Here is a 137,120-nt window from a genome sequence, read left to right as displayed (position 1 = left end):
AGTTGTATACCAAATGCCCCATCCTCAGATCTATCCCTCTGGTTCCCATTCTCCTACCAGTGCAGATGGTGTCAAGGAGGCCCACAGGAGTAAGACAGATCAACTGGTGAATCATGTCGAAACAACAACCATCCATCAATGTCAACAAGACCAAGGAGTTGACTGTGTACTTCAGGAAGGCGAAGACAGTAGAAGACATACCAGTCCTCATCACAGGATCAGCATTGGAGATCAAGAGCTGTTTTAAATTCCTGGGCATCAATATATTTCTATGCCCAATATTTTGATGCAATCATGAAGAAGACATACTTCATTAAGGAGGTCATTAAAGACCCTAGCAAATTTCTACAGATGTATGGTGGAGAGCATTCTGACTGCTGTCATCACCCAGTATGACTTCTCTAATGCACAGGATTGAAAGTGGCTGCAGAGGGTTGTCGACTCTGACAGCTCCATCGCAGACACACCCCTCTCTACCCTCAAGGACATCTTCAAATGTTGTTGCCTCAATAGTTCCATTTACTATCAGAGAAATACATGCACTATACATACAGCAATTCTTGGTCTTTGCAGACATCCACGAAAACAGAAGTACTCCAAAGAATGAGTGACAGTTGAAAACATTGGGACCCCAGAGCAGCCCCTACCCCCCCCCCACACACAGGCAGCAGCAAAACAATGACCCTCCCCCACCTCCACAAAAGAACATCAATGCCCTCCACCCACTAAGCACGCAATAGCAAAGACTATGATCTGCAGTACAACAAAAACTAATCGTTCACCCGACAGTACCACAGGCTCTCTCATTCTCCCCAGTAAAGGGAAAGTGTCCCCTTTCACAGCGAGAGGGGAGACATAACAAAACAACTCACTGATTTACGGAGTTAAAAGTCTGTCACGTCACTTTTTTTTTCCTGAGTTCTCCACAGCCAAAGAATCAGGGGAGACAGAGAGAGAGAGAGAGAGAGATTGAGACTGAGATTCACCAAGTACAGAGTCTCCGACAGCTGATCCGCTGTTTCTGATCTTCCGTTTTCTCCCACAGCTCCGGCAGAGAATCAGCTCGTCCATAGGGCCATGAAACCTCGGAGCCCTGAAGATGTGCTTGTCTTCTAGGCCGTGTCCTTGGGATATTGAAAAGTGGCTGGTCACGAACCAGCAGGAGCAGGACCCCCCCAACGCAAAGAACCGAAGCCTGAGTGTATCTGCAGGTCATGGTCTCCAACAGAACCCCATCCACCCCGAAAAGGAAAAAGAGAGACACCAAAGGTAGAAATTAAGCTGTTTTTTCAGATGAACATGAAGGAGTCACCGTTGAGCACCACTGTAATTCTGTCTCCAACTCTATTTCCTACTCAAGAAAGTGCCACTCATCATCAAAGACCCTCACCACCCAGCACAGGCCCATCAAAGAACAAGTACAGGAGTATGAAGGTGCACACTAAACATCTTAGAATCAGCTTCTTCCCTTCTGCCATCAGATACCTGAATGGTCCATGAACTCTATCTTGCTGTTCCTCTTTTGAAATATTTATTTATTTTATTTTATTTTTAATGAAACTTTTTTTTATTTCTTGCACTGTACTGCTACCCCAAAGCAACAAATTTCTCAACATATGTACATAAAACAACAGTTCGACACCATACAAGCCGTTCGGCCCACAACATTCAGCCTAGCGTTAAACCTACTTAATAATAATAATAGGCATCCATTGGTCTCATGAGACCGTGGATTTGTGCCTTAGAAGGTTTCCAGGGCACAGGCCTGGGCAAGGTGGTATGGAAGACCAGCAGCTGCCCATGCTGCAAGTCTCCCCTCTCCACGACACCGATGTTGTCCAAGGGAAGGGCACTAGGGCTGATACAGCTTGGCATTGGTGTCGTCACAGAGCAATGTGTGGTTAAGTGCCTCGCTCAAGGACACAACACGCTGCCTCAGCCGAGGCTCGAACTAGCGACGTTCAGATCACTAGACTAATGCCTTAACTACTTGGCCACGTGCCAACACTAAACCTACTATGTCAATGATAATAAATCTAATTCTGGCATTCTGACACTCTGAATAGCTTTGTTTTGTATGTCATCCGGACTGATCATTGCATCCATTTAGTATATCAAGGTAGTACAAGGGAAAGCAACAACAGATAATAAAGCATTACAGTTACAGAGAAAGTGCAGTGCAGGCAGAGAGTATGATTCAAGGTCCATGACAAGGTAAATTGTGAGGTCAAGAATTCAGATTTATCATGCAAATACTAGAAACGCTCAGCAAGTCAGGTAGCATCTGTTGACTGAGAAAAACAGAACTAGCATTTCAGATTGGAGATTCCGCATCAGGACCTGGTAGGATCAGCTACCTCTGCTTTAACAAAAGCAAACCTGGGCCACCCAGTCTCTCCTCATCAGTAAAACACTCCATCTTCTCAGGGCTAGCGTTAAGCTACTAATTGAGCCTTGTGTCATCTGCACAAGTACAAGTGAGCACAGGTGCAATGAAAATCTTACTTGCATCAGTCAGCATCAGAGGCACTTAGGATTAAAGACAGGACATTCACAAGAAAAACATGAATTAAAGGTAAATTATACAAGAAAGGATACAATTCAAGCAACAAAAAGGAAAGTCTATTGCAATATAAAGTGAGTAAAGTGGTCAACTAATCCAGCTTATTTCCATCCGTTTGTACCCAGACCATATTCCGCCAAAACCCTCTATCCAAGTAGCTATCCAAATACAACAGAAGGCAAGTCAAAGACAAAGCAGCAGAAGAGAGTTGGATCTAGGATATTGCCCTGAGTTAAAAGGTCACCTCTCATTTTGTCTAACCTCGAGAGAATACAAAGCTAGTCAACATAATTTCTCACATGTCGTCAGAAGAATTAGTCTGGTTAATCAATTCTACACTCCCTCTGACAAAGAGATGCTTTCTTGGATAGGGAGATAAAGCTGTACACATCACTTCAGGTGTGGTCTCATTAAGGCTGGGTATAAGTATAGCAAGAATAGAGCCACATAAGGTTTGATCCAGACAATTCATTAATTCTAATCTAATGTTCTAGAGTGCCTGTCATTGCATTAAAATAAATGTCAGTGTCTTAGGTTCAGCTCATATGAATAATTCATTCAATTATTCTACAAGCTCAGTGCCAACATACAAGAAGTGTTCCTTAACCCAGAGTTTCTCCTTTCTATTCCAAAGCAAGATATACACATGCTGCTTAATAAAATAAATTGTTTTAATTAAAACAATCATACAGCCTGTTAGGTCCAATTCTTGCTAGTTGAGATGGAGTTGTCAAGCAAACAGAACCAGTCTAGGTTAGATTAGATTTATTTATCACATGTACATTGAAATATACAGTGAAATGCATCATTTGCATTAACTACCAGCACAGCCTAAGGATGTGTTGAGGACAGACGAAAGTGTCGCCACACATTCTGGTGCCAACATACCATGACCACAAATGTTCAGCAGAACAACACACAACAACAGCAGAACAAAATCAACAACACAACAAACCAACAGAAAAGTAAGCCCCTTTCCCACCCTCCAGTGCACACACACACACACAGTCAGGCCTCCTGGGGTTGGAAACCTTGCCTAGCCCGGACTTCAGCCTCCAGACTCGCTGAACTCATTGTCACCATGCTTCGAACTTTGGACTCGACAACCTCAGGACCTTAATCTCTTGACTCACCGATTCCAAGGTTTCAACCACAGGCCTTGCTGATCACAGCCTGGAGTAGACACAGCTATGAGTCTGCTAGATGTCCAAGGACAGGGAAAGGTGGAGGTGTGGAGGTGGGAATGATGATGTGACGGTGGCTATTGGGGAGGATATTGCCACACAGAGGAGAACCAATCACATTTATACACCTTGCCTAGCACCCATTCAGAATGGCCCTCACTCCTAGATCACCGATGTCTTACCTCAGTCTTGACCTCACAATCTACCTTGTTTCGACCTTGTAGCTTATTGTCTGCCTGCACTGCACTTTCACTATAACTGTTACACTTTATTCCGCATTCTGCTGTGGTTTTCCCTTGTACCACCTCAATGCACTGTTGTAACAAATTGATCTGTATGATGGATATGCAAGACAATTTTTTCACTGTACATTGTTACATGTGGTAATAATAAACAGAATTATCAATTCCCCCCCCAACCCATCTTGGTCAAATCTCTCCCATCTTGCCCATTCCTCGGGAACCATCCAGTCATATTTCTGGAAGGAAGGAGAAAAGTGAGGATGACTGTCAGATTCTCCCAGTGCAGAAGGAGGCCCTTCAGCAGCCCATAAAGTCTATGCTGATCATCAGATATCTATCCATGCTAATCCACTTACCTGTACTTGGTCCATAGCCCATAGATCTCATCCAAATACTTCTCCCAGATACCACCTGAACCTGAGGGCGATCAATATCCTTGCAGTCATGTTTGCTAGAGCTATTGGGGAGGGCTTAAGCTAATTTGGCAGGGGCATGGGAACCAGAGTGATCAGGAAGTTGATTTACAAGCAGAGGTAGTGTATAGTGAAGAACAAGCAGGTGACAGGGCAAAATTGCAGCCAGTGGGATTGGGTTGCAGTGTAAAAGGGGGACAAAATTGAAAAGACTGAGAAATACAGGACTGAAGGTGTTATCTGAGGGCACGCAGTATACAAAATAAGATGATTTTGTAGATCGGCAGGTAAAATGTTGCGGGTATCACAGCATCATGGTTGAAACATGATTCTAGCTGGGAGCTTAATATCGAAGAACACGCAATTTATCAAAGAACAGGCAGGTAGGCAGAGGAGGCGGAGTGGTTCTGATGGTAAAAAGTGAAATCAAACCTTTACAAAGATCAGAAGATGTAGAATCCTTGTGCATAGAGTTAAGACACTGCAAGGGTAGGAAGACCCTGATGGAAGTTACTTACAGGGCTCTAAACAGTAGCCAGGATGTGGTCTACAATTGGCATCCGTTAGTCTCGTGAAACCATAGATTTGCACCTTGGAAGGTTTCCAGGGCACAAGCCTGGGCAAGGTTGTGTGGAAGACCAGCAGTTGCCCATGCTGCAAGTCTCCCCTCTCCACACCACCGATGTTGTCCATGGGAAGGGCACTAGGGCTGGTACAGCTTGGCACCGGTGTCATTGCAGAGCAATTTGTGGTTAAGTGCCTTGCTCAAGGACACACATGCTGCCTCAGCTGAGGCTCAAACTAGCGACCTCCAGATCACTAGACCGCAAATTACAGTGGGCGATAGAAAAAGTATGTCAAAAAGCCAATGTTATGTTAGTCATGAGGATTTCAATATTGAATTGAATTGACTGTATAACTTACATCCTTCATACACATGAGGAGTAAAAATCTTTACATTACATCTCCATCAAAATATGCAATGTGCAATTTATAGTAATTTATAATAAATGGTATGTACAAGAGGACAGTCAATATAACATAGAAATACAATTGTGACAGCATGAATTAAGCAGTCTGGTGGCCTGGTGGAAGAAGCTGTCCCAGAGCCTGTTGGTCCTGGCTTTTAAGCTGCGGTACCATTTCCCTGATGGGAGCAGCTGGAGCAGTTTGTGGTTGGGGTGACTCGGGTCCCCAGTGATCCTTCGGGCCCTTTTTACACACCTGTCTTTGTAAATACCCTGAAGAGTGGAAGTTCACATCTACAGATGCGCTGGGCTGTCCGCACCACTCTCTGCAGAGCCCTGTGATTGAGGGAAGTACAGTTCCCATACCAGGCAGTGATGCAGCCAGTCAGGATGCTCTGAATTGAGCCCCTGTAGAAAGTTTTTAGGAATAGTAATATCTAGATAGATTGGGAAAATCAAGTTGATACTGGTTCTGAAGAGAGAGAGTTTGTGGAATGCCTCCAAGATGGGTTTTTGGAGCAGTTTGTTGTTGAGCCTACTAGGGGATCAACAATTCTGAGTTGTGTGTTGTGTATTGAACCAGATAAGATTAGTGAATTCAAGGTCATGGAACCATTAGGAAACAGTGACCATCATATGTTAGGATTCATACTGCAACTTGAGAGAGAGAAACTAAAGTCTGATGTATCAGTATTACAGTGGAGTAAAGGGAATTAGAGACCTATGACAGAAGAGCTGCCAAAGTTGGTTGGAAGAGGACATCAGCAGGGATGACAGCAGAGCAGCAGTGGCTGGAGTTTCTAGGAGCAATTCGGAAAGCACAGGATAGATACATCTCAAAGAAGAGGAAGTATTCTAAAACAGTATGATGCAACTATAACTGACAAGGGAAACCAAAGCCAACATGTAAGCAAAAGAGAGGGCATACAATAGAACAAAATTTAATGGGAAGTTAGAGGATTGGGATTTTTTATGAAAAAACAACAGAAGGCAACAAAACATCACTGGGAGAAAAGATTAAATATAAAGGGAAGCTAGCCAATAATATAAAAGAAGATACAGAAAGTGCTTTCAGATATGTAAAGAGTAAAAGAGAGTGAAGAGTAGAGATTGGACTACTGGAAAATGATGCTGGAGAGATAGGTACAGGGACAAGGAAATGGTGGACAAACTGAATAAGTATTTTGCATCAGCCTTCACTGTGGAAGACTCTGGTAGTATGCCGGAAATTTGAGAGTGTCAAGTTGGGCCTGATGAACTTCACCCCAGGCACCTAAAGGAGGTAGCTGAAGAGATTGTGGAGGCATTAGCAAAGATCTTTCAAGAATCAATATGTTCTGGCATGGTTGCGGAGGAATGGAAAATTGCAAGTGTCACTCCATTCTTCAAGGGAGGGAAGCAGAAGAAAGGAAATTATAGGCCAGTTAGCCTGACCTCAGTGGTTGAAAAGATGATTTCCTTAAGGGAAATCTGGTTGAATTCTTTGAAAAAATAACAAACAGGACAGAGAAAGGAGAATTGGTGAATATTATATACTGTACTGGGATTTTCAGAAGGCCTTTGACAAAGTGATGCACATGAGGCTGTTTAACAAGATAAGAACCCAAGGTATGACAGCATGCGTAGAATATTAGCTTATTGGTAGGAGGCAAAGAGTGGAAATAACAGGATCCTTTTTGGATTGGCTGCTGGTAACTAGTGGTGTTCCACAATGTTCTGTGTTAGGACCGCTTTTTACATTGTATGTCAACAATCTGGATAATAAATTTGATGGCTTTGTGGCCAAGTCTGCAGACAATACAAAGATAGGTGGAGAGGCAGGTAGTGTTGAGGAAGCAGAGAGGCTGCGGACATAGATTAGAAGAAAGGGAAAAGAGGTGGCAGGTGGAATACAGTATTATGAAGTGTATGATCGTGCACTTTGTTAGAAGGGACAAAAGCATAAACTATTTTCTAAATGGGGAGAAAATTAAATACTCTAAGGTGCAAAGGGATTTAGGAGTCCTTGTGCAGGATTCTCTAAAGGTTAATTTGCAAGTTGGATTGATGGTGAAGAAGGCAAATGCAATGTCAGCTTTCATTTCAAGGGGACAAGAAAGTAATTGCTGGATGTAATGCTGAGGCTGTATAAAGCACTGATCAGGCCCTACTTAGAGTATTGCCAGCAGTTTTGAATTGAATTGACTTACTATATTTCTTACATCCTTCACATACATGAGGAGTAAAAATCTTTATGTTACGTCTCTGTCTAAATGTGCAATGTGCAATCATAGTAATGCATAATAATTTATAATAAATAGAACAGTCAATGTAACATAAAATGTACTCAGATCAGCGTGAGTTCATCAGTCTGATGGCCTGGTGGAAGAAGCTGTCCCGGAGCCTGTTGGTCCTGGCTTTTATGCCACGGTACCGTTTCCTGGATGGTAGCAGCTGGAATAGATTGTGGTTAGGGTGACTCGGGTCCCCAATGATCCTTTCGGCCCTTTTCTCACACCTATCTTTGTAAATGTTGTGAATCATGGGAAGTTCACAACTACAGATGCACTGTGCTGTCCACCCCACCCTCTGCAGAGTCCTGCGATTAAGGGTAGTACAGTTCCCATACCAGGCATTGATGCAGCCTGCCAGGATGCTCTCGATTTTGGCCCCTTATTTAAGAAAGGATGTGCTGACATTGCAGAGGGATGAGAGGAGTTTCACAAGAATGATTCAGGAATGAATGGGTGAACATATTGAAGACTCTGGGCTTGTATTTAGTGGAATTTAAAAGAATGGGGGGGGGATTCTTATTGAAACCTATTGAATGTTGAAAGGCCTAGATAGACTGGATGTGAAAAGGATGTTTCCTTTGGTGGTGGAGTCTAGGACCAGAGGGCACAACCTAAAATAGGGGGACGTCCATTTAGGGCAGATGTGAGGAGGAACTTCTGTAGTCAGCGGGTGGTGAATCTGTGGAACTTGTTGCCACAGGTGGCTGTGGAGGCCAGGGCACTGGGTGCATTTAAACCGGAAGATGATAGGTTCTTAATTAGTTAGGATATGAAAGTTTATGGGAAAAAGGCAGGAGAGTGGGGTTGAGAGGAAAATTGATCAGCCATGATGAAGTAGCATAGCAGACTCCAAGGGCCCAAAGGCCTAATTCTGCTTCTATGTCTTGTGGTCTAATGTTGTGAGAGTCTCTGCTTCCATCACCCCCTCAGGCAGTGCATTCAGATTCCAATCACCCACTGGATGAAAGAGTTCTTCTTCAAATCACTTCAAATTGTCTCCTCTTCACCTTAACCAATGCCATCTAATACACTTCTGCCATGGAGAAAACTTTCTTATTATCTGATACCTCTCATATCCTCTTCATACACCTCCATCCCAACCCTTCTTCAGCCTCCTCCACTCCATGGAAAAATGTAGCCTATCCAGTCCTTCCTCAGTATTAATTCGCCTTCTAAATACACACATGAGGCTACTTAACAAGATAAGAGCCCATGGAATTACAGGAAAGTTACATACTTGGATAGAGCGTTGGCTGATTGGCGGGAAACAGAGAGTGGGAATAAAGGGATCCTATTCTGGTTGGCTGCCGGTTACCAGTGGAGTTCCACAGGGGTCCGTGTTGGGGCCACTTCTTTTTACATCGTACATCAACGATTTGGATTATGGAATAGATGGTTTTGTGGCTAAGTTTGCTGACGATACGAAGATAGGTGGAGGGGCCAGTAGTGCTGAGGAAACAGAGAGTCTGCAGAGAGACTTGGATAGATTGGAAGAATGGGCAAAGAGGTGGCAAATGAAATGCAATGTTGGAAAGTGTATGGTTATGCACTTTGGCAGAAGAAATAAATGGGCAGACTAGTATTTAAATGGGGAGAGAATTCAAAGTTCTGAGATGCAATGGGACTTGGGAGTCTTTGTACAGGATACCCTTAAGGTTAACCTCCAGGTTGAGTTGGTGGTGAAGAAGGTGAATGCAAAGTTGGCATTCATTTCTAGAGGAATAGAGTATAGGAGCAGGGATGTGATGTTGAGGCTCTATAAGGCGCTGGTGAGACCTCACTTGGAGTACTGTAGGCAGTTTTGGTCTCCTTATTTAAGAAAGGATGTGCTAACATTGGATAGGGTACAGAGAAGATTCACTAGAATGATTCTGGGAATGAGAGGGTTAACATATGAGGAACGTTTGTCCGCTCTTGGACTGTATTTCTTGGAGTTTAGAAGAATGAGGGGAGACCTCATAGAAACATTTTGAATGTTAAAAGGCATGGACAGAGTGGATGTGGCAAAGTTGTTTCCCATGATGGGGGAGTCTAGTACGAGAGGGCATGACTTAAGGATTGAAGGGCGCCCATTCAGAACAGAAATGCAAAGAAATTTTTTTTAGTCAGAGGGTGGTGAATCTATGGAATTTGTTGCCACAGGCGGCAGTGGAGGCCAAGTCATTGGGTGTATTTAAGGCAGAGATTGATAGGTATCTGAGTAGCCAGGGCATCAAAGGTTATGGTGAGAAGGTGGGGATGTGGGACTAAATGGGAGAATGGATCAGCTCATGATAAAATGGCGGAGCAGACTCAATGGGCCAAATGGCTGACTTCTCCTTTGTCTTATGGTCTAAATACTGTCATCTAGAGGGTGGTGAATCACTTGGACTATTTGTGGAGACTAGATCACTGGAGATATTTAAAGATCTGGGGGATTGAGAGTTGTGGGGAACAGGCGCAAAAGGTGCTCGAAACAGAGCAGCTATGGTCATAGACAATAGTGTGACAGGTTTGAGTGACCTGTTCCTGTTCTTGCATTCTTGTGTTCTCTGCAGCTTAATCACACACTTGTTGACCTAGTTATCCGGTTTTGATGATCTTCAGTATTGGTTTACTATTGACTTTTAGTATTGGTTTACTATCGACCCGTAGTATTGGTTTACTATTGACCTTTAGTACTGGTTTATTATTGTCACATGTACTCAGCTGCAGTGAAAAGCTTTTGTTCACATACTATGTAGGCAGATTATTCTATACATAAGTACATCAAAGTAATTCAGAAGAAAATAGAATATAGCACATTGGGACTCTGTCAGGAATCAGAGCTGAGCGAGTAGAGTTCAACCGGGAAAAGTGTGAAGTGATTCATTTTGGAAGGTTGAATCTGAAGGCAAATTCAGGGTTAATGGTAGGATTTTTGACAGTGTAGAAGAACAGAGGGATCTTAGGGTCCACGTCCATAGATCCCTTAAAGTTGCTGCTAAAGTTCAAAGGTTAATTTATTATCAAAGCATGCAACTCTGAAATTCTTCAATTCTCCGGGTGACCATGAAACCAAGAAAGAAAAGAAAGACAGCACAACCATCAAACCCTAAATCCCACCTCCCCACAAAATAACAAACATAAATAGAACAGGCACATTGACCTCCAAATCCCCCTCCCCACATTAAAAAAACCGAGAAGCTCAGGTGAAAAAATACAGAATCTAAAAACTGAAAAAAGACTGGAAAAAGGTCTATAGTCCAAGCCCGCATCCAAAACCAGTAAAAGCCTGGGCAACACTCTCCTGCACAGTGGCAACTCTCCCCTCTCCGATACAGAGCAACCATTTGAAAGGCAAGCAGCCAGCGCTCACCCTCTGCATTTGCTTCGATGCCTCAATCCCCCTCATCGCTTGAATCAGCAAACAGTGGAAGCTTTAATCGGTGAAATGGAACCAAACATTGGCTTGCAGCCTGCCTGTTATGAAATTTGTGCACGCTGCCTCCTGGAATCCTCAGAGACTGCAGAGAGCTGGAACACTCAAGCGATCTCCAAACTTGTGCACTCACCTTGATGTTTCAATTACCCTCATCGCTTTAATCAGCAAACAGCAGAAGCTATAATCGGCAAAATGGGATCAAAGAGGGAAGATTGGTTTCCATGTTATACTGAGCTCTATCCATAACTCTGCCATTTTTTTGCAATCACGTGCAGAGCAGTTGCCATACCAAGCTGTGATTCATCTGGATATGATGCTTTCTAAGGTGTATCTGTGAAACATCTATTGTCTCTCCTGATTAGATTTCAGTCTTAGTTAGGAAAACATTGCTAGTATTGTTTCTCCTGATTAAGTCAAGAGGATAAACAAAGAGTACTAGTTAGGAATTTAAACTATAGATAAGCATCTTGAACCCTGGACAGTTTTTTCTGCAGTTCTATTAAGCAATTACAGTGCTGGGTCTGAACAGTAAATACTCATTGCATTGCAGGCCATCCTATACCTGAATTAGATATGCTATCTTCAGAAAACATAACTGGAACTTCTATTGTGCCTTAGTCATCCTCAGGGTATCCCACTGTGGTTCATGAGGCAAGGGTCATACTGAGATCAGTTGGTGAAGTGGTTGTGGAATTATAAATGGATTTCAACTCAAATAATGCATTTGAGGCAATGCATTTTTACAGTCACACCACAGTAGGATCTATACAGTGAATAGCGGGGCAGCAACAAGTGTTGTGGAACAGAGGGCCCAGCACATTAGTGCAACTAATTAGGAAGAAAGCACAGCAACACCTCTTAGGAGTTTGTGAACATTAGATATGACACATAAAACTTTGGCAAACTTCTGTAGCTACATTGTGGAGAGTATATTGACTGGCTGCATCACAACACATCTACATGAAGCACTGTCACAGGAAAGCAGCATCCATCATCAGGGACCTCCACCACCCAGGACGTGCTGTCTTCGCACTGCTGCCATCAGGAAGAAGATACAAAAGCCTCAGAACTTACACCACCAGGTTCAGGAAATTATTACCCCTCAACCATCAGCTCTTGAACCAAAGGGGATAATTCACTCAACTTCACTTGCCCCATCATTGAAATGTTCCCACAACCTATGGACTCACTTTCCAAGATTCATCATCTCATGATCATGATATTTATTGATTATTTATTTATTATTATTTCTTCCTTTTTGTATTTGCACAGTTTGTTGTCTTTTGTATACTGGTTGAACACCCAAATTGGTGCAGTCTTTCACTGATTCTATTATGAATTCATTGAGTATGCCCTCAAGAAAATGAATCTCAGGATTGTATATGGTAACATAATAAATTTACTTTGAACATAGAACTTTCAGTACAAGTGAACAGGGTGGCCACACAGGTAGACAGGGTGGTGAAGAAGATCCTTTGCATCCTGGCCTTTATCAGTCGGTGGATCGAGTTTAGGAGTAAGGACATTATGTTGCAATTATACGTGTTGTAGGAGAGGCCACATTTGGAGCATTGTGTACAGCTTTGTTTACACTGTCAGAGAAACAACATTGTCGAGCTAGAGAGGGGTCAGATGAGATCTACAAGGACGCTGCCTGGACCAGAAGGCCTTAGAGATTGGCTATGTCGGACCTTTAGCCTGGAGAGTAGGAGATTGAGAGTTGAACTGAATCTAAGTTTATAAAATCATGAGAGGTATGGATAAGGCAGGAAGTTGCAATCTTTCCCTCAGGACCGGGGTGTCCAAAAATAGAGGGCACAGATGCAAGATAGGAGAGAAGATTTAAAAGAGACCGGAGAAGTAACTTCTTATACAGATGATGCTGAGAACCTGGAATGAGCTGCTAGAGGAAGTGGTCATTTTGGGAGCAAATGCAACTTTTAAGACATACTTGGCCAGGTACATGGAAAGAGTGGTTTGGAGGGTTATGGGCCGAACACGGGTAGCTAGAGCTTGCAGTACGGATGCTGTTATTGGCATAGACCAGTTGGGCCGAAGAGATTGTTTCTGTGCTATATTACTGGACATTCTGCCCATTGACCAACTCCACAAGTTCCATTCACCGCCCTCCTCCACAGTCCCATGGATCGCACTTACTTGGAAAGATGATCATTACTGTAAGAAATGCTGCAGGCATTTGGAGCACAGCACAATCCCACAAATCAGGATGAGGAGACTGATGAGATTTAATGATTGTAGTGATGTCGAGGAAGGGGTATATTCTTTCTAGGACATAAAAGGGAACTGGACACGGAAGTATTTGCAGATGCTGGAAACTGGAGTAACACACAGAGTGCTGGAGGAACTCAGCAGGTTAGACAGCATCTGTGGAGGGAAATGGACAGCTGCTGTTTTGGGTCAAGACCCTTCATCTGGACTGAAAGTGTAGAGAGGAGATAGCCAGTATAAAGAGGTGATGGGGGAGGTGGAACAGGAACTGGCAGGTAGTAGGAGGATCCAGCTCAGAAGGGGTGGAAGGCAGATGGAGGGGGGAGAGTGGGAATAGTCACAGAGGCTGGGCTTGTGATTTGGAGCTGACAAAGGGCTGCAGATCTGCAGATGGTGGGAACATAGAAGAGAAAGGTGGAGTTTGGTACAAAATAAAGGAGGTAGGTAGGGCATAGGGGAACAGTGAGGGAGAAAGTGTGCAATGGGCAGATGGTGGGGGTTGGAGAGGGGAAAGAAACAGTATGATGGGATCTGGCTTGGATGTAGGAGGGTCTGGATGGATCAGAAGGAGATTGAAAAGGGACAGATGGGGAGCAGAAATTCCCATTTCATTTCAAAGAGAACTCCTCTGTTCTTCCCTGGCATCATAATCATGTGTTCTTCTAAGGGAGCATGACATCCTTCCTATAGCTGGGTGGCCAAAACTGCACACAGTTCTCTAGTGTGTTCTCAACAGCATCTTGTGCAGTTGTGACATGGCATCCCCATTCCTGTACTCAATGTCCTGAGCAAGTGAACGCTGTGTGTGTCAATCACATTCCTCACTTTCTAACATGTTAAACAAAGTGAAATGAAAGTACAATTCGGTAATAACTTCTGGAAAATTCTTCCTGTCCAGACCACCACCATTTCAAGGATTCTAGATTATCAGAGTTTCACTTCTATTCCACAGTTTTTCACTTCTCTGTAATATTGCGTGTATGTATATAACTGATTCTGTGTGCGTGCGTGTGTGGGTGAGTATGTGTGTTTGTGTGTGTGTGTGTATGTGTGTTTGAGTGTCTGTGTTTGTGTAGATGTGCATGTATGTATATGACTGATTCTGTGTGTGTGTGTGTGTTTGCCAGCTGTTGAATGTGCACTGTTCACTAATGCCAGCTGCTGGTTTCAGTGAATGCAATCATACGCATCTCTGAAAGATTTCTGGCTCTGTTCTCAGGGAGCTGCCAACTTGTCAAGGTCCTGCACTTGATCTCAGCAGCTGAAGTAGGCATAAGCGTGTGTTGGCCCTCACCACTCACTTCCCAGAGAACAAGTTCAGTGGAATTAATCTCAGGAATCGCTCATTAAGGAACAGAATGAACCTTCAGGAGGAGGTACTGCCTCTTTGCTCTTCATTGGATAACCACAAGCTTTGGTGACTGACTCACGTATTTTACTGCTACGTCCCTATACAAAGGGATCTGGGAATACAGGTCCATAATTCATTGAAAGTGGTGTCACATGTAGAAGGGTTGTAAAGAAAGCTTTTGGCACCTTGGCCTTCACAAATTAAAAGTATTGAGGACAGGATTTGGGATGTCATGTTGAAGTAAAACGTTGATGAGGCCTAATTTGGAGCATTGTGAGCACCTACCTAGAAGGAAGATGTAAGTCAGGTTGAAAGAGTACAGGGAATATTTACAAGGATGTTGCTGGGTCTGGATGACCTGAGTTATAAGGAAAGATTGAATGTTAGGACTTTATTCCTTGGAATGTAGAACACTAAGGGGAGATTTGATAGAGTGCTCAAAATTATGAGGGGTATAGCATAAATGCAATCAGGCTTTTTTCACTGAGGTTGAGTGGGACTACAACTAGAGGGCATGGGTTATGGGTGAAAGGTGAAAAGTTTAAGGAGAACACGAGGGGAAACTCCTTCATTCAGAGGGCTGTGAGAGTGTGAAATGAGCAGCCAGCACAAGTTTTGCATGTGAGCTCGATTTCAACATTTGAGAGAAGTTCAGATAAGTACATGGATAGTAGGGGTATGGAGGGCTATGGTCCAGGTTCAGGTCAATGAGACTAAGCAGTTTAATTGGTTAAGCATTGAACAGGTGGGCAGAAGGGCCTGTTTCTGTGCTGTACTTCTCTACACAAGACACTGTCAATCACATTCCTCTAAACTACACCTCACTGATAATTTCCTTAATGCCTGACCTCCAGAGTTGTCTGTGTGAAGTTTGCGCATTCTCCGTGTGATCGTTCCAGGTGCTTCGACCATATATGTTTCCCCAGGTGCTCCAGTTTCATCCTACATCCCAAAGGTGGGTGGGATAGTGGCTATGTTTTCAAAAGTGGGGAGTCTAGCACAAGAGGTCACAACCTTAGAATTAATAGACAACTCTTTAGAGCAGAGATGTGAAGGACTTTCTTTAGCATGAGGTTGATGATCCTGTGGTTTCACTGCCACAGACAGCTGTGGAAGCCAAGTCATTGGGTATATTAGTAAGGGCAGCAAAGGTTATGGGGAGGAGGAAGAAAAATGGAGTTGAGAGGAGGCCTAGCTGGATCATCTACTCAGCACTTCTGACTGAAGATTGTTGCAAATGCCTCAGCCTTATCTTTTGCACAGGTGTGCTGGGCTCCTCTATCATTGAGGATGGGAAAATTTGTGGAGCCTCCTCCTCCAGTGAGTTGTTTGATGGTCCACCACCATTTACTGCTGGATGTGTTTAGAACTTACATCTGATCCGTTGGTTGTGGGACCATTTAGCTCTGCCTATTACTATCACAAAGTACATTCAGTACCCTTGCCACCCTCAATGCCTCCTCCAAGTGCTGCTCAACATGGAGAAGTACTGATTCCTCAGTGGAGGAGGAGAAGTACTGATTCCTCAGTGGAGGGAGGACAGTACATGGTAATCAGCAGAAAGTTTCCTTGCCCATGTTTAACCTGGTGCGATGAGACTTCATGAGGTCCAGAGTCGATGTTGAGAGTGGGCAGGACAAATTCCTGTCTACTGTATACCTATGTGCCACCACCCTTGCTAGATCTGTACTGCCAGTGAGACAGTACATACTCAGGAATGGCGATGGTGGAGTCCAGAATATTAACTGTAAGGTATGATTCTGTCAGTACAACTATGTCACGCTGTTGCTTGACTAGTCTATGAGACAGCTCTCCCAACTTTGGCACAAGTCACCAGATGTTAATATGGAGGACTTTGTAGGGTTCAACAGGGCTGGTTTTGCCATTTTCATTTCCAGTGCCTAGGTCAATGCCGGGTTGTCTGTCGGGGTTCATTCCTTCGTTGATACAACTGGATGGCTTGCTAGGCCATTTCAGAGGGCATTTAAGAGTCAACCACATTGCTGTGGGTCTGGAGTCACATATAGCCCAGACCAGCTAAGTACGGCAGGATTCCTCCCCTAAAGGACATTAGTGAACCAGATAGATTTTTACAACAATCAACAAGGTTTCATTGTCATCAGATATTTTTACTGAACTCAAATTCACCATCTGCCATGGTGGGATTCGAACACATGTCCCCAGTGTATAATTGGGTCTCTGGATTATTAATCCAATGATAATTACCACTACGCAAAATCTCCCCTTTGATGGGCTGAATGGCTTTCAACGTTGAAAGATATTATTATTCAGTTCCCCTAATTGGCAGAGACAAAATGAGGCACTTTCCACAAGTTATAGTTTTACAGAAGAGAAACAGGTCTAACTCATCCAGGCCAACCAAGGTACCTATCTGAGCTAGTTCCATTTGCCAATTACAACTTGAAGCAGTTTTGGAAACACTGGGATAAGGGATCAGCCAGTTGCTACGTGACTGTCAGATCTGAAAAGCAGGGCAGACATCAAGAAAATTATCAGTGAAATTATCAGGTATCAAGAAAATAGCTTAGCTATTTTCCTTTCCTTATAAGGGCAATATACAAACATAAATGCACATTGGTGCTGTTGGTTGCTTGTGTGTAAGTGCAGAGTTGTTCTGCAATGTTGAGAGTTTGCTTCAAGATTTTCTCCTCCAACAGAAATTATGAAACATGAGTTCTTAAATCTCCTTCCTTCCTGCCTTCTTTCTTTCCTCTTTTCTATTTTTGTGGAGGTCACATTGTTGCAAGATGAAAGTCCACAAAATTTATATGAGGATAGATATCTCTTTGGATGCAAAATTAAAGACCAAAGATTTGTAATCTTCGGCACACTTGCCTCACAGCTCTGCACATGGCAGAAACCAGCCTCCCCTCCATGGAACATAAGAACGTAAGAAATAGGAGCAGGAGTAGGCCATCTGGCCCGTCGAGCCTGCTCCGCCATTCAATAAGATCATGGTTGATCTAGTCATGGACTCATCTCCCCCATAACCCTTAATTCCCCTTCTATGCAAAAATCTATCCAATCTTGTCTGAAATATGTGGTACTCTGAAAACTGTGGTAGCCTCCAGTGCTTCATTGGGCAGAGAATTCCACAGATTCACCACTCTCTGGGAAAAGTAGTTCTGCCTCATCTCCATCCTAAATCTACTCCCCCAAATCTTGAGGCTATGTTCCCTAGTTCTAGTCTCATCTACCAGTGGAAACAATTTTCCTGACTCTATCCTATCTAACCCTTTCATAATTTTATATGTTTCTATAAGATCTCTTCTCATTCTTCTGAATTCCAGTGAGTACAGTCCCAGGCAACTCAATCTCTCCTCATAGTCTAACCCCCTCATCTCTGGAATCAAACTGGTAAACCTCCTCTACACTGCCTCCAAAGCCAGTATACCCTTCCTCAAGTAAAGAAAAGTAACTAGGACTGAGCAACGACCTTGACGGACATCACAGCTTGGTGCCATCTTGAGTAGATGGTACACTGTTCTTCTGTATCAATTATTGAGAAGGTGCAGACATGACAAGGAACACCAACATTTATTGTCTGTCCTTAATTGCCCATGAACTGAGGAGGTTGTTAAAGGTTAAATACTTTGCTTAATATTAGCTGTGTCAGGTAAGTATGCTAGTGAATTAGATGGGTTTTACAACAATACAAGAGTCAAAGTTATTCAAGTTGCTTAAATGCTCCAGAAGGATTTGAACTCACATGTCTAGATCACTAATCAAGACTTTGGATGCTAGTCCAGTAACTTAACCACTGTTCTATCATTCCCCCGATTGCGACCCAACACTGTGATTGCCTCTGATGCGCCCTGTCAAACCTCGCAGCTATCGGAACTGTTCACCATCATCTTGTCATGGGCAGCTTGAGCTGGGCAGCAAATGCTGAGGCACAAGAGATTCTGCAGATGCTGGATCCTAAATAGGGTTTGCATTTTGACAGATCCATTTGAAACCTTAAACCAACAGTGCCCTCATATCATAGATGCAAGAGATTCTGCTAAAGCTGGAAAACTTAGGCAATGCACACGAAATGCTGGAGGAGCTCAGCAAGTCAGGCAGTACCTATGGAGGGAAATAATCAGTTGGTGTATTGGACTGCATCTTTCATCAATCCTGACTCAGTTCTGATGACGGGTCTTGGGCCAGAATGTCAACTGTTCACTTCCCTCCACAGTTGCTGCCTGAACTGTTAAGTTCCCCCAGCATTTTGTGTGCTTTGCTGAAGATTTCCAGCATTTTCTGTGTGTTATAGAAACTGCTGGTCTTGCCCATAACATTTACATACTAAAACGTGAATAAAAATAAATGCAGAGTGAGCTGATCCCTTCCATCGTGTGAACTGACAAAATAATTAATAAGAACTCTGATAAATAAGTCTCCTGACAGCAGGAACCAAAATAATCACCTCCCTATCCCAACTCCCTTATCAAGAAGAAAAATAATTTTATTGGCTCTGTGAAACGACTTTTACTTAGGACACAAAATAAATCTTTTTGACAGATATTAATGTAGAGAAGGATGTATCATTGTCGGTGACAACCAATGACAACTTAAAATATTTGCTTGGCTTTCTCCTCTGCCAAAGGACAGTGAGAGATATTTTAAACATTAGCCTGTAGCATTCTATTGAAGAATCCATGACCTTCCATGTATCTACTTTAAACAGATACAAAACAGGCCCTTCTGCCCACTGTGCTGTACTATTTTATGTTCTATGTTGCCAATGTAAACTGCATATCCTGGCTGCAGTGTCCCTTACTCTCCATGAATCCCTGATCCATAAAACCATAAGCCATGGGGGTGGAATTAGGCCATTCAGCCTACTGAGTCTGCTCTACCATCCGATCTTGGCTTAGTCACTTTCCCTCTCAACCCTATTCTCCCACCTGCTCCCCATAATCTTTGAAACAAGTACTAATTAAGAATCTCCACTTTAAATACTGTATGCCCAATGACTTGGCTCCACAGCAATGAATTCCACAGATTCAACACCCTCTGGCTAAAGAAATTTTTCTTTATTTCTCTTGTAAAGAGACATCCTCAGGGTAGAGGGGCACCAGTACAGAACAGAGATGAGGAGGAATTTCTTTAGCCAGAGGGTAGTGAATCTGCGGAATTCATTGCCACAAGCAATGGCAGAATATAGCTTTAATGGTAAGAGTCTTGGCAGATTGGAGGATCAGAGGGATCTTGGGGTCCGAGTCCATAGGACACTCAAAGCTGCTACGTACGTTGACTCTGTGGTTAAGAAGGCATACGGTGCATTGGCCTTCATCAATCATGGGATTGAGTTTAAGAGCCGAGAGGTAATGTTGCAGTTATATAGGACCCTGGTCAGACCCCACTTGGAGTTCTGTGCTCAATTCTGATCACCTCACTACAGGAAGGACGTGGAAACCACAGAAAAGGTGCAGAGGAGATTTACAAGGATGTTGCCTGGATTGTGGAGCATGCCTTATGAGAATAGGTTGAATGAACTTGGCCTTTTCTCCTTGGAGTGACGGAGGCTGAGAGGTGACCTGATAGAGGTGTATAAGATAATGAGAGGCATTGATCGTGTGGATAGTCAGAGGCTTCCTCCCAGGACTGAGATGGCTAGCACAAGAGGGCATAGTTTTAAGGTGCTTGGAAGTAGGTACAATGGAGATGTCAGGGGTAAGTTTTTTACGCAGAGAGTGGTGAGTGCGTGGAATGGGCTGCCGGCTGAGGCGGTGGAGGCGGAAACAATAGGGTCTTTTAAGAGACTTCTGGATGGCTACATGGAGCTTAGAAAAATAGAGGGCTATGGGTAAAGCCTAGGTAGTTCTAAGGTAGGGACATGTTCGTCACCGCTTTGTGGGCCAAAGGGCCTATATTGTGCTGTATGTTTTCTATGTTTCTATGTTTCTAAGTAGCTGTGGAGTACAAGCCATCCTTCCTCAAGAAGCGTACAATGCTCCTTCAGTTGACATCTTCTGGGTAGATCATGAAACCATATAGTTCACTTCTTTTATGTCTTTTACATTTGTTTTTTTTCATCTTGAATGTGATTCTGGAACGGTTGGAGCCTGTGATTTGCAGTTTGGAGATTATTTGGGTATTTCAGTCCCCGAGGGGATTCTGGGCGGCAGAGGCAGAGTACACAAACCTCATGGCGAGAAGGCTGCGAGTCGATGTATGACTCCATTTCACTGATTAAAGCTGTCATTGTTTGCTGATTTAAGCGATGACGGAGATTGAAGTGCCAACTGTTTGCCTTTAGATCGCTGAGGGTTCACTCTGCTATGGAGAGGGAGAATATGCCCAGGTCTTCTGCATTTTGGATGTGGACTTGGACTGTGGATTTTGTTTTTAGTCTTATGGTTTTTTTGTATTCTTATTTTTCGCCCAATATTTCTCATTCTTGTTGTGTGCAGGAAAGGGGGATTTGAAGGTTGATGTACCTGTTCTGTTTTTGTTCATTTTTTTGTGCAGGGAGAAAGGATTTGGGGGTTGATAATTGTGCTGGCCTACTTTTCTTTCTTGGTTTCGTGGTTATCTGGAGAAGAAGAATTTCAGAGTCATGTACTTTGAGAATAAATGAAACTTTAAACCTTTGAGGCTGCTCACAGTATTTCAAATGTTGTCTGACTGATGCCTTGTAAAGGCTCAGCATTACATCTTTGCTTTTACATTACTAGCGACTGAATTTTTTGATGAGGTGATTGAGCCTTGATTGAGTTTTACTAACCACTGAGCTTTTTTACGAGGTGATAATGTGATTGATGAAGGTAGAGCTGTGGATGTTATCTACATCGATTTTAGTAAGGCACTTGACAAGGTCCCTCATGGGAGGCCCTTCCAGAAGATTAAGATGCATGGGATCCATGGTGAATTGGCCATTTGGATTCAGAACTGGCTTGCCCATAAAAGACAGAGGGTAGTAATCAAAGGGACTTATTCTAGTTAGAGGTCTGTGATTACTCATGTTCCACAGGGATCAGTACTGGGATGTCTGCTCTTTGTGATGTGTGTAAATTACTTGGTTGAATATGTGGATTGGTTAGCATTTGCACTCCATGAAGACTGGGGGGGGCAGACGGTAGCAGGGTTGGCGGCATTCAGACATGGCGAGGCAGTCGTTCTTCAAGGAAGGACTGAGGCCACTCTCCTTGATACTGATGGGAGGATGTTTTTGAAATTCTGGGCCTTACGTGATTATTGGAGTGTAGCTTATATTGGTCTCCTTCAGTTTTCTGTGTTTTCTTTCTTGTTGCTGATTAGCGGGTGGGCAATATATTACTTTGTGTGCAGAGGAGTGGGGGTGTTGGGAATTTGGGATTTGATGTTCTTGGTGTTTCTCTGTGTAGATGATCTGTTTTTGTGTGGGGGGGTTGGGTGTCCGATGCTATTGTCGCTGTTCTTTTTTGCAAGGGTGGGAGTTGGGGCTTTAATATTGTTGTCACTGTATTTTTGGCAAAGGAGGGGGTTTGGGGGTTTTGATGTTCTAGCTGTTGTTTTCCAGGTGAGTGATCTGTTAGCTTTTTGTGCGAGGGAAGGGGTGAGGGGTTCAGAGTTTGCAAGTTTTGTTTCTTTATCTTCATGTGGGTGGGTTAATGTCTGTATTTCATGGTTATCTGGAGAAGACAAATATCAGAGATCTATTGTACATGCATACTTTGACAATAAGGTAAACCTTTAAACCTTGAACCACCTTTGAAACTTGAGTAAGTTTGCAGAAAATACCAAGATTGGTGGAGTTGTGGACAGTGTAGAAGTCCGGCAAAGAATACAATGGGATACAGATCAGTTGCATGGGCAGAGGAGTGGCAGATGGAGTTTAATACAACCAAATGTGAAATGTTGCATTTGTAGGTTAAAGATAAAGAGACAGTATATGAGCAGACTGATCTTGGAGGCCAAGTTCATAATTCCACAATTTGATAGGGTGGTTGAGAAGGCACATGGCTTGCTAGCCTTTAGTTGAGGCAGTGAGTTCAAAAACAAGTAAGTTATGTTGCAGCGTTATAAAATTCTAGTTAGGTCACATATGGAGTATTGCATACGGTTCTGGTTGCCTCATTGTAGGAAGGATGTTGAGGCTTTGGAGAGGCTGAAGAAGACATTTACCAGGATGTTGCCTGGATTGGAGGGCATGTGCTAGAACGAGAGGTTGGACAAACTTGGGTTGTTTTCTCTGGAGTAGTGAAGGGTAGTGATGAGAGCTGATAGAAGTTTATAAGATTATGAGAGGTATAGATACGTAGACAGACAGTATCTCTTTCCCAGTGTTGAAATGATTTATACCAGAGGACATGCGGTTAAGGTGAGAAGGGGTAATTTCAAAGAAAAGGGGAGGATAAATTTTTTTTACACTGCGATTGGTGGGTGCCCAGAAAGCATTGGCTGGGTTCGTGGTAGAGGCAGAAACATTAGGGACTTCTAAGAGATGTTTAGATAGGCATTTGAATGAGAGGAAAATGGAAGGATATGGACATTGTGTAGGCAGAAAAGATTAGTTTAGTTAGCCAATTGATTACTAATTTAATTAATTTGGCACAGCATTGAAGGCCAAAGGGCCTGTTCCTGTGCTGTGCTGTTCTATATTCTAATATCCTCCCTTCTAACAATATTTGGATTCTCAGAGAGATTTGTTCATCCCTCCACTCCCCAGGAACTTCCCCTATAAGTGAACATTACACTGTTCCTACATCTCCTCCCTCCCTCAGAATCCAGAACAGCCTTCCCAAGTGATGCTGCCATTCAGATGCAAATCCACCCTGGTCTTAGCTATTGCATCTGGTGCTACTGATGTAGGTTCTTCCCACATTGGTGGCCTCAGAGGGCAGAAGTGAATGAAGTGAATGTGAATTAAGCAGATGGTGAAAGGTCTGAAGGTAGAAAGGTCACCTGGCCCAGGTGAACTACACCTCACAGTTCCAAAAGAGAGAGCAGAAGAGATTGTGAAGGCATTAGTAGTGATCTTTCAAGAGCCACCAGATCTGGAATGGTTCCAGAGGAGATGTAACCAGCCTGTATACTAGGTGGATCACAGCAGTCTGATTATATTACAGGTATTTTGAACTTAAAGAAAGCTGTCAATGGACTGACTGTAAGATTAGAAGACACTGTGAGATAGTCAGCCACTTCAAACTGGACTGCTGAATAGTTTTGTTCACTAATGTAATATGAGCTGCCAGAGCTCAGGGATAGTCCAGGGCCTAACCCAGGAGAACAATCATAAAGGCACAAATATGGTCACTTTCCCATCTTGTTCTCTGGATACAGTGTGGTTGGGAAGGAGGAAGGGTCTTGAGTGAGGTTTTATAGACACAGTTGGAAATGATAACAGATGCAGAGGAACACTCACACACACACAAAACACGGTTCCATGCACACACACTCTCTCACACACACACAAAACACAGCTGCATGTGCATACACACACACACACACACAGAGTTACATGCACACACACACTCTGTCATACAAATACTCATGCACACACATGTAAACACAAACACAATGTTCACACAAATGCAAAACACACTCATGCACACTCATAAAAACATACTTGCAATCACACACACACACATTCAAAAATATACACACACTCATATCCTGCACACGCAGTCTAACACACTCTCTCACAAATACAAATGCTCACAAATACACGTACACTCACACTTGTGCACATTCACAAACACACACAGCATACATAGATATCATTGGCCCTGCTGATAGTGGGATCTTGAGATATACAAGTTAGATGCTGTAAAAGTCCGTGGAGCTGAAACCCTTGGGGCAGGGGTGCTGAAGAGGCGTAATCCAGCTTATAAAATACTGAACAAGGTGAACAGGCAGAATCTAATTGATCTAATTGCCCTCAGCACAGAGGGCAGTGATCAGGTACTCAGGTTGAAGCATTCAAGGAGAATTGTGCAAACATTTTTCACACAATTTAGCAGTGGGGCCTAGAGCTCACTACCTGAGAGGAGGGTGGAGGGAGAATACCCCACATTTAAACACCACCTGGTTGATTCTTATTCATAGAGTAATACAGTGGGGAAAAACGCCCTTCAGCCCAAATGGTTCAGACATCCCAAGAAGTCCATCTCAGGTAGTCCCATTTACTCACGTTTGGACCATATACATCTATCTTTCTAATCGATCTTTTACTGTAAATTTTGCATAGGGATCCGTACTGGGATCTCTGATGTTTGTGATATACAACATATAAGCAACCTGGATGCAAATATGAATGGGTGTTAGTATATTCACAAATGATACAAAGATTACTGGTGTTGTGGATAGGGTAGAAGGTTACCAAAAGATATAGCAATATAGATCAGTTGCAGATATGGGGAGAGAAATGGCAAATGGAGTTTAACTTAGCCTAGTGTGAGGTCTTGCAATTTGGGAGATCAGATGTACAGTATAGAGAAAATACACAGGATGCTTAACAGCATTGATAAACAAAGGAATCTCGGGGTCTGAGTCATAGCTCCTTGAAAGTAGCTGTACAATTTTATAGGGTAGTAAAGAAGGCATATGGCAAGCCTGCCTTTGTTAGTCAAAGCATTGTTCAAGACTCTGGAATTTATGTTGCAACTTTATAAAGCTCTGGTTATGCTGCATCTGGATTCAGATCTCATCACTCCTATTATATGAAGGATGTGGAGGTTTTGGAAAGGGTACAGAGAGGTTCAGCAGGATACTCCCTGGATTAGACAGCATTTGCTATGAGGAGAGTTTGGACAGACTTGCAGAGAAAATGATAAGTGCCTAGAATTCACTGCCAGGGGTGGTAATGGAGGCAAATATGACAGAGGTGTTTAAGAGGGTCTGAGGCAGATGAATACAGTATGCAGAGAATGGAGGGATATGCAGGTAAAAGGGATTACTTTAGTAGGCTTTTGATTACTAACTTAATTAGTTCAATACAATACCGTGGGCCAAAGAACCTGTTCTTTTGTTGTACAGTTCTGTGTTCTAAATGTGCCTGCCCCAACCATTTGCACTGACAGCTCATTCAATGTACAGACCCTCTGCATGAAGAAATTGCCCCTCAGGTCCAAGCTCCATGACCTGCAAGCTTTTGACTAAGCAGGGAACTGGGATTAGCTTAAAGGCTGGCCTGGACACAATCATCTGCATGGTCTCTCTCTGTGTAATACATTTCTATAATTCTACAAACTGTATATTTTGACAGGACTAAGCAGCTTGGGTGTGTTTATCCTTTTGAAGTGAGTTTTATTTAAGTAGCTTAATGCAAGGAAATGAGAAAATTGTCAAAATACTTCCCCTCACCTTTGCTATTGGGTTTATATTTAAATCACTTTGCTAAGGCTGCTTCCTCATCTTTTGATACTGGAGTATTTAGTATTTCAAACAGAATTAATTCTAGCATCAAAGGGAACCATTGTGTCCTTCCAGTCACTCACAGGGATCTGTATGTGACTCAAACACATTCACTCTGAGCAACAGATTCATAACCTCTGCAAGTGACCTCAGCCTGGCTGTTAAGCAACGGGAAACGTAAAGACTCCTGACTGTCTGCGTTTGACTTCAGCAGCTCATTGGAAAGCTTCCCCCACAGCCCCAAATCAGGGTACTGTAGGTTAAGCCCAACTTCAAGATATTACAGAGAATTGTGAACACGGCCCAGTCTGTCATGCAAACTAAACTTCCCACCACTGACTCCATCTACACTTCCTGTTGCCTCAGGAAAGCAGCCAAAATAATCAAAGACTGCTCCCACCCCAGTCATTCTCTCTCCTCCCCCTTCCGAAAGACCACAAGAGCATAAGAATAGGAGCAGAATTAGGAGACTCAGTCTGTCGAGTGTGCTCTGGCATTCGATTACGGCTAATTTACATTCCCTCTCAACCCCATTACCCTGCCTCCTCCCTCGTCTTCTCCTCTGTAATCTTTGATGCCCTTATTATTTAAGAATTTATCAACCTCCCTTTTAAATAAACCCTATGACTTGACCTCCACAACCATCTGTGGCAATGTTTTCCACAGATTCACCACCCTCTGGCTTAAGAAAATCCTCCTCATCTCTGATCAAAGGAGACAACCTTGTACTCTGAGGTTCCGCCCCCTGATCCTAGACTATCTCACTATTGGAATCATCCTCTCAACCACCACTCTACCTAGACTTTCAATGAGGCCCTCCATTGGTTGAGGTCAAACATGGATAGCCGTCTACATGATAGGCAATTGAGTATGTAAGCCAGGGCAGTAGGATATGGAGAGCAAGCTGTTCCCCACGCAGCAGGCTCTCCCTCTCCACACAGCTGATGAATCCCAAGGGAATGGCAGAGACTGATACGGCTTGGCAGCAGTGGCGTTGTGGGAGTTGCCAGGCAGCATTGAATTCAACGCTGAACTGCCTTAGGGACTCCAGCTCCAGGTTTTCATTGGGGTTTAATCCGAATCCTTCCTCAGGAGTGGGTATAGCCACAAGGCAGCAGATGTTTGAGATAAGAGTTTTCCTTCTCCTAGGTCAGCTACCAACCACAGCTGACAGGCCCCATCTGCCCAAAGCGATTGGTTTTAAGGTGTAAGTAACCCCCCTTTCCTCTAAGGTTTGGAGGCTTGAGTGCCTCAATGACCCAGAGAGCTATGTTGGCTGAAGTCAGGGCTTTATGCTTTGGCTCTTGGTAGGGTCACCCATGCCAAATGGGTCAAAGGGTAGAGGTCAGAGTAAGAGTGGTCTTCCATGTTTGGGTGTTCAGCTCAGGGCTAACAAACCTGACTGGTAAAACAAAATTGTTACAGAAACAGCAATGAAGAATCCTTCTATATCTGAGTGAGATGATAAACCTGAGTCTTTACCCAGGACTTGCATGACTGACAGTAGAGAAACCGAGAGGAACATGACATGATGAAGTAAGTCCTCATTGCTGCCCGACATACCAGCAGCCAATTGGGCAGTAAGTAAGTAAGTAGCCCGCCTTTGCTCCTCCTCATGTCAGTAGAAATGGTTCCACCAGGCTTAGTAACTAAGCCACGCGTGAACACCAGGAGCTGGACTTGGTTGTCAGAGCCTATTTGGGGCTCACACCATTGGGAGAATTTAATAGGTAGTGGGAGTTTATCCCCACTACCTCCACCGGCTATGAAAACCTTAAGGAACCCGGCCTTTCAAAATTTAGTAGGTTCCAATAAGACCCTCTTCGTTCTTCCCGACAGCTGGAAGATACAGAAGCCTGAGAGTAGCTACCACCAGGTTCAAGGACAGCCTCTATTCCTGTTATCAGACCTTGGAACAGGTGTTAGTTAGAAACTACTTGGAGCAATTTTGCACCCCATATCCAAGGAAGGGTTTGCTCAATGGGCTGAACAGCCTAATTCTCTTCCTATTTCTTATGGTGGTTATGGACCTCTCATTTGCTAAAGAAGAATCCTTGATCTTCCAATTTCCCTTGTTGTACTCTATTTGAGGAACTAGGTGGATGTTGAGCGGATGTTTTCCCTAGTATGTGTATCTAGAACTAGGGACATATTTTCAGGAAAAAGATCGGCCATTTAATGTACAGATGAGGAGGAACTTCTTCTCTCAGAGACTTGAGAGTCATTAGAAATATCTCAACAGAAATATGGAGATGAAGTTATTGTATATATCCAAGGTTGTAATAGATTTTTGTTATATTTATTCATTTTTTTGTGATGTATGTGTCATTGGTAAGTTGGCATTAGTTGCATGCTCTTAATTGCCTTTTGGGATGGTGGGGTTGAGCTGATGTGGTCCTTCCAGTTAACATGCTCCATGATGTTGTCAAGAAGGGAGTTCCATGATGTAGATGTAGTGACGATGAAGGATGGCAATTTACTTCCAAGTTATTTAGGGTGGTAAAGCGGTGTGGCTCAAGGACATCTTTTATCTTGACTGAGTAGTTCCCTAGTACAATATAATGGATTCTTGACCTCACAATCTATCTCGTTATGGCCTTGCACCTTATTATCTACCTGCACTGCACTTTCTCTGTAACCATAACACTATATTCGGCATTCTGTTACTCTATTAGTTTGTACTACCACACACCAGGGATTCATTCAGCAAGCCTGTTCTTCTCAGACCTTCTCATAGGTACAGCGAGCAGTGAATCTCAATCTCTCAATCTCTCTCTCTCTATCTCTCTCTCTCTCTCTCTCTATATATATATATATATATACACACACAGTCCCACCCTGCTCAATGACTTTAATTGCAGTTACTAGTCATCTGGGTCATCTGCCTCTGTGTGGGAGAAGCAAACACTGAAAAAGGAATTGGTTTAGCTGGTTAATCAAACACAGCAATCAAAAATGATATATCCCAGGGATATATATTTCCTGATGTTGTGACATTGCACATGCATTTTCATCTTGCTGGGTGTCTGGGCATCATTATTCATTAATCCCAATTCTCAGATTTATACCCAAGCCAAATTCTTCAAATTTCAAAGGGTTTACCTTTTTATAGTGCAAAATCAAGTCTGCTAAAGAGTCAGAAGTCTGGAGATGGAGCTGGAAGAACTCCAGATCATTGGGCAGTCTGAGGCATTGACATGAAATACAGGGAGGTAGTTACACCCAAGTTACAGGGTGATGATCAGGAGCGGGAAAGGTGATAAGCAGCTATAAAAGGAACCCTGTGCTGCTTCCCCTCAACAAAAAGTATACCATTTTGGGTACTGTTGGGGTAGGTACGGGGGCGGGGAGAATGATGTAATTAGAGGAAAGCCACCACAGTGAGGTGTCTGGCACTGATAAGGGATTCCATAGTTACAGAATCAGACAGGAGATTTTGTGGAAGTGACAGTCTTCCAGACGGATGTGTTGCCTCTCGGGTGCCAGGGTGAGAGCTGCTTCAGATTGGTACACAACATTCTTACGGGTGGATTGCCAGAAGTCATGGGACATACTGGTACCAATGGTGTAGCTGGGAAAAAGATGAGGACCTGGAGAGAATATAGGGAGCTAGGTAGGGAGCTGAAAAGCATGATCTCAGGGGTGATAATCTCTGGACTGCTGCCTGTGCCATTCACCAGTGAGAATAACAGGATAATTTGGCAGATTGATGTGTGGCACAGAGGGCAGGGTTTCAGATTTCTGGATCATTGGGATCTTTTCTGTATAAGGAACAACCAGTACATAAGGGTGTGTTACACCTGAACTTGAGAGAGACTAACATCCTTGCTGGCAAGCTTGCTAGAGCTCTTGAGGAAGGTTTAAAATTCAGTGATTTGGCAGGGGGATGAAGCAGAGTAATGGGTCAGAGGATGGGGCATTTGGTATCAAGGTACAGGCAGTGTGCAGAGGCATGATGAGGAAGGATAGGCAATGGATAGAGCACAGTTGCAGTCAGTTGGATTGGTTGAAATGTGTCTCTTTTAATTGTATCAGGAACAAGGGTGATGAACTTAGGGCATGGGTCAATACATAGAGTTATGACATTGTGGCCTTTACAGAGACTTGGCTGTCACAAGGGCAGGAATGCTGCTGGATGTTCCAGGGTTTAAATGTTTCAAAAGGGACAGAGAGGGAGCTTAAGGATGTGGGCGAATGGCGTTGTTAATCAGGGATAGTATCACAGCTGCATTAAGAGAAGATTATTCTGAAGAGGTTGTCTATGGATCAGTATGGGTGGAAGTAGAATACAGGAAGTGAGCAATTACTCCATTGGGACTATACCATAGACACCTGCAACCCCCCTTCCCACAACAACAGAGGCATGGACGTACATATCAGGAGGCAGACTTTGGAAAGGTGCAAAAATAATAGGGTTGTTTTGACAGGTAACTTCAACTTCCATCATTTTGACTGGCATCTCCTTCATGCAAAAGGTTAAGATGGGAAAGAATTTGTTTGGAAGATGCCTGGCACAGTATGCAGACAGGCCAACTAGAGGAGAGATCATAGTGTATCTGGTACAGGGCAATGAAGCTGGTCAGGAGACAGATCTTTTGGTGGGTGAGCATTTTAGAGAAGATAACCACAACTCCTTGATCTTTACAATAGCCTTGTGCAGGGATTGGAGCAGATGGTGTTTGAAAGTATTTAAGTGGAGAGGGTGCAACATGATGTTATTAAGCAGGAACTTGGGTCTGTAAATTGAGAGCAGATGTACTCAGAGAATTGTGGAGGTTGTTTAGGGAGCACTTGCATGGGGTTTTGAATAGGTTTGTCCCACAGAGGCAAGGAAAGGATGGTAGGGTTAAGGAACCATGATTGACAAGAAATCTGGAACATCTAGATGAAGAAAGAAATATTCTTAAGGTTTAGAAAGCAAGGATTTAACAGGGCTCTTGAGAGGCATGAAGTTACTGGAAGTAGCTTAAGATTAGGCTGAGAAGAGCTAGAAAGGGTATGCGAAGGCCTTGGCGAGTAGAATTAAGGAAGACCCCGAGGCATTCTAAATTACATGAACAACAGGAGGATGATTGGAGTGACGGTAAGACCAATCAAGGATTAAACAGAAAATTGTGCAGGGAGTCATAGGAGGTAGGGGAGATCCCTAATGAATATCACTGTTCACCAGTGAGAGGGATCTGATGAATGTGAGGTCAGCATAGAATAGGCTGATATGCTGGAACATGTTGACTAGGATATCCTGCAAATTTTGAAAGCATTAAGATATGTAAATCCCCAGATGGGACATACCCCAGGGTACTATGGGAAGTGACGGAAGAGTTTGCTGCTCCTTCACTGATGATCCTTGCATCTTCACTGGTCACAGGAGCAGTGCCAGAGCATTGTACATTGGCAAATGTTACCCCTCGTCTCAAGAAAGGAAATGGGCATTACTCTGGGAGTCATAGACCAGTGAGTCTTACATCAGAGGTGAGCAAGCTATTAAAAAGGATTCTTAGAGACAGGATTTATGATCATTTGGAGAAGCAAATTCTGACTCGGGATCATCAACACAGCTTTGTGAGGAGCATGAGCCTGATGGAATTCCCTGAAGAAGTGACCAAACAAGTTGATGAAGGCAGAGCAGTGGAGGTTGTTTTTATAAACTTTAGTGAGGTACTTGACTAAATTTCCCATGAGAGGCTCATTCAGAAAGGCAGAAGGCATCAGATCCAGGGAAACTTGGCTATGTGGACTCAGAACCAGCTTGCCAAAAGAGGCAGAGGTTGGCTGTAGATTTACTGTATTCTGCCTGGAGGTTAGTGATTAATGCTGTTCTTTGTGACCTTGCTGGTAACCTTGCTCTTTGTGACTTTTATAAATGACTTGGATGGGGAATTGAAAAGGTGAGTTAGCGAGTGTGTAGGTGACATAAAGGTTGCTGGTGTTGTGGATAGTGTAGGTTATCATTGGTTACAACGGGACATTATCTTAAAAGAGGTAGATGGAATTCAATCTGGAACATTGTGAAGTGATTTGCTTTGAAATGTTAAGCTTGAAGGCAGAATACAACATTAATGTCAGGATTCTAACCAATGCAAAAGAATGGAAGGATCTTGAGATGCACATCCATAGATCTCTCAAAATTGCAGCACAAATTGATGGTGTGGTTAAGAAGGTGTATGATGTTTTGGTCTTTATTAGTCAAAAGATTGAGTTCAAGAACTGTGAGGACATGTTGCAGCTCTATAAAACCCTAATTAGACGACACATGGATTACATGTATTGTATTCATTTCTGGTCACCTCTATAGGAAAAACATGGAAGCTTTAGAGAGGGTGCAGAGGAGATTTACAGGGATGATGCCTGAATTAGTGAGCATGTTTTATGAGGATAGGTTGAGCAAGCCAGGGCTTTCCTCTTTGGAGCGAAGGACGATGAGATGACTTGACAGAGGTGTACAGGATGATTGAGTGGAAATCCAGTGCCTTTTTCCTGGAGCAGAAATTGTTAATACAAGTGGGCATAACTTTAAGCTGTTCGGAGGAAAGTATAGGGGGGTGTCAGAGGCAGGTTTTTAAAAACAGAATGTGGTGGGTGTATGGAATGTGCTCTCAGTGGTAGTGGTAGAAGCAGATATATTAGGGATATTTAGGGGATGGATGGTATGGACCAGTTAAGTTGAAAGGCCTATTTCTGATCTCTATGACTCTATGACTTTAGTGGATACACCTTAACATCTCCCTTGTCATGTCCCCTAGAGATCTTATATGGCTCAACAAGATGTTCTCCCTTTCTTCTAAACTAAGGATACAGATCTAATTTTTTTTAGCCATGTGATAGGACAACCTTCTCACCCCAGGAATTAGCTGAATGAATCTCTTTTGGACTGCCTCCAATGCCAATAAATCGCTTCTTAAATTAGATTATTGCATGGTGCTCCAGGTATGGCCTCACCGATACTCTCCACAATTGTAACAATACTTCTCTATTTCTAAACTCCAAAGACCCCATCTCCCCCAGAGGATCCTTCCACACTCCACAAGCCACCTATCTCTGTTCTATCATCATCATGACTTTCTCACTCTGGGACCTTAACGAGCCTCTGACATCCAACCACCTTTACCAATAAATTCCTGGGTATGTAATGGAAGGTAACAAGAAATCTTTCAATAGTTCAATTTAATGTCAGGTAATGTTTACAGTATACAATCTAATGTCCTTATTCTTCACGGACATCCACAAAACAGTGCAGAAAAAAGTCCCAAAGAATGAATGACAGAAAAATGTTAGCACCCTGAAGTCCCCTCTCCACCCCCCTACACACAATCTGCAGCAAAAGCATCAACCTTCCCCCTCCTCTGCCCCCACCCCCCAAGCAATAGCAAGCCTTCAGAGACCATAATCTATAGACCATCAAAAACTACACTTCAGTCAGCACAATTGGCAAGGAATCGGGTGGTCCCCAGGGCCGCACAGTGCTAAACCCCCAAAGGTCTTGGAGATCCCGAAACGAAGGCCGCTTGGCGAATTCCAAAGAGCAGGAACTCATCGTCCATGAAGATCATAGTTTGAGGACAGCTGTAGATCATGGATTCTGACAGGGCCACAGCACCTTGAAAAGGAAAAGAAAAGACCTGAGAACAGAAGATTTAAAACTGTTTTGCGGATGAACTGAAAGACGTCGCCCAGGTCCGCTAAAAGCCCTGGTGCCGTCTCCCAGACCTATCTGGTAATGTTCTCCTTTCCGTAAGGTGAAGATAGATCCTGTGATTGTCTACATTGTAAGCAGATGATTATCTAAAGAGAGGTTTGTCAATGCCTGCCAGACAGAGCCTCTTCTCATTTCCTGTCACTATCGAGGCCCCAGTCATGGACCATTGAATCTTTGATGAATGTTATTCAGGTGATCCCTGACCTTCTAATCATCAGCTGTTTAAAGGAACTGAAATTGTACAGAGGACTAAAGAACCTGGGAACCTTTTAATCTCTCTCCACATCTAACAGTCTGAAAGGAACATCAAACATCAATGGAAAATTCAGGACCATGTTACTGGCAATCTGACCTGTACTGCTGCTTAGACAGGACTTTCCCAAACACACCCAAAAGGATATTAACGTGAGTTATTTATGTATTGGCCAAATGAGAGTTGGTCAATTTAGAAATACTGAAGCAAAAATTCTACCCCCTCCCTTTTTAAAAATTGTTTTAAGTTTATGTTGTTTTTAATAACAACAATAATAATTGTCTGCGGTCAGTAAGAAGCATTCACCAAAATCAGAATCCTGGAGTCACCAAGTAATACAGCACAGAAACAGACAACTGGTCCGTGCAAACCATCTTGTTTACCCTAGAGTCACAGAGTTGTTTAGTTATACGGCAAGGAAACAGGAGACAGACCTTTCTGCCCAATTGGTTCCTGCAGCAACTTGTTTATTTCCAATCATAGAATTACACAGCACAGAAACCGACACTTTGGCCCAACTCGTCCTTGCTAATGAACTTGTCTCCTTACAGTCATGAGGTCTTACAGCACACCAACCAGTCCATGTGACCAAGAAGCCCTTCTAAGCTAGTCCCATTTGCCTGCATTCAGCCTATATCCTGCTAAACCTTTCTATTTATTTACCTGTCCAAGTGTCTTTTCAATGTTGAAAAATGCAGCATCCACATCAACTTATGGGAGCTCCTGGCTTGTGACCAAGTAAAACGGAGAAAAAGTATCCAGGATGGTTTTGGCTCATTTGAGTCTCTTTAAATAAAACACAGAGAACCTCATCAAAAATGGTGGTGGGTGTGAATAACATCTCCTTGTGCTGCCACATTCTCAGACTCTCAACCCTACCTCTCTTGTTTAGTCTATCATTGTCACTTCAGGGTTTCTTTTTTTCAGATTGGTAATGGGTTTATTATTTTCACTACAGAGAAAAACTTTGATTTGCATGCCATCCATACAGGTCATTTCATTACATCAGCACATAGAGGCAGTAGAAAGGATAAGCAAAAAAAAAAGTGTTGCAGTTACAGAGAAAGTGCAGTGCATACAGACAATAAGGCATTGGGTCATAACAAGGTAGATTATGAGGACAAGGGTCTATCTTATTGTTCAAGAAGTTCATTCAGTGGTCCTCTAACAGCAGGATAGAAGCTGATCTTGAGCCCAGTGATGCACAGAACAGAGAACACAAAGTGGAACAGTATGGACCTTCGGCCCATGATGTCATCAGACATTGTGACACCAGGTGAGAGGAATGGTGGGCAGGTGGGGGAGGGGAGGATAAATTAAGAAGCTCAGAGGCAATAGGTGGAAGAAATAAAGGTCTGAAGAAGAAGGAATCTAATAGGATAGGATTGTGGAACATGGAAGGAAAGGAAGGAAGAGGAGAACTAGAGGGAAGTGATGGGCAGATGAGGAGAAGGGGTAAGAAGGTAACCAGAAGGGGAATGGCAAAAGCGAGAAGGAGTGAGAATAGAAATCATCAGAAGTTGCAGAAATCAATGTTCATGACATTAGGTTGGATGCTGCCCAGACAGAATATGAGGTGTTACTCCTCCAACCTGAATTTGGACTTATCTTGGCAGTAGAGGAGGCCATGGACAGACATGTCAGAATGGGAATGGGAAGTCAAATTGAAACGGGTAGTTACTAGAGATCCTTCCTTTTGCGGCAACAGAGCAAAGGTGCTCAACAAAGTGATCCCCCAGACTGTGTGGAGTTGTTGCCCCACCTTCCCCATCACCTGGTATCACCCATCATTTGTACTTCTTCCCATCACCCCACTGTCTATTCTAGCTTCAGCCCCATTCCTTTCCAGTCCTGATGAATGGCCTCAGCCCAAAATGTCTAATGTTATTCCCCTTCAGGGAGAATGTACAAATTTCTTATAGACGGCAGCAGAATTGATCCTGGATCGCTAGTATTGAATAGTGTTACGGTAACTGCTATGAGACCGTGCCACCTTTGAAGTTAAAGCACAATTCGGGTACGTTAGATATACACAGATGAAGATCTAACCACTGGGAGAAGCCAAAAGAAAAGCTGTTGTGTAAGTACAAGTTTAGTTTAGAGATAGAGCACGGTTCCAGGCTCTTCTGGCCCAACAAGCCGGGGCCATCTAATTACGCCCATGTGACCAGCTGAACAATGCGGCTTTGGGACATGGGAGGAAACTGGAGCACCCGGAAGAAACCTACACAGTCACAGGGACAACGTACAATCTCCTTAAAGACAGTGATGAAATTGAGCCTGGATCAATAGCATTATGCTAACCACTACGCTACTGTGCTGTCCCTGTTTGCATGGCATGGAAAACCAAAGCATGTGACTGTAGTTGTGCTTGTGACAATAATAAATGAATTCAAATTCCTAATTCCCAAATCACAAACATCCAATTTATAATGAAGTACCATAGAAATCATTTTATCTGGATGTAAAACAGCTTGGTATGGAAAATGCTCTGCATGCAACTGCACGAAGCTGCAGAAATTTGTGGTCACAGCTCTGCGTATCATAGGAACCAGCCTCCCATCTGTCAAGTCTTCACACTACCTCAGTAAAGCAGACAGCATAATCACAGACCCTTACCACCCTGGATATTCTATCTTCTCCCTCTCCCATTGGTTAGAAGATACTAAAGCCTGAAAAACAGGCTCAAAGACAGCTTCTGTCCCATTGTTATCAGACTCTTGATCAAAACTCTTGTAAAATAAGATGGACTCTTAACCTCATAATCTACTTTGTTATGATCTTCCACTTTATTGATTACTTTTTCAATAGCTTTTACACTTCATTCTGGATTGCTATTGTTTTACCTTATTCTAGCTCAATGCACTAAGTAATGATTTGATCTGTAGAAACAGAATGCAAGACAGACTTTTCACTGTATCTTGGTACACATGATAATAATGAACCAATGCGAATACTATTTTTTCCAAAACAAGATAGTATTGAATGGTATTGAATGCTAATAGACTTCCCACAATCACCTCTCAAAATCCAGACTTCTCTGGGCACTTTAAATTCCCTGGATTCATAGTGGGGAATCACCAGGTCATGATGATGTGTTCAGCCTCTGACACTTGTCCTTCGTTATTGTTGGGAGGTGATGTAGCCTAGGTGAGCAACTGCAATGCATTTTGTGGCTGGTGAATGCTGCAGCCAGTGTGCAGTGGTGGTAGAGGGAGGGAGAGTTTAGGGTGGGAGGTGAACTGTCATTCAAGTGTCCCATTTGGTCTTTGTTGGCAACTAAATTTAAACTCTGCAGCTGCTTATTGCAGAATTTAGATGCTTGCTCTGTTTTATTTTGGGCCTCCAGATCAAAAATATCTCTACTGCACTTTTCATAATCTCAGCACAGCCTGAAGCACTTACAGCTAACAGCAACACTAGAAGCCATCTCAGTCAACGACTAAATGATATACATTAATTTCAGGTGTAACAATGACCAGAACTTCTGCTTTAATCAATTTATTGAGGAATATATATCAAGGACTGAAGGAAAAGTGTTCTGCTCTTCAAGGTAGTATCAAGGATTTCTCTAGAGTCATACTGTACAGAAACCTGCCCCTCAGGTCTCACTTAGTTCTCTCCCTCTCACCTGTGCCTTCTAGTTTTAGATTCCCCTGCCTTGGCAAGAAGACTGTGTCCACCCATCTTATCAATTCTCCTTATGATTTTATAAATCTCTGTAAGGTCAACTCTCAACCTCCTATCTCCAGGGAAAACAGTCATAAAGCCATCAGACATAGGAGCAGAATTAGGCTATTCAGTCCGTCGAGCTTGCTCCACCATTCCATAATGGCTGATTTATTATCCCCCTCGACGCCATTCTCTTGCCTTCTCCCCATAACCTTTGACACCCTGAATAACCAAGAAACAATCAACTTTCATTTTAAACATACCCAATGACTTAGCGTCCACAGGCATCAGTGGCAATGGATTCCACAGATTCACTACACTCTGGCTAAATAAACCCTTCCTCATCTCTGTTCCAAATGGACTTCCCTCTATTCTGAGGTTATGCCTTCAGATACTAGACTCCCCCACTATAGGAAACATCATCTGCACATCCACTCAAGCTAGGCCTTTCCAATATTCAATAGGTTTCAATAGACCTCCCTCCCCCCCCACCCCCTCATTTTACTAAACTCCAGTGAGTACAGACCCAGAGCCATCAAACACTCCTCATACATTAACATTTTCATTCCCAGAATATTTCGCCTGAACCTCCTCTGGATCCTCTCCAGTGCCATCTTTTCTTAGATAAGGGGCCCCAAACTGCTCACAATACTCCAAGCGCGGTCTGCCCAATGCCTGATAAGACATCAGCATCACATCCTCGCTCTTACATTCTAGTCCTCTCGAAATGAATGCTAACATTATATGTGCCTTCCTCACCACTGACTCAACCTGCAAGTTAACTTTTAGGAAATCCTGAACAAGTCCCTTTGCACCTCTGAATTTTGAACTTTCTCCCGGTTTAGAAAATCGTCTATGCTTTTATTCCTTCTGCTAAAATGCATGACCATACACTTCCCTGCACTATACTCCACCTGGCACTTCTTTGCCTAACCTGTATCTCTATACATGTGACAATAATAAACCAGTTTACCAATCTATGACTCGGTGGGTTGAGTTTGAGATACAGTGGGAAACGTAGTCTTGGAGAGTATCCATACAGATCATTTCATGGAACCAAGACCTATACTAGCCAAGATGGCTATTCCTGCTATTCCCAGTCAAGATGGCATCAGTGTACAATACTCTGATACTTCCAGATAGCCCATGAAAATGTCTTTTTTACTTCTTTTACGCCTGTTTTTCACCTTAAGAGTGTTTCTGGGACTGTTAGAGCCCGTGATTTACAGTTTGGAGATCGTTTGAGTGGTCCAGCGCTTTGCAGTCTCCGAGAAGATTCCGGGGAGCGAGTGCGTACTCGGACAGCCTCAATGCAAAGAAACTTTGAGATGGGGCCCGAGCCGATGTTCGACTCCATCTCACCAATTAAACATCCACTGATCGCAGATTAAAGTGTTGAGTAAGATTGAGACATTGAGGCAAAAGTGGAAGGTGAGCGAGAGTTCAGCGCTGGCTGCCTGCCTTTTAATCACTGCCAGAGAAGGAATCTGAGAGCTGCCTATCACCATGTGGCTGGCTGTGGTAGGCGGTTAGGTCTCTCTGCCTCATGTGGCATCCCTCCTCTCCAATGAATGTTGGTGATATTGTAGGATGGTATCGTGGTTCAGTGTTTTATAGATTGGACAACTGCGTTTGTGGACTGCGGACTTTTTCATATTTATGGTTTCTATATTTTGTTTTTTATCACCCGTTCCTACTTCTTCACACAGAGAGTGGTGAACCTGTGGAATTCTCTGCCACAGGAAACAGTTGAGGCCAGTTCATTGGCTATATTTAAGAGGGAGTTAGATATGGCCCTTGTGGCTACGGGGGTCAGAGGGTATGGAGGGAAGGCTGGGGCGGGGTTCTGAGTTGGATGATCAGCCATGATCATAATAAATGGCGGTGCAGGCTCGAAGGGCCGAATGGCCTACTCCTGCACCTATTTTCTATGTTTCTATGTTTTCTGTTTTGTTGTGGGGGGGGAAGGTGTTTGGGGATTAATGTTCTGTTAGTTTTTTGTGCAGGGGAGGGAGATTTTGGGGGTTGATGATCAGGACGTCATTCTTTTTTGTCTGAGGAGGGGGTGGGTATGATGTTTTTCTCTGAACAACTTTCATGTTCTTTCTTTGTTTAGTGGCTATCTAGAGAAGACAAATTTCGGAGTTGTACATGGATACATGCTTTGTTAATAAATGAACCTTTGAACTCATTTGTCTGTGTTTGACCCATGTTCCCCTCTAAACCTTTCCTATACAAGTACCAGTGGAAATGAGTTTTAAGATTGAAATGGTATACCAACCACCTGGAAAACAGTGATGGAGCAAAGGGAATCAAGAATGATGATAGGCCAGAATCAGTGGAGAACAGGGACCTTGAAAAGGTGCCTCAGGTGCCATCTCCTTAAACCTCTCTTCCTTCTTTTTACTCACCTAAAGCTCATCTTGTCCTGAAGAACAAGAGACGCAGTTTGAAATTTTCTTTAATAAACCTTCAAAAAAGATGAAGTCAAAGTTGAACTTATTGTCATATGCACGAGTACATAAGGCACATATCCCTCTAAACCGTTCTGATCCACATGTGTGTACAGGTGCAATGAATAACTTACTTGCAACAGCATCACAGACACACGACACCATATAAGCAGCATTCACAAAAAAAAACACAAATAAGACACACATTGATGAAGGTAGAGCAGTGTATGTAGTGTATATGAATTTCAGTAAGGCATTTGATAAGGTTCCCCATGTAAGTCTCATTCAGAAAGCAAAGAGGCATGGGATCCAAAGAGACCTTGCTCTGTGGATCCAGAACTGGCTTGCCCACAGAAGGCAAAGGGTGGTTGTAGATGGTTTGTATTCTGCATGGAGGTAGGTGACCAGTACTGTTCTGCAGAGATCTGTTCTGGGACCCCTCCTCTTTGTGATTTTTATAAATGACCTGGATGAGGAAGTAGAAGGGCGGGTTACTAAGTCTGCTGATGATACAAAAGTTGGGGGTGTTGTGGATAGTCTGGAGGGTTGTCATAGGTTACAGCGGGACATTGATAGGATGCAGAACTGGGCTGAGAAGTGGCAGATGGTGTTCAACCCAGGTAAGTGTGAAGTGATTCATTTCGGTAGGTCAAATTTGAAAACAGTATATAATATTAGTGGTAAGACTTTTGGCAGTGTGGAGGATCAGTGAGCCCTTGGGGTCCGTGTCCATAGGACACTCAAAGCTGCTGCGCAGGTTGACAGCGTTGTTAAGAAGGCATATGGTGCGTTGGCCTTCATCAACTGTGGGATTGAGTTCAAGAGCCATGAGATAATTTACAGCCATATAAGACGATGGTCAGACCCCTCTTGAAGTAGTGTTCAGTTCTGGTCACCTCACTACAGAAAGGATGTGGACACTATAGAGAAAGTGCAGAGGAGATTTACAAAGATGTTGCCTGGATTTGAGAGCATGCTTTATGAGAATAGGTTGAGTGAACTTTGCCTTTTCTCCTTGGAGCGATGGAGGATGAGAGGAGACCTGATAGAGGTGTATAAGATGATGAGAGGCATTGTTTGTGTGGATAGCCGGAGGCTTTTTCCCAGGGCTGAAATGGCGAATATGAGGGGGCATAGTTTTAAGGTGCTTGGAAGTAGGTACAAGGGGGATGTCAGAGATAAGTTTTTAATACAGAGTGGTGGGTGCATGGAATGCACTGCTGGCAGTGGTGGTAGAGGCAGGTACAATAGGGTCTTTTAAGAGACTCTTAGATGGGTATACAGAGCTTAGAAAAATAGATAGCTATGCAGCAGGGAAATTCTAGGCAGCTGCTAGAGTAGGTTACATGGTCAGCACAACATTGTAAGCTGAAGGGTCTGTAATGTCCTGTAGATTTCTACGTTTCTATGTTTCTAAACGTAAACTATGTGCAATTTTTGCAAGAGAATACATAATTAGAAAAATATACTAACAAGATCCACTTGGTTTACAAACTGATGTAAGTGGTCTTTAGAGTGATTAGAGTTGTGCCAGTTGGTTCAAGAACCAAATGGTTAAAGGGAGGTAGCTGTTCTGGAACCTGGTGATGTGGGACCTCAGACTTCTGTGCCTCCCGCCTGATTTGGGAATATTAAGTGTTATGTAAGCGCAAATGGTTGTTCTTGTTCAGTCAATCCCAGTTTGCAGCTCTATAAAATTCTGGCGAGACCACACTTGGAACATTGTGTTCAGCTGTGGTTGCTTCAATATAGGAAGAATGTGGAAGATTTAGAGAGGGTGCGGAGGAGAGTTACCAGGATGCCGCCTGGACTGGAGAGCATTTTAATTTTTCTTGACGAAAGGTTGAGCAAGCTAGAGCTTTTCTCTTTGGAGCAAAGGAGGATGAGAGATGACTTGATAGAGGTGTATGGGATTATAAGAGACACTGATGAAGTGAACACACAGTGTCTTTTTCCCAGGGTGGAAGGAGCTAATATGAGATGTAAAAAATGTTACAGTGATTGGAGGAAGGTATAGGGGATGTCAGAGATGGGTATTTTCACAGAGTGTTGAGTGTGTGGAACTGTGGGCGTTGGTGGTAGAGGCAGAGACATTAGAGTATTTTAAGAGAGTTTTAGATAGGCACATGGATGAAAGAAAAGTGGAGAGTTATGCAGAGAGAAGTGATGGATTGATCTTGCAGTAGGTTCAAAGGATGGCATAATATTCTGTACCAAAAGGCCTATACTGTGGCTGTACAATGCTACATTCCCTGTTACACAGAGCAACCGAAGCTCTTTGTCAGTGACCCATACTGATTAATGCATCTCTGTTGCGGAGGTCACAAGAAGAGAACTGGGAGCTCAAATGAGCTGTCAGGGTCCAGATGTTCTGATAAACGGTATATTCTCAGGTTACCTTCAGTGTGCCTGGAATTAACCCTTGAGTCTAAAGTATTCAGGCAGCACAAAAGGGGATTATTTTTCCCTTTGTGCCTGTATCTGGCTCATTCAAATTCAGGTTTTATTTATTTATCATATTAACAGTACTGTGCAAACATCTTTGGCACATATAATAGTTTGGGTGTGTAAGACATTGGCACAGTACTGTATTTATCAATATGGAGTGGAGAGCAAGTGTGGAAATCTGGCGGGAACAAAAGATGTTGGGAATGGCAAGAGTGGAGTGCCAAGGGAGGGGTGTGGGACAGGTGGCAGAGAAGGAGTGCCAGGGCCGGGGGTGGCGCGGATGCAGACACACACAGCCCTGAGATGCCAAGCAAGGTAATTTGACTCCAAACAATTGGTTTATTGATTATTACAGAATGTCTCTTTGGAGCTTCCCATTCTCTCCCCCTCCCTTTCCCCTTTCCCAATCATGATTACCCTCACCCTGCCCCCTTCCCACTCTCAGTCCACAATAGAGACCCATATCAGAATAGTGGAATGTATATTGCAAACAATACATTTCACTGTAAATCTAAACATACAGTGAAATGTGTTTTTGTGTTAACAACCAACACAACCGAAGTATATGCTGGCGCAGCCCACATGTGTTGCAACACATTCCAGCACGAACATAGCATGTCCACAGCTACATTCAGCAGAACAACAGAGGGCAACAACCTCAATGGCAAAATAAAACTATAGCAAATAAGCCCCTTCACCCACCCACCCACTCACACGGACAGGCCCCCACTCCAGGATGAATTGCCTCTGGGCCTCTGACCTCCAGACCCTGGCCCTGGCCCTGGCCCGGATCTGCAGACTCACTGACATCAGGCCTCTGACCTTCGGACAAGCTGACCCAGGGGCTTCGACCTTCAAGCCTTGACCTCTGGATTGCAACCTTTGTCTTCTTCGAAAGAGTTCTCCAACTGGATCCACCCCTCTGTCTTTTATTAAGAAGTCTCCCATTAAAAATAATACTTAATTCCTTCTCAAATATTCCCATATGGAATCTCCTTCCAGGCAGTGCATTCTCCATCACAACATGGCTCATCAATGTTCTTGCTGCCAGGAGCATTTTGGAGCCGTTCCAGGATTTCCTCACCGTCCCAAAGGTTTGAGTTAAGAGAAAAGTCTGGTAAACCATTACCGTTGCCAGGTTACTGTGAGATAACATTAATGTTTTATGGTAACAGACCTTTTTCCCAGGATAGGGGAATTTAAAATTAGGGGGCGGTCGGCTTAACACCAGAAGGGAAAGATTAAAGAAGACTGAAGGGCAACTTTTTCTTTGAAGCTGCCAGGGGAAGTGGTTGGGCAGGTACAATAATGACACTGAAAAGGCATTTGGTCAGGTATATGGATAGTGTCACAGAATCACAGCACAGAAACAGGCCCTTTGGCCCAACTCATCTGTGCTGACTGTGTTGGCCAGCGAGCTCGTCCTATCTGTCCATGTTTGGCCCATATTCCATGTGCTTATCTAATGTGCCCGGCTGCCTCAACCACACTTTCCAAATATGCATCGCCCTCTGCATAAAGATGCTGCCCCTTATGTTCCTTTTGAATTTCCTGTCTCTGATCTTAAACCTATGCTGTCTTGTTTACATCACCCCCTCCTGGGGAGGGGGGATAGAATATGTGCTTTCACCATGATACCTCTATTAGGAACAGGAAAGGTTTACAGGGATATGGGTCAAATGCAGGCAAATGGGACGAACTTACAAGTCGGGCTGAAGAGTATGCTTCTGTGCTGTATCACTCTGTGACTCTATTGTTCTAGTTACAGGCAAATGGAGGAGGGGAGAGTGGGAATAGTGACAGAAGCTGGGAGGTGAGAGGTGGAACTGACAAAGGGCTGCAGACAGTGAACCCTGATAGAAGAGGAAGGTACTGCATGGAACTGAATAAGGGAGATGGGGGGGGGGGGCAGATGGGAACAGTGGAGTGGAGAAAAGAGACAGACGAGGAGCAGGTTATCTGAAATTGGAGAATTCAGTGTTTCATACTGTCAGGCTGCAAACTACCCAGGGAGAGCTCAGCAAGCTGAGCAGCCTTATTCCTGTGATCTGTGAGGAGTTTCATGTAATGTTCCTTTAAATGACTTTTAAATGACCACCCTTACTCCAGTCACATTACTGTGATATTAAATCTCATACTGAGCCAGATAAAGTGCTAAGTATTTCCCTGAAAACCAGTTATGTTTGCTGACAATTGCCCTGTCCATAATTGTTCTGGTCTAAGACTAGCAGTAGCAAACAGATGCCAGCTTTAACTGAGGCTGAAGCAGGTCTGTTTTCAGTGGAAGTGCCAGTTTAAAAATGTGTGTGTGGCGTGTGCGCAAATTCCTAATTCTCCAACAGCCAGGCAGAATCCTCCTGAGGGGTTACTGCTAATGAAAGGCTTCGACTTTGAATGACATTTGAATGCACAGAGTAGTGAAATCAGCCCAATCCATCATGGTCTATTCTCTCCCCACCACCTTCAGGAGGTACTGCCTCAGGAAGGTAATAGCCACTATCAAAGGCTTCCTCCATCCGGGACATGCTATCTTCTCGCAGCTACCATCAGGCAGGAAGTTCAGAAGCCTGACATCGCACACCACCAGCTTTAAGAACAGCTACTTCCTTTCAGTCAATCAGTTCTTGAACCAACCAGCACAAGTCTAATCACTACAGTTTAACAACACTATGAACACTAATCACTCTGCACTAAAATGAACAGCTTAGTTTTCTTCTTGTTGAGTTCTTTCTTGTAAATATTCTGTCTAATATATGTTTAATTTATGTTTTCTTGGTGAATATGATGCTGTGTGCCTGTGATGCTGCTGAAAGAACGTTTTTAAAAAAATGTCACCTGGTCAGACATGTACAATGGTTGTGCATATGAAAATTTGACCTTGACTTTGAAATAATGACAGAAAATGTCACCTCTCACTTTAATTCTCCACCTCCTCTGGTGTAGATCTCTTACATCATTCTAACATAAAGTTTGAAGAACGATTGTTCATCCTCAGTCTGGGGATGTTGTAGCCCTTGCAGCTACATCTGCAATTAAATTCTCAATTTAATAATTGTAAGTAAGGCAGGTGTGGCTGTAACTTTCTGCCTGTCTTTGTTTTTCTTCTGTCTCTAACTTACCATGACAATTTTAACATCCACCCTATCAAACATATTCTCCCTCTGTTCGTTCCACGCCTCCCTCTCTGCAAGTTAATAGAATATAGAACAGTATAACACAGAACCAGGCCCATCTAGTCCATGCCAAACTATCATTCTGCCCAGACCCATTGACCTACATCTGCACCACAGACCTCCGTGCCCCTCCCATCCATGTATTTATCCAAATCTCTCTCAAGTGTTGCAGTCAAGCCCATATCAATCACTCGTTCCACACTTCACCTCCCTCTGAGTGAAGTTCCCCTTAGATATTTCATCTTTCACTCTTAACCTATGACCTTTAGCTCGAAGCTGACCCGACCTCAGAGGAAAAAGCCTGCTCGTACTCATTCTATCTATCCCGTCATAAATTTGGTTACCTTTATCAAGTGGTCAAATGCCGTGCTGACCATGATGCAAAACTTCTCTCAACTACTCCTGATGCTTCTCCCTCCATACCCTTCATGTTTGGGTGACCATCTAAATGCCCACTGTATTTGCTTCCACCACGACCCCTGGCAAAGAATTCCAGGCACCCACTACTCTGTGTATATATATAAAAAAACTTATTCCTTCACACCTTACAGCCATTCCCCCTAATATTTGACATTTCTACCCTGGGAAAGAGTGCCAAAACAGGAAGAAAATAACAGCTGCACCCAGAGGTGTTGTAAGGCCCTGCCGAGTTGCAAGTATTTCATGAAAGGTATCAAATTATTTAGTTTCACAAACAAGAGAAAAACTGTAGATACTGGAATTCCGAGCAACACACACAAAATGCTGGAGGAACTCAGTAGGCCAGTCAGCATCTATGGAAAAAAATACAGTTGCTGTTTCAGGCAGAGACCCTTCGGCAGAACTGGAGAAAGAAAGCTGAGGAGTAGATTTAAAAGGTGGGGGAATGAGAGAGGGAGGAACACAAAGTGACAGGTGAAACCTGAAGTGGGGGGGGGGTGGATGAAGCAAAGAGCCGGGAAGTTGATTGGTGAAAGAGACACAGGACTGGAGAAGGGGGAGTCTGATAGAAGGGGACAGAAGGCCACAGAAGAAAGAAAAGGGGGGAGGAGCACCAGAGAGAGGTGACAGGCAGGCAAGGAGATAAGGAGAGAGAAAGAAAGGGGTATGGGAAATGGTGAAGGGGGGGGCATTACCAGAAGTTTGAGAAATTGACGGTCAGGTTGGAGGCTACACAGATGGATTATAAGGTGTTCCTTCAACCTAAGTGTGGCCTCATCACAACAGTGGAGGAGGCCATGGATAGACATATAGAAATGGGAATGGGAAATGGATTAAAATGGGCACCCACTGGGCGATTCTGCTTTTTCTGGCGCATGGAGCGTAGATGCCCGGCGAAGCGGTTTCCCAATCTACGTTGGGTCTCACCAACATACAGGATGCCACACCAAGAACACCAAACACAGTATATGACCCCAACAGACTCACAGGTGAAGTGTCACCTCACCTGGAAGGACAGTTTGGGGCCCTGAATGGTAATGAGGGAGGAAGTGTAGGGACAAGTGTAGCACTTGTTCCACTTGCAAGGATAAGTGACAGGAAGGAGATCAGTGAGGAGGGATGAATGGACAAGGGAGTCAAGTAGGGAGTGATCCCTGTGGAAAGCAGAAAGTTGAGGTGGGGGGGAGGGAAAGATGTTCTCGGTGGTGGGATCCCGTTGGAGATGGCGGGAGTTGTGGAGAATTATGTGCTGGACGCAGCGGCTGGTTGAGTGGTAGGTGAGGACAAAAGGAACCCTGTCCCTGGTAGGGTGGCAGGAGGATGGGGTGAGAGCAGATGTGCGTGAAATGGAGAACATGTAGTTGAAGGCAGCATTGATGGTGGAGGAAGAGAAGCCAGTTTCTTTGAAGAAAAAGGACAGCTCCTTCGTTCAGGAATGAAAAGCCTCATCATGAGAGCAGATGTGGTAGCGACAGAGGAATGAGAGAAGGGGATGGCATTTTTTACAAGTAACAGGGTGGGAGTCCAGGTCGCTGTGAGAGTCTGTGGGTTTGTAATAGACATCAGTAGATAAGCTGTCTCCAGAGATAGAGACAGAGAGACCAAGAAAGGGGAGGGAGGTGTCGGACATGGACTAGGACAATTTGAGTACAGGGTGGAAGTTGGAGCCAAAGTGGATGAAGTTGACGAGTTCAGCATGGGTGCAGGAAGCAGCACAATGCAGTCGTTGCTGTAGCGTAGGAAAAGTGTGGGATGGTCACCAGTGTAGGCTTGGAATATAGACTGTTCCATGTAGCCAACAAACAGGCAGGCATGACTGGGACCCATGTGAGTGCCCATGGCTACACCTTTTGTTTGAATGAAGTGGGGGGAGCTAAAGGAGAAATTATTTAGAGTGAGGACAAGTTTCACTTGGTGGAGGGGAATAGGTTAGGTCTGCTGTCCCGAAAGAAATGGAGAGCTTTGAGGTCTTCCTGATGGTGGGGATGGAAGTGTATGGGGACTGGACATCCATGGTAGAAGTCAGATAATGGGGGGAGGGCAGGGAACCTGAAACCACTGAAAAGATCCAGAGCGTGTGATTACCAATTATGTTCTGCAGCTTCATGCCTCATATAACATCATATTTAAACCGTATCAGTTGCAGGCAACTCATTAACTCTGTGTGACATGTCAAAATCAGAGCACTTAACATTAATTTGCGAGAGGATAGCTTTTGGGATATTAAAAGGGTCACATCTGAGAGTTTAAATTGCCTTAATCCAGCTATAATGAAATTTGTTTTTAATCCAGTGTTCCCTGAAACCTTATCCTCTGAAGATTAGCGTTTGTACCTTCTGCCATTATAATGTTTCATCTCTCGGAACAAAGCCCGCAAGAGGCGGGTGGTTAGTTAGTGTGAGGCGCTGCCTCCTCTCCGTTTTCCAGGCCGTGACTGGATAGACTCGAACGTGGGAGAGGCCTATGGTGCTGATTGGCCTGCGGCAGATGTGTGGCCGGGATCTGCTCGCCTTTGTCGGAGCGACGAGCTGCTACACAGCAGCCACACTGGAGGTGATATATCCCCCACCCCCGCCCCTCTCTCTATCCTTCCCACCCCCTGAACAACCGAAGTTTCAGTTTCTGGGGGGAAAAAGTGGAAGGAGAAGAAAGAGAAGTGGGAAGGTGTTTTAGACATTCATTTATTTACGAAGAGAAGCTGCTCCAGGATTTCGTGCCTTTTAAAGAACCCTGTTCTGGTGAGTATTTGCAATCAGTTTCTAACAAAGCAGCTTATCTTTTCTGCCCGGCTCCTCTTAGCGACGTGGAGACTGAATGAACAGACGCTCTCCCTTCCCGGTTGGGTTGTGTGGAGAGCTGTCGGTGTCAGGAGGAGGGCGGGGGCTGCTCCTTTGCTCGCCGGAATTTACCCGAGGAGCTCTGTAATTCTGACCCAATGATGCAGGACGGTGCTTGGACCTCAGCTGTGTGTGCAGTGTGGTACCGTTCAACCGGGGTTTCCTCTGCTGTTCTCCCTCCCTCACTATTCCTTCTTTCCTTCCCAACCACTGCTTCCGCTTCTCTCCCCCCAAACACCAAACACCAACCACCATCCCTCTCCCATCGCACCCCTCCCCCATGCCAGTCCTCAACTTCACTTCCCCTCTGTCCCTGCATAATCCCCATGGTACCATATGGAAAGATGACTTGATAGAGGTGTACAGTATAAGATTATAGGCGTAGAGTGGACAGCCAGCGCCTTTTTTTCTCAGGACGACAATGAGTGATTTTTAAAAAAGGACATCCTTTTAGGGGGAATGGAAGAAAGTTTAGGGGAGATATCAGACTTTTTTTTAACTTGGCGTGCTGCGTTCCTGAAACGCACTGCTAGGGATAGTGGTAGAGGCTGATACAATAAGGACATTTAAAAGTTTCTTCGGTAGGCACAAGGATGAAAGAAAAGCGGCTGTGTAGGAGGTAATTACTGTATTAAATTGATCACAGTAGGTTAAAAGGTTGGCACAGCGTCGTTCGGTGCTAAGGAGTTGCAGCTGGAACTGGATGAGGGCGTGAGAGAAGATCGTAGAGAGAGGTAGTTACACCCAAGGTACAGGAAACTGGGTGACAGTCGGGAAGGGGGAAGAGGTTAAGGTGTCAGTGCAAAATACCCCTGTGGCCAGCCCCCTCAACAACAGGTATGTCACTTTGGACACTGTTTGGGGGGGGGGGGGAAGGATGACCTAACAGAGGAACGTCACTGGGGTCAGGTCTCTGGCTCTGTGACTCACGGGAAGGGGTGGAGAAGAGGTGAACGGTGGTGATAGATCATTCGTTTGTTAGTAGAAGGGACAGGAGGTACTGTGGGTGAAAACAAGATTCCTGGTTGGTATGTGGCTTCCTGGGTGCCAGGGGCCAGGACATCTTGGATCGAGTCCTCAGCATTCTCAAGTGGAAGGGTGAACAGCCAGAGGATGTGATCCATGCAGATACCAGTAACATTGGTAGGATGAGTGCGGAGGTTCTGCAAAAGGAGTTTGGGGAGTTAGGTGCTAAGTTAAAAGGCAGAACCTCCAGGGTTGTAATCTAAGGACATAACAATGTCCAAGTGGTTTCTGTTTTGAGTATGTGGTTCACTGCACTGAAGCCTCTTTCAACAAGGTAGGAGGATGGAAATGCAATGAAGAGCAGTTTGCTTGTCAAAGACCAGGAACTTTGTGTGACAGTGTAGCCACATACCACAAAAACCAACATTTTTGAAAAGCATTTTTGCTGCTTCATCATTCTGAATTTTGATAATTTCTTCTTGCAAGCTCCCTTCCTGTTCTTCCACCTTGCAAAGAAATGGCTTAATTACAGAGTCCAGAATTTCCAGATCATTCAAATCCTTGAATCGATTCTGAAAATTTTTCTTCAGTGACTTCAGGTGTAAGCAATACTCTTGCAGATCACTGTCTGTGAAAGAGTGCCATATTTTCTGTGCAGGGATACTGTGAGAACATATTTTCCCAATGTTTTGCTTATGTATTTCCAATTTTCAGATAAAAGTGGACACTACACTTTTTGTCTGCATTAAATTGAAATTCTTATCTTGCAGTTTCATATTTAGAATGTTCATTTTGTCATATTGGCCAAGTATGCCACATCTCCACATAGGTTCAATCTTGTTTCTCAAGCTTTTGTCGACTGAGCAAAAATTCAACCACTGTGTCAAAAAGATCAAAGAAACATTTTAAGCAGCAGCCAGTACACTTCAGTGTGAAGAAGCAAGCGTTCAAACTCTTCATTGTTATTTTGGTATAACTGGCAAAATATTCTGCTATTTAATGGATGAGCTTTTAATCTTGTTGATAGCAGATATTACAAGAGTCATGCTTGAAAAATGTCATGGCTAAGGGTTTTGGCTGCAAGATGTTGAGAATGAATTAAACAATGGATTGCAAACAGACTTGGAAATTAATTTTTCATAAGTGCCACTAAACCAGCATGACATCCTTTCATGTATGGTTCTCCGTCTGTTGCAAAAGGAATCATGTTCCTAATCTGAATACTTTTATCCTCTATATACATTTTGAGCTCACCAGTGATTGATTTTCCGTTGATTTGATTTTCTCTTTTTGCAAAAAATAATCTATTCATAAACCTTTCCATTTTTGATAAACCGTACATATGCCATTAGCAATGCCTCATTGTCTCACCCAATTGACTCATCCAGTTGTATCCCAAATTCAGTTTTTTGTAGCTCTGTGCATAGTTGATACCAAATGTCTTCACTCATTTTGTCAATATGATGAGCTACGGAGTTATTACTCAGAGGAATTGATTTTAAAATACTGTATCCATTTTGAGAACAGTGGTGAGCACTTCTGATACAGCAGACATTACCAATCTTTCACCAATTGTATGAGATTTTCCACTTTGCTATCATTTTGAAAATGCTATAAGAAGCAATGAGAACATGATCAAGGTCATTTTTAGCTTTCTTGGCAAATGACTTGAGTGTGCAACACTTTTCAAATGCTTCTTTCATCTTCTGGAACTGAGTACAGGTTTCCCCCACTATCCGAAGGTAGAGCGTTCCTATGAAACGGTTCGTAAGCCAGAATGTCGTAAAGTGAATAAGCAATTACCATTTATTAATATGGGAAAAATTTTTGAGCATTTCCAGACCCAAAAAAAACCTACAAAATCATGCCAAATGACACATAAAATCTAAAATAACAGTAACATATAGTAAAAGCAGGAATGATATGATAAATAAACAACCTATATAAAGTAGAAATACTTTTCCTTGCTGTCTAGCGCAGCGAAAATCTCACAGCAGCACTCTTGGCGGAAGTGCTCTCGGCAGAAACACTCTCTCCAGTAACCTTTAAGCTATGAAGCTGCCAAATCATACCAAATAACACATAAAAATACACAGCCTATATAAAGTAGAAATAATATATGTACAGTAGCCAAACTCACTATTGTCGTATTTATGGTTCGAAGCCTTTAAAATCATTCACTGCTTCGGGACACAGTTTCCTCTAAATGCCATTTCTCAGCGAGACTGTTAGCCTATCGAGAGCATCTCCAATGTTGGCGATTGCCAATTTTATATTGTAGTCTTTCCAGATCTCTCGCAAAGATGCTTCAGAGTTGCCCTCTCTGTCAATGGCACTTACAATAAAACACATCACATGTTGCGTACAGTAAGCCTTAATTGTGGCTATTAGGCCTTGGTCACAAGGCTGCAGCAACGATGTCGTATTCGGCGGTAAGGACGCAACAGGAATGTTACCGCCATACTCGGTAATGCCAGGTGGATGAGCAGCACAATTATCGACAATCACAAGACACCTATTATCGAGGTTATTTTCTCTACAGTATTTTTCAACAAAAGGACTAATGTATCCACTCATGTACTCAGGAAAAAAGCACTTGGGTATTCCAACCACTTGGATGTGAATGGAACACAATGGGAAGTGTTTTCTTATCAACGCGTTTAGGTGCCCTCGGATTTTCTGAATGGTACACTAGTAGAGGCTTAAGGACAGCATCACCAGTGGCGTTAATAATAGCCATTAGGATAAACCTGTCCTTGTGTCCCTTAGCCTGCTTTTCTTCTATTGAAATAAATGTCTTGCTCGGCAATTTTTTCCAATAATTTTCAATTTCATTACAGTTAAACACATGCTTATACGAATAACCACCTTCTGTAATTATTTTCTTCAGTTCTGCTGGGAACTTTTTGACAGCTTCAGTATCAGCCGAAGCACGCTGTCCGGTAAACGTTAAACTATGAATCTGCCCTTGCCTCAGAAACCGATCAAACCACCCATGACTACCTTTAAATTCCACTTTTGCAACACTTTCATCATCATCGTCCAGTGCTTTCTGTTTCAGCTTATTAAAAAGACTGACTGATTTCTCCTTAAGTATAAGAAAACTTAACGGAACACCACACTTTGTACACCCATCAATCCACTCAAGCAGTAGACTTTCCATTTTATCCATTATTGGATGCCGACTAAGAGAGACCACTTTGCTACGAGCAGAACCAACAGTAACATCGGCAGCTTTCAGAATTCTCTCTCTCTGCGTTTAAATAGTGCGAGTGATGGATGCAGGCAAGTCAAAGTGTGGACAATGTCCTTACTTCGTTCACCACGATCGAAACGCTTAGTTATGTCTAGTTTTACGCTAACACCCTTACGAGCTCTTTCAGGCTTTCCTGATACCTTAGAACTCATCTTGCTAATGGATGCACAAAATAAATCGAGATAAAGCATGTATTTAAGCAGTGCCGGCTAGAATGCAGTTCTGGGGGAGGAGCTTGGCTGTTCAGGCGCGTGCTGCCTTTTTTTCGTAACAGTGAAAAAACCTTCTGTTAGCGAAAACAGGTAACTAATGTACGTCTTTTGTAACAGCAAGGTGTCGTAAAGCAAACGTTCGGAAAAAGGGGCCACCTGTAATACCATAAGTAGCCTTCTCAGGGTATCTTTTACGGAAGTGTTCCTGCAGTCTTAATGGTTTCATGGCTTCATTAGGTAGTACAGTATTACAGATAAGACACATGGGCTTCACTGATCTGACAGGAACAGAATAAAACTATACTCTAGATATGCAACGCATTGAATTGATGCACTTTCTGTAGTTCCGTTTCTTAGCAGAATTAGAATTCAAGGCTTCACCACCTTCAAACTCGTAGAGAGCATGCTGTACATATTTATCCATAATTATCTGTACTTTATCTATAATTAATGGGGCTAAATTAAAATAAAAATTTAATAAAAACTTGGAATGCCTATTGGATGTTGACGACGGCATCAAGTTGACATGGATGGAATAATGGTAGTGGCACACAAAGGAACAGTGAGGGGAAATTACATTAACAAGGATTCAGATTGGAATCTGAATGTTAGTCAGGATAGAGCTAGTGTTGGCGTGATTGACTAACCATCTTTCATCCCAAATTGGCTCTTGACTGCACATATGAAGCCAAGGTAGAGAAAATTGAAAGGGTTTGACTTGCCAACTTTCAAATTGCATGAACTTGTTCCATGCTGCGAGTTAAGGGGAACTATTGCTAATTTGGTGCATTCCCAATAATGTCTGGTTGGTAAGGTCAGAAGAAAGTGCCAATTTTCCGACATATTGTGACTATGAGTACTGACTGCCTGCAGAGCTATGGTTCTTCCTGTGTTACAGTGCCTTATCTTTTTTTTTGGAAGTGCCTGCTCTACTAACAGTTGGTCAGGTCTTGTGCTTCAAGTCAGGGTTGCTGCTTACCAATTTTTTTTCTCTCTGCTTTTCTCCCCCTGCCCACCACACAACATTTTCTACTTCCACTAATGCCCCCTTGGGACACGTAAGGACCCCCGTTGGGAATCACTAATTTAGAGCCTGTTTGACATTGGTCTGAGTTAGAATGTACACTGCTACCAAAATGATCGCTGAAAAATCCTGCCGCTGGTAAAATGGCCAGCACTTAATTGCGAGGTATTCTAGGTCTGGTGAGCAATATTGGTACATCAAAATTTCTGTTACTGTGAATAGTTAAGTGAGTAGAAGATGAACTGATCTCCAAAAATCATAAAGTTAAAGATGAAACATTCTTTTCAACATTTTAAGCAAAATTAGTGTATTATGTTTGTTTTGTACGACCTTAGAGTGAAAAAAAAAAGGAAAGGAGCACCATGCAAAAGTTTGGGCACCCCAAGAGATTTGAGCTCTCACATAACTTTTACCAAGGTCTCAGACTTTAATTAGCTTGTTAGGGCTATGGCTTGTTCACAGTCATCATTGCGAAAGGCCAGGTGATGCAAATTTCAAAGCTTTAGAAATACCCTAACTCCTCAAACCTTGTCCCAACAATCAGCAGCCATGGGCTCCTCTAAGCAGCTGCCTAGCACTCTGAAAATTAAAATAAATGATGCCCACAAAGCAGGAGAAGGCTATAAAAAGATAGCAAAGCGTTTTCAGGTAGCCGTTTCCTCAGTCTGTGTTGTAATTAAGAAATGGCAGTTAACAGGAACAGTGGAGGTCAAGTTGAGGTCCAGAAGACTAAGAAAGCTTTCCGAGAAAACTGTTTGTAGGATTGCTAGAAAGGCAAATCAAAACCCCCGTTTGACTGCAAAAGACCTTCAGGAAGATTTAGCAGACTCTGGAGTGGTGGTGCACTGTTCTACTGTGTAGCAGCACTTGCACAAATATGACCTTCATGGAAGAGTCATCAGAAGAAAATCTTTCCTGCGTCCTCACCACAAAATTCAGCATCAGAAGTTTGCAAAGGAACATCTAAACAAACCTGATGCATTTTGGAAACAAGTCCTGTGGACTGATGAAGTTAAAATAGAACTTTTTGGCCACAATGAGCAAAGGTATGTTTGGAGAAAAAAGTGTGCAGAATTTCATGAAAAGAACCCCTCTCCAACTGTTAAGCATGGGGGTGGATCGATCATGCTTTGGGCTTGAGTTGCAGCCAGTGGCACAGGGAACATTTCACTGGTAGAGGGAAGAATTAATTCAATTAAATACCAGCAAATTCTGGATGCAAACATCACACTGTCTGTAAAAAAGCTGAAGATGAGAAGAGGTGAAGCCTTTTGCAAGGAAGAATGGGCGAAAATCCCCCCAAACAAGAATTGAAAGACTCTTAGCTGGCTACAGAAAGTGTTTACAAGCTGTGATACTTGCCAAAGGGGGTGTTACTAAGTACTGACCATGCAGAGTGCCCAAACTTTTGCTCCTGGCCCCTTTCCTTTTTTTGTTATTTTGAAACTGTAAAAGATAGAAATAAAAAAGTTATCTTGCTTAAAATATTAAAGAAATGTGTCATCGTTAACTTTATGCCTTTTGGAAATCAAGTCATCTTTTACTTGCTTAGCTATTCACAGTAACAGAAATTTTGACCAGGGGTGCCCAAACTTTTCCATGCCACTGTAAGATGAATGCAAGCAGGCTTTTTCCACTGAGGTTGGGTGGAACTACAACTGGCAGTCATGAGTTAAGAGTGAAAGGTGAAAATTTTAAGGGGAACATGACGGGAAGCTTCACTCACAGGGTTGAGAGAATGTGGAATGAACTGCCAGCATAAGTGCATGTGTGCTCGATTTCAACATTTAAGTGGAATTTGGATAGGTACGTTGTGTGTGGAAGGCTATGGTCCTGGTGCAGGTCGATGGGAGTAGGTGGTTTAAATGGTTCAGCAAGAACTAGATGAAGAACCTGCTTCTGTGCTGTACTTCTCTCTGATTCTATGTTCTATAACCAATTTCCAGATATCGCACAGTTCCAAAAACACCCGGCGACAGTCCATAACTTGGGTGCTATCTGTGTGGAGTTGTTCGTTCTCCCTATAACCTCGCGAGTTTACCTTTGGTATACCTGTTTCCTCTAGCAGGTGTGTGGGATGCTGGGTTTGTTGACTGCTGTAAATTGTCCCCATTATGTGGGTGAAGGGTGCCATCTGGAGAGTTGTGGGGAAGAATAGAAAACAGGATTTTTGTAGAATGATGGTAAATGAATGAATGAAAATCTGCTGGAGGAACTTAGTAGATCGGGCAACATCTGTGGGAGGAAAGGAATTGTCGATGTTCCAGACTGAAACCCTAACTTTGTGAAACTCCTTGAGGTAAGTGGGGGGGAGGGGGGAGAGGTTAAAGGAGTTAGACATGGAACAATACAGCACAGGGAAAAGCCCTTCAGTCCACAATGTCTGTACTACTATAAACCATTTTAACCTAATATCATTTGCCTGTGCATGATCCACATCCCTCCCTTCACAGCCTGTTCATCTGTCTAAATGTCTCTATCATATTTGTTCTATCACTGCCCCAACAGTCTGGTCCAAGTACCTACCATGCTGTCTGTTTTTTTTTAGGAAAAGTGAAGAACCTAATATTTTGTCCCATTGTTCTCATAAGGAAGTACTGCATGAAATGTGCCCTTCAGCCCAACAGGTACAGGATCTCCTTTGAACTTTCCTCCTCTCACCTAAAAGTTACAGTATGCCCCCTAGTATTTGACATTCCTACCCTGGGAAAAGTCTCCTACCACCTACCTTGTCTTTGCCTCTGATATACTTCTATCATGTCTCTGCTCAGCCTTTGCTTGAGATAAAACAATCCAAGTTTGTTTAAACTCTCCTAGTTAATACATTCCAACCCAGGTGAACTACATATGCACTCATTCCAAAGCCTCCACATCTTTCCCTTAGTACAGTGACGAGAACAAACCACTGTCCTCCAAATAACCAAAAAGTTTTATGCAGCTACAACATGATTTCCCAATTATTTTTACCCAGAGGGTGGTTCTTGAGTATTATATGCAGTTCTGGTCCGCCCATTAAGGGAAGGATGGTAGAGGCTTAAAGGGGGTGCAAAAGAGGTTCACCAGGATGCTGTCTGTATTAGAGGGTACAAGTTATAAGGACAGGTTAGATAAACCTGGTTTGTTTTCTCTGGAGCATCAGAGGCTCAATGGAAACCTGATCAAACTTTATAAAATTATGAAAGGCATACATAGGGTAGACAGTCAGAATCTCTTTCCCAGGGCAGAAATCTCAAATGCTAGAGGGCATGTACTTAAGGTGAGGGGGAGAGTTTAAAGTTCAAGTTTGTAAATTTTTAAATTTCTAACTTAATGGTGAATTATCTAGAAAGCTTTGCTAAGGGGTAGCCCTGATAATGGTGTTTAAGAGCTTTTAGATTGACACATGCATGTATAGGAATGTAAGGGTATGAGTCATATGCAGGCAGAAGACATTTAGTTTAGCATAGGCACTGTGGGCTAAAGAGTCTGTTCCTGTGCTAAATTTCTTTATTCAATAACAGACTCACAGGGTGCAGTGTCATTTGAACTTTCTATGTTGTCTTTTGTAACTCAAGAGGACATAGAAGCAGCAGCTGGCAATTTGGCCCATCGTGCCTGTCCTACCAATCAATGTGATCATGGCTGATCACTTACCTTGGCATCACTTCCCTGTATTAACCACGCATCCCTTGATCACCTTCATACCTAAAAATCTTATCAATCTCTCTCTTGATTGTATGCAGTGATAGAGCCTCCACAGTCCTCTTGAGGAGGGAATTCAAACGATTTACCAGTCACTGGATGAAGAAATTACTTCATCTTAGCCCTAAATGACCAGCCACCGTTTTTTGAGTCTGTGTCTTGTGATTCTAGACTAGTGAAATATCATCCCCACATCTGGTCTGTCAAACCCCAGAAGATATGAGTTGAAATGAGGTCACCTCTCTTTCTATTAAATCCTTATTCATTGCTTATCCTTAGACTGTTATCCGTTGCTGCAATGTAGAGCGTATGGCCTAGCTACGAGGGCTTTATACTAATCGAGGGACTGATTTGAAATAGTACAAACGTTGAACTGTTTTGAAGGAAATTAATAATCGTGATTCGCTTAGTAACTGGTTTCAGCATTAAGATCACTGGTGAATTTAAGGGTCATGATATTAGTACTTTGCTTATTTTTAGTTGAAGAGGATGTTTCCAGGATTGTGGTAACTGGAATATACTGACATGAGGTAAAGGTGATGTTCTGGCATGCCAGGACAGATAAAATGTTGAGCTCAGCAGCACAAGACAGTCAGTGTCTGAATAATCCAGTTAGGAATTTGCCTAAAAACTACTTAGAAATATGGAGTTTGAAGCCGCGGGGAGATGTTGAGGTGAATGTCAGAGATTGGTTTGAGGAGAAGCTGGAGAAACATGGGGGACAGAGGTGTTTTGGTGAGATGTGGGAGAGGGCTCATGAGAGGCACAAATTCAGTAGTCTGCTTCCCTGTTGTTTTTTGGTCTAAACAGAGAATTTATTACTACCACACAATCACTACAGGAGCTGTTCAGCCCCTCAAGTCACAGAGCCTGCCAGTTACACACTTACTTTTCCTGTAACCCATTTCACCTAACATTCCCATCCCCTCTCCCTCCACTCCCACTCACCTACGCCAAAGATTAATCCATAGTGGCCAACAGGAAGAGCATGTAAATACCCCACAGAGAGCACTTTGGGTTCTGAATTAACCCAGGCCGGGTGGCGGTGTGCCACCCTGTCGCGACCCAGGCTGTGTGACACCCTATCAAAGGTGAAGAAAAGGATTACTTCTCAACTGCGGATCGTCAAGTTTCTGTTGTGTGCATGAGTTCAATGAGGTATAGCTACAGTGAGAAGCTATCTTACACTGGCATCACAGACACATGATATAGACAACACTACATCAATTATACAGTGCAAGACAGCAAAGAGAAAACACAATCAGAGACAAGTCCACTGTAGTGCAAGATTGGTCGGTAATGCAAGAGTTGGTCGGTAGTGTTCCATTACTGAGGTAGGTTTAGAGTTGTGCAGGTTGGTTCAATAACCTGATAGTTGTAGGAAGTTTCCTGTTCCTGAACCTGGTGGTGTGGGACTTGAGGCTTCTGACAGAAGCAATGAGGAGAAGGTATGACCTGGATGGGAGGGACCCACGCTGATAGATGCAACCTTCTTGAGGCGGTGCTTTCCGCAGATGCTGTCACTAGTGAGGAGGGCTCTGCCCATGTTGGAGCATGCTGTGTCCATCTACTCTCTGCAGCCTCTTGTGTTGGTGCATTGGAATTGCCATTCTGGTCAATGATGCATCCAGTCAGGATACTTTCCTATTTGTAAATCTGCCCAAATATCTTTTAAACACAGTAACTGTACCGTCTCTACCACTTCCTTTGGCAATTCATTCCATATACCCGCCACCTTCTGTGTGGAAAAACTTGTCCCTTAAACCTTTCCAGTCTTGTCTTAGATCCATGTCTCTTCCCTGAGAAAAAATAAGTCTGTGACCATGTACAGTATCTATGGCCCTCATAATTTCATAAACCTCAATAAAGTAACTCCTCACCTGCCTACACTGCAGGGAAAGCCATCCCAGCTTGTCCAGTCCCTCCTTATAACCCAAGCCCTCCAGTCACTGAAGCCCCCTGTAGGTTACTGTAGGTATTGCAAGATATGTAAAGGTTCATGGTTGAGTATAAAAACTTTGGGTCCCTACTAAGTATAAGGTTTTAAGTGGATATAAAGATCCCTCAAAGTGGAAATATAAAAAGAATAAAGATTGGAATTTATAAAATGTCTTTCACACTATTAATGAACATTAAGCAGTTGGGCAAACTTGTATTGTTTTCTCTGAAGTGCTGGAGGCCAAGGAAAGACCTGATGGAAGTTTATAAAATTATAAGAGGCATAGATAGGGTAGACAGTCAGAATCTTTCTCCAAGGGTAGAAATGTCAAATACTAGAGGACTTGGATTTAATGTGTTGGATGGGGTGGAAGTTTAAAGGAGGCAGATACGATGGTAATGCTTAAGAGACTGTTAGACAGACAGATGAGATACAGGGAATGGAGGGGCGTGAATTATGTACAGGCGGAAGAAATGCCTTTGTTTAATTCAGCATTGTGTTCGGTGCAGAAATTGTGTGCTGAGAGGCCTGTTCCTGTGCTGTGCTGTTTATATTCCACCAGACTTGGGATGTGGGAGGTTGTGAGAAACCCACACAGTCACAGGAGAATAAGCAAACTCGCCTTTGGCATGGTTGAGCGTGGATCACTGGAACTGTGAAGTAGCAGCTGGAGTATCTGCACCAACCTACATCATCACTGGAAGTGTTCGGTAACCCCAGAAGCAGCTGCTTAATTTGTAATGTGGATTAATTCCCTTAATAACCAACAAGTCCTCTTGAGCCAAATAACTTCTAGGATTTCATACTGAACAAGAGTTGTACTAAGTGGATTGCCATTACCATGGTGAAAGATCTTAAGGAGCCATCATGTGAGTGAGGTCAGATAGTCACAACCAAGCAACAGAAGTATCTTAAAGGAAATGAGAAGGAGCTGGAGGTGTTTTAGAAAGGAATTGGGGATGACTGGGCCTGCGGAGCTGAAGGCAAAGCTTGAGCTGGAGCAATGGAAATCCAGGAGTTGGAGGAGGGGAGTTCTCAGGGCATAGTGAAGCGGAATCAGAATCAGATTTGTTAGTATGGAGTGAAATGTGTTGTTTTGCTGAAGTGCAGTGCAAAGAGTTGAAATAGTGCACAATAAAGAATGGTAGAATGATAGAGAACACTATTACAGTATCAGCAATCACCAATCAGGGTTTCATTCCTGTCACTGTCTGGAAGGTGTTTGTAAGTTCTCCATGTGACCCCGTAGGTTTCCTCCAGATGCTCTGGTTTCCTCCCACATTCTAAAGAAGTACAGTTAGATTTGGTGAGTTGTGGGCACGTTGAGTTGGTGCCGGAAATGTGATGAAACTTGTGGGCTGCTCAGCACAATCCTCACTGACTTGATTTGACACAAATGCATTCTCTGAGTTTTTTGATGTACATGCGACAAATAAAGCTGATCTTCTTTTCTTGAATAACAGTGCACTGCTCAGAAATAATGGTGATTGGAGGGGAAGAAGTTGTTCCTGAATCATTACGTGTCTTTTATCTTCTGCACCTCCTCCCTGATGGTAGTAATGAGAAAAGGACATGTTCCAGGTGACGAGGGTCCAAAGTGATGGATGACACCTTCTCGAGGCAGCACCTCATTGGTGGGGAGGGTTGTGCTTGTGATGGAGCTGGCTGAGTCTACAACCTTCCATGGTCCTGTGCTTTAAAGCCTCCACACCAGGCGGTGATGTAACCAGTCTGAATACACTCCAGTGTATCTCTATAGAAAGTTACAAAAGTCTTTGGTGAGGTACCAAAGCTTCTCAATCTCCTAATGAAATGGAGGTGCTGACATTGCCTTCTTCATGAATACAGTAATGGGTTGGGCCCAAGATAGATCCTCAGAGATACTGACATCCAGGAACTTGAAGTTGCTCACCCTTTCCACTACTGATCCCTCATTGAGGACTGGTACATGTCCTCGCAACCTCTCCTTCCTGAAGTTCACGGTCAAATCCTTTGTCTTGTTGATGTTGAGTGAGAGATTAGTGTTGCAACACCATTCAATCATCTGATCTATCTCTCTCCTGTATGTCTCCTTGTCGTCAACTGAGATTCTACCAACAAAGGATGGCTTTTGAGTAGTGCTTTTCCACACAGTCATGAGTGTAGAGAGAATAACGTAGTGGCTAAGCACCTACCTTGAAGTACGTATGCATTGATTATCAGTGAGGAAGAGGTGTCATCGCTGATGTTTACTGACTGTGGTCTCTTGGTGAGGAAGTTGAGGATCCAGTTGCAGAAGTAGGTACGGGTTTAGAAGCTTGTTGGTTAATACTCAGGATGATGGTGTCAAATGCCAAGCTATAATCAATAAATGGCAGCCTGGTGTTTTTTCTTTAAAAAAGAACCTAACATTTGTCACATGTACATTAAAAAATACAGTAAAATATATCATCTGTGTCAACAACCAACACAGTCCATACTCTTATCCATAGATGCTGCCTGGCCTGGCAAATTCCTGCAGCATTTTGTGTGTTGTTTTGGATTTCCAGCATCTGCAGATTTTCTCGTCTTTGTGATAATTAAACTAATTCAGATTCTGATTCTGACAATTGGCTTGAACGTTTCTTTAAACTAGCTGGACAGTAGGCCAATATAGGAGGATCTGCTGACCAGCAGTGACCTAAATCCTCCAGGTGAAGGTAACAGCAAGTAGCTTGGCACCTTCTTGTGTTCTCCCTAACTCTCTGTGCCAACTGAGAACTGGCTGTAAATGTTACATCAATCCTTCTCGAACTATATCCTAGTTAGGTTTTCTTGTTGATGTCAAATTAACAAGCCATTCGTCTGTCTGGTCTGTATCAATCCCCATCCAGCATATGCTGTTTTACTTTTACTATTGTCACGTGTACTGAGATACAGCCTCTGACACCAATGGGATATTAAACTTTGGAGCACCATAAATTGGTAATTGCTTTAGTCCCTAAATTGCCAAGATACAGGAATAGAATTAGGCTCTGCCATCTTGGCAAATTTTATTCTTTCCAACCCCATTCTCTTGAATTCTCCCCTTACCATATAATCCCCTTGCCAATCACGAATCTCCTCCTTAAATAGTCTCTGATGGCCTCCACAGTCCTCTGTGGCTACAAATTCCACACTCACCACCTCCTGGCTGAAGAAACTCCTCCTGATCTTAGTTCTAAAGGGGCGTCCCTTTATTCTGCAGCTGTGCCCTCAGCTCCTAGACTCTCCACAATGGTAATATCCTCTCCATGTCCATTCCACCCAGGTCTTTCAGTATCCATTTTATTATATTGCATGCAAAAAGCTTTTGCTGACTTGCCATCTGGATTGACCATTCCATACGTACTGTAAATACATTGAGGTAATAAAAGGAAAACAATGCACAATATAGTGTTACAGTTGCAGAGAAAGTGCAGTGCAGGTAGACAATAAGATGCAAGATCATAATGAGGTACAGTAGATTGGGAGATGAAGAATTCATGGTCAGAGTTTGCAAGGTCCGTTCAAGGGTCTGATAGCAGTGGGACAGAAGCTGTCCTGGAGCTTGATAATGTGTTCTCAGGATATTGTGTCTTTTGCTCGATGGGAAGGGGAGAAGGAAGGACTGGCATGGGAGCAGTCTTTGATTATGCTGGCTGTTTTCCCAAGGCAGTAAGAAGTATGGACAGATCCAATGGAGAGGAGGCTGGTTTGTGTGATGCTGTTGTCTCAGTCCTTTATTCCACTACTAAATCCACAGACTCCCTTCAACTTTTCACCTTGATCATTCCATGTGGGGGGAAAAAAGCTCCACATTCCAGATACCTGTATTGCTTACTTCCTTATGACATTGAAGGAAGGCTTTTGGCCCACTGGACACTCAGAACATCCGCTACCTCATTCGTGTCCCTTTAATCTACTACACTCACACCAACCATTCTCCAGTTTCCTGTCTTTCACCTAATCCCCAGGGGCAATTTATAGGACCCAATTAACCTATCAACCCACAAGGTTTTGGGATGTGGGAGAAAACCAGAGCATCCTGGGAAAACCCATGTGGTCATTGGGAAAACGTGCAAACTCCACCCAGGAGCACCCGAGGTCAGGTTTGAACCTGTGCCTTTGGAGCTCTGAGCCAATGGGATCACAACTTTTCAGGGAAAGAGGTCTCCTCTGATTCCTCTCTTACCTTTGCTGCTTTGAATGTCCTTATGAGGAGCAATCTTGTAATGAAATTTAAAAGGAAGGGATGATTTGATTTAATTCCAATACTGAATCTGAATCCGGTTTCTTACTGACTTCGGTGATGGGAAATTTGTTATTTTGCAGCAGCGGTACAGTGCAAAGAAATAAGATTACTATAAATTCCAAAATAAGTAGTGCAAAAAAAAAAAAAAGGAAATGTTTATGGACCATTCAGAAATCTGAAGGCGGAGGGGAAGAAGCTGTTCTTCTTCTGTGGGGTCTTCAGGCTCCTGTACCTTCTCCCCAACGAGAAGAAGGCATGTTCCGAATGGTAAGGGTCCTGGTGATGGATGCCACCTTCTTGTCCTCGGTGGTGGGAGGATTGTGCCCACGGTGGTGGGAGGATTGTGCCCACGGTGGTGGGAGGATTGTGCCCACAGTGGTGGGAGGATTGTGCCCACAGTGGTGGTGGTGGTTGGATCGTGCCCACGGTGGTGGGGGGATCATGCCCACAGTGGTGGGAAGATCGTGCCCTCGGTGGTGGTGGGAGGGCCGTGCCCTCGGTGGTGGGAGGATCATGTCCACAATGGAGCTGACCGTGTCTACAACACTCTGCAGCCTCTTGCGATCCTGTTATCTGGAGCCTCTGTACCGGCTTGTGATGCAACCAGTCAGAATGCTCTTCACTGCACGTCTAGAGAAATTTCGGTGAAATACTGAATCTTCCCTCACTCCTAGTGAAGCAAAGCTGCCAATGTGACTTCCTCGTGACTGCATTGATATGCTGAGTATCACTGGCAGTTATAAATGTGCAGTTTTCTCACTTGCTAACATCACAGTCTTATCCAGCCTAATTAGTGTTGAGTCATACTTAAGATCAGTTACTGGAGATATATTTTGATATGGGATTACGTTCCCATCTGTGATTTTCTTCTTCACCTTGCTAATTGTTCAGTTCCCTAACACTGGAAAATTCTGCCTCATTGAGGCAGCCATATTTCCAGCTTGTTGACCTCTACTCAATGTTGTATTTAAAGTAATATATCTCAAATCATTCTGGCAGATGCCATCGTCAAACAAAACTAACGTTCAGCCACAATATCTGCTCTGAGATGAGGAACCAAACCTTGACCAGGGGGTGGTCGTGAAGGAGAGGCAGAGAATTACAGGGGAGACTTCCAGAGCTCGAGGCCCCGTGCAGTTGGAGGTACAGCTGCTAATGCAGGAGTGTTGGAACTGGAGCAGCACAGAGATCCTGAGTGACTGCAGGGTGGGAGAGACCAACACTGCATGATATTCAAAGAATGACTCAATTTGTAATCCAAGCTGAACCCATTGTCATTGGCACAAGTCTGGTGAAGTACAGGTACAGTGGAGAACTTGCCTGCAGCAGCAATATGGACACAGACAACATGCAGAACATAACTTGTACAATTATCCCATACTGTGAGCAGGGGGGCAGGGGGGTGGAATACACTTGTTCAACAGCAAGACTTTAGTTCAGAAAAGAAGACTCAATTGAATACAAGTGGAAGAAGTGGTCTGTATTGTTCTGTTGTTCAGCTAGCGTTTGGGTTGTGCAGGAGGTTCAAGCACCTGATGGTTGTGGGAAAGTAGTTGTTTCTGAACCTCATGCTGTAGAGCTTCAGGCCTTCTGCCTGACAGTAGCAAAGAGAAAAGGGTATAAGCAGAGCACTATGTTCCTGGATGTAAACATCACTAATCGGCGTCAAACCACAGAGCTTCATGGCTAAGAAAGCACACCAGCATCTCTGTTGCCTCAGGATGCTCGAGCAATTTAGCATGACCCCTCTGACTCCCACCAATTTTTAACGATGCACATTGAGAGCATCCTAACTGCCTGCATCATAGCTTGGTATGCAGCTGCTCTGCCTGTGACCAAAAGAAACTATAGTGAGTTGTCGAGTTCAGTAGATCATGGAACCCAGCCTCCATCCTGTCTGCACTTCCCACTGGCTCAGCAAAGCAAGTGAAATAACTCTACCCATCCCAGACGTTCTCTCTCTTCCTCTCCCCACTACCACCAGGCTGGAGGACAGCTTCTATCCTGCTGCTGTAAGACTATTGTATGGTCCCCTTGTACAATGAGGTGGACTCCTGATCGTACACATTCTTGTCTCCCTGCACTGCACTTTCTGTAACTGTAACACTTTATTCTGCACTTTGTCATTGGTTCCCTTGTACTACCTCAGTGTATTGATCTGTACTGATGAAGTGATCTGTTTTGATGGCATGCAAAACAAAGTTTTTTCACTTTACCCTGGTACACACGACAATACTAAATAATAAAAAAATGGTAACTCATTGAAGGAGGATACATTGTGACAGTCTGACCAAACAGACTTTTATTCCTGTGTCCGTGGACCCAGTGAACCTCCAGATTCTGCGCTATAACATAGCAACAACGCTACCATTCTTCTTGTGAAATGGCGCTGAAAGATATTGGTGAGGTACACTGGAGGGACCCGTGGGTCAGGCAGCATCTGTGGGGTGGGGACAGTATTGTCGATGTTTCAGGATTGGGGGGGGTGGGCGTGGGATGGTGAATTCCAGATAAGGAAAGCACCAGCTGACATTGCCTCCATAGTGCCTTGAACGCTGCCAACTATGGACACAGAGGTACTGTTTATTTTTAAGACATTACCTTTCCTATTTACATGTTGAGGCATGCTGAAATATTTAGCGAACCAGCTAAACATCTGCGAAGCATTTGCATTATTCTAGAAGCAAGCATGCCTCCTGAATATGCCGTCCAGATGATCAGACTAAAAACACATATTGAAAAGGAGAAAACAGCGTGCCACGCATTCATGGTGACGTCCGACAGTAATCCATACCTTTTTCTTTACGCATGCGAGTCTGAAGAAGAAAATTAAAATGGAAAAGAAATTAACTCTTAACATAGTGGGTAATAATATAGCTCCTGGCTGCTTTTAGATAAAGCATCAGCATTGATATTGTATGGTATTGAAGTTTCCAGTAATGTGATCCTTGAATTTAAATGAATATACATGCAATTTGGAGATTCAATTCAGCCTTTCAATTTTGCTTCCCAATTCGGTAAGATTGTGGACGATCTGATTGAAAGTGTCTTGTGATTGTTACATGCTGTGATATAGTTTTAAAAATACTTTGTCTGCATGCCATCCAGACAGATCATTCCATACGTAAGTGGATTGAGATAGTAAAGGAAAACAATGCAGAATATGGTGTTACTGTCACAAGGTGCAGTGCAGATAGATTGTATCTCATCTGTAGGAAAACAATGCAGAATATGGTGTTACTGTCACAGAGTCCAGTGCAAGTAAGATTGTATTTCATCTCTGCATTCCTGTTGATTGATCCTGGTAATCTTTCATCCACTTGCTTATCTACAATCCAACTATCTCTGCCTGAAAAATATTCAACCAGCTTCCACACTCCACTGAGGACGAGAACTGGGGACTGGAACCTTGTCAGATACAGGCTCTGAGATAAGTTTATCATCACGCACCAGGGTGCAGTGAAATTCCTTGCTCACATGAAACTCACAGAGTAAACAGTGTACATGAAAACAACAATAAATCTACCAATAAATACAGCGACAAGTACAAAAACACAAATGTAAGAGGTAGAATGAAAGGTTTGAGAATATGGCTAGAACACTGGATTGAGTTGAGGTGATCTGCAGATCAATAACTCAGTCTTCCTTTGCTTTTGTCAGTGTAAAGGAGGCCAGATTGTGAGAACCAAATGCAGTGTGCTAAACTGAGGTGCAAGTGAGCCGTTGTTTCGGTTGGAAGGCCTATGTAGGTCTGCATGGTAGGGAGGGAAGACGGAAAATAGAAGAAGTCACATCTCTTGTCACTGATTGTCAATATCCTTTGACCTTGGCTGATTCGGAAGGTGCCCTGAGGGGTGCAGTAGGGTAGAGATGGTAAAGCAAACCAGGAAGGGAGTAGACCATTCAGAATGCCAATTAGAGAAGAGAGTGAGATTCATTCAGTACAGAAACAGGCCCTTCAGCCCAACAAGAGCAGGAATCCAGAAATAGAGGAGTCACAGTTAAAGGCTCTGTCAACTATAGCTGAGGGGAAACCTCAATGAAATACTCTGAATTTCTTCATGCTTATGGACAGAAATGTCAGCAGTTCCCTGTGAAATCACTGGCATTTCTCCGGAAAATCGTGAATATTACCTGGTCACTGCCTGATTGGTGTTTGTGAGACCTAATCGGCCACTGGTGTTTTCAAAATGACAGTGCCGATCCAACTTCGGATGTGCTTTGGAACTTCTATTGTCACAAAATGTGCTGTAAAAATGCATGATTTTACGTCATTATTTTAGCCAAAAATTGTACGTTGGTGCAGTATAGCATACCAACAATCCCCACAAGCATAGCAATATCCAGAGGTAGATAAAACTAGAGGATACAGAATAAGAGGAAAGAGATTTTAAGGTGACTTTTTTTCACCCTGAGAGGTGAGTAACTGGAATACACCGGCTGAGAGGGGGGTGGAAGCAGAGTCACTGACACTGATGAAGTGTCTAGATGGGCACTTAACTCATCTAGACATAGAAGGTGACTGAAGAGGCATCAATCCAAGGGTTGGCCACAGTAGCATAAATTACATGGCAGCTTATCATATAGTGGGAGCTTGCTGTGTTCAAATGAGTCGCCAAGTAAACTACAATACCATCTTGTAATTAATTGTTATGGAACCCAGTGAGATATCCAGGCTAATTGTTTTGCTTCTTAACATGTTTCCAAACCTCTGCATGCTGTGTTTGGTTAGTAAGCTTTGTATCCTGTGTTACCAGAACTCACCCAGAGAGGGGAATGAGAGACTGAAGATGAGGTGCCATGATGCGAAGAAGACGATGCTACACTAAAGACTTGGCTAAAGACATGAAACTGAGACACATCTTCCTGTCTGTCCTGTTTTTTGGATGCGTGGGTCTGCTATTCTTCGTGTACCTTCAAGCACAGATTGAAGAGCAGTCTCCAGGTTAGTCACTGGGGTTTGCTTGCAAGAAACTGGGCTATAATTTCAAGCTAGCTACATTGAGTCGGACCACACAGAAACAGATCTTATGGTCCGCCCAGTCCATGCCTAACATCTCACATGCATGGATCTTAGAATGGCTGGCAATGGAGGTAACTGCTTCATGTTCATCAATGTTTTAAAGATCAGCAAATGGTAGGAGCACTTGACAGTATCTGTGGAGAGAGAAGCAGAGCTAATGTTTCAGGTTGGAGGCCCTTGATCAGAACTGGGAAAAGAGGGCGAAGAAAGGTGGTCTTAAGAGGGTGGAGGAGGGATGGATAGCGCAAAGGGTTAAGGTGGGATTGCTATGGTGATAAACTGATGGTCAGATGATTATTGAGAGCAGTGAGTGCGAGAGAGGGAGTGTGTGAAATAAAAGAGTGAGAGACTATGAGAGTGATGGAGAGTGTGTCTGTTTGTGTATGCGAGAGGGAAAACTACAAAAAAATATAAAATCTGTGAAATTCAGATCTGCAGGAAATTCACAGTAGGTCAGGCGGGTAAAACCAAAGAGTGCAATTCAAAAAACTTGTGTGCCTTTCTGGTCACTCCATTATAAGAGGGATATAGAGGTGCTCAGGAGTTCTGCCAGATGCTGTGTGGATTCGAGGGAAGGAGAGGTTGGTTAAGCTTGTGTGTTTTTCTCTGGAGTATTGGAGACTGAGGGGAAATCTGATAGAAGTTTGTAAAATTATGAGGTGCATAAATAGGGTAGATGGTCAGAATCTTTGTCCTACCATAGAAATGTCAAGTACATGCATTTAAAGTGCGAATGAGAAGCTTAAGGGAGATATGTAGGACAAGTTTTTTTTTTACACAGAGCGGTGGGAGCTTGGAATGGTTGCCCGGGATCATAGTGGAGGCAGATATGATAGTTGTGTTTAAGAGATTTTCAGATAGCTTCATGAGTATGCAGGTCTTGGGATATGGACTATGTGTACGCAGAAGAGATTTGGTTTAATTCAGTATAATGTTTGGCGCAGCCTTTGTGAGCTAAAAGGTCAGTTCCTTACTCTACTTGTTTATTTATTTTTTATTTAGAGATACAGCACAGAAACAGGACCTTCTGGCCCAATGAGACCGTGCCACTCAATTACACCCATGTGGCCAATTATCCTACTAACCTGTACGTCTATGTGATGTAGGAGGAATCCCATGCAGTCACAGGGAGAACGTTCAAACTACTTGCAGACAATGGCTGAACTGAACCTGGATTGCTGGGGCTGTGATAGCATTACATTAACCCCTTCAGTACTGCGTCGCCAGTACTATTCGAAGAGTCAGTATTATCGAACTACTTACAAGTCCCTGGTTATCAACAGCAGAATCAGCAGGTTCTGGTACACAGGGAAAGTGAGTTACCTGAAACTGCTGAATATGATATTAATTCCCAATGAATGGAAGCTGCCCAGACAGAAAGAGAAATGCTGCTGGTTGATGTTATATTGTGCTTTATGATAACAGTAGGAGAGGTTCTATATAATACAGAATGCATAACCAGTGAACACTACAGCCATTGTGTTGTGGGGAAGAGTTAGTGAGTTAAAATGCCTGAACCACCGGGTCAGTGGGTTAAGGTAGCTCTGGAAAGTACTGGTGTTTGTTAGGTATAGGGATACACCTGGTCACCTCACTGTAAACCTTCTTACTGCTATGCACGACCAATCATTCCTCTTCCTTCTCAGTCTTGGCTCAAGGTAGCAGCTTGACCAGAAATGTGCACTTGTACTCTTTTCCTCCACAGATGCTGTCCGACTCAGAGAGTTCTTCCAGCATTGAATTTTTTAATAGTGCATGCTTCATTTATGAAGGGGAAAGCAGACCATCAGGAAGAGACTATTTGGCACATTATGTCCCTGCCTGTTAGCTATTAATTAGTTGGGCAATCCATGGTCTTGTGGGTTAGGGGACATCTGGTGCCGGATCCTGTTGCATTTTAAATAATGAGAGGGTTTCAACTCCACCACCCTTTCAGGCAGTGAGCTGCAGATTGTAGTCACTGAGTGAAACCCTTTTCCTAATTTCTTTAATTTCCCTCACCAATTTTTACAGATGCACCATAGAAAGTATCCTGTATGGATGCATTACCACTTGTTATGGTAACTGCTCTACAGAAGACCACAAGAAATTGTGAACTCCTTCATTGAAAGTGCCAAGGCAAAGCTTTCAGCACGATCTTGACCAGCAGGGAAAATGGGCTGCAAAAGGACAAATGGAATTTAAGACCATAAGATATAGGAGCAGAAGTAGGCCATTGAGTCTGCTCCGCCATTCAGTCATGGGCTGATCCAATTCTTCCAGTCATCCCCACTCCCCTGCCTTCCCCCCATACCCTTTGATGCCCTGGCTAATCAAGAACCCATCTATCTCTGCCTTAAATACACCCAATGACTTGGCCTCCACAGCTGCTCATGGCAACAAATTCCAGATTTACCACCCTCTGGCTAAAGTAATTTATCCGCATCTCAGTTCTAAAAGGACGTCCTTCAATCCTGAAGTTGTGCTCTGTAGTTCTAGACTCCCCTACCATGGCAAATAACTTTGCCATATCTAATCTGCTCAGGCCTTTTAACATTCAGAATGTTTTAATGAGATCCCCCCCTCATTCTCCTGAACTCCAGAGAATACATGGAACATAGAATAGTACAGCACAGTACAGGCCCTTCAGCCCACAATGTTGTGCCGACCTTCAAACCCCGCCTCCCATATAACCCCCACCTTAAATTCCTCCATATACCTGTCCAGTAGTCTCTTAAATTTCACCAGTGTATCTGCCTCCACCACTGACTCAGGCAGTGCATTCCACGTGCCAACCACTCTGAGTGAAAAACCTTCCTCTAATATCCCTCTTGAACTTCCTACCCCTTACCTTAAAGCCATGTCCCATTGTATTGAGCAGTGGTGCCCTGGGGAAGAGGCGCTGGCTGTCCACTCTATCTATTCTTCTTAATATCTTGTACACCTCTATCATGTCTCCTCTCATCCTCCTTCTCTCCAAAGAGTAAAGCCCTAGCTCCCTTAATCTCTGATCATAATCCATACTCTCTAAACCAGGCAGCATCCTGGTAAATCTCCTCTGTACCCTTTCCAATGCTTCCACATCCTTCCTATAGTGAGGCGACCAGAACTGGACAATACAGCCCAAGAGCTGCCAGAGGTTCCTCATACAGTAACCCTTTCATTCCTGGAATCATTCTCGTGAATCTTCTCTAAACCCTCTCCAATGTCAGTATATCCTTTCTAAAATAAGGAGCTCAAAACTGTGCACAGTACTCCGTGTGGTCTCACGAGTGCGTCATAGAGCCTTAACATCACATCCCTGCTCTGATATTTTATGCCTCTAGAAATGAATGCCAACATTGCATTTGCCTTCTTCACCACCGACTCAACCTGGAGGTTAACTTTTAGGGTATCCTGCACAAGAACTCCCAAGTTCCTTTGCATCTCTGCAGTTTGAATTCTCTCCCCATCTAAATAATAGTCTGCCCGTTTATTTCTACCACCAAAGTGCATGACCATACACTTTCCAACATTGTATTTCATTTGCCACTTCTTTGCCCATTCCCCGGAATTTAATACAGATAAGTATGAGGTGTTGCATTTTGGGAGGATAAGCCAGAGTGGAGGAAAGATTCTACGAGTGGTCCCCCACGTCCTTCTCACAGAGCAGTTTTTTTTACGAGGCCGAGTTGCGAACTCGACACTCAACCCGGCACGGATGGACAGCGTGCCCGGGAGCGGCCCGACTGGATTCGAACTCGGGAACCTTCGCTCCGGAGTCCGGCACTGATGTCACTGCGCCACCAGAGGGGCTTTAGCACAGTGGCCTTCACAAATCAGGGCACTGAGTACTAGAGTTGGGAAGTTATAGTGAAATTGCACAAGAAGCTGGTGAGGGTGAATTTGGAGTATTGTGTATAGTATTGGTCAGATATCAATATGCTCAAAAGAGTGCGAAGAGAATTTACAAGGACATTGCTGGGACTTAAGAACCTGAGTTACAGGGAAAGGTTGAATAGGTTAGGATTTTATTCTCCAGAGTGCAGAAGAATTAAGGGAAGTCTTATGGAGGTATACAAGTAAATGAGGGGTATAGATAGCGTGAATGCTTGTAGACCCCTCAGGTTGGGTGAGATTAGAACTAGATGTCATAGGCTTAGGATGAAGGGTAAAATATTTAAGAGGAATTTGAGGGAAAATTTATTCACTCAGAGGATGGTGTAAGTGTGCAACAAGCTGCCAGCAGAAGTGCTGGATGCAGATTCAATTGTAGCATTTATGAGAAGTTTGGATAGGTCCATGACGGGAAGGGTTTGGAGTCCACACCACTTGCCTAAGAGATTCTAAAACTCCTGGATGGAGTGGATGTGGAGCAGATGTTTCCAGTAGCGGTAGAGTCTAGGATCAGAGAGCACAACCTTGGAATAAAAGGACATCTCTTTAGAATATGCATGAAGAGGAATTTGTTCAGCCAGAGGTTGGTGAATCTGGAATTCATTGCCACAGATGGCCATAGAGACCAAGTCATTGAGTATAGTTAAAGTGGAAGATGATTGGTAAGGGTGTCAAGGATAATGGAAAAAGGCAGGAAAATGTGGTTGAGAGGGAAAAATAAATCAGCCATGATCGAATGGTGGAGCAGACTCGATGGGCTGAATGGCTGATCTCTGCTCCTATGCCTTGGCATACAGAGAAGCTTATATGACTGACTCAGATATTCTTTAAAGCAAAGATTCCTGTGTCAGAGCCCAGACCAACAAGAAATGTGATTGAATCGATGCAACTAATATTAAATAAATGTCCTCAAAATATTGGCAGTCATTCCATGCAAATAATGACATTTAAATAGCCTTGACATGTTCATTTTTATCTGTGTTAAGGCATTATTTCATCGGCAATAGACGACTTTACAGCCATGGAAATAATATTTTTGATGAGAACATATGACTTTTATTACTTGCCAGATTCTCTGTCCTGTGGAAAACAACTACTTTGACCTCGATGCAACTATTTTGAAGAATTAATTTGCCCATTGTGGATGAAGTTAATGTTCTCCCTACATTCAATGCTGTAGTATCATCCATATGGAACTACAATGGACATTGAAAACTGTAAATTGATGATAATACCATGAATTTCAAGCATTTATTTGGTTATCTGCGAGGAGATGCTGGAACAGAGGAATCTGACGAGGCATCCAGTGGAGGTGTACTAAACAATGAGAGCCATAGATTCAAGTTCAAATCAAGCTTATTGTCACGTGCACAAGTACAGTGAAAAACTTGCAGCAGCATCACAGGCACATGGGTACAGACAACACACAGAATATAAATTATACATAAATTATGAAGATCACACAATGTAATTGAAGACCCCACCCACTCCAGGCATTCTCTCTTTTCCCCATTTCCATGAGGCAGAAGAGAGCAAAAGCCTAAAAACGTACCACCAGGCTCAAGGGCAGCTTGTAGCCTTCTGTTATATGACTTTTGAATCGTCCCCTAGTACGATAAGGTGAACCCTTGACTTCACAATCTATCTTGATATATCCTTCCACCTTACTGTTTGCCTGCACTGCACTTTCTCTGTAATTGTAGTACTTTATTGTTATTGTTTTACCTTGTACTACCTCAGTGCACAGTTGTGATGAAATCATCTGTATGGATGGCATGTCAAGCAAGAATCTTCACTGTACCTTGGTACATGTGACAGTAATAAACCAAACCAAGAGAGAAACAAAAGAATATGCACAAACTGGTCCTCAGTGCAAAAACAGACACCAATCAGAGACAAGCCTATTTTAACACAAGAGGTGATCCATATTACTCCTTTGCAGAGGTAGAATGTATGAAGTATAGTGTAGTGGTTAGAGCAGTGTTTCCTAACCTTTTTTAGCCCAAACCCATCCCCAAAGTACTTTCATACTTGCTAACACCCCCCCCCCCACAAAGCACCTTCATACTGTCCAGTGCCCCTCCTAGGCACAATATACTTTCCATCGCTCCCATAGTACAAAAACATGTCTACAATATGCTAACATAAGAAAAAAGATTCTGCTTTAATTTTTTATTTGTCTTTAAACCTAGCATACGCAGTATCTATGTACTGTACAGCAGCTTCAATATCAATGTGGTCCTTGAGCTTGATGGTTCTTTAGCAAGAGTTGAAATATCTGGTTCAAGTTGTGACAGCAAAACCCTTAAGTCTCCACCCTAGTGTCTCATTGGTGTCTGTTTTCTTCTGAGTACGTGATTCACTACACTGAAGTCTCTTGCAACAAGGTAGGAAGATGGAAATGTGATGAAGAGCGGATTCTCTCTTCTCCAAAGACCAGGAAACTGTATGACATTGTAGCTCCATACCACAAAAGCTGACTTTTTTTAAAAAGCATTTTTGCTTCATCATTCTGAATTTTGATAATTTCTTGCAAGCTTTCTTCCTATTCTTCCCCTTGCAAAGAAATGAGGTAGTTACCCAGTCCAGAATTTCCAGGTTGTTCAAATCCTCGAATCGCTTCTGAAAACCTTTCTTCAGTGATTGCAGGTGTAAGCAGTACACTTGCAAATCACCATCCATGAAAGAGGATGCCATACTGTCCGTACAGCGAAACAGTGACTGCATTCTTCTCCCAATGTTCTGCTTGTATATTTCCAATTTTCTGATAAAAGTGCATACTGCATTTTTTGCCTGGATTAAATTGAAATTCTCATCCTGCAGTTTCATATTTATAGTTTTTAATATGTCAGACAGTTTGGCAAGGTATGCCATATCTCCACATAGAAGTTCAAACATGTTTCTCAAGCTCTTGTCGACTTTGAGCAAAAATTTAACCATTGCCAAAAAGATCAAAGAAACGTTTTAAGCTGTAGTCTTTTGACAGCCAATGCACTTCAGTCTGATGAAGCAAGCATTCAGACTCTTCATCATTATCTTGGCATAACTGGCAAAACATTCTGCTATTTCATGGACAAGCTGTTATTTTGTTGATAACATATATTACGAGTCATGTTTGGAAAAAATTGCTGGCTGAGGTTTTTGGCTGCAAGAGGTTGATGTACATATTTATCTATCACTAATGGTGGGGAATGCCTATCAGTTATTGACAATGGCAGTGAGTTGACACAGATGGAGCGACGGTAACCGCATGCAAAGGAACAGAGAGGTGAAGATGATTATCATAACAGCAAAAATTACATTAACAAGGATTTGGATTGGAATCTGAACGTTAGTCGGGATAGAACTGGTGTTTGGCAAGCTAACTTTATAGTGTTCCAGTTACCGCATTGACCAATCATTTAAGGTCTCATAATCCCCAAAGGTGGTTCTTGACCATACATATGAAGCCAAGGTCACTCTGAACACCTCAAGAGGAATCCTCTGGGTCATAGGTTCACCGATTGGCTCTATTTCACCGCTTGGTTCCAGCCATCGCTGTATTGTTGTGTGACCCATTTTCCGTAGGTCTGTAGAGAAAGTTGAGAGGGTATACTTGACTTGCCAACTTTAAATGGCGTGAACTTGTTCAGTGCTGCGAGTCAAAGGGAACTGTTGGGCACGCTGGTTGCCAATTTATGCATTCCCAATAATGTTTGTTTGATTTGTAAGGTCAGATGAGATTGCCAAGTTTCAGACATGTGATGACGAGTGTTTACCACCTGCAGGGCTATGGTTCTTCCAGTGTTCCAGTGCCTCATGCCTCATCCTTTGATTTGGAAGTACTAACGGTCAGCCAGGTCTTGTGCCTCAAGTTATGATGCCACTTACTTTGGACGCCATAACTGCCCCCGTTGGGAATCACTGGGTGACAGTAATGCTTCACAGTGCCAGTGATCAGGGTTCAGTTCCCTCTGCTGTCTGTAAGTAGTTTGTATGTTCTTCCTGTGAGTGTGGATTTCCTTCAGGTGCTCTGGTTTCCTCCCACATAATTCCAGAGAGGTACAGGTAGTGAGTTGTGGGCATGATCTGTTGGAACCATAAGCACTTGTATGGTGACCCCAGCACATCCTTGGACTGTGTTGGTCATTGACACAAGCAACGCATTTTACTGTGTGGTTTGATGTACAAGTGACAAATAAAACTTATCTTTATCTTTAGATAGTAGGAAACCCTCAGGACAGAAGTCTAAAACCATAAGTGTGGATTTAAGATAAAATGTAAGAGGTTTAAAAGAGACACTCGAGACTGCTGATGCTGGAATCTGGAGCAAATGACAAGCTGCTGGACTCAGTGGATCAGGATGTATCTGAGGCAATCAGTGAACTCTGGGTCAGGAAGAATCTGAGGCAAAGTGATGATGGATGTTTTGGGTTGAAACTCTGGATCAAGACTGAGTGTTTTAAGAAGAGAGTCAGTTTAAAGAGGGGAGAGGGAAAGGTGAGGCAAGGGGCTGGTCAGTCAAGTCAACGGTTTGCCATTGAGGCACCCCCAAAGCAGCCCCTGTCTGATGTAAAGCTCACCTCACCATGAATGAAAAGATGTAACTTCCCCCATTCTCACACCCCACCACCTCTCTGCCTGGTGGTGTATGGCTTTCAGTGAAGTAAATTCAGAGATCAAGAGTGCATCTTTATCATATGAAAGGCCCTTCTCAAGAGTCTGAAAACAGCATAGAAGCTGTCCCTGAGCCTGGTGATGCATGTTCTCAAACCGTTGTTTCATCTTCCTGACTGTAAAATGGAAAATACAGAATGATTAAACACAAGAGATGCTGCAAATCTGGAGCAACACATGGGAAGTGTATATGGAATTAATTGAGAGGAGGCTAGTTTTGTGTGATAGCTGGGGATGTACCAACAACTCTGAAACTTCTTGAGGTCTTGAGCTGAGCAGTTGTCATACCAAACCGTGATGCATCAAGACCTCCCTATCCCTGAATTCCTGTACAGTCAGTTGTGTATATTGGTCAGAATGATCATTTACCCTATTAGTTTGGAATATTTTCTTGTCGAGTCTTACGGAACAATAACCAATGCAAATCTTCCGTGGTATTATTTAAGGCTTGGAGTTTACTGACCACACTCACTTTCTCTATTTCTGCACAATCACTTGGCCAGGCTTTCTAGCCAAGACAAGACTTTCAAGACCCAATATCCTGCCCCAACCTCTCACAAGAGAGGGTGCAAAGGAAGGTACCAGGAAGCTGTCTGGATTAGAGAGCATGTTGTATGAGGATGTGTTGAGCAAGATGGGACTTTTCCATCCTGAACAAAGGAGGATGAGGAGTAACTTAGCAGATGTGTGCAAAGTGTTAAGAGGCATAGATAGAGTGGACAGCCAGCGTCTTTTTCTCAGGGTGGAAATGGCTACTATGAGAGGGCATTCTTTTAAAAGGATGTCAGAGGTAGGTTTTTTTTCCATGGAGAGTTGTGGGTGCATGGAGTGCGCTGCCAGGGGTGATGGCAGAGACAGAAATATTAGGGATGTTTAATAGAATCAAAATGGATGAAAGAAAAATGGAGGGCTATGTGGGAAGGAAGGGTTAGATTGGTCCTAGAGTAGGCTAAAGGGTCGGCACAACATCGTGGTTCAAAGGGCCTGTGCTGTGCAATGTTGTTCTATGTTGTATGATATAAAGTGCAAAGTCATTGCAAACTGCTTTGAGAGACTGGTTCGATCACATCTGAAATCCTTCTGCCCACTACCCTGGACCCCCATCAATTTGCCTATCGTACCAACAGGTCAACAGAGGACGCCATCTCCACAGCACTTCACTCTGCCCTGACCCACTTGAACAGCCACAACTCTTACGCCAGAATGCTGTTCATTGTCTTTAGTTCGGCATTCAATACTGTGATCCCCTCCAAGCTGATCGCCAAACTTCGCCAGCTTGGTATCAGCTCATCCCTCTGCGATTGGACCTTGGACTTTCTGACTAACAGACTCCAATCAGTTAAGTTAGACAACCTCTCCTCCTCCACTCTCACCCTGAACACTGGCGTGCCTCAAGGCTGCGTGCTGAGCCCTCTTCTATGCTCCCTTTTCACCTATGACTGTGTTCCTGCACGTGGTTCTAACTCCATAATCAAGTCTGCAGATGACACCACGGTGGTTGGCCTGATCAGAGGGGATGACAAGATGGCCTACAGGGACAAGGTCCAGCACCTGACCACGTGGTGTGGCGACAACAACCTGGCCCTTAACACCCAGAAGACCAAGGAGATCATTGTGGACTTCAGGCATGCTAGGAGCCACACTCACGTCCCCAGCTACATCAATGGAACTGTAGTGGAGCATGTATCAAGCTTCAAATTCCTTGGTGTCCACATTTCCAAGGATCTCACCGCGTCCCTGAACTCCTTCATCCTGATCAAAAAGGCACAATAGCACCTTTATTTCCTACGGAGCATCAAGAAAGCTCACCTGTGTCCCAGGATACTGACGGACTTTTACTGCTGTACCATTGAGAGCATACTCACCAACTGCATCTCAGTGTGGTTTGGCAATTGTCCCGTATCAGACCGCAAAGCAGTCCAGCGTGTGGTGAAGACTGCCCAGCAGATTATCAGCACCCAATTGCCCACCATTGAGAACATCTACCATAAACGCTGCCTGGGCAGGGCGAAAAGCATTATCAAGGATGCATCTCACCCTAGCTATGGACATTTTACTCTCCTCCCATCCGGTAGGCGCTACAGGAGCCTCCGCTCCTGCACCAGCAGGCACAGGAAGAGCTTCTTCCCTGAGGCTGTGACCCTGCTAAACCTCACATCACAGCGCTAAGCAATATTGCACCCATATTGTACTGTCTCAGTACTTTTATATTTGTGTGCTGTAGCACTTTTTATTCGCAGTTATTTTGTAAATAACACTATTCTTTGCATTTCTGGTTAGATGCTAACTGCATTTCATTGGCTTCGTACCTGTACTTGTCCCAATGACAATGAAGTTGAATCTAATTTATAACTGGAAAACACAAATGGGTTGGGTTGGTGCAAACTACATTCACCCTTGAACAATGACAAAGCTCTACCCATGAGCTTGGCTGTGAATCAAAGCTAAGGATTGCTCTTGAAATGTTTCTGAATGTTGTTACTATTCAGAAACAATACAATTAAGAGATCATTATATATTTAAAATTGTTTAAAGGACAATCACTCCACAGAGCATGATATGGTGGTGCTGCTGCCTCACTGCTCCCTAGACCGAGGTTCAACCCTGAGCTCGGGTGTTGTCTGTGTGGACTTTGCACATTCTCCCTGAGGCCATGTGGGTTCCCCTATTCACTCAGCTTTCCTCCCACATTGTAAAGCTGGGTTGGTAGGTTAACTGTCTCTAGTGAGTAAGTAAAGGTTAGAATCTTGAGGGAGGGTTGGTGGGAATGTGGAGTGAATTGATCAAAGGAAACTGCAGTGGAATAGGATTTCTCTGTTAGCCGAAATAGACTCAATAGGCCAAGTGGCTCCTACATCATAATCCCCATTAATATTTTAAGTAATTAAAAACAGTACAGCACCTGCAAAGAAGTTAAAGAGAATGTAACAAGCATATTTTGGGTCTTTTCTCCCCCGCTACCTTCCCTCTTCCCCATCCCCATCCCCTTCCTCTGTAAAAAAAAGCCCCAATAAAGTATGTCGTTTGATGACTCCCATGCAGATCTAACCTAATGCAAAGCCTATGAAATGGTCTGAGTTCAGAGGATCTAGCAAGTTAATGCCTCACCATGGGCTATATCCAGAGGTTTGTGTTCATCAACCTGAAAAGACCCTACTCCTGCAAAAATGTCTGAGTTAAAATTATAAGTATACAGAAGGATTGGGCTTTAGGAAATCATTCTGAGTTCAGAAGTTCTGTCAAGATCACAATGTGCATTCACACCCATGGCATTAGCACCAAAGTTCAGCCTGTCTTCACAACTTCTCTCTAAAACAAGGGTGGTCATTTCCAGATGTAAAAGTAGAAGAACGTCTCTCACAGAGTCTTAAGTCTGAGTATCCTCTCCCCACAGAACTGAGGCAGCATCATTGAATATGTTAAGGTTGTGCCTTTGATTTTTATACTATGGGGGAGTTGAGAATTATGGGGAGTGAGCAAGGATATAATGAATCATTTATAGAAATCAAAAAAAATTCTGCAACTACTGACTATCTGAAATAAAAACAGAAAATGCTGGGAAAACTCAGCAGATTGGGCAGCATTTGTGTTGATATACAGTGGATTCTGGTTAATTGGGACACATTTTGACCTAATTAAATGGTTGCCCCAATTAGCCAAAGTTTCATGGAAATATGTAAAAAGGTATAAAAACAACAAACTAGCACTTAACTGAGTAACAAATAATGTATTTAAATGAAATGCACAACAAATTAGAGCACTATCAATACTACTACAGTACTATAAAACTCTATTAGTTCCTAATGGTTATAGACAGGGGAAATCATCCAGAGTATGTTGTTGTGTTCTTTTGATTAATTTTAAATGAGCAAAATCAGCACAATTAATCGAGTAAAGATCATGGACTGCCTTCAAACAATATTTACAATAATTGCATCCTCTGAATCTTCTTTTTCATTGTAAAATTCAAGATTATCGTCAAAACCTTAATTCTGCGTACCGTAGTTCCTAACTTGTTGAAGTAGTGAAATTGTTCCATTTTCACACCCGGCCGTTTCTGGCATATCCAAGCCCGAATGCTTGAAACCACAGTGAGCAAAGCAGTTTGGATTTGTCCTGCTGCTTATTTCTCGCCAAATATAAGTGACTAAAACACTGCTTTTTTGAACACAAACACATGTCAATATCACTATTTTAAAAACTGTTTGCTCTGAGCACTGTGTCTAATGGTCAACAAGTGCATGTAACTGTTGCTAGTTAGAATGCACTCACTGTATATAGTTGTATATTTACAGGTGTATAAAATCATGTGGGACAGAAAGAAAGTAAAACCCTGGGATCAGCATGAATTAGTTGGGCAGAATGGCTTGTTTCCCTGCTGTAGAATTTTTAACATGAGAGATTCTGCATATATTGGAAAACCAGACTAAAACACGCAGGTCCACTAGCATCCATGGAAAGGAATAAGCAGTTAGCGTTTCTGGTCAAGACGCTTCATCAGGACTGGAAAGGAAGAGAGAGGAAGGTGATAGGTGCTAGATAAAGCCAGGTGATATCAGTGGGTTGAAGTGAGAAGCTTGTGAGGTGATAAGTGGAAAAAGTAAAGGGTCGAAAAAGAAGGAACCTGATAGGAAAAGAGAATGGACCGGGGAGAAAGGGAAGGAGGAGTGGCACTAGAGGGAGGCGATTGCAAGTGAGGAGGGAAAAAAAGGGGTAAGAGGTGAACTGGAATAGAAAGTGAGAGAAGGGTGGGGGGGGGGGGACTTTGGATACTGTGTGGAGTTTGCATGCATTTCTTGTGACCAAGTGGATTTCCCTTGTGTGTTCCAGTTTCTGCGCCCATGAAGACATGTGAGACAGTGTTGTAACCACTGTAAATTACCTCCAGTGTGTAGGTGAGGGTTAGAATGTGAGGAGAATTGAGGGGAATCAGATTAGATGAGATTGGTGTCCAATTAGTTATAAGGTAGTTAACGTTTTTATGCAGAGGGTGGTTGGGCCGTTTATGGAATGAGTTGCCAGAGGAAGTGACTGAGTCAAGTTAGCAATGCTCAGAAGGTGCTTGGACAGAAATATGGATAGAATATGGGCCAAACTTTGTCAAGTGGGATTAGCTAAGATCGGCATGGACCAGTAGGGCTAAAGGGTCTGTTTCTGTGCTGTCTGACTGTGACTGTACACAAAATGGAACAAAAAATCATGGACAGCAGAGGGCGTATTTCTTAGCATAGTCTGAAAGGCCTCTGACTGTGCTGTACAACTCTGAAATGTATTAATTAAATAGTAGTTCAATCAGCTTTCTGATGTGGTCCTGTTTTCATGCTCCTTGTGTCTGTCTGACCTTCTCAAGGGCTTTGTCGGTGAAATCCACCTCCTGAGGAACTGGAACAAACTAAACTGCCTGCTGTTCTAGAAACATACTTTTGTTGCTATGGAAAATGCAAGTTAAATCATCCAGAACTGGTCTTTCCCCCTTCCCTGATTTACTATGTCATGCATGTACAGTTCAAGGAGGTTATTCTAGTCTTTCGTTGTGCACAGCTCCTACTTTTAAACCAATTCCACCCTTCTACATGCGCACCAAAAGCAAACAGTGCCTTTCCAGTTCTGGTGGAGTGCTGGGTAACATTCATTTCGAGTGCATCCTGCTTTGTTCTGTGTTTGTATAGCCTCCTGCCAGAGGGGCTGTGCATCCTGTCTCTGCCCCCCTCCACCTCACTGGAGTAGTGCTGTGGCATCAGTCTCAGCTTGAGCACCTATCCATTGGGACAGCTCATTCAGATGTTGTTGTGTATCAGCCCTTGTTCATACCCCATCCTGGCAGCTGTTTCTGAAGTGATGCTTACTGAACCCTCCTAGATGTGTTTTTTTTTCTAGAGAAAATCTCACTGCCTGGAAGGTAATGGGGAGTATATTTCATACTGGAACACAGGCTCTTCAGCCCACAATATGTGTGCAGAGCATGATGCCCAATTAAAGTAATCCTTCTGCCTGCCCATGATCCATATCCCTCCATTCCTTTTATATTTGTTTGTCTAAGAGCTGTTAAACGCCACCGTCATATCAGGAAATCTTATGATTACAAGTTAAGACAATATTAGAATAATTTCAATCACATGCTAAGATACTATTAGATGTAAAATCATCATTGGTTAGTTAGAATTATTTTCTGCCAAACCCAGCCTGGATACAACATCAGTTCCTTATATTGACACCTCCCCTTTTCTCTTGAACATTCTGCCCCCCTGTGCTATCCTTCCCATATTTAGTTATGCCTCAAAATGCTTTGGTATGACCAGATAATTCCTTATTTGAACCTTTATCTAGCATTTTCAGAGAGCAATGGATCGTAGGTCACCTGTTGCTGGGTAAGGTTTCTTGCTGACTTGTCCAACAACAGTAAGCTAAGGCGCCCATAAAGTGATTGATCATTAGCTAATCACTGTTCTTGGTATTTACCTATCCCTCTACTCTATCACACTTCCTGGCTGTGCATTACTGACACCTACCTTTGTATGTTAAAAACAGGTAAATAAATAAATGAATTGCTCTGCACATCCCCAATCCTTGGTACTGCAACTGTTCTCAAGACCACAAGAAAGTGCAGGGAGTTAGGGAGAGCTCAGACATCACAGAAACAGCCTCTTCTCCATGGACATTACTTGAGGAAGGATATACTGGCTTTGGAGATGGTGCAGAGGACGTTCACCAGGTTGATTCCAAAGATGAGTGGGTTAGACTATGAGGAGAGATTGAGTCGCCTGGGACAGTACTCGCTGGAATTCAGAAGAATGAGAGGAGATCTTGTAGAAACATATGTAACGTTCCGTTATATTGGCTCGTGTATGTCTAGGGGAAATCCCACCCAGCACCTGCTTCAACACTCCCCTCAGGGTCAGTCGTCGCCTGAATCAATCACTAACATCAATCATCAGCCAGCACACCCAGTAAATTCTAACACATACACTTTATAGATATTACTAATTCTATGACATTAATATACATTTGATACAGAGAGGAAAGTAATGGGAAAAAAAAAGGCGCCAACACTTATCAAAGTCCAAGTTCTTCGCGCGCTACCGTTGGAGCTCAGTTCGACATCAGACGACCACCCGAATTCCGTCGACCCACGGCTCGGGACCACCCGGAGTGATCAACCGGAGCCATCAACCGGAGCCTCTCCGCACGTCCGCCGTCCTCCTCGTCTCTCCTCCGACTCCCCACCAAAACCCAGTCCACAGTCATATCATACAGCATGGCATCCGAAAACAAAACGATACATAACCATCCATTGGCTAATAGATCCTGGTTATCTCATTTAAAGTAAAACAAACTGTTAGCGCAAACTCTCTGCAGTGTTAAAACACAACAAAGCCGCATTCCACAGATTAACATAACAAAATCGCCATTTTAAATGTAACAAAAGAAAGACCCCGTACACATAAAATTATGAAAGGGATAGATAAGATAGAGGTAGGGAAGTTGTTTCCACTGGTAGATGACACTAGAACTAGGGGACATAACCTCAAGACTCGGGGGAGTAAATTTAGGATGGAGATGAGGAGGAACTGCTTTTCCCAGAGAGTGGTGAATATGTGGAATTCTCTGCCCAATGAAGTAGTGGAGGCTACCTGAGTAAATATACTTAAGACAAGGTTGGATAGATTTTTGCATAATAGGGGACGAGGGTTACAGGGAAAAGGCAGGTAGGTTGAGATGAGTCCATGGCCAAATCAGCCATGATCTTATTAAATGGCAGAGCAGGCTCAATGGGCAAGGTGGTCTACTCCTGCTCCTATTTCTTATGTTCTTATGACTCCATCTCTACTTGCTGCTTTGGTAAAGCAGCCAATGTAATCAAAGATCCTACCCACCCTAGGCGTTCTTTCTTCTCCCCTCTCCCATTCGGCAAAAGATACAGAAGCTTGAAAGCACATGCCATCAAGCTCAAGAAGGAGCACCTAGATAGACACTTAAATAGGCAGGCAGAGAGGGATATGGACTGAATGCAGGCAAATGTAGTTGGTGTCCATAAGCAGAAAGGGTAGTATAGAAATGGTGGGCCAAAGGGTTTGTTTCTATGCTGTACTGCTTTCTGATTCTCTAACTCTAAAGACGTAGACCTTGGAAGGAAAGGTGGTGGAAGGTTTGGGGAGGGAATGGACAAGATAGTCAGGAGTCTCCGAATTGACTTGGATGGCTCAGAGTATTGTAGGGTGGAAGGAGTGGGTTTAAGGACAGATAAAAACATAGCTGACAAATCTGGTGCTGGGTAAATGGGAAAGACTATTGCCAAACAAGTACTGCAAAAAACATACTTCATGCCTTCCATTATCCATTTTACATTTTATGTAGAGACATAGAGCATTGAAGCAGGCCCTCAGCCCAATTTGTCAATGCCTACAAAGATGCATTGCCCAGTTTGCTAGTTCCATTTGTCCATGTTTGGCCTGTATCCCTCTAAACCTTTCCAATCCCTATCTGTCCAAGTATCTTTTAAACATTGTTAATGTCCCTGCATTAGCCACCTCCTCTGGCACCTTGTTCAATATATGCAGTACCCTTAAGTCTGTTATAAATCTTTCCACTCTCACCTTAAACCTATGGCCTCTAGTTTTTGATTCCTTTTCCCTGGGAAGAAGATGGTATGCATTCAGAAGGCCTATTTCCATGCTGTATGAAACTGGAATCAAACAAATGTGCCAGAAGGGGAGAAGTTGGGGCAAGAAATTCTGGTTGTCAGTCAGTAAAGTAAGGGAAATCCAATATATTACCTCTTGTTTTAGGCTTGGATTCTGTTAAAACCCTTTTAATGTTTAAAGGGAACTGAATCCATCTAAGTTTATTTTCAGACAAGTCCTGCTGTCAATAATGTAATGCTTCTATCCAAGTTGAGCACAATTCCTTCCTCCAGTTCATGTATTTCACACACCGAGGACAAGGCATACCCTCTTCCTTCCTGCTCACCATTTCTAATCTCTCCACCTCCCCCCCCCACCCCAGATTTAGAGGCTTGGGAAAGGTTTACGATTGAGAGCGATACATGGAACAGCAGTAGTTAGCAAACTGTCGAGTCTGTGAAGTCAGATTGGATTTGTCATTAAGGGATTTACTTCTGAAAGCATAAATTCCACATAATTCACATTTGGCTGTAAGCAGTTCAAGATTGGCTGAGAAAATACTCCGAGGACATCTGGTATGTCACCAAAGACTGGCAAGTTCCTATAGATGTTTGGTGGCGAGCATTTTGACTGGTTGCATCACCGCCTGGTGTGGTGTGGTGTGGTGCTCAAATGCGCATGACTGCAAGAGACTGCAGAGGGCTGTAGACTCTGCCAGTTCCTTCAGTGGCCTAGCATTGAGTACGTTTTCAAGGGCCAGTGGCTTGTCAAAGGTTCAGAAGCCCACATCTCTCATGCAGTGTTCAATCTGTAATCATCCTGGTGTGTCATTCAGTTACATCAATTGGACTATACAGTAAGCCTGTCGTTATTAATGTATGGCAGAGTGTTTTTGTCAGGAAACCTGCAATTAGCTCAACTGTTATCACCCACAGTTGTGGTAAGTGGTAACTGTGCCTGTACTTTGAGTTGAGAGGTTGGATTCACACACTAGTGGACAAGAAGTCCACTCAATTTGCTTGTGTTCAGCAGAATATTGACTGGGATGTGGACTGCTGCCGTGTGGTCAGGCTTAGACTTGCTGCACTCAGAATCAAGTTTCTTCTCACTGGTGTGAAATTTGTTGTTTTGTGGCAACATTGCAGTGCAGATATAAAATGACATTAAATTACAAAATAAATATATAGTGCAAAGAAAAAGGAATAATGTTCTGCTCAGAAATCTGATGGCGGAAGGGTGTTCCTGAGTGTGGGTGTCTTTAGGCTGCTGTTCCTCCTTCCCCACTGGCAGTAATGAGAAGACATCCTGGATGGTGAGGGTCCTTAGTGATGGATGCTGTTTTTTTGAGGACATCTTCATGAGGTGACACCTCAGTGACAGGAACTGTTGTGCCTGTGACCGAACTGGCTGAGTGAACAACCGTCGGCAGCCTCTTTGTGATTCCGTGCACTGGAGCCTCCATGTCAGGTGGTGATGTAACCAATCACCGCACAACCGTAGAAATTTGTCAGAGTCCTTGGTGATGTGCTGAAACTCAATGGGATGAAATCAGTAGTAAAAGTGAGGAACTGCTTCCCTTACGCTACTTGTGAGAGCAGGTGAATGCCACATAGTTGTTCTACTGAGTTCCATTGACTTGCCTCCACCTTGGAAAAGGTTAGTAGCAAATGACACACGGATTGATGGAGCTGTGGATAGTTCTTACACATTTTATAGTCATAGAGTAATATAGCACAGAAACAAGTCCTTCAGCCCAAATGGTCCATGCTGACAACTGAATCTTCCTTACTAGTCCCACATGCCCACATTTAGCCCATAACCCTCCAATCCCCTTCTCTCCATGTACCTAACAAAATCACTCTTAAGTGTTGCAATTATACTTCAACCCCTTATTCTGGCAGCTCATTCCAGGTACTCACTAGCCTCTGTGTAAAGAAGTTGCCTCTCAGGTCTCTTTTAAATGTCTCCGCTCTTGTATCTGTGCCCATTAGTTTGGACCCCCTAATCCTGGGGGAAAGACTATTACTGTCCACCATATCCATACCACTCATGATTTTGTGAACTTGTATAAGGTCACCCTTTATTTTCCGGTGCTCCAAGGAATAATGATCCAACATGGACAACCTCTCCATATAACGTAGGCCCTCCTAGTCCAGGCAACATCCTCAAATCTTTTCTCCCCCATTTCCATCTTGACAATGTCTGTCTTATAACTGGGTGACCAAAACCTGAGACAACACTAATCTCCTTTAACCTTTCCAACTCTCATCACCATATGTTCTTATCCTCTAGTTTTTGTCAATTTTATACTGGCTTTATATTTATAGAGGCATTATATTTATGTCTCTCATAATTTTATAAAATTTTCTCAGGTCTCCCCTCAGCCTCCAATGCTCCAGAGAAAACAATCCAAGTTTTTCTGTGTAGCTTATATCCTCAAATCTGGGCATCATCCTAGTGAACCTCTTCTGCTCCCTTCCCAAAGAGTCCGCATCCTTCCTGTAATGGGGCATCGAGAATTGTGTGCAGTGCTCTGTGTAGCCTAACCAAGGTTTTGTATAGTTGCAATATGTCTTCTTGAGTCTTGCACCCCATGCCTCAGCCAATGAAAGCAAGCATGCCATAGAACACGGAGCATAGTTGTTATACACTTTTATCACCCTATCAACTTGCCTGGCTACCTTTAAGGAGCTATGGACAAATTTATTTGTCACAGGTACTGAGCTGGAGTGGAAAAACCTTTTGCATCCCATCATTTCATCACATCAGTACACTTAGGTAATTCAGAAGAACAAAGTGAAGAAAATGTGTTACCGTTTCAGAGAGATTGCAGTGCAGGTAGACAATAAGGTGCAAGGTCACAATGGGGTAGATTGTGAGGTAATTTTTATCAAATTAGGGGACCATTCAGTAGTCTTATAAGAATGGGATAGCAGCTATGCTTGAGCCTGGTGGTTCATGCTGTAAGACTTTTGTATCTTCGAGCCGATGGGAGAGGGGAGAAAAGAGGATGTCTGGTATGTGTAGTTGGGGTCTTTGATTATGTTAGCTGCTTTAATAAGGAAGTAAGGGACCTGCTGTTAACTATATATTTTCCTATCCGCTTGCCAATGTGCAACACCTTGACGCTTTTTTTTAAAAGCAGGTTTAATTTGAGTACTGACAATATGGAGTTCATACATTAACAGGAGAAGCTGCACTGTATTTTACCATGGTCTCAACATGTGCAGCAGTGTTTATACTGAGGAACCAACAGTGTTCGTCTGTGTGAGCATTTCCTGTCATCTTGACAAATCCACATGGGGTTGCTTTCTAATGAACAGTTTGTGATCAATATCTGGACAGCACTGCTGGTCTGTTCCTCTGCAAACAAGGACAAAGCTTGTTTGATTTCCCATCTCAGTAACCATATGTATTTTTACAAATGGCAGGGTCATGATGATTAGCCTGCTGCCACACTCTTCAAGGAGCAGTGCCTCAAAAAGGCGGTGTCCATTATTGAGGACTGCCACCTCCCAAGACATGCTCTCTTTTCATTGTTACCATCAGGAAGCGGGTACAGAAACCTGAAGGCACATACACAGTGATTCAGGAACGGCTTCTTCCCCTCCACCATCCAATTTCTGAATGAACATTGAACCCATGAACACTACCTCACTACCTTTTGTTAATTATTTCTGATTTTGCATTACTTATAAATATAAAAATATTTTTTAACTGTAATTCAGTTTTTTTCTATATTGTCATATACAGTATTGCATTGTACTTCTGCCACTAAGTTAACAAATTTTGCAACATATGCTAGTGCTATTAAACCTGATTCTGACTGTTCTCTGGTGACTTGTTTAAACTGTGAAGTAGCCCCATCCCCTGTGCCCAGTACGTCCACTGGAATTCTATCCTGCCTGTATCCTGTGCTCCCCTGAACAAGTTTCTCAACAGCAGCTTGAAGAGTCATACGACACACGGACAGGCCCTTTGGCCCGCTGTGTTAAACTGACCCATCAGCTGGCGAGAGTGCTCTTGGAGTATTGTGTACAGTTTTGGTCACCCTGTTATACTCCCCACCGTTGAGCACATTTACATGGAGTGCTGCCCCAAAAAGCAACATCCATCATCAAAGACCCCACCGTCCAGGCCATGCCCTCCTCTCACTGCTACCATCGGACAGCACGTACGGAAGCCTTAAGTTCCACACCACCAGGTTCAGGAACGGTTATTACCGTACAATCACTGGGCTTCTGAACTGGTTTGGATAACTTCACCCACCTCAACTCCCGTCTGATTTTACAACCAATAGACTCGCTTCCAAGGACTTCTTATAACTTGTTCTCAGTTTTATTTATTTTTTATTTGCACAGTTTGTCTTATTTTACGCATTGGTTGTTTGTCAGTCTTTGTTTATGTATAGTTATTCCTAACCTGCTGTATTTCTTTATTTTCCTGTAAATGTCTGTAAGGAAATGAATCTCAAGGTAGTATGTGATAATGTGTACATATCTTGATAATAAATTTTACCCTGGCTTTGACTTTGGAAAGACATCATTAAGCCGGAATGACTGCAAAGAAGATTTACGAGAATGCTGCCAGGACTCAAGGCACTGAGTTATAGGGAGAGGTTGGACAGGGTAGAACATTATTCTTCGAGCACAGGAGATTGAGAGTTGAGTTTATAGAGATGTACAAGATTATGAAAGGCATAGAAAAGGTGAATGCAATGTGGCCTTTTTTTCCCAGGAAAGGGGAACTAAAAACTAGAGGCATTTCTGGAGCGGAGCAGTTTAACCTAGAAAACATTACATTCCACCCTGCGTTGTGGATGGGGTGGTGAAGAGGTGACGATGTGATAATTTCCATCTCTGATTAAAGCAACAGCCAATACAAATGCCCACTTTAAAGAAGGTTCCCTCCTCCCTCTGAGAGGAGTCTTGTGAGACCTTCTTTCACTGCTGCAACCCCTCCCCGATCTCTGCACTTTGCTGCTCTTCAACCGCACTCTCACCCAGACTCACCACGGCAGCCAAGTGTGATCCATACCCCTCCTCCATCTTCTGTAGCTTTGTCGTCTCCACCCTGGGATCACCCCCAGCCTCTGTCACGATCCAACTGTCCCCTCCATCATCTACCTGTCACCCCCTCCGCCACACCAGGATCCATCCATCACCCATTATCTCTTCACACTATCTCCCCCCATCCTTCAGTCCAGATGATGCACCTTGGCCTGAAATGTCTACTGTTCCACAAATGCTACCTGACCAGTTGAGATCCTCAGTGTTTTGTTTGTTGCACTGAGTTTCGTGCTAAATCTTTTATCACCTCTTCATAGGTACCACCCAAATTTGATGTTAACTGTCATTCACCTGTCCTCTGATGGTTCCCAGTCTCAGCTCCTGTATTTATCAGCACTGGTAGCACTGTGTTCCTTCATATCTCCCTCCAGCATCTGTCTCCAACCTCCAAACTCCTTTCCCCCCCAGTTCTGATGAAAGGGCTTAGCCCAAAAATGGCCGTTTGATCTCCCTTCATAGATGCTGCCTAACTCACTGAGTTCCTCCAGCATTTTGTGTGCATTGTTCAACATTTCCATCATCTGCAGAATCTCCTTTTTCATTCCCCTCCATCTTTATCTCCTTTCATCATTCACCTGCCACTCTCTCCAAATTCACCCTCACTCCCTCCCCTACCTGGCATTACCTGCCTGTCACCTTCCACCCCTCTTCAGCCCAGCAATCACCTCAGAACCCTTTCTCGCTACATCTCTCTTCTCTTTATACTGGTCATCTCCCCTCTCCATTCTCAGTCCCAGATGCAGGGTTTCCACCAAAATGTCAAGTTCCCTTTCATCCCTCAGGTGCTGCTCACCCTGCGAGATGCTTCTGGCATCTGCAGTGCATGTGCCTCTTTCATTACTACTTCTGCGGTTTACTGCCTAAAGGAGATAGCAAAGAAGTGGATTGAGCATTAGTTTCCTTTTTGGAGTGAGAAGTTCTAACAACATGAAGCAAGCCCATGTCCAAGCTAACACCAAATGCCTATCTGTACTAATGCCATTACTGGCACTTTGACCATAACATTCTCCGTCCTGAGAGATGAAGTGTTCATTGCCTGCCTCCTCCACCCCTTCAGAGAATGGGTTCTTAGAATTATTTAATTGTTTCACAGGGAAATCAGAGTACTGTTTGGTGAGAAAGGCTTAGATCATTTTCCATGAACTATTTAAGAGCTGCTATTTAATAGCCATAAACAGCAGTTTCCAACTTTTAGTGTTACAGTATTCAGCAAACTGGGTATTAACAATGATTGATTGAAATATCTGGAAGAACAAAGCTGTTGATCCATTAGAGAGACAAGGAATCTGCAGATGCTTAAAAATCTGGAGCAACCCAAAATGCTAGCGGAATTTGGGTAAGGCAACATTACCTCCCCATAATTCCCCACCCTCTTCCCTTTTTCCCCATTTTCCACTGCTCTCAGATTCTTCAGCCCTTTACCCCTTCCACCCATCACCTCCCAGCTTCTCACATCATCTCACTTGGTCTCACCTATCAACTGCCTCCCTGTGCCCCTACCACCCCCTACATTCCTCTGACCCCTTTCTGATCTTGGCCCAAAATGTCGACTGCATTTCTCTCTGTAGATGCTACCTGACCTGCTGAGTTCCTCGTGCATTTTGTGTGTTTTGTTGCTCCATGAGCGCTCTATTAGTCTGTGTTTGATTTAAGACTCAGTTGTTCCCAGGAGCACTGAATGAACTTCGGGTGGTTGATTTCTCTGCATTCAGTGTAATCAATGGTAATCAATTGGTCCCTGAGCTTATTGTCTACACTCAGAGGCTATAGACAAACAAAGGAGCCGGAAACTAACGAGAAACAGAAGACACGAGGAAATCTGCAGATGCTGGAATTTCAAGCAGCACACATAAAAGTTGCTGGTGAACACAGCAAGCCAGGCAGCATCTCTAGGAAGAGGTACAGGCCTCTTCCTAGAGGTGCTGCCTGGCCTGCTGCATTCACCAGCAACTTCTATGTGTGTTGCGAGAAACAGAAGAGAAATGTCTTTGTATGCAGAGGTATCATATCTTCGCAGCCTGAAAATTAGTGGTTAAGAGGTAACATAGCAGCTCTTCTCCTCCTCCTGGATTAAATACTCATTTATCATGAGTACTTTTACAAGTCAGAGAGGGTGTCCTCTTTATTGTTGTTTAGTCAGAAAATCCATAGCAACAGCATTTCAGGTTGGTTTGCTGAGATAGCCCAGTGGCCATGTTTCTAGATAAATAACCCAGTGGTATTGAAGACTTGGAGAAGTAAGTTCAAATCCTGCTAAGGCAAGGGAGAAATTAGTTTGAACTAAATATGAATCTTCAGATAGTGATCTCAGTAATGGCCTCTAAAATTACTGGATTGTTGTAAAAACCTATTGGGTTCAATTAAGTCTTTTAGAGATGGAAGTCTGATGTGTAGTTGGGGAGGGAGTGACAGCCATGATGATGGTGATTTAGTTCTGTGTCACAGTGATGTGTTGCTGGAGGGGAAATCTGGAGATGATGTGCTTGCTTTGCCTTACTTCATAAGAAATGGGAGCAGAATTAAGGCTGTTCAGCTCATCCATTCTGCTCCACAATTATATCATGGCTGATTAGCTCTTACTAATCATGAACCCGTCAACCTCCTCTTTAGGTATTTTGTTTACTTAGCGATGTAGCATGGTGACAGGCCCTTCAGGCCCAAGAGCCCTCCCCACCTAAATACACCCACGTGACCAATTAATGTACAAACCTATACATCTTTGGAATATGGGAGGAAAGCAGAGCACCTGGAGAAAACGCTTGTGGACATGGAGAAGGTACCAATTCCTTTCTGACAGTGATGGAACTGAACCGAGGTCGCTGGTGTTGTAACTGCATTTCTGTGTAGTTCCTGCAATGTTACCTTGGAGCAGCACAGCAGCCCGGTACAATTGACTTGCACTCCCCAGCCGTATATGATGATGAATTCCACAGATTCACCACCCTCTGGTTAAAGAAATTCCTCTTCATCTCTGTTCTTCAGGGACAGACTTTTATTCTTAGGCTTTGCCCTCTGGTTTAGCACTCCTTCGGTTGACATCTTTCAGATAGTCCACAAAACTTTTTTTTACTTCTTTTATGTCTGCTTTTCATCTTAAATGTATTTCCTGAACTGTTAGAGCCTGTAATTTACAGTTTTGAGGTCAACTGAGTGATCTGGCACATTGTCTTAGAAAAAATTCCAGGAGGCAAGTTTGAGCCGCATCCAGGCGAAGAAACTTGGAGATTGGGTGCAAGTTGACGATCGATTCAGTTTCGTTGATTAAAGTGTCGAGGTGAGCGGGAGTTCAGCACTGGCTGCCAGCTTTTGATTGCTGATAGGACAGGTCTCTCTGCTGCCAGGGAAGGAGTCTATGTAGGCCCTATCGCTCACTGTTGCTGGAGGTAGGCATCTGATCTCTTCGATGCTGTCGGAGGACGTTACGGAGATTCTGCATTTATGGATTGGACTATGGATTGTGGATTTCTTCAGTCTTGTGGTTTTTATTCTGTGTTTTCGCCCATTCTTTCTCGTTGGCGCATTTTAATTTTTTTTTATGAGGGTTCGGGGTTTGAGGGTTGATAATCATGTTACCATTTTTTTTTGAGTAAGTGAATTGTTTTTCTTTGAATGTCTTCCATGGTTTCTTTGCTTTGTAGCTATCTGGTGAAGACTAATCTCAGAGTTGTAAAGTGCATACATACTTTGATAATAAATAACCTTTGAATCGCCTTCACAGCCACACAGTCTAGGCCTTCCTGCAGCAGGGAGACCTAGGGGAGCCGCTCTGACAGACCTGGGCTGATTGCTCCAATCTTCTGTATGTTGCGCTCCTTACAGCCAGAGGCCATTGTTGGTTTTATTATGCTGCACACAGACGTCCAGTTCCAAACCTGTTGAACATCTGTCGTGAATTATACACTGCTGGGGCTCTGAAACCCTGCAGAACACATTATGGCCCCCACTAATGTATAACCAGTTGATCCAGCTGCCCAGGCTGTGTACACAATAAAGATACACACTGAGGAAGGTTGTATGTGCGCACGTATGTCAAAAACACAAGAAATGCACTGATAATGCAGTGACTAACAGTTTCTCAGAATCTTGCTGCTTAAAAATACAATGACAACTTGTATGTATGAGGCATCTATAAAAATCAGAATCACTGACTTACAAATATGTGAAATTTCTTCACAAACAAGAGACAATCTGCAGATGTTGGAAATCCAAGCAACACACACACAATGCTGGAGGAGCTCAGCAGGCCAGGCAGCATCTATGGAAAAGGGTACAGTCAATGTTTTGGGCCGAGATCCTTCGGCAGGACTGGAGAAAAAAAGCTGAGTAGAATTAAACGGTGGGGCAAGCAGCCATAGCTACACCTTTTGTTTTGAAGGAAGTGGGAGCGGAGAAAGGGGAAATTATTAGGATTGAGGACAAGTTCCACTAGACAGAGGAGAGTGGTGTTGGAGGAGAACTGGTTGGTTCTGGTGCCAGAAAGAATCAGAGAGCTTTGAGGCCTTCCTGGTGGGGGATGGAGGTCTATAGGGACTGGACATCCATAGCAAAAATAAGATGGGGGGGGCCAGTTGAACTTGGAATCATTGAAAAGATCCAGAGCGTGTGAGGTGTCACGGATGTAGGTAGGAAGGGACTGAACTAGGGGGGATAAAACAGAGTCAAGATATGCAGATATGAGTTCAGTGGGGCAGGAGCAAGCTGAAACAATGGGTCTACCTGGACAAGCAGGTTTGTGGATCTTGGGTAGGAGGTAGGAAAGAGCGGTGCGGAAACTGAGGTTGGTGGCAGTGGATAGGAGATCCCCAGAGCTAATAAGGTCAGTGATAGTGTGGGAGACAATGGCCTGGTGCTCCCTAGTGGGATCCTGGTCGAAGGGCAAGAGCGTCCATATCGAGAAGCTTGAAAACAAACCTGGCAGCAAAGACATGTCCCCAGGAAGGATACATGGTTTTAGTAGCGGGTCTGGGTAAGCACGTGGTGGGAGAGCAGCAGAGATCACGGGGAGCAGTAAGAGAGGGTTTCACTGAACTCCCTTAATGGGTCCGAGATATATTTTGTGAGGTGTTGACGCACAGGAACTTGAAGCTTCTCACCCTTGCCATTGCTGATCCATCATTGAGGACTGGTTTATGTTCCCCCTGATTTCCCCACCTGAAGTCTAACGTGGTAAAGCCACTGAGACCGGTTAGGTGGTGTTTGGCCTTATTGTAGGTCAACTTTGAGAGGAGGAGTTGAGACAGACAAGGAGAAAAAAGGGATTCCTGACCCTTGTACCCAGGGCATTGGAGGCAGTGTGAGAGAGAGAGCACAGGGATTAGGGAGAAGGAATCTTGTATGAAGCCTCCCCACATTCCCCCCCAACAACATTCCTCCCCCTCCCCCACCACATTCCCATCAACTCCCTCTAGATTCTTCTACTCATTTGCAGTTTGCAGTGACCAATTAGCTGACCCCTTGGTATGTCAGTAAGTGAGAGGGCATTTAGCAGCACTGATGTACAGACGGATCTTTGGGTGCAAGTCTATAACTCCCTAAAAGTACCGCACAAGTGGAAAGGATGGTAAATAAGGCAATGGTACAATTACCTCCATGTGCAGCATTCTTGCATTCATTGGTCAGATTATTGAGCATAAAAGTTGGCAAGTCATGTTGCAGCTGCATGAAACTTGGGTTAGGCTACGTTTGGACTATTGTTTTTAAATGCAAACAACAGGAATTCTGCAGATGCTGGAAATTCAAGCAACACACATAAAAGTTGCTGGTGAACGCAGCAGGCCAGGCAGCATCTCCAGGAAGAGGTGCAGTCGACGTTTCAGGCCGAGTCCTGACGAAGGGTCTCGGCCTGAAACGTCGACTGCACCTCTTCCTGGAGATGCTGCCTGGCCTGCTGCGTTCACCAGCAACTTTTATGTGTGTTGTTTGGACTATTGTTTGCAGTTTTGGTCACTGCTTTACTGAAAGTTTTGGAGAGGGTGTATTAGTTGTTCTCTAGGCTGTTGCCTGGATTGGAGAATATTAGCTATAAAAGGAGGATGAACAAACTCAGATTGTTTTCTCTAGAGCAGTAGGGCCTGAGGGGAGACCTGATCGAGGGTAATTATGAGGAGCGTAGATAGTCTTTTTCCTATAAGGGAAATGTTAAATATTAGAGGGCATAGCTTTAAGGTGCGAGGAGAAAGATTAAAATGGGACCTGAGGGCCAACTTTTTCACATAGAGGGTGGTGGGTATATCATGGAACCGCCTGATGCAATTTCGGCAGTTTCATGGATATGGAAGGTTAGAGGGATATGAGTAAATCGTGAGCAATACTTACCAAGGTGCCTGCCTGAGCAAAACCCATTTGCCCACATTTGACTTGTATCACTCTAAACCAATGATTCCCAATGGGGGCGGGATAGCCCCCCAAAGGGTGGTGGCTATGTGTCCTAAGGGGGCGTTGGGGGAAATGGAAGTCGTTGGGGTGCGTTCAAGATTCTTGCGGTGCGCGGCAAGCAGCATCTGAACATGAGGCATGAGACCTGACCAAATGTTAGTAGAGCAGGCACTTCCAAAAAAAAGTACAAGGCGCTGGAACACAGGAAGAATCATAGCTCTGCAGGTGGTGAGAAAGAGTTAATCAATATGCTTGCCAACCCTGAAGATTCCTCTTGAGGTGTTCAAAGCGACCTCAGCTTCATATGTGCTGTCAAGAAGCATCTTTGGGGATGATGAGACCTTGTATGATTAGTCAATCATGCTAACTGGGATAGTTTGCTGAACACCAGCACTATGACGACCAACATTCAAATTCCATTCTGAATCCTTGTGTAGCCCCCTGGCCACCCTCAGGGTCGCTCGGCTCGCTGTCGTCTAGGGAAACAGCCTCGGCCCCGCCAAACTGGATAATTAGTTTGTGTGGATGCTGTGTGAGGTACCCCACCCTGCCCAAATAACAGACAATACACCAGATGCAATTAAATGATTTACAGTTTATAGATATTACTGGAACTATATAATTAAAAGAGAATAAAATATAAAAAGAAAATAAAAGGCACCACACTTATCAAAGTTCAATCTCTTCGTGCACAAAAACCGTTGGAGCTCAAGGACCTTCTTCTTCACCCTGCGACCCCCTCGGACCACCTCGACCGGCCACCTGGGACCAACAATGGTGGTCGACCAGACGCTCCACACAAATCTGTCTCCGTCTCCTCGCCGAATGTCCCACTCGGGGTCCGACCCCGTTAGCGGACTCACAGCACCTCGTCCATCCTCTGTCTCACTCTCCCGCCTTCTGCCCCAAAACCCCGCGCATACAGTATCTTCAAATACACCAAAACCATAACAACTATCCCAATTGGTTAATAACGTATTTCTTATCACCCTCTAAACCACAACAAGCTGCTAGCGCAAACTTTCTCAGCGTTTAACACAACAAAGCCGCATTCCCCAGATTAACATAACAAAGACGCCATTTTAATTAGCCTCCGTAGTAACATAAAAATCGAAACCCCCTTACACTTGTTAACGTAATTTTCGCTGTTGTGATCGTCTTCATCTTCACCTCGCCGTTCCTTTACATACCGCCACCATCGTTCCATCTGTGTCAACGCAGTGCTATTGTCAACATCTGATAGGCATTCCCAGTTTGTTTTAATTTTTTAAATTTAATTTAGCCCCATTAATGTTGGATAAGTACGTATGGCGCGATCTGTGTCTGAAGGCAGTGAAGCCTTGAATTCTAATCCTCCTTTGCCACAAAAATAAAAAGAGCTGGTTGTGGACTACAGGAGGAATGGAGACAGGCTAACTCCTATTGACATCAATGGATCTGGGGTTGAGAGGATGAACAGCTTTAAGTTCTTCAGCATAAACATCACCGAGGATCTCGTGGTCTGTACATACTAGTTGTGTAATGAAAAAGGCACAACAGTGTCTCCTTCACCTCAGACGGTTGAGGAAGTTTGGTATAGGTCGCCAAATCCTAAGAACTTTCTACAGGGGCACAACTGAGAGCATTCTGACTGGCTACAGCACTGCCTGGTATGTGAACTGTACTTCCCTCAATAGCAGGACTCTGCAGAGAGTGGTGTGGACAGCCCAGTGTAGATGTGAACTCCCCACTATTCAGGACAGTTACAAAGACAGGTGTGTAAAAAGGACCCGAAGGATCACTGGGGACCTGAGTCGCCCCAACCACAAACTGTTTCAGTAGGTACCATTTGGTAAACTGTACCGCAGCATGAAAGCCAGAACCAACAGGCTCTGGGACAGCTTCTTCTAGCAGGACATCAGACTGATTAATTCATGCTGAAACAACTGTACTTCTATGTTATATTGACAGTCCTGTTGTGCACACTTCTTATTATAAATCAGGGGTCCCCAACCTTTTTTGCACTGCGGACCGGTTTAATATTGACAATATTCTTGCGGACTGGCCGACCGGAGGGCTGTTCAAGTAGGGTTAAACTCACCTCAGCATGTCTTTTATAGTTAGGGTTGCCAACTTCTCCACTCCCAAATAAGAGACAAAAGTAGCAGTCAAATACGGGTCAGTGTTCACCCCGAGAAAGACTACCATGACTATGAAGTCTTGCGCGGGCGCTTGTGTGTGCATGCGTGTATGTGCCGATTTTTTTTTTTGACTTAATCTTTTGAATTAAGTCAAATCGGTTTTGACTTAATCTTCCCGACTACACTGTACATACATTATTTCTACTTTATATGGGCTGTGTATTTATCATATCATTCCTGCTTTTACTATATGTTAGTGTTATTTTAGGTTTTATGTGTTATCTGGAATGATTTGGTAGGTTATTTTTTGGGTCTGGGAATGCTCAAAAATTTTTCCCATATAAATTAATGGTAATTGCTTCTGCGCTTTACGCCATTTCGGCACGAAAGGTTTCATAGGAACACTCTACTTTAGTGGGGGAAGTACAGGACAAGGGTAGTCCAGTATAGGACAAACCAATTTAGTCCAATATACGGGATGTCCCAGCTAATACGGGACAGTTGGCAACCCTATGTTCAAGTTCAACAGTACGTGACAGGGAATGAGGAAAGCTGCAGCTAACTCATTTCGTTTCCCCGCGGCCTGGTGGTTGGGGACTGCTGTTATAAATTACTATAAATTGCACATTGCACATATAGACGGAGACACAATGTAAAGATTTTTACTCGTATATGAAGGATATAAGCAACAAAGTCAATTCAATTCAAGGGAAAATTCAGAAAGTGTGTCAATGCAATGTTACACACCTGGAGTATGGTTTTATACCTTTTCTGTCGGATCAGTGATCACACATGTGTCTTATTTGTAATATTGTGCTGTCTAATGAAGCCATGAAACCATCAAGGTTGCAGGAACACTTCCATAAAAGACATCCTGAAAAAAAAACTACTTATGGTATTACTCAGTTCCTGAAGATGAAAGAAGCTTTTGAAAAGAGTTGTACACTCAAGTCATTTGTCAAGAAAGCTAAAAATGACCTTCATAGTGGTCTCATTGCTTTTTATAAGATTTCCAAAATGATAGCAAAGTGTGGAAAATCTCATACAATTGGTGAAAGATTGGTAATGCCTGCTGTATCAGAAGTGCTCACCACTGTTCTCAAAATTGATACAGTATTTTAAAATTGATTCCATTGAGTAATAACTCTAGTGCGTCGTATTGACAGAATGATTGATGACATTTTGTATCTACTATGTACAGAGCTACAAAATCAGAATTTGGGATACAACTGGATGAGTCAAATGTGCAAGGCAACAAGACATTGCTAATAGCATATGTACAGTTTATCAAAAAATTGAATAGTTTATGAAGAGATTCTCTTTTGTAAAAAGTTAAAACAAACATCAATGGTGAATCAATCTACGATGAGCTCGAAATGTACATTGAGGATAAAAGTATTCCAATTAGGAGCATGATTTCTTGTGCAATAGATGGAGCACCATATATGACAGATCACCATGCTGGTTTAGTGGCATTTATGAAAAAAGAAATTCCAAGTCTTTTTGCAATTCATTATCAAAATTACTGAAATTCAGAGTGATGAAGAAGCAAGTATGCTTTTCAAAAATATTGGTTTTGTGGTATGTGGCTACACTGTCATACAAAGTTTCCTGGTCTTTGGCAAAGAGTCAAGCAGCTCTTCATTTGCATTTCGATCCTCCTACCTTGTTGAAAGAGGCTTCAGTGCAGTGAACCACATACTCACAAAAAATAGAATCTGCTGGGACATCGTTACGTTTGGGGACTTGGGCTTTTGCTCTCACAAATTGATCAGATATTTCAACTCTTGCTAGAAACCATCAGGCTCAAGGATCACATTGATATTGAAGCTGCTGTACAATGCACAGGTACTGTGTAAGCTAGATTTAAAGATAAAAATTTAAAGCGGAATCTTTTTTCTCATGTTAGCATATGGTAGACATGTTTTTACACTATGGGGGCACCAGAAAGTATATTGTGCCTAAGAGGGGTATTGGCAAGTATGAAATCACTTTAGGAGGGTATTGAGCTAAAAAAGAAAAGGCTGGGAAACACTGCTGTAAACCTTTAGTATCTATGTAACTGTCGAAAAGTCTTTTAAATGTTCTGCCACTTCTTCTGGCAGTGATTTCAAAATATCAACCACTTTGTGTGGGGAAAACTTTTCCCTCAGTTCCCCCTTTAAAACTAGTACCTTTCACCTTAAGTCAATGTTAGCTAATCCGGGGGGGGGGGAAACTTTGACAATTTGTTCTATTACCTCCCATAATCTCATATATCTCTGTCAGTCACCCATCAGGTCTGTGTGTGTGAGTGTAAGAAAGGGGGGGAAAAAGCGCCTTGCCATTCACTGTGTACATCCTCCCAAAATATTTCAAGGGAATAAATGGGAACGAAAGAGGAATAGTGAGACTGGATGACAGGGTGAGGACCAGAACAAGTCAGTGTCCTGTCGCTGTGCTGTAAATATTTTGGTGGCTAGACAACAAAGAAGCCCAACTGAAAGGGTGACTTTTGACTTCAAGGCTCCATCTGGTGGTGATTCAGAGGTAGAATCTCCTAAGCCAAGTTTCCTTGTTCAGGGTCTCAACCCAAAACATTGACAGTCCCTTTCCACTCCCTCTCTCCCCACCCCCCAACAGATGCTGCTTGACCAGCCAAGGTTGCTGCAGAACCCAGCATCTCCAATCTCTTATGTTCCCAACAAACCATTCTCATTGTTTGCCTGAGCGTCTTTGAAGGGTTAATTAAACAAATTCTTATTGAATGGCCTATGCCATACTGTTCTATATCCTCTGCTACATGATCTCTGATGTGCTATCCTGTTGAGATATTTAAAAATAGCATCCTTAATGTAATAATAGTCTGCAGATGCTTATCTGGTGTGCCATTAGTCAGTGTGTTGGTACTGGCAGAGGTGAGGCAATTTGGTTTCACTGGCATAAGCCCTGTTTGGATTTCAAAGTTCTACTCTAGAGAAACCTGTGGAAATAAGCACTGCCTGGGGGGTTGCTTCAACTGGTGGATAATAGACAAACAACTACGGCTTTCGAGCAACAAACGGTTCTGGAGGAACTCAGTACATAAGGTTTATTGTTGTCACATATACTGAAGCACAGCAAAATAACTTTGTTTTGCATGCAAATTGTTTTATCACTGGAAGGTTGTACAAAGAAAAGGCAACAGCAGAATGCAGAATAAAGTGTTACAGATACAGAGAAAGTGCAGTGCGGTGCAGTAAGGTGCAAGACCATGCCGAGATGGATGGTGAGGTCAAGAGTCCATCATTTCTTACGAGGGGGTCATTTAGTATTTTTAACAGCAGAATAGAAGCTGTCCTTGAGGCTGGTGGTACGTGCTTTCCGGCTTTTGTATCTACTGCCTGTTGGGATGAAGTAGAAATGAGAATATCTGGGGTCGATGGAGCCTTTGAATATGTTCGCTGCTCTACTGAGGCAACAGAAAGTATAGGTAAAGTCCGTGAAGGGGAGGCTGTTTCCTGTGGTGTATTCAGCTTTATCCACAGCTCCCTGCACTTTCTTGTGGTCATGTGCAGAGCAGTTGCCGTACCAAACTGTGATACATCCAGATAGAATATTTTCAATAAAAACTGGTGATGGTCATCTTGTGAGCTTCTCAGTAGCACCTGTAGAGGGAATGGACAATCGGCATTTCAAGACTTTCATCTGGACTCGACATCCAAGACATCAACTGTCCACTTAACTCCCCCTCCCCCCACTAATGCTGCTAACCCATTGAGTGCCTCCATTGTAGTTCCAGATTCCAATATCTGCTGCCCCTCTTGACTTTTGGTTCACTGAAACACCACTTTCTATGTCTCATCCTGCAACCACTCGTCTGTTCCTACTGGTGTTGTGATCAATCCCTTGCGGATATGAGACCGCAGATGCTGAAATCCAGGGAAAGAAAACAAGCTGGTAGCGGAGGATCTCAGCTGCTCAAGCAGTATCTGTGGAGGGAAGGATTTGGTCGATGTTTTAGGTTGAGACACTGTTAGGATTGCAAGTGTGAAGGAAAGGTGAAATGGAGACTGTAAATTACCCCTAGTCTGGGCAAGTGGCAAAAGAACCAAAAGGGGTTGGAGGAGGTTTGATGACCATGTTTGACAGAGTTACAGAGCCACTACGAAATAGCAGAGGGTATAGGACTGATTGCCTTCCTAGAAAGTAATCTCCTCCTTCATCCCCTTCCTTCAATTCTGGCCTCTCACACTTCACCGACTTTAACCACTTGGTTATTGAGAGCTGTGTCTTTAGATACCAATGACCTAAGTTCTGTAATTCCTTCTGTAAACCTCTCTACCTTTGTTCAGTTTTATTGTCATCTAACAGTACATATACAACTAAATGAAGCAATGTTCCTCCAGACTATGGTGTACCCACAATACATATATCACGCACAGCACATAAAATAAAATGTGAACACTAATAAATTAATAGAATATATTTCAAAGTGCACAGGTAAACAGCTCCCTATCCTAGTGATGAGAACTCGGTGCTGGAAGGGTATGCATTTGTCTCGCAGCCTGGGGACTAATAAATACATCTCCCTAAAATCTTCTAGTATATTTTATGCTGTTTCCTTTGAAGGAAGAGAATATTGGTGTTGGTGCCCCCTCTGCTGGTATAATATATTACACACTGCTGGTTCTCTGACAATTTCTGGAAAGTGACACATTTTTTTCATGTATTCATTCAACAGAATAGGCTTCACAGGCTGGCCCAGCATTTAATAGCCCATCCTTGGTTGCCTTTCTAAACCTTCCCTATCTGTGTACCTGCCAAAGTATCTTAAACGTACCTGCTTCAGCCGCCACTTTTGTCAGCTTGTTCTGTATACTGACCACGCTCTGGGTGAAAATGTTGCTCCTCGGTTCCCATTAAAGCTCCTAAACCTATATCATATAGTTCTTGATTCCTCAACACTGGGAAAAAGACTGTGAATTCCCCTATCTATGTCCCCGCATGATTTTGTACACCTTTGTAATATCACCCCTCGTGTACCTATGAGCCATTGAATGAAGTCCAAGCCTGTTCTGTCTGTAACCCAAGCCCTTAAGACCTGGCAAAATCTTCATAAGTCTCTGCAGCTGAATGGCATCTTTCCTATGACAGGGTGAACACAACTGCTGGAAGACTGGAGGCTGGTTAATGTTGAGCCTTTTGAATGGATTGGTTTAGTTGGGCCTTTGAACACAGCACAGTAAAGGCCTCTCAGCCCACGGTGTAATGCTGACCTTTTAATCTACTCCATGGTCAATCTAACCCTTCCCTCCCACGTAGCCCTCCATTTTTCTTTCATCCATGTGCCTATCTAAGTATCTTAAATGTCTTTATAAATCTATTTGCCTCTGCTACCGCCCCTGGCATTGTGTTTCATGCACTTACCTCTTGGTATGAAAAAAACACTACCTCTGACATCTCCCTGAAATTTCATCCAATCAGTTTAAAATTATGCCTGCTCCTACTAGCCATTGCAACTCTGGGAAAAACATCTCTGGCTGTCCACTCTGTTTATGCCTCTTAACATCCCCCTTCACTCCAAAGAGAAAAGCCCAATCTCGCTCAACCTATCCTTATGTCCAGCCTGTAGTTGAGAAGGGCTGTAAAGAAAAAGAACTGATAACTATAGACAAGGTAAGACTAACATCTGTGGTAGGTAAGTTACTGGAGAGGATTCTGAGGCCTTCTCGAATTGCTGCAACCCTTGAGGTGTGTGTATACCTCAGTGCTGTTAGGGAGGAGTTCTGTTATTTTGACTCGGTGACAGAAGAAAACAGCAATACATTTCCAAGTCAGGGTGGTGTGTGGCTTGGAGGGCAACATCCAGGTAGGGTGTCCCTCTGCTTTTGTTGCCCTTGTCCTGGTGGGTTTGGAAGGTGCTGTTTAAGGTGCCTTAATGAGTCATAGATTGATACAGCATAGAAACAAATCCCTTCTGGCGAAATGGTCCATGCCAACCATGGTGTCTCTTTGTTAGTCCCATTTGCCTGCATTTGGCTCATCTCCCTTTAAACCTTTCCATTCCGTGTACCTGTCCAAGTGCTTTTTTTATATATTGTTATTGTACCTACTTTCTCTGGCAGCTAGCGAGCCATAATGAGTTCCTGCAGTGAATACTGCAGATAGACTGAATTGCCTCCACTATGCATTTAATAAATAAAGATGAAGATTGTCTTTATTTGTCAGATGTACGTGGAAAATCGGCACGTGCAGTGAAATGCATCATTTGTGTCAACAACCAAGAGTTTGAAGATGTGCTGGAGGCAGCCCACAAATGTTGCCATGCACGCCCACAACTTACTAGTTCTAGCCTGTATTTCTTTGGAGTGTGGGAGGACACTGGAGCATCCACAGGAAGCCTGTGCAGTAAGAGGGAGACCACACAAACTCCTAACAGACAGTGGCAGGAACTGAATCCCACTCACTGAATAACCACCACACTGTACTGGCTGAGTGAGCTCAGTTCAGCATCAATTATAGACTCATAGAAAATAATTTCACAGGGGACGGTTAAGCTCAATGTTCGTACGGTCAGAGTGATGAAACACTACAGTGCAGAAACAGGCCCTTCAGCCCACCTAATCCATACCAAACTATTATTCCATTTGTGCCTGGACCATAGCTCTTCATACTGCTCCCATGCACATACCTATCAAAATTTGTCTTAAATGTTGAAATCAAACCCACATTTACCACTTACTTTGGCAGCTCATTCCACATTCTTGTCACCATCTGAGTGAAGAAGTCCCTCCTCATGTTCCCCTTAAACATTTCACCTTTAACCCATGACCTCCAGTTCTAGTCTCCCCCAACCTCAGTGGAAAAAGCCTGCTTGCATTTACCCTATCTATTCATAATTTTGTACACTTCTATCAAATCTGCCCTCATTCTGCTACACTCTAGGGGATAAAATCGTAACCTATTCAACTTTTCCTTATAGCTCAGGTCCTCAAGTCCCAGCAAACCCCTTGTAAAATTTCTCTGCACTCATTCAATCTTATTGATACCTCTCCTGTAGATAGGTAACCAGAGCTGCACACAATACTCCAAATTCAACCTCACCAAAGTCTTCTAAAACATCCCAACACCCGGATCAGTACTTTGGTGTATATTGGCTAATGTGCCAGAAGCTCACTTCATGACACTATCTACATGTGACACCACATTCAAAGAATTATGTATCTGTATTCCAAGCTCTCTCTTTTCTACACTCATATCAATGCCTATTGTTCACTGCGCAAGTCCTACCCTGGTTTGTCATCCAAAGAGTAACTCCTCACATTTGTCTGCGTTAAATTCCGTCTGCCACTTTTCAGCCTGTTTTTCCATCTGGTTCAAATCCCGCTGCATGCTTTGATATCCTTCCTCGCTGTCCAGTACACCCCCAGTCTTGGTGTCATCCACAAATCTGCTGATCCACTTTACCACATTATCATCCAGATCATTGATACAGATAACAAACAACAACTGGCACAGTGCTGATCCCTTTGGCACACCACTAGTCACAGGCCTTCAGTCAGAGAGGCAGCCAACTACAACCACTCTCTACTTTCTCCCGTGAAGCCAATGTCAAATCCAGTTTACTATGTCATCCCCAGTGCAAGCAACTGAACCTTCTGATCAACTTCCCATGTGGGACCTTGTCAGAGGCCTTGCTAAAGTCCTTGCAGATAACATCTTCTGCCTTGCCTTCATCAACTTTCCAGGTAACTTCCTTTAAAACCTCTATAAGACTGGTAAGACACGACCTATCATGCACAAAGCCATGCTGACTATCTCTAATCAGTCCCTGTCTATCCAAATACCTATATATCCAGTCTCTTAGAATACCTTCCAATAACTTTACCACCACTGATGTCAGGATCGGTGGCCTGTAATTTCTTGGTTTATTTTTAGAGCCTTTCTTAAGCAGCAGAATTAGCTACCCTCAAATCTTCTAGCACCTCAGCCGTGGCTTAGGACATTTTAAATACCTCTGCTTGGGCCCCTGCAATTTCTGCACTAACCTCCCACAAAGGCTGAGGGAACACCTAGTCAGGCTCATCTCCTCATGCTAGTCTAATATCAGAAGGCATGCATTTAAAGTGAGAGGGGTAAATTCAAAGAGGATATGCAGGGGCAGCTTTTCCACACACAGTGGTGGGTGCCTGGAATCTGATGTCACGGGTGGTGGTGGGGGCAAATGCAGCAGTGGTGGTCAATCATGTCTTAGATCATCACATGAATGTGCAGAGAATGGAGGGATATGGACATGGTGTAGACAGAAAGAATTAATTTATTTAAGTGTTTAGTTACCTGCTTAATTAGGTTGGTACAACACTGTGGGCCGAAGAGTCTCTTCCTGTGATGTACTGTTCTATGTTTGATGTAGTCAAAAAGGAGCTCTGTAGTCGAACCCCAGCCTCCAGCCATGGGTCAGTAAGTCTGTAGACCATGGCCTTTCAAATCCTCATCCCTGTATTGTGTACTTGGGAGTGGGGGAGGCTTGCCTCACCTTTACACGCAGTGAGTTCCAGACTCTTGGGTCGAAAACAGTTCCTCATCTCACTGCTAATGACTTTAAATCCTCCAATCCAAATTCTACTGGGTTTTGACCGCTCTGCTAAGGAAAATACCATGGCTTAGTCTTCCCCCCCCCCCCCACCATGCCTCCACCCTATTTCTATTTTTAATTCATCCTCTGTGATAAAGCCCAGATCTTGCATGCTCTTATAACCACTTTCTCAAAGTTCACATTTATTAACAAAGCACGTGTAACATATACAACCTTGTGATCCACCTTCTTGCAGGTAGCCACAAAACAACGAGGTGTAACAGAATCCATGAAGAATCCCACACCAGAAAGATTAGCAAACATCCAATGTGCAAAAGAGGGCAAATCGTGCAAGTAGTAAAATAAAGAAATAAATAAACAATGCATGGAACATGAGCCAACAGCTGTGAGTCAGTTCAACCCATCCATCCGATTTCAGTACATTCTATACATATTCATGGGCAGTGTAGGGCCATAGCTGCTGCCTCTTGTAACCTCTCCCAACGAGCAGAAGCTACAGAAGCCTGAAAGCACAACTACCAGGCTGAAGGACAGCTTCTATCCCACTGTTATAAAGCTACTGAATAGTCCCCTAATATGATAAAATGGGTCCTTGACGTCACAATCGTCCTTGTTATGGCCTTGCGCCTTGCTGTCCACCTGCGCTGAATTTTTTCTGTAACAGTAACACTTTATTCTGCATTCTTTTATTGTTTCACCTTGTACTAACTTGAAATATTGATGGGATGAAATGATTTGTATAGATGGCATGCAAAATGCAGTTTTTCACTGTACCTTGGTACATGTGATACTAATATGAAGTTAGCTGCCAGAGAAGTGGTTGAGGCACGTACATTAACGACATCTAAAAGGCACTTGGACAGGTACATGGACAGGAAAGGCGTGGGGGGACATAAGCCAAACTCAGCTAAATGGGACTAGCTTAGATGGGCATCTTGGTAGGCATGGCCCAGTTGGGCCGAAGGGCCTGTTCCCATGCTGTATGGCTCTATGCACCAACTTGTTTAGAATTTAAGTCCCACTGCTGTAGTAATAATGTACATAGAGAATGGATCGATTTGTAATGTGTGTAATTTGTAGTTTGTGGCCAGAAGCAACAGTTTATTTTATCTAGAGTTATTTAAGTGGTGGCATGTCAGATTGCTTGTTCAAAGAGGTGCAACACAAACAACGGGATAAATCGCCTCTCATTCTGTATCATTTGTCCTTGTGTCAGTAGTCGGGTGAATAATGGGGGGTTTTATGGGAATGTGTAAGGAAAGCTAATGAACAATCAAACAGGCATTGTATTATCATGCCAAATATGAAGTTTCCCAGGATCAATTGAAGTTCACTGTGCATCTTTATTAACAACATTAATAGCCCCTAACAATTACAGTTTTGTTTCAATAACATGTCTAATTGCTAAATATTAGCTGCTTCACACTGAGAGAATTGGAACACGATGCTGTAACTGGCTTTGGTTAATTTTGTTCAATCAGTATCAACATGAGGTTTCTCTTTTATGTTCCGGATTGCCAAGGGGGGACCAAACAGTTGGCAGAATCCTGAGGAAGAAATTGTGTTAATACCGTACTGAGTCCAGCTTGTTCACCTCTGGGAAACGTTGCCCTCAAGCAGATTAAAACATAGTTGGCAACACAACAACTGCAAATAGGGAGAGGCTGGTTGGCAGCAATACAAACTACGTCATGGAAATTTCCATTCCAAGTAAACCCCTAATAAGTTTGCTAAGGTGATGTTCATACTGGCTGTGGATTCAAGTTATAAAGTGTAGAATTTAAGATGCAAAACTGTGCTAGCTTTCCGGGAAGGAGATCTGCTGCCCTTTCCTAGTCTGATCTATGTGGACCTCCAGAACCAGCACTGTGGCTGATGCTTACCTGCCCTTTCAATTGGCCAGGTTTAATTCTGCACCATTAACAGTATGTTGAAACAAAGAAAAACTGAAAATGGATGGACCACCTAACATCAGCCTAGGTCCTTCTCAGAAACTTTTGGATACTCGGGTCCACATAATGTTCCCCAGTACAATATGATGGGTTCTTGTCCTCACAATCTACCTCATTTTGACCTTGCACCTTACAGTCTGCACTGAACTTCCTCAGTAACTGTAACACTTTATTCTGTTATCACTTTCCCTTGTACTATCTCATTTTGATTCAAATTCTGGTTACCATCCAATGTCCTCCCTCAAATGATGAATTAGTTTCCCTCCATATTGAACAAACCTTAGAAGAAGTACTGAGTAGCAAGGATGTCATCTGACTGGGGCCTTCAGTCACTAAGTGTGGTATCGTCACCAGCTTGGGAGCAGCACCACTGATCAAGCCGGTGCCAGGCCTGTAGTGGGTGAACCCACACAGGACAAATTCACTTAACCTCTTCTGCATCAGTCTGCTTGAGGCAGATGCGATAGTCTATGCTAACACTTCAAGTGTGAAGAACCCACTGTACTGTCCTAGTGGAGTTAAAGTTGTGCTTTCACACTGAGGCCAACTGTCAATGTGTTTGTGTAGCCTTGGAAGCATACTAAATGGGATTGACTCTCAGTGGCAGCTCACAAGTAAGAATTCAGGCTGATGATTACACAATACTCAATTCCATTCAAAATCAGGTTTACTATCATTGTCTTAGATGGTGTGAAAGCTACTGCAGAACAACAGTGCAAAGACATAAAAATTACTATAAGTTACAAAGTGGTGCAGAAAATGAGGAATACTGAGGTAGTGTTCATGGTCCGTTTAGAAGTCTGATGGGAGAGGAGAAGAAGCTTTGTCTGAATTGTTGCGTATAAGTCTTCAGGCTTCTGTACCTCCTCCCTGATGGTAGTAACAAGAGAAGTCATGTCCCAGGTAGTGAGTGTCCTTAGTGATGATTGCTACCGTCTTGAGGTACTGCCTCTTGGAGATGTCCTCAAAGGTGGGGATTAGACCTCCATACTCCATCCAAGTGAAGCAGCCATGCTTGCATCTAGGCAACACCTAGGCCACAAAGGTTCCACGCAATGACCAAGACGAGAGTCTAAACACCTTCCCTTGACATTCAATGGCAACATTATCAATGAGTTAGATTATTCAGTACAGAGTCTGTTCAGCCCATACCAACCAAGCTGCCTTCCTGAGCTATTTGCTTGCTTTTGTCCGATATCCGTCAATGTCCTTTATCAGTAACATCCTGCGAGTCACCATTGATCAGAAACTCAGCTGGACCAGCCAGATAAAAGTCAAGTTTATTTTCATCTGCACAAGTACCTTCACACACAGGTACAACGAAGAACCACTTTCAGCAGCATCACAGGCACCTAGCATCGTGTAAGCAACATTCTTAAGAAAAACATAAATTGAACATATTGTACCCAATGAAAGGACGTAATTAGAGCAAAAAGAAAATCCATCTTAATGCAAAGTGATCATAGTGTTGCTAAGCTGTAGTGTTTAAAGTTTTGCCAAAGGCTACAAGAGCGGGTTAAAGTCTGGGCATCCCAAGCCTTTGCACTTTTGATAAGATGTGCAGTGTGACTAGGGTTTGTGGGGGTGTGGCATGATCACTGGGATGTGCCGAGGGTTTGTGGGGGGATGTGCCCCCTTGGACTTTAGGATTAGGTTTGAGTGTTGGGCTGGTGGATGTATATGTGTGACTGGGAGAGGTAAGGCTGCAGACTTTTGAGTGGTGAGGTATGAGGTGCTATGGGGCTTAGGCTTCTGTGGTGAAGAGGTAGAAGCTGGGGGAATTGAGGGGAACATGGAGAGGAAATGAGAATAATGCAGATGGGTCAGTGCGATATGATGATGGGTTGAAGGGCTGTTTCTATACTCCGCGACTATAATAGGGGAATGTGAAGTATTGTTTTTGCCTGGCCTCAAGGGTTACTGCTCAGCTGTATTTAACCCTTGGCTTTCTGGGGTAGAGGATTTCTGAAGACCAACAACAGACATCATTCTTAGGCTATTATAGGTTTTAAGTTCCAGCTTCCTAGAACCAGAGAAATTGAAGGAGTTGGGGTTGTTTAAGACATTGGTGAAGCCTAATTTGGAGTATTGCCTGTAGTTCTGGTCACCTGCCTACAAAAGGACATCAATAAGATTGAAAGAGGACAATAAAATTTGAAAGGATGTTGCTGGAACTTGAGGACCTGTGTTACAGGGAAAGGCTGAATAGGTTAGGATGACTTTTTTTCTCTGGAACATATGTGAATGGGGGGAGATTTGACAGAGGTATACAAAATTATGAAGGGGATAGATAGGGTAAATGCAGTCAGATTTTTCCACTGTGGTTGAGTGAGGCTAGGACTAGGGGCTCAGGGGTTAAGAGTGAAAGGTAAAATATTTAAGGAGAACCTGAATGGAAGCTCCTTCACTCAGGGTGGTGCGAATGGTGGATGCAAGTTCGATAGTAATACTTAAGAGAAATTTGGATAAGGACATGGATGGGAGGGGTATGGATGGCGCAGGTAGATAGGACTAGGCGGACTAACAGTTTGGCACAGACTAGATGGGCTGAGGAGCTTGTTTCTCTGCTGTGGTGCCCTGAGTCTATACAGGATTTCCTAAAGGTTAGCTTGCACTTGGAGTCAGTAGTAAGAAAGGCAAGTGTAATGTTAGCATTCTCTTTAAGAGGAGCAGGATATAAAAACAAGGATGTAATGCTGAGGCCTTATAAGGCATTGGTAAGACCACTTCAGGAGCATTGTGAGCAGTTTTGGGCCCGTGATCCAAGAAAGGATGTGCTGGCATTAGAGGTTTGCAAGAATTATCCTGGGAATGAAAGGGTTAACATGTGATGAGCCTTTGATTAGATAAGATAAAACTTTATTTATCCCAAAGGAAATTATTGTTACAAGGTTGTTCTGCCAGAAAATATACTTTATAATACAAAATGTAAGCAGTGAGGTATGAAGAAGAATGCAAAACGTGCATTAAAAAGTAATTGAGCAAAATACGGACGTGACAGTGAAACTACATACTTCTATACTTCAGCAGGAGGAGTTGTGGAGTCTTACAGCTGCAGGGAGAAAGGATCTCCGTGCACCTCGGTGGAATCGGTCTGTTAGTAAAGGTCTCCTCTGTTTGTCCAGTGTGTTATGGAGGGGGTGAGGGGGATTGTCCATATTGCTCTGTAGATGCTCTGGGCTTGTACACGCCAGAGTCTAGAAGAAAAGGTCCCATTGAAACTTAACAAATATTGAAAGGCTGAGATGGACTGAATGTGGAGAGGATGTTTCCAAAGTGTGGAGAGTCTAGGACAAGAGGGCACATGCAGAATAGTTCAAAGTTCCAATAGTTCCTTTAGTTCAAAGTACATTTCAGTATGTGTATATTATACAACCTTGAAATTCATCTCCTTACAGGAAGCCACAAAACAAAGAAACCCAAAAGAACCCATAAAAAGAAAAAGACTGTCAAACACCCAATGTGCAGAGAGAAAAAAATACAAATTACGCAAACAATGAAGTAAGCAAATAGCATTCGTGACAAAAGTAAGTCCACAGGTCCAAAACTCAGAGCAGGCCTCAGCCTCAGTTCAGCACGGAGCTGAATAATCATCACGATACCCTTAGGGATGGAGTCCAGAGCAGGCCTCATCCTCAGTTCAGCCTAGAGCTGAGGAAACATAGTGGAGCAGCAAGTAGAACTGGCCCGACCTTTGCCTCTTGTCCCAACACCCTGCCTTTTCAATCCATCTGGCCTGGTTTTTAAATTGTCTAAACATTGGGTCATTCTTCATGTTAGGACCCAGGCCGTGTCACACTGATGTGCTGTGGACCTAGACCCCTCCACCACGGTTTGACCCATACCCAAACTTTCCAAATCAGCCTCGCACTTAGGTTAATCAAACCTGGCACTCAGTTTAGGTGGACGAATCTGCCTCTCTGCTCCAAATTTGCTCCACTCCACAAGCCCTGACTTTGCATCAAATATGCCTCAACTTTGCCTTGCACCCACGTGCTTCAACTCTCGACTCGGCCTCGCCTCTCCATTGTTTGCAGTGATGGTTTTCATAAATTTTACAAGAATAAGTGTTGTTAATGAAGTACTTAGTTGAATTCTTTGTTTTGTTTGCCACCAGTATGTATTCACTGGGCTTCACCAGTGCCATCTTAAACCAGAAGAACAGACATGAGGAATCTCTTTCACTGATTGGTGGTGAATCTCTGGAATTCATTCCCACAGACAGCTGTATAGTCCAAATTATTAAGTAGCTTTAAAGCAGAAGTTAATACTTTCTTGATTATTAAGGGCATCAAAGGATATGAGGAGAATGCGGGAGATGGGGCTGAGATTTAAAATAAATCAGCCATGATCAAATGACAGATCATACTTGATGGGCTGAATAGCCTAACTCTTCTCTTGTGTCTTCTGGTTTAAGATGAGGGGGAAAATTCCTAGTGGACTGGAGAGGTAGAGATTGCTGGGTATATGGAATGAACTGCCAGAGGAAGTGGTAGAGATGGATGCAATTACAATGTTCAAGAGACATTTAGACGGATACGAATCAAATGTATGCAAATGGGACTAGCTCAAGATTTCATGGACTAGTTAGCTGAAGGACCTGTTTCCCTGCTTGTATAACTTTATGACTCTGAGGGTGTTGTCACACTGTTGGGGGGTGGGGAATAACGTTGAAATCTGTTGTTGTTAACTTTTCACCAGTTTGGTGAATTCACTCTGTTCTTTAAGGCTTTATTGCTCTTCTCTACCGTTAACACCGAATATCTGCCTGTTTTCCAGGGCTGAGGATCCATCAGGACCAAATGACAAAGGTAATTGAATCCATTGGCTGATACAACATTCTGTAACTGTAAGGATTAGGCAATCAGAAACTGGCCATGTAAACATCTAATCCTTGCTCTTTCTCTGATGTACAGTATTGTCACATCTCTTTGGTGCAACTGTATTATACATGTACTCCATTGGCTTATAACATCAAGCTTGGGACTCGAACTGTGCTGTCGATTGTGGCCCGATCCACTTCTGGAGATTTCCTCCCATCAACTGTCCAGTATATGCAGGCTCTTGTGTCTCCATTGAATTTTACACATTGTTTTCAGTCTGTTGGTCAGGTTTTGATGTTGGCAATCCAACTACCGCCTCTCTGAGTTACTATAATTATTCTGTTAACTGTCCCTTGACTCTCACCAATTTTACTGATGCACTGCAGAAAGTGTCCTATCCAGATGCATTGCAGTTTGTAATCGTAACTGCTCTGTCCAGGATAATAAGAAATTGCAGAGAATTGCAAACGCAGTCCAGTCTATCATGAAAAGCAGCCTCCCCTCTATTTACTTCATCTACACTGTCTCAGTAAAGCAACTGACATAATCAAAGACCCCACTTAACCCAGACATCCGCTATTCTCCCCTCTCCAATCTGGTAGATTTGACAGCATGCTCCACCGGGCCCAAGAACAGCTGTTAAAAGATTTTTGAATGGCCCTCTCATCCAACATAGATGAACTCTTAATCTCTCAATCTTCTTCGTCATGGTCTTTTCTCCTTATTTGTCTACCTGCACTGCACTTTCTCTGTAACTGAACACTATATTCTGTATTTTATTATTACTGTTCCCTGCACTACTGTAATATACTTGTGTTTTGGAATGATCTGTGTGGATAAAATGTAAAACAAAACAAAGCTTATCAATGTTTCTCAGTAGATGTGACAATAATGAATTAATTGCCAATTACCAAGTTTCTATTTAGTTATCTAATTTTCTTTTCTTTGTAGTCTTGGAATAGGCAAATCAAGATCCCAGAGAAGAATTGGACAGTTTTCAAGAGTGGAAGGGTTACAGGTTACAGAGGTGACAAGGCCAGCAAAGAGAGTGCCTCAGAGCCTTGGCAGTCCATTTTTAACCCAAACAGGGATTCTGCAAAGCAGAGGTTGCTTCAACAAACGAAAATGAGGAACCTTCTGCTGAAAAAGTACCTGAAGCCGATGAACCTGGCATCTTTCCAGCTGTCAAACCGGACTCTGGTTACAGATGCAGTTCATGAGGAAAGGAAGAGATTCCTGGCCAACTTTTGCAAGAAGCTTTACATCAGCAGGCGCAGGCGCTCTCTGAGCCGACTGGTATCTCAGGTTTATGTGGAAGAGAAGCACAAGCTGCTATATTGCGAGGTGCCCAAAGCGGGCTGTTCGAACTGGAAACGCATTCTGATGGTGCTGAGTGGCCTCGCCAAGTCACCAGGCAACATCTCACATGACTTTGTGCACTACAGCAAGCAGCTGCGGCGCCTCGACAGCTACAGTCTCAGGGAGTCCTACGAACTACTCAACAGCTTCATCAAGGTCTTGTTTGTCAGGGACCCCATGGAAAGGCTGGTGTCTGCTTTCCGTGACAAGTTCGAACACCCCAACAGCTACTATCACCCAGTGTTTGGCAGGGAGATCTTAAAAAAGTACAGAGCCAACGCCAGTGCTGAAGCTCTCAGAACAGGCTCGGGTGTGACTTTCAGGGAGTTTGTTCAATATCTCTTGGATCCACATAAGCCCATTGGCATGGACATCCACTGGGAACAAATTAGTAAGCTCTGCTCTCCTTGTCTGATCAACTATGACTTTATTGGAAAGTTTGAGAGTTTGGAGCAGGATGCTAACTACCTCCTGAAGCTGATAGGTGCCCCTGAGGGGTTACAATTCCCAAGTTTCAAAGATAGGCACTCCTCAGATGAGAGAACTACCTCTGCTGTGGTGGAACAGTATCTTGCCCAAATAACCCCCTCAGAGAGACAGCAGATTTATAACTTCTATTATCCGGATTACCTCATGTTTAACTATTCCAATCCATATCTTTAGCATGGCTTTGGATTGAAAGAGTAATTTATCAACAAAAATCTTTAATATATTTTGTGACACAAAAGTTATTTTAATACTTTTCTATTGGTTTGGTATAACATTCAGTCATTTTGACTCTTCTTGATCCCAGCAGTTAATCTTTGACATAAAAGAAATGGTCAATTTCCTCAGCTGATTCATGAACATTGGCGTTACGTACCAAAGCCAAACAAGTTTGGGGCTGTGGAGGAAGATGATTGAATCATCTGCTACTTTGGTTTTCTTGAAGCCTGGTCCCAACTAAGTTGGACCATCCAGTTTTGGTATTGGTTCTCCCAGATCTGGGGTGAGAATATTCATCACCATTCGTCACAAGTAACAACTTTAAGACATCGATGCCTTTGGTAGTTAAGTGACTTCTGAACAATCAGTGGCTGAAGCTGAAGCATATCCATTCCAAGGAGGTAATGGGGGCCTCTCATCAGACTCTGAAAAGTAGAACAAAGTAGAGAAAATTGAGGGGACCAGAAAGGTTGACTGGGAATCAAAACCTTACTGTATTCTCCCACAATACTGCTAGTGAAAGTTTTTAATGTTTTTTCAGGAGATGGACATACTTCTGAGAGTAGGTGTTGTGCAAGGCTTTTAATGGTATTTCTTAAGTTAACTCTACAGTGCACCCAAGGTCATTGTAGGAATCTTGACATAATTCTACTTGAAATTACAGAATAAAGAACACACTCTGCATAACCTTGTCTCCTTTGGGCTTTGGGCAAGATGGGATGTATGTGAAGGAGTGGGGGATTTCTTTTGAATAACTTGATTCCTCTCTCTTGGTTTTTAATACACTTTAGCTTGGCTGAGTGAAATGGAATCGACACCATTGTGGGCCAAAGCGTCTTGTTCTATTATAGAGATAAGAAATGCATAAAGTTCACCAGCATAATGTAGAACAATACAGCACAAGAATGGTCGTTTTGGCTCAAAATGTCCTTGCTGAAAACAATGCCATATTAAACTAAATGTCTTCTGTCTGCACATGATCCATGTGAATGCAAAATGTGAATAAGTTTTGAGATTTTCTCCTGTTGTATGGGAGTAGTGTTGAGATTTAGTCCACAAAACATACCTGAATTTTCTTACTCTTTTAAGAAGGAATGTGGAATCAGAATTGGATTCACATTCATTATCACTGACATAGTGAAACTTGTTTTATAGCAGCAGACAGTGACAGAATTTACTGTAGGAGTAGAGTAGTTGGCTAAACATGCGTCCTTGAGGTACACCTGTGTTGATTGTCATCGAGGTGGAGATAATATTACTGATCCACAAAGACTGTGGTCTCCCGATGAAGTCAAGGTGCCATTTTCAGAGAGAGGTACAGAAGCCCATGTTTTGAAGCCTGTTGATGAGTGCTGAGGGGATGATGGTGTTAAACCTCAAACTATAATTGATAAACAGTGGCTTGACGTATGTATGCTGTTGTCCAGATGCTCCAAAGTCAATGGAGAGCCAGTGAGATTATGTCCATTAGACCTGTTGTGGTGGCACACAGGTTGTGGGAGGTGTTGGTCCAGAAATGTGGGAAATATTTAGCTGGTCAGGGAGCATTTGTGAAAGGAGCAGCAGAGATGGGTTTCAGGTCAGTGGCCTTTCATTAGCTGCTGAAGACTTTTCAGCATTTGTGTTTTCTGACCCTTTTCTTGGCTGGAAAATGAAGAACCTCCATCCACCTTGATAGTATTGTTGGGTAGGGTTGGGCAATTTCACTTGGGTGATCACACGTGATGCAACATGAGATTGTAGCATTTAGACATTGTTTACAAACTGACTGAAGCATTAAAAATTCAAAAACTGCAGGTGCTATAAATCTGATGTAAAACCAGAAAATGCTGGAAACTCTCAACAAGTCTGGGAGCATCTGCAGGAACAAAACAGCCAATGCTTCTAGTCAAAGATCTTAATTGTTCCTTAATTACTGTTAAGCATTTAAGAATCATTTCATGTGACTGTGCTTTAAGTGGCTGTAGTGTTTGGTGGAGAAAGTACCAGAAGCAGTATGTCTGGAAGGAAATGGTGGTAGAAATGTTGACAATCTGTATACATTCTCATTAATAAAATACCTGTGTTGATTGTCCTACACTCTTTATACCTCTTTTTCCAGCAGTATTTCTTTTGCTGATTGTGGAGTCCAATCATGAATCTTGATGCAGGGTTTCAAGATGACATTTCACCCCCCCCCCCCATAAATGCTGCTCAAGCCTTTCAGTTCTCCAGCAGATTGTATATTGCTCAAGATCCCAGCATCTGCAGTTCCTTGTGTCTCCAGTGTAACAAGGAGGGTAGGACAATTGGAAACAACCAAATGAAAAGATCACACGAATGCAACAGAGTTGCTATCACAGAAAGTTGGAGTCACGATGAGGATGAACACCACCTCAGACTGCCAGATGCCATCACAACCCCACCCCACCCCAAACCACAGGTAACCAAATCTGGAAAAACTGGCACCAGTTCAAGAAGGCCACTTGTTTCTTTGAACTATATATGGAGTGACTAGAGCATGGACCCTTAACACCAATGCTTGGCAACAATCCCCGGGAGAGCTGAGGCCAGTTATGGTTAGATCTGAAGATCAATTGACCTGGAGAGGGAAGTGATAGAACGGGCTGAATCTATTTTGACCATGAACTGTCCATTCACATTAATCCCATTTTATTCTCCCCACCTTCTCATCTTCTCTCTCTAGATTCTACCACTCAACCACGTACTAGGAGTAATTTACAGCACCCTATTAACTCACAGTAACAGGGAGAACCTGCAAACTCAACGCATGAGGATGGAACACAATCTCTGGAGCTGTGAGACAATGGCAGCTCAGACCCAGATTAATGTGGTGGCGAAAGGCCGAGATGGAGGGGATGTGGGCTTTCAGATGAGATGTTAAAGTCACGTTTATCGTCACTTGCACAAGTACACATATGCACAGGTGCAATGAAAAACTTCAGCTGCAGCAGCATCACAGGCTCAGGCACTTCTGACTTCTCAAGCAGACATAACAGTTCATATCAGTGCTGCTCATAAGACTGTTGTGTTCACTTGCCTATAACTACTGATGAGACCCAAAGCCAGACAATAGAACGAGGTGGAATTTGAAGTACCCTTTATTTGGTAAACTACACCAGTCTTAAAACTCAGCCCAATCTCACACTGGCCATTACGACTATTTAAAAGGTTTACCCCAGAAAAATTGAATATTTGATTGGGATAACAACCAGTCAGCCTGGGATTGGATTCAGCTGACCACTAGGTGCTGATCGTTTTGGCTCACCACAACAAAGAAATATGAGCAGAGTTAAGCCATCAGGTCCATTGTGTCTGCTCCGTCATTCAATCACGGCTGATTTATTTTCAATCTCAACCCCATTCTACCACTTACGATGCCCTAATTAATCAAGAACCTATCAGCTTTAGCTGTACATATACCCAATGACATGGCCACAGCCATCTGTGGCAAAGAATAGCACAAACTTGCCCATCGCTTTGGTAGAGATATTCCTTCTCATTTGTCTGAAGGAACAGCTATTCTAAGGCTGTGCTCTCTGGTCCTAGATTCTCCCACCATTAAAAACGTGCTCTCCCTGCCCATTCAATCTAGGCATTTCAATATTCAGTAGGTTCCAATGAGATTTCCCCTTCATTTTTCTAAACTCCAGTGTGTACAGGCCCAGAGCCATAAAACACTCCTCACAGAAACATAGAAAATAGGTGCACATGTTCAATACTTCAATAGATCCATTTAATACCAGAGAATGTATACAATATATGACCTGAAATCCTTACTCTGGGCAGGCAACCTTGAAACAAAAAAAGCCCAAAGAATAAATGACAGTAAAAAGATACAATAACCCTAAAGCCCCCTGCCACCCCCAGGCACAAACAGCATCAACCCTCTCTTGCCCCCCACCCCCACAAATTCTAGCATAGAGCATCAGCTATCCCACCACCCACCATGACAGTAACAGCAAAGTCCTCCAAAGAGAGACCATGGTCTACAGTACATCAAAGACTAACTGTTCACACCACCATTTTCGACATCCAACAGGCTGGCTCTCCCTCCCCACCCTCTTACCCTTCCCCATCCTCCTCACCCCCTCCCCCTCACCCTACCCCTCTCCCCCTCCCTATCCCTCTCCTCCCTCCCCCCTCTCACTCGCCCTCACACCCTCTGCCCCTACCTCCCACCTCACCCCCACATCTCCCCCTCCTCCTCCCCTCTCTATATCGCTCCTTCAATCTGAAGTGCTGCTGCTTATTTCGAGTGAGAATCAGCAGCTCTCACTGTCCATAAGCCCGTAAGGCATAGGAGCAGAATTAGTCCACTCAGCCCATCCAGTCTACTGTGCCGTTCCATCATGGCTAATCCTGGATCCCACTCAATCCTATACAGCTGCCTTCCTGCCATATCCATTGATGCCCTGGCCGATCAGGAAACCATCAACTTCCGCCTTAAGTATACCCACAGACTTGGCCTCCACTGCAATCTGTGACAGAATATACAACAGATTCACTACCCTCTACCTTTAAAAAAAATCGCCCTTACCGCTGTTCTAAAAGGTTGACCCTCAGTTTTGAAGCTGTCCCCTTTAGTTCTGGAACCCCCACCATAGGAAACATCCTCTCCACATCCACCCTATCTAGTCTTTTCAATATTAGAAACATAGAAACATAGGTGCAGGAGTAGGCCATTCGGCCCTTCGAGCCTACACCGCCATTTATTATGATCTTGGCTGATCATCCAACTCAGAACCCTGCCCCAGCCTTCCCTCCATACCCCCTGACCCCCGTAGCCACAAGGGCCATATCTAACTCCCTCTTAAATATAGCCAATGAACTGGCCTCAACTGTTTCCTGTGGCAGAGAATTCCACAGATTCACCACTCTCTGTGTGAAGAAGTTTTTCCTAATCTCAGTCCTAAAAGGCTTCCTCTTTATCCTCAAACTGTTCTGGACTTCCCCAACATCGGGAACAATCTTCTGGACTTCCCCAACATCGGGAACAATCTTCCTGCATCTAGCCTGTCCAATCCCTTTAGGATCTTATACGTTTCAATCAGATCCCCCCTCAATCTTCTAAATTCCAACGAGTACAAGCCCAGTTCATCCAGTCTTTCTTCATGTGAAAGTCCTGCCATCCCAGGAATCAATCTGGTGAACCTTCTTTGTACTTCCTCTATGGCAAGGATGTCTTTCCTCAGATTAGGGGACCAAAACTGCACACAATACTCCAGGTGTGGTCTCACCAAGGCCTTGTACAACTGCAGTAGTACCTCCCTGCTCCTGTACTCGAATCCTCTCGCTATAAATGCCAGCATACCATTCACCATAATATTCAGTAGGTTGCAATGAGATCCCCACATATTCTTCTAAATTCCAGTGAGTACAGGCCCAAAACTGCCAAATGCTCCTCGTATGTTAACCTCTTCATTACCAGAATCATCCTCATGAACCTCCTCTGGACTCTCTCCAATGGTAATACATCCTTTCTGAAATAAAGAGCCCAAAATCGTTGAGAATACTCAAAGTGCAACCTGACTAGTGTCTTATAACGACTCAGCATTATCTCCTTAATTTTATATTCTATTCCTTCAAAATGAATGCCAACATTGCATTTGCCTTCATTGCCACAGAATCAACCTGTAAATTAACCTTCTGGGAGTCTTGCACCTCTGATGTTTGAACTTTCTCCCCATTTTGATGATAGTCTGCACTATTGTCCTTTTCCCAAAATGCATTATCATACATTTCCAACACTATTCTATTTGCCACTTTTTTGCCCATTCTTTCAATTTGTCTTAAGTCCTGCTGCAATCGCATTGCTTCCTCAGCATATCTACCCCTCCCCCACCCATCTTTGTATCATCCACAAACTTTGCCACAAAACCATCATTTCCATTATCCAAATCATTGACAAGCAATGTGAAAAGTAGCAGTCCCAATACTGACCCGTGAGGAACACCACTAGTCAACCAGAAAAGTCCCCCTTAATTCCGATTTGCTGCTTCCTGCCTTTCAGCCATTCTGCTATCCATGCCGGTATCTTTCCTGTAACACCATAGGATTTTATCTCGTTAAGCAGCCTCATGTGTGGCACCTCATCAAATGTCTTCTGAAAATCCAAGTAAATGACATCCACTGCCTCTCCTTTGTCCACGCTGCTTGTTACTTCCTCAAAGAACTCTTAACCAATGGTGTTCCACAGGGCTCCGTGTTGGGGCCGCTTCTTTTTACATTGTACATCAACGATTTGGATTATGGAATAGGTGGCTTTGTGGCTAAGTTTGCTGATGATACGAAGATAGGTGGAGGGGCTGGTAGTGCTGAGGAAACAGAGAGTCTGCAGAGAGACTTGGATAGATTGGAAGAATGGGCAGAGAAGTGGCAAATGAAGTACAATGTTGGAAAGTGTATGGTTATGTGCTTTGGCAGAAAAAATAAACGGGCAGACTATTATTTAAATGGGGAAAGAATTCAAAGTTCTGAGGTGCAACGGGACTTGGGAGTCCTTGTACAGGATACCCTTAAAGTTAACCTCCAGATTGAGTCAGTAGTGAAGAAGGCGAATGCAATGTTGGCATTCATTTCTAGAGGAATAGAGTATAGGAGCAGGGTTGTGATGTTGAGGCTCTATAAGGCGCTGGTGAGACCTCACTTGGAGTAGTTTTGGTCTCCTTATTTAAGAAAGGATGGGCAGTTTTGGTCTCCTTATTTAAGAAAGGATGTGCTGACGTTGGAGAGGGTACAGAGAAGATTCACTAGAATGATTCTGGGAATGAGAGGGTTAACATATGAGGAACGTTTGTCCGCTCTTGGACTGTATTCCTTGGAGTTTAGAAGAATGAGGGGAGACCTCATAGAAACATTTCGAATGTTAAAAGGCATGGACAGAGTGGATGTGGCAAAGTTGTTTCCCATGATAGGGGAGTCTAGTACGAGAGGGCATGACTTAAGGATTGAAGGGCGCCCATTCAGAACAGAAATGTAAAGAAATTTTTTTTAGTCAGAGGGTGGTGAATCTATGGAATTTGTTGCCATGGGCAGTAGTGGAGGCCAAGTCATTGGGTGTATTTAAGGCAGAGATTGATAGGTATCTGAGTAGCCAGGGCATCAAAGGTTATAGTGGGAAGTTGGGGGAGTGGGACTAAATGGGAGAATGGATCAGCTCATGATAAAATGGCGGAGCAGACTCGATGGGTCGAATGGCCGACTTCTGCTCCTTTGTCTTGTGGTCTTAACAGATTTAACAGGCAAGATTTCCCTTTACAGAAACCATGCTGACTTTGAATTATTTTATCATTAGTCTACAGGTACCCTAAAACCTCATCCTTAATAATAGAAATTTCCCTTTCTTTTGCCTTTCTTCCTTAAAGAGTGGAGTGACATTTGCAATCTTCTAGTCCTCAGGGACCATGCCAGAACCACATGAATCTTGAAAGATCATGACCAATACAACCATCATCTCTTCAGCAACCTCTCTCAGGACTCTGGGATGTTGTCCACCTGGTCCAGGTGACTTCGCCAAGCACTTTTTCCTTTTTAATAGCAATGGCACTCCCTGTTGCTCTGTGGCAATCATGGTCCTCTGGCACACTGCTAGTGTCTTCCACAGTGAAGACTGGTGCAAAGTACCCACTAAAGTTGATCTGCCATTTCTTTGACCCCATTACTACCTCATCAGTATGATTTTCCAGTGGTCCAATATCAACTCTCACCTCCCTTTTGCTCTTTATATAACTAAAAAACCTTCTGGTATTCTGTTTTATATTATTGGCTAGTTTGCCCTTATATTTCACCCTTTCCCTTGTTATAGCTTTTTTAGTTGCCTCTTGCAGGATTTTAAAAGCTTCCCAATGATCCATCGCTCTGCTCACCTTTGCTACCTTATTTGTCCTTTCCCTGGCTTTTATTCAGTCCTTAACTTCCCTTGTCAGCCATAGTTGCCTACCTCTGTTATTTGAGAACAACTACTTCAGTGGGATGTATCTATCCTGCGCCTTGTGAGCTTTTCCCCAGAAACTTCAGCCATCTCTGTTCTGTCATCATCCCTGCCAGTATCCTCCTCCAACCTACCTGGGCAAGCTCCTCTCTCATGCGATGCTGATGCATGTGACTTGTGCTTCTCCCTCTCAAATTGAATTCAATCATATTTATAATCACTGTCTCCTAAGGGTTCCTTTACATTAAGCTCCCTAATTAGACCTGGATTATGAAACAACACCCAATCAAAGATGGCCTTTCCCCAAGTAGGCTCAAGCACAAGCTGCTCTAAAAAGCTATCTCACTGGCATTCAACAAATTCCCTCGCTTATGATCCAACACCAACCCGATTTTCCCAATCCCCTTGCATATTGAAATCCTCCATTATAATTGTGTCATTACCCTTATTACATGCATTTTCCAGCTCCCTTTGCAATCTCAACCCCATATTTTGGCTATTATTTGGAGGCCTACATAAGATTCCCATAATGGTTTTTTCTACCCTTGCAGTTTCTTAACTCCACCAACAAAGATTCAACATTCTCTGACCCTATGTCACCTCTTTCTAAAGATGTAGTTCCATATCATACCAACAGAGCCACACCACTGCCTATGCCTTCCTGCCTGTCCTTTCGATAGAAAATATATCCTTTGACATTAAGCTCGCAGCTATGGCCTTCTTTCAGCCTCGACTCATGTCTTCAATGTTCCAGCTCTTGTTACATTTCAGTACATGACACCAGTCAGAATTCATATTCACAGTACTGCACAGGCCCCAAAGTCACCCAATTTCAGACCCAACGACGAGCTCCATGAATGGGAACATACCGTTGTGCAGGACCGTAGCTTTTGAGTGTCACTGTGGGTCAAAGATCCTGATAAGACCCCAAATGTTAATCCTTTCATTCCCGGGATCATTCTCAGGAACCTCCCGGCCCTTCTCCAATACCAGCTGGTCAATGTTGTACACTGTATGTAGTCAGTGTGCAGTTTGTGGGCTCTCCCTGTGACTGCTTTTCCACCAGCAACCTGTTTGATCTGCAGATGATATTGTCCAGAATGTTCTTCAGAAGTCAATGAAGAGGCACAAATCTTCTGGTCACACGCACTTCATTAAATGTTCTTCATAGTAGAGGCCACATACAGCCGGCCAGCACCAGAAAGCCAAGAAAAGAGGAAAGAAAAGAACAATGAACTAAAGACTTGAGACTTCAGGGTCCCTCTTTATTCTGAAAACCAGTGTGAGTTTTCTCTGACACGAAGAGTGTGCGTGACAATATCTGGATTTACACTGCTATGAAATCTCAGACTCACAGACAAAGAAACTATGTAAGTATAGAACCAGCTATGCTACAAATTACTGAAATTTCACTGAACATTTACAAATGGGTGATCTACAAACATATAATCAAGCATAAAGAAAGTTAAGCTACAAGAAGATACCGTTTTGGATGCTAATCCGACAATCCCAAAGATGGCCTGCTTAATAGGATGGAGTAGAGTCATACAAGTCAGAAGCAGGCCCTTCCACCCAACTTAACAATGCTGACCAAGATTACTATCTAAGCTAGTTTTATTTACTGAGTAAATTGGCATGTGCAAAGAGGTAAGTTTTGAGTGGACACACTAAGAAGCTGAAGGAATTCTGCAGATCAGGCAGTATCTACAGAGCAAAGTAAACAGTTGACATTTTAGGCTGACACCCTTTATCAGGACTGGAAAGCAAGAGTTTGCCAGCTCTAGTCCTATCTTACTGCGTGCCCCACCCCCTATTGTCCCCTCCATCACCTACATCCTCATTACTTGTATCTCTTCTCTCCCCCACCCTTTTACAATGGCAATCTCCTTCCCTGTACCCCCCCACCCCGTTCCAGTCCTGATGAAAGGTCTCAACCTAAAATGTCAATGCTCCATTTTCCCTTTTTAGATCCTGCTTGACCCATTGTATTCCTCCAGCTCCTTGGTGTGTTGCTCCAGACTTGCATCATCTGCAGTCTTGTGTCTCCAGTACGTTGTTGATGAACGTGATTGTCCTGAGATATGACATGGATTCAATAGGCAGAATGGCCAGTCTTTATGTGGAAGAATTATATGAAATACACCAGGTTGTGTTTTGTTAGTTTCATCTGATTCCTGCCACTAGTCTTTTCTGCAAAAGTTTAATAAACCAATTATTTAAAATTTCATAATTCAGCTATTTTACTTCTATTGGAAGCCACTATAGTTTCTCTAATAACCTGCCCTGTTGAGAAAGATTAGCTCAGTATAACCCAGGATGCAATGAAATAGCTTGTTCACATGAAGCTCTCAAAGTAAACAGTGTACATGGTAATGACAATAAATACAGCAACAAGTGCAAAACAACAGAACAGTGGAAAGCATCCCTAATGTTTCAAGGTAGTTCCTAGAAATACTGTCAAACATAATTTAATCTGGAGCAATATTACAGCTGGTCAATGGAGTGGGTGTTGGGGAGTAGATGTTTTCATCATTTCAGGCAAATGGCAGGGATTGAAGGCATAGAATATGAGTTGCTTTGTTATGTTGAAACTTTACAAAACACTGCTTTGACCTTACTTGGGGGTACTCAGTGCAGTTTTGGTCACCACACTATAGGAAGGATATGGTTGTGCTGAAGAGAGTGCAGATAAGATTCACCAGGATGATACCAGACTTGAGGATTTTAGATATGGAGCAACTCTGGATAGGCTGGGCTTGTTTTTCTTGGAGAAAAGGAGGCTGAAGGTGCCCTAAAGGAGGTGCAAAGGATTATGAAAGGCATGGTATAGTCAAGACCTTTTTCCTGTAGTCAGGATATCAAAAACAAAAGAGCACGGGTATGAGGTGAGAGAAAAGAATTTAAAAGGGCAAGTTTTATTTTACATAGAGGGTGGTTGATATCTGACACTTACCTCCAGGGAAGATGTGGAATCATTGTTTTTAACGGGACATTTGGACGGTTACTTAAGTAGGCAAGGTGTAGTAAGATATGGACTTAATGAAGGAAAGTTAGTCTAAATTGACAAAACTGTCAGTGTGGACGTACAAAAGGTCTGTGTCCATCCTGTTAAATCAGAATTATTATCACTGGCATGTGACGTGAAATTTGTTAACTTAGCAGCAGCAGTTCAATGTAATACATAATCTAGCAGAGAAGAAATATATAATAATAATAAGTAACAATAATAATAAATAAACAAGTAAATCAATTATGTATGTTGAATAGATTTAAAAAATTTGTAAGAACAGAAATACTGTATATTAAAAAAAGTGTGGTGTCCAAGGGTTCAATGTCCATTTAGGAATCGGATGGCAGAGGGGCAGAAGCTGTTCCTGAGTTGCTGTGTGCCTTCAGGCTTCTGTACCTCCTACCTGATGGTAACAGTGAGAAAAGAGCATGCCCTGGGTGCTGGAGGTCCTTAATAATGGACACTGCCTTTCTGAGACACCGCTCCCTGAAGATGTCCTGGGTACTTTGTAGGTTAGTACCCAAGATGGAGCTGACTAGATTTACAACCTTCTGCAGCTTCTTTCGCTCCTGTGCAATAGCATCCTCCATAGCAAACAGTGATGCAGCCTGTCAGAATGCTCTCCACGGTTAGAAGATTTTGAGTGTATTTGTTGACATGCCAAATCGCTTCAAACTCCTAATAAAGTATGGTCACTGTCTTGCCTTCTTTATAGCTACATCGATATGTTGGGACCAGGTTAGATCCTCAGAGATCTTGACACCCAGGAACTTGAAGCTGCTCACTCTCTCCACTTCTGATCCCTCTATGAGGAATGGTATGTGTCCCTTCATCTTACCCTTCCTGAAGTCCACAATCAGCACTTTCATCTTACTGACGTTGAGTGCCAGTAAATCTCTATGACTGTGAGACTGACTGTCAATGGCAACATTAGTACTTATTATCCATCCCTAATCCACCTCTGAACCGAGGAGGCAGATAATAATCAACCATTTTTGTAGGTCAGAATCAGGTTAATAGTCACAAATGTATGACGTGAAATTTGTTGTTTTGTGGCAGATACAAAATTACCATAGCTATAAACATTAATGAAAAGTGCGAGAAAAAGTACAAGATAACATCTTGGGTTCATGGACCATTCAGAAACCCAATAGTGGAGAGGAAGAAGCTGTTCCTGAATCATTGAGAATGGGTCTTCAGGCTCCTGTACATCTTCACCTCTTTGGGGTGTATGGGGTGTCAGGGAGGGGTAGCACCTCTGGTGGGGGAACATGTCGCGTCCTTTTCAGGCGGCTTGTCCACCTCTGGTCCCCACCCGGCACGCAGCTCTCACCTGTGGCTCCCCGTAGCTATTTGCATGCGACAGCGGCCACACCCCGGTCAACAACTTCAACAAGCTGGCTAAACCAGGTGAGGGTAGCCGACGGGTCCCAAACCCTCGGTGAGATAGGGAGTTGTCTATCCCAGCATGTGAAGACAGACTCCAGCGGATTGAGCGGATGAGACCAATGGAAGGTCCAACAGTCAAGAAGGCGGTCTCTGCAAGTGTTGTGGAACGTGCAGAGCAGGACAAGACACAGAAGACGTCCTGGTCATCCACTGCGCCTAGTCCCATCTCCAGCCAACTCGACTCTTATCTTGCCACTGGATCCAGATGGGAATTGGGAAGAGAGAGTGAGGCTGACGCTGCGCAACTCTCCCTCACTTAAATCCAAATCATGCGCTAGTCATGGTGTCGAGGTCCTCATTGACGTCGACGATGGATGAACACACCTCTTCCCCAAAGCAAAGAGGGCATGTCCTCGGTGGCGAGGGTCTTTCATGATGGATATTGTCTTCTTGAAGCACTGCCTTTTGAAGATGTTCTTGATGGTGGGGAGGGTTGTGCTTGTGATCAGTCTGGCTGAGTCTACAGCCCTCTGCAGCCTCTTGCAATCTTGTACATTGGAGGCTTCACACCAGACTGTGGTGCAAGCAGTCTTAATGCCATCCAGACTCCTGAATCTTTGGATTCACTTTGAGGCCAGACTAGGCAGATTACTTTCCTATAGTGAACGAGAAGTATCTTTACCGCCGTCCTACCCTGTCAGTCACTGAGTTTGTTACTTTAAACAAAAAGATCCAGGTTCAATTACCTGAATTTAAATTCTCTAGCTACATACCAGAACTGGAACCCATGCCCCTGGATCATGAAGGGAGGGGTAAGTGATTTACAGAGATCAGAAGCTTAAAATGGAAATCTAAATCTCACGGGTAATGGTAATTGAACGCACGGCCACAGCCGATGGAGGTACATGTACAGGGATTATCAAGAGGCCAGAAATGTTATTCCATCCTTCTGGACTGTATCTGAACTCAGGTTGCATTGGTTAAAGGTCAGTGTTTAATCCACTGGGTAGCAGAATCAGTTACTTACATAATAACCTGTGGACTGAGTTCTGGCATTTCACCTTCATATACATTTTGGCAGATAGTCTTAAATAACTTTTTTAAAAAATCTGATACATCAGTTGATTATCCAACAAATCCTGGGAACAGCATAAAAAAACATGCTGTTTAATCACCAGAAATAAAATTTGCTGTTATGTTTTATGAGCAATTAATGTGGATATGCAGTGAGTTCACGAAAAAAGAATGGGAAGGTTGAGGATGAGGCATCTTTGCAAAGTTAATTATGATATAGTGCAAATCAGCCAGCAAATTGTGGGGTTGCACAACATTCCCACCACATCTCTCAGTCCCCAGTATTTGGTGGATAATCAACTGATGTGTCAGATTTTTTTAAAAAAGTGATTTAAGACTATCTGCCAAAATGTATATCAAGGTGAAATGCCACAAATCAGTCCACGGGTTATTATGTAAGTACAGTAATTAATGCATTGCCAGTCTTGCATTATATACCTTAATCCAATTCCTGTAGGGTAGCAATTTTAAAAATGTGAAATATGAGATATTTTTTTCAAAAATTTTTCTGAATGTATATTTTCTTTAATTTATTTTAAATCAGTTTCTTTCACTCTGTAATCCTCTTCCTATGTCCTAATTCAACTGATTTCCTTGCTCCTCATTCCTGGAATCACAGAATGGTCACACCACATTCGGCCCATCATGTCATCTCGAGCACAATCCATTCAGTCCCATTCCTCCACTCTTTCTCCCTTGTAATGTAGATCCCAATTCCCTTTGCAAAGCTCTGGTTAATTACTATAAGCAGTGAATTCCAGCTCCTAGCCAGTCCCTAACTATTGAAGAAATGCTTTCCTTCTCATTTTTCCATTCTTCTGTCACCCAGTCATAAAATCATACATCATGGAGAGTGGTCCATATATGGAACAAGCTATCAGAGGAAGTGGCAGAGTTGAATACAATTACAATGTATAAAAGACACAAATGGAATGGACCAAATGTGGGCAAATGGAGCTAGTGCAGCTTGGCACCTTAGTCAGCATGGACGAGTTGGGCCGAAGGGCTCTATGTCTTTATGTAATAGCCACCACTAAGTGTGAAATACGAAGTCCCTCTCACCTTAACTCTGAGCTCAAAACTAGACTCCCTTGCCCTGAGAAAGGGGCTTTGACTATCTCTCCTATCTGTGCCTTTATGATTTTATAAGGCTCCATAAAGTCATCCATCAGCCTCCTACATTTCAGTAAGAATAGACACAGCCTCTCCAACATTCCCTTATTAACTACAGCCCTCCAGGCAACGTCCTGCTGAATCTTTTCTGCACCCTCTCTACTGCTGCCAGATCTTTGAAGCAACTGCTAATGAAGCAGTCTGCCCTTGCGATGGTCTGATTCCGAATGTGCATGCTCCTGTCTACTTCGACAGTGCCATGGTTGAGTGGGTTCCTAGGTGTGAACAACCCCAATAGCCTGACCTGACCCAACCACATTGATGTCACAGCCAAGAAAGCTCACCCACACCTCTATTTCATCAGAAGGCTAAAGGAATTTGGCTTGTCTCTTAAAATTGACTCATCAATTCCTATTGAGGCACCATAGAAAACATTCTGTCTGGATGCATATGGCAACTGCTCTGCACATGACCACAAGAAACTACAGAGAGTGGTTGATAGAGCTGAACACATCATAGGAACCAGCCTCACCTCTATGGACCCAGTTTAGGGTTCTTCCTGCCATAGTAAAGCAGCCAGCATTATTAAAGACTGTACGCACCCTGGACATTCTCCCTTCTCCTCTCTCCCATTGGGCTGAAGATACAGAAATCTAAAAGCTCATACCACCAGACTCAAGAACCACTTCTATCCCACTGTTGTCAGATTCTTGAACTGACCTTGTACGATAAGATGGACTCTTGGCCTCACAGTCTACCTTGTTTTGATCTTGCACTTCATCATTTACCTGTACTGCACACTTTCGGTAGCTTTTGCACTTTATTCTACATTGCTATTGTTTTACCTTACTCTAGCTTCTTATATGGTTATATATGGTTATATAGCTCAATACACTATGTAGTGACTTGATCTGTATGAACAATATGCAAGGCAAGCTTTCCAATGTATCTTGTTACATGTGATAATGATCCATTACCAATTATTCCTTCTCAATCTTCAGTCCCAACAGTTAGGGACATTATTTGTTGACAAAACAGGTACCCCCAAAATATATGAATTATTAATGACTTTCAATCCCAGCAGGTACCTATAATTGGAGCCTTGGGTAGAGCTGTCTGCTACAAAATTTTAAAACAGACATAGTTCATATTTTTCAGAGTTCACTATTAAGAACATGGGGGATACGGGATTAACTGATTGGAAGTTCCACTGATCAGGTAGAGGCACAATGGACTGAATTATCTCTTTCTACAATGTGGGATGGTAAAACAAACTTTAGTATCAACGCTGTGACCCCTTGAGTTTGGACCAGTGGGTGGTGGGGATCTCATTGAAACGTACAGAATATCTAAAGGCCTGGATAGAATGGACATGGGAGTAATTTACTTCAGCAGGAGAGTCTAGGATTTCAGAGTACAGCCTCAGAATAAGGGGACATCTCTTTAGAACTGAGATGAGGAGGAATTTCTTCAGCTAGAGGGTGGTGAATTTATGAGATTTGTTGTTGGCTGTTGGGGCTAAGTCATTGAGTGTACATAAGGCAGAGATTGCTACTGGTAAGGGGGCTTAAGAGATGTGAGGAGAAGGCAGGGAATGCGATTATAAAACTAACAGCCATGAATGAACGATGGAAAAGACTTGATGGATCAAATGGCCTAATTCTGCTGGTACATTTTGAGATCTTATGATCAAACAAAGCGCAGGAATTAAAGGTTTTTGAAAGGGCATGGGAGTTCACTTGACAGATGACAGATTAGTTGTCTGGAAAAGTACTGTGAGTCTCCAGATGGCTGATGTTGAGTTTAATACAACACTGATTTAAACGTGACGTGTCTGCATATGAATTTGACCAATTTGCACAGTCAGTGCATAGCACGGAATTTGTTCGTTACTGGCTGGGCTCACTCTCATGGGCCTCATTAGCACCTACGTGATGAGTCCTCCATCCACTCAGGTCAAACTCGATAAAACTAATGCATGACTGCTACACCAAACAACCTGTTGTGGGAGACTGTGCTGATATCAACCCAGTCGTGGGACAGCAGGTAGCAAGGAATCGTGGACCTTGACAACAAGCATTATATAATTAAATCCAAAAAGTCTTGGACTCCTTCCAATCCAGAAGTTACATCAGAGTTATTAGAAGAACAGAGGGAAGCATTGAAAACTGATGGGCTGCTTAAGATTGCTAGTATCTTGTCAAAGACTCACAGAATGCTCAAGCTTGAACTCAAATTGACATGATGACCATAAGAAATAGAAGCAAAATTAGACGATGCAGCCTATTGAGTCTGCCGCATTATTCAAACATAGCTGCTATTTTTCTCAACCCCATTCTCCCACTTTCTCATTCTGACGATTAACCCCCTTACCAATCAAGTGTCTATCAATCTATGTCTTAATTACACCCAACCATTTGGCCTCCACAGCCCTCTGTGGCAATGAATTCCATAGACCATAAGACCATAAGACAAAGGAGCAGAAGTAGGCCATTCAGCCCATCGAGTCTGCTCCACCATTTTATCATGAGCTGATCCATTTCTCCTATTTAGTCCCACTCCCCCGCCTTCTCACCATAACCTTTGATGCCCTGGCTACTCAGATGCCTATCGATCTCTGCCTTAAATACACCCAATGACTTGGCCTCCACTGCTGCCCATGGCAACAAATTCCATAGATTCACCACCTCTGACTAAAAAAATTTCTTCGCATTTCTGTTCTGAATGGGCACCCTTCAATCCTTAAGTCATGCCCTCTCGTACTAGACTCCCCCATCATGGGAAACAACTTTGCCACATCCACTCTGTCCGTGCCTTTCAACATTCAAAATGTTTCTATGAGGTCTCCCCTCATTCTTCTAAACTCCAAGGAATACAGTCCAAGAGCAGACAAACGTTCCTCATATGTTAACCCTCTCATTCCCAGAATCATTCTAGTGAATCTTCTCTGTACCCTCTCCAACGTCAGCACATCCTTTCTTAAATAAGGAGACCAAGTCTGCCCATAGTACTCCAGGTGAGGTCTCACCAGCGCCTTATAGAGCCTCAACATCACATCCCTGCTCCAATACTCTATTCCTCTAGAAATGAATGCCAACATTGCATTCGCCTTCTTCACTACTGACTCAACCTGGAGGTTAACTTTAAGGGTATCATGTACGAGGACTCCCAAGTCCCATTGCATCTCAGAACTTTGAATTCTTTCCCCATTTAAATAATAGTCTGCCCATTTATTTTTTCTGCCAAAGTGCATAACCATACACTTTCCAACATTGTACTTCATTTGCCACTTCTCTGCCCATTCTTCCAATCTATCCAAGTCTCTCTGCAGACTCTCCGTTTCCTCAGCACTACCAGCCCCTCCACCTATCTTCGTATTGTCAGCAAACTTAGCTACAAAGCCATCTATTCCATAATCCAAATCGTTGATGTACAATGTAAAAAGAAGTGGCCCCCACACTGATCCCTGTGGAAAACCACTGGTAACCGGCAGCCAACCAGAATAGGATCCCTTTATTCCCACTCCCTGTTTCCTGCCAATCAGCCAACGCTCTATCCACGTATGTAACTTTCCCGTAATTCCATGGGCTCTTATCTTGTTAAGTAGCCTCATGTGTGGCACCTTGTCAAAGGCCTTCTGAAAATCCAAATATACAACATCCACTACATCTCCCTTGTCTAGCCTACTGGTAATTTCCTCAAAAAATTGTAATAGGTTTGTCAGGCAGGATTTTCCTTTAAGGAATCCATGCTGAATTCTGCCTATCTTGTCATATGCCTCCAGGTACTCTGTAACCTCATCCTTGACAATCGACTCCAACAACTTCCCAACCACCGATGTCAAGCTAACAGGTCTATAATTTCCTTTTTGCTTTCTTGCCCCCTTTTTAAATAGCAGAGTGACATTTGCAATCTTCCAGTCTTCCGGAACCATGCCAGAATCTATCGACTTTTGAAAGATCAGTGCTAATGCCTCCACAATCTCCACAGCTACTTCCTTCAGAACATGCGGGTGCATTCCATCTGGTCCAGGAGATTTATCTACCTTTAGACTATTCAGCTTCCTGAGTACTTTCTCTGTCGTAATTGTGACTGCGCACACTTCTCTTCCCTGCCACCCTTGAGTGTCCGGTATACTGCTGATGTCTTCCTCAGTGAAGACTGATGCAAAATACTCATTCAGTTCCTCTGCCATCTCCTTATCTCCCATTACAATTTCTCCAGCATCATTTTCTATCGGTCCTATATCTATATCTATGATATACCTATATCATAGATTCCCTTTTCTCTGGCTGAAGTAATTCCTCACCATCTTAGTTTTAAAGGAATGTCTCTTTATTCTAAGGCTGGGCCCTCGGATCTTAGACACTGCTTCAACTGGAAACTACCTCTCCACATCCACTCTATCCAAGCTTTACATTATCTGACAGGAGATTGCCCTGTTATCATTCTGAACTCCGTCGAATATCGGTCCAGCGACATAAACCGCTCCTCATACGTAAAGCCTTTCATTCCCAGGATCGTCATTGTGAACCTCCTCTGGACCATTTCCAAAAGCACATCCTCCTTAAATAGGGGTCCCAAAGTTGCTCGCAATGAATGTCGCTAATGTTGTGAACATCGATAAGTTACCGAGAAATTCAAAGTTCAGATAAACCAAAACTGTGACCTTCTTGAATTCTTCAAGTACCGAAACAAGAAATCCAAACATGAAACTGTGAGTTATTCATGGGATGGGAGTATCATTGACAAGGTAGATATTTATTGACCCATCACTAATTGTCCTTGAAGTGAGCGGCCTGCTGTATCACTGCAGAATTGTTCTGGGCCAGGAGTCACATACAAGTTAGACTTCCTGAACGGGAACTAGATCATTTTCAGACTGTCACCATTAAAAAAAAGTTTTTTCATTCTAGATTTATTTAATTTTAAAAATTCCCACGTGCAGAAAGTAAAATTGAATTGGTAAATTGGTTTATTATTGACACACGTACCGTGGTGGGTTCAGGTGCATTGGAAGGTGGTGGGGGTGATGGCATTCCATTCCACTTATGTTCAAAACGTGCATAGAATGTGTTACGCTCATCAGAATTGGATTTTCATTTGTCGACAATGTTGCCCGATTTTGTTTTGTAGCCTTTTATAGCATGTGTAAGCCCTGCCACAACCGGATGCTGCTCTGCGACTTGATTTTGGACTGCTAGCGTCTCTTGACATCTGTGAAAACTCAATGGAGGTTGTATCTAAGTATTT

General features: G+C 43.3%; 1 protein-coding gene across 2 annotated transcripts; it reads left to right on the top strand.

Moving 5' to 3' along the window:
* Positions 1–48,670: 48,670 nt before the first annotated feature.
* LOC140200451 (carbohydrate sulfotransferase 9-like) lies at positions 48,671–119,408 on the top strand. 2 transcript variants are annotated; one of them, XM_072263922.1, is made up of 5 exons: positions 48,671–48,825; positions 56,931–57,009; positions 68,991–69,178; positions 115,241–115,272; positions 116,236–119,408. In XM_072263922.1, the coding sequence occupies exons 3-5, from the start codon at positions 69,034–69,036 to the stop codon at positions 117,304–117,306; spliced, it is 1,248 nt and encodes a 415-aa protein (XP_072120023.1). In that variant the 5' UTR covers positions 48,671–48,825; positions 56,931–57,009; positions 68,991–69,033; the 3' UTR covers positions 117,307–119,408. The 2 variants fall into 2 exon arrangements, with proteins under 2 accessions (XP_072120023.1, XP_072119932.1); XM_072263831.1 differs by lacking the exon at positions 56,931–57,009.
* The last annotated feature ends 17,712 nt before the right edge of the window (positions 119,409–137,120 follow it).

The sequence above is a fragment of the Mobula birostris genome, chromosome 1 (genome assembly GCF_030028105.1).
Source record: "Mobula birostris isolate sMobBir1 chromosome 1, sMobBir1.hap1, whole genome shotgun sequence".
NCBI lineage: Eukaryota > Metazoa > Chordata > Chondrichthyes > Myliobatiformes > Myliobatidae > Mobula > Mobula birostris.
Note: the sequence above shows the minus strand (reverse complement) of the source record. Positions and strands in the feature narration are given on the sequence as shown.

Bases quoted from the DNA above. Each gene is read 5' to 3' on its own strand.
- LOC140200451 (XM_072263831.1), top strand. From the start codon at position 69,034: ATGATGCGAAGAAGACGATGCTACACTAAAGACTTGGCTAAAGACATG. The intron at 69,179-115,240 runs GTTAGTCACTGG...CCTGTTTTCCAG, and splicing joins GATTGAAGAGCAGTCTCCAG to GGCTGAGGATCCATCAGGAC. The intron at 115,273-116,235 runs GTAATTGAATCC...TTTTCTTTGTAG, and splicing joins ATCAGGACCAAATGACAAAG to TCTTGGAATAGGCAAATCAA.